We start from the raw sequence: 144,179 nt of genomic DNA on the forward strand, positions 1-144,179 counted from the left end.
GTTAATGTATGTTTTTTGATCTGTGCGGTTTTTTCATTTGTAGCATTCAAATTAAACCTGAGTAAACAAATCTGATAATCAATCTCATCATCAATATCAGATTTGGGAGATTCGCCCATTATGTAGGCTCGTGACAACGTATCAGCAAAAAAAAGGTTTCTATCTGGTTTATAAATAAGTTTAATATCATATCTCTGCAGTCTCATGAACATTCGTTGAAGACGGGGTGGGCAATTATATAGCGGTTTTTTGAAAATTTGTACCAAGGCCTTATGATCAGTTTCCATTGTTATGGTTTTTCCAAAAATGAACTGATGAAACCGTTCACAAGCGAATAGCAGTGCATATAATTCTTTTTCAATCTGTGCATAATTTTTTTGGGTATCGGTTACTGATTTGGATGCATACATGCACGGCAAATTATTTTGAAGTAAAACCGCGCCAACTCCATCTTTGGAAGAATCTGCTGAGATTGTAATAGGCTTTTCCGAATCATAAAATTGTAAGACAGGATGACTTATCAATTTTTCTTTAAATAGCCTGAAGGCTTTATCATGTACTGATTCCCAACACCAGGCAGTGTCTTTTTTCAGCAACTGTCTCAACGGAGCAGTAATGTTTGATAAATGGTCGATGAATTTGCTCACATAGGCTATCATACCCAGAAACCGCTGTAAATCGCCTTTATTCTTAGGAAGAGGCATTTCCGTGATTGCCTTCACTTTGGAATCATCAGGCTTATAGCCAGATTGTGAAATTTTATGACCCATATAAACGATTTCAGTTAAACAGAATTTACATTTATTTTTATTGAATCTTACATTATTTTGCTTTGCGATTCGCAATACATTTTCCAAACGTGCATCATGTTCTTCTTTGGTACTACCCCATATCAAAATATCATCAATATATATCTCTACCCCCGGTATGTCAAAAATAGCTTTAAATCTTTTTTGGAAAACCTCTAGAGCACAATTCACACCGAACGGTAATCTTAGAAAGCGGTATCTGCCAAAAGGTGTAGCAAAAGTGCATAGCTTCGAACTCTCATTATCAAGAGCAATTTGCCAAAACCCTGACATGGCATCAAGCGTACTGAAATATTTAGCATTTTTTAATTTAGCACTGATTTCTTCGAAAGTTGGTAATGGATAATGTTCTCTACGAATATTTTTATTGAGTTCAACCGGATCGAGGCAAATTCTCAAAGAGCCATCTTTTTTTGCGACTAGTACTATCGGATTGACCCATTCTGTGGGAAAGTCTACTTTAGAGATGATTCCCTGCGACTCCATCTCCTCCAAACAGCGCTTAAACTTGGGTATTAAAGGAAACGGAATTTTTCGTGCTGGGTAGATTTTTGGTACGGCATCTAATTTTAGTTGAATGTGAAAAGGTTTCTCAAGGCAACCAATTCCTTGAAAAATGTCTTCGTATTTTTTTACGACATCAGCACAATCAACAGAATCAATTTTTTTAATAATGTTCAATTCGATACAACTATCCAAACCTAAAATAGCTGGAGAGTCTATATCTACTATAACAAAATCTAACCAGTAAACATTATTTTTATAATAACAATGTAAGCGACATTCGCCAATCACAGGTATAGTATCATTTGAATAATTTGTTAGCCTAACATTCGATCTCTTCATAGTTTTTTCATCTATATTCAAAGAGACAATTGTTTTTATATTGATGACATTTGTCATTGCTCCAGTATCTAACTTAAAGACAATATTTTTAACTTGATTAATAACCATTTCTATGTGCCATTGTTTCTGTTTATTTTTTTCGGAAAATTTATTCACCATCCCTATAAAGACATAATTCGAATTTAAATCGTCATATTCTTGAACAGTTTCATATTCACCTGGTGTATCATTATCAAACTCAATGGAGTGTACAATTCTTTTTCTACACATTTTCTGAAAATGATTGAAGTTCCCACATATATTACATTGCTTACCGAAAGCTGGACATTTTCTTACAGGATGTGCTATTCCACATTTAAAGCAACTGATTTGCTTTGGCGAAAACCGACCAACTGCTTTACTCACTCTTCTGAAATGTGGTTGTCCTGGAAAACCTGTATTCGTACTGGCTTGATAATCAGAACGTGATGTTGATTGTTGAGTAGAACCACCCGGTATGTTCCGATTAGCTTCCGTACGAGCATCCACAATACATAACTCTTTCACTTCACTTGTCATTTCCTGTTCCTGCTTCCTAGACTCCTGAACTGCCAAGCAAACACTTTCCGCTTTCTTCAAAGTCATATCACTATTTTCCAATAATCTTTCTCCTAGTTGATCACTTAAGAGGCCAATGATAAGCATACTGCAAACCAGTGACTCTTCCAAATCACTGAAAGCACAACTTTTCGCTTTGTTTCTCAAGTCTGTTATGAACTGTTGTAAACTTTCACCTTCCATCTGCCTCCTTGTGAAAAACTTATGTCTTTCATACACTAGATTCGTTTGTGGTTGAAAGAAATTGTCAAATTCGCGTATCAAGGGCTTAATCCTGTAAAAACTGTGCACATTGTACATCTTCTTCTTTCTTGTCGATTTCATTAGCTTTCAAGTAATTGTTGAATTTTTGAATCCAAAATTTCCATTTATCCGCTACATTGCCACATGTTACGTCCAACGGAGCAATTCCTCTCGACTCTGCCATTTTCTATCTTTAAAACTTTACTTTGTCTTCATAAAAGGAATATTCAATAACAATGGTTCGTTCGCAGCGCCATGTAATGTTTATTAAAACGCCATTGATCATAAACTGTCTTTATTTTCGCCTTCAATAGAGGAATGTAAAACATCAAGTACAGAAAAACGCATACCACCGATATCATGAACAGGACCGTACTTACTGTATATATGACAAAGAAAACATTCCTTCGCCCACTCGAGAGTTTGCTGTGGAAGTTCCTTTTTCACAGAGCACATGTGAGGACCAAAACGTTGATGATTCTTTGTAATATGTGATCTTTGATGGATGAATTGAGCAAGAACCGACAGCGCCGAGGTGAGTACGATTCCCACCGCAGAGCCATGACTGCAAAAATTGGAAACATTCAGGCTCAGAAGAGGGAATTAGATAAGCAACTCTCTCGCAAAGAAGCGGATCTTCGCAAGGAAGATGAGCTTGAAAGCGAGCTAGTGGCTTACATTGTAAAGTACGAACCTCGGGTGCGGCGATGGAAGGACATGATTGCCGGCTTAATTTTTTTTCATGATAGAATAAATCAAAAATGAACAAGGAATTGAAAGGAGTGCATATATACTTTGGTTGTTGCACACAGAATACTGCGTGGTTGGGGCAGTATTTATTGCTTTAAACTAGTCATGTTCTAGCCATATTATTTAATATGTAGAAATTATTTACAGAAATAGTACAATCTATTTAAGTATTCATTTGAAATATGAGTTGGTTCAAAATAAGATCAAAATGTCTAAACAGAAAAAAATGGAATCAAGGTGATTTTATGTTGGAGAAGTAAACTTTGCTACGTGAGACTAATGAATTTGATTAATGATGAAGAAATTATTCATTATTATTCAATTCGAATATGCCGTTTCCATAAATGAATAATGAAAGATATGGTACACATTGAACAATGCGATGGTTGGGGCATAAAAAATAGAAAGTTAGTCGTTGAGTAATATGGTCAATGCTAAGAAAACAGAAGAGATATTCTATATTCCTCGGAGCAAATGAGAAAGTTTGTCGTTGCATAATATTGTTAATTGTATGGAAACAGAAGAGACATTCTATGTTCCTTGGAGCAAATGAGAAAGTTAGTAGTTACGTAATATTGTTAATTATATGGAAACAGAAGAATTAAATCGATTCGTGGATGAAACGGCCGCCCGCAGGGCAAGCTCCCGTAGGCCCGTAGGCGAATTTAATCAATCCTTTGCTCATCTTCTTTGCGAAGATCCGCTTCTATGCGAGAGAGTTGCTTATCTAATTTCCGCTTCTGAGCCTGAATGTTCGTAGGAGAATTTAATCAATCCGCGGTTTATTTTGCGATTTAATCCAATTCGCGGGTCGAAAAAAAATTTCAATTTTCGAGATTCTATAATAATGTACCTACTTAATACGTTTACCATCTCCACCATCCCCCTCCACTACCCCCACCACTACCCCCTCTTTCTACAAATCATATATAAGAGGTTGCATTCTCAATAACTCACCACTTATTCACTCTTCATGAATCGAGTAATTCCAGTGGGAGCTAATTCGACAAGAGAGCCTCATTTCGATTCTCCCGAGGGTTCCTATGGAGATATTCAGGTTGAAGATATAACTTCAACGTGTCTGAATGATGACGACTTCGATGGATATTAAGACACCAGCATAGATTCAAATGATGAATGACAACATTTTCAATATGAAGCTGACTAATATGACCACTTTGAAGATCCAATGGACCCAGATGCCGACTTTGGGGTTATGAATGATCGTTCACGACATGGAGGTGGAGCCGTTGGATAAGTAAGCCGGAGAACAAAATCTCAATGACCCCCCCAGAAATCATTGAGATACCTGATTCTCCGGATCGTGACATAGTCATCATAGATGATGAATAAAATGGTTAGGTTAGGTTAGTTTTCTCGGAGTGCACATAATCCAGTTGGTGCACATGGAATACTGCGTGGTTTGGGGCAGTGTTCAACCTAACCCCATATATGTTTTTTGAAAATAAATTCAAGAAGCAATATCCGCGATTTTTTTCGCGGATTTGAAAATTTATACTCATACTTTTTGTCTGCTCATTCTCGTAATGAAATTGTATACCAGAGTATTTTATGTCAAGTACAGGACCCATCCAGGTACATGAAATAGATTCAACGTTCGATCGTTTTAATACAACCTTCGCAAAATTTCTGCAACGCATCTATGATCTTCCTGATGATTTTCCGGAACGCATAGAAGAACGTATGCAAGAGGAAGTAGATGCAGAGTCAGAGATGGCTGTCGATGAGTTAGACGACCTAGAGAATAACGAGATAGATGATTATGCGGACGATATCATTAGTATATCGTCTGATTCAGATGATTATGAGGACAACATCATCAGTATATCATAAAATACAGAAGATTCAGATTACGACACCATCATCATTGTTTCTGATGATGAGAAGCATTAGTCCATAATATTGCATGGATTAATTGAAAAAATTGACCTTTTCAGGGCTACAATTGGAGATTGAAACAAAAACAGCTCTTTTCAGAGAGAGCATTATACTCTCAAACAGAAACAGGTTCATACCATTGTTAACATTAGGTTAACATTATAGTCGCAAACAAAATGAATGTATGTAAAAGTATCCTCATTCCACTCTGTAGTACTCATCATTATATGCATATATATTCAATGACTGACAAATCGCCAACTTCATCTTTCAGTAAAAGTAGTACTCATCATATGCACAGATATTCAATGACAAACAAATTCCCAACTTCGACTTTTCAGTCAAAGTAGTAATTTGTCATATAATGCACAGATATTCAATGACTAACAAATTCCCAACTTCGACTTTTCAGTCAAAGTAGTAATTTGTCATACAATGCACAGATATTTAATGACTAACAAATTCCCAACTTCGACTTTTTTAGTCAAAGTAGTCATTTGTCACATAATCTGTGAATACTACTACTACTGTTTGTATGAATAATGTAGCCCTAAAAAGGGCTGTTGTTATTTTTGACCAATAGGTCCACGGTTATTGTGTCACAGGTTTGACATTATTGCATATTATACATGTCAACACTCGGGTGAAGTTTGTTAGGGGTCTCTCACAAGCATCGCACCAACTCTATCACATTTCCATCATAAAAATAGTGTTGTGGGTGTTAATATGATGATACCACCCTCCATTGTTGTTTCTAGGGGAGTAAAAACGAAAACAACACCAACATAGCTTTTAGATGGTGTCATCGCACGAACGTGTGCATCCATTCCGCAATATAAATCCATGAGATCTTCTAATGTGTCGCTGACGTTGAGCAATCGGAGACCGCAGATATTCTATTTGCTGCAGTAACTATTTTTTTAGAATTCATCTTGATGTTTCCTCACAGTTGCAGAGTGAATGAATGAACTTCAGACTCGCAAGTCGACTTATATGATTGTATAGGTAGTGGTAGTGGTACGACTCCCACTTATCACTTGACTCGTTTTGAGTGGGAGAGAAGGGTATAGCATTTCAAAACATAAGTTGGTATGATGAAGTCATGTTTGTGAGAAGGAGAAGTTCTCCCACTATACTTTCACACGGTGTTAATTTGTATAAATATAGAATGTCGGTATAGGAGAGAGCGGTCAGAGTTTCTATAAGTCATCTCTTGATATTTCTAATCGAATTAGTAAAATGTTGTTTCCAAAAGAGTGGAATGGAAAACCAAAAGTGTGCGTCTACCCAATGATGATTGCGGGGGCTATAGTGTGCTACTTTTGCCAAATAAGTAGACCTAAGGAAACCATTAATCTATGCACTGGTATGTGCAATGATTGATTCAGCTATCGCCTCCATCTCATCCACCGAAGCGAACAAAATCAGAATATCGTCAACAACAGTCACAGTGCCTGAAGTGTTCCGAACCTATAATATTCAATAATATGGGTATTTGTAGAAATATTTGTACTACCTGTGCTGCTGTTCCAGCTCCGCAACGTTGTTTACGTTGCCATACACACTGTTACGATATTTTCTGTTTAATTAATTCCTTGCATCGATTCAACTTCAATTGAATATATTTCCTATATCACGAACACCCTGTAAAAGTAGTCACTTCTTCATAAATCTTTTTTCTATGCGACAAAAACTCTTTGGCTTGGTACTGATTGGAAACGACGTGAAAGAGATAGCGATTTCTGGAGAAAATCATGAAGATATCTGCCTAGTAAATGTGTTTTTAACTATCATTGATTGATTTTCGCAAAAGTGCGGATATACATTTCAAAGGCTTTTAAGGGTTGAATGTTTGGTTCATTTTTGGGATATTTGAAAGTGAATTCAACCCTTGTTTCAAACGAGTTTGGATTAAGATAATACATTGATTTCGAAACGTCTCCTGTTGTGCTAGGGATCTCGACACAAGGAGGTAAGCGTTCGACATTTTTTTAGGAACATAAACTTTGAAAATACCTTGAACTGTTCATAATTTCAGACGTTTCATTCCTCACGGACCACGTTCCATATTTATGAGTTTCCTACACTTGTGTATCCAGAAGGAAGTTTTAGCCTGTTTTACTTCCCGAAGTATTGCGACTACTTAAAGTTTGGTATTGCTACACCTTTTTACCTGGTGATTATATGCAACGGACTTGGATAATAGAATCGACGAGGATAAGTACCTCGTAGAGGATTTTCTTTTTCTTAAAAAAAAAATCGTTACGGAAGCAATAAACATAAGAATTGAAAGATCATATTTTTGTGAAGTGAATTAATTAAGGACAAACCGATGCCTATATTTTATGTTATACTAGGAACCGTATTCATAGTTATGAAGAATTGAATGATTGATGTGTTGCCTGTTCACATTCAATTCTTCCCACCGAAGTTCTTGCAAGAATCGGCCCATTATATCGTTGAGTAGAACTTTAAGACTCAGTGACCTTGAAGTTTTTTTTATCGTGATTTATCATATCCATTTATATATATATATATATATATATATATATATATATATATATATATATATATATATATATATATATATATATATGTATATATATATATATATATATATATATATATATATATAGAGAGAGAGAGAGAGAGATTTTATCGAGTGTGTATGATACAAATCAAAAATGCAACAAATAATGGACATAACACTCTAAAAAGGGGGGCAAACCGGGGACACGTGTTTCTGGCTATTGGCCTCATCAGCGCGGTGCAGCCAAGTGTAAAGATAGGCCTCAAATGGAACCACAAATGTGCGGTTGGCTTCTGTTGTTGACTCCGTGCGAATGTGTTGTTTCCTGCTTTCGGCAAACAAGTGTTACCTATCTTTACACTTGGCTGCACCGCACTGATAAGGCCAATAGCCAGAAACACGTGTCCGCGGTTTGCCCCCCTTTTTAGAGTGTTATGTCCATTATTTGTTGCATTTTTGATTTGTATCATACACACTCGATAAGTTCATAGCCATTTCCGGTTTTCACTTCGAGTCGTGCAATTTCGATGATTTTGACATTAATGGATTCATCTTGATAACAAAAGACATAATTGAGCATTTTCAAAAGTTTTCAAGACATAGTAGACTCTAACCTCTACTCTTACCTCAAAGTTTCTACCGGAAAACATAAAAATAAAAATCATAGGTATGTAGCATGCATTTCCATAATTTTCGTAGTATATTATAAAACCATATATATGAGTATCGTATTTATTGATAGTTTTATCTTTTTTTGAAAACGAGACGTGTCGATGATATATACCGACTCACAAATTTTACTGGAGAACACGAAAATGAAAATCTTAGGACTTCCTTTGGAATGATGCATTCAAAACGGTATGTCTTTCCAAAATTTTGGAACAGTTCACCATGAAACTTCAAAGTCTTTCAAATTCACAACTGTTGTGTATTCATTGATTAGGTGCAGGCTGTCATCCAGAAAGACTTTCTTCTGATGACCACACACATAAATGATGTTGACGTCATATAGATTTATCAGAATGGTGTCTAGTATATGCTATTCCACGAAGCCTGAAAAATATTTTAAGCGATAATTTTTTTCATAGGCCACGCTTTTTCAATCGTATCTGCTTAAGGACGGGAATGGTTTCGGCGGCATAAACAGGAAATCATTGCATAATTTACCAATCTTCATGGCAATCTCTTTGGGGTGGAACTGTTGTTCAACAACGAATTCTTGGCCATCATCGAATGCTAGTTTCATGATGTGCAACTGTCAACTGATAAAAAAAACTTTGTATTAGTTCCACTTTTTAATAAATTCTTGATCTTGAATTGAAGTTCCTAATTGACTAAATCAAGTTAGTTGTGCAAAAGAACACAAATGTTTCGATTCAATCCTCGTTCATATGAGGAGGTGAAAATGGATTGAAGGAAAAAATTACAATCAATTACTTTTTGTTTCAAATTTTCAGATTCTAAATCGTTCTACTTTTCGAAATTCCTCTCATCACCACCATAAATCACTTTCAACATTTACGTTCGAATGTAATGGTCGTTTTCATATTAAAAACTACTGAAATACTTCGATCAGAATCCATAATATAATAAAATTATTCTAAAGAACCTACAATACTTTTGAATATCAAATATACAAAAACAAACATATGAAATACATCGAAATAAAAAAGTCTTCTAATATAAAAATTAGGTCTAGGTACTTCTTCTGAGACATGAATTCCATACATTTGATCTGCTTCAAATGGGATAGTTAATCTTCTATATCTTCTTGTTTTTCCTCATCCGTTTCGCCTTTAAGCTGCAAAGAATGCAAACGTCTCTGGTGAGTCTTCAAGTTTCTCAAGTGAATATATGCCTTATCACACACGGTGCAAGCAAACGGCTTTTCCTTTTCGATAACGTTCTTTCCGTCTTCTATATCTTCTTGTTCTTCCTCATCCGTTTCATCTTTGAGCTGTGAAAAATGCAAACGTCTCTGGTACGCCTTCAAGCTTCTCAAGTGAATATATGCCTTATCACACATGGTGCAAGCAAACGGCTTTTCTTTTTCGATAACGTTCTTTCCGTCTTCATGAGCTCGCTTCATGTGGGCCGTCAAGTTTTCCTTCAGAGAAAATTTCTTGGAGCACAGCTCGCAAGATAATTTGTCCCTGTGGACGCCTTGGTGTCTCGTCAACTGACGTTGGTGAAAAAACTTTTTCGGGCAGTATGGACGAGCGATTTCTTTTTCTTCCGAATGAATTTGTTCATGCTCAACAAGATGGTCATAGCGAAGGAATTTTTTTGAGCATACTTTGCATTCGAACTTAATTTTTTCCGCTGGGGTCTGATGGGTTAATAAGTGCCTCTTCAGATTGAATTTCATAGGGAAAGTTTTTGTGCAAATGTCGCAAGTGAATGTATTGTTGTTACGTTTGTTGGTGCGGGCTTCAGACATTTTGGTAGTAGATACTTGGCAATTCTGAAAAATTAATGGGTTCAATTGATAATACATACTTTACTAACCAAATTTGAAGGTGAAAAATCATGGGAGATCGTTTTAACCAAAATAGTATGTCAGAGTCCTACTATTGTGTTCAAAATGAGGGGGTTTCTTGGACAATTTACGAATAAAAGTCAAAATTAATAAGTTACTTTCTCATTTCTATATCTACAAAATTATCCACAAAATAAATTTCATCTGAACTATTTTTTTAATGTTATTATATTTTCATATTATGAGCATAAAATAATGATATTCATGGAATCCACACAAAACTCATACCAAGAATATCAAAGATGAAGGCGAGTCCCAATGGTATTTTGTTGCGAACTAACGTAAGTAGAAGCCAGCGCCGGTGTCAGGGAAACCAGAACAAACACCTGGGCGCATCGATCTAGAGGCACCAAAACTACTGACTTAGTTTGAAATATATTTTAATGTTTCAATTTATTTTTTAATTGTTGAATTTTTAACTTTTCGATCATTTTTATTTTATTTTAATTTCATTTTACGTTATTTTTAGCTATTCATTTTAATTTTATTTGTTCTTTCAGATTTCGAATCATGTTAGAATCATTAGACAATGGAAGTCCAAACTAGTAAAATTCATTAACTGGAATTTGGCATTCAACTCATTTCAAAAATGTATCGATCAAACTAACCAGGACAACTAACATGGATGCAATGATCGAGAGGCACAAAAACTACTGAAAACAACCCTATTAAAAGTGTCAAAATTGAAAGGCACCCAAAATATTATGTATGTATCAGGCTTTTTCAACCCAATATAAAAGGGAGATTTTTTTGGTGATTGACAGACAGTGCAAAATGCTTAAGTGTTTGTGCCAAGTATTTTTGGGAAGGAAATATACAGTATAAAATAGTCATCTGCGATGTAGTTTTGTCTCAATTTATTGTCAAAAAGACAATGTAGCTTCTACTTCTTTCAATTTTTCATTTCTCATTTCAATAAATTTTTAACGACCGCTATTTTTTCGTACTTTTTACTCTCTTCTCTTGATTTTTGTTTCAAAAAAATTGGACAACTCCATTTGGACAACTATAAGCACTATATTTTGGTCCCAATACAAACTTGGTTTTCTGAATGCGGGATAAAGTTATTCAATGGAAAAAATACAAGTGTTTACTGAAACGTATTTCATGACGTGTTTGTATTTTTTCATGGATTTTTGTTTTGGGAACATGGTGCTTTCATAAAAAAGCTCCAGGTATAAGTATAAGTAAGTATAAGTACCATTCTTTAGTACTTTTTGATCATTCCCATATTGATTTCAATTTAAGAGTCACCGGTAAACAACTGTTTTGGCCTATTGGGCATCGTCAGTACCGGGCAGGCGGTCCTCGATTGAAGACAAAATGACGACGTTAACCATCTTGATTTTATTCAGGTTGAAGCCTGGCCTCCTTCCCCTTTTAACTGAAGTTTGTCAGAGAGACAAATGGGTCACAACTGATGTTTGATGGTGGCATGAAAGTCCTTAGACATCCATACCGCCCTTCGCGTTTTACCCCTACCTGGCTGGGGTGAGATAGATGAAGATATTATTCATCTGTTAACGGAGGACATAGGGGCCTCATACGACAGAGTGTCGGGGCCTTCTATATCGGGAGGGGTCGTCTACAGCGTAATCTATAGCTTCCCTGACTAAAGGATTTTCGTGAGTTTCAGCATAATCTAAAACTCGCCGATTCCTCGACTGAATGGATTGCTAAATGGAAGGCAGCTTCAAATCTCTGCGGATGGCTTCATTCCGCACGAACCACGGAGCATTCACAATCATCCGTAAAATTTTATTTTGTAAAGTCTCCAAGATGGAGATGTTAGTCGGAGCCGCTTGTCCCCAAACGCCTGAAGCATACATGATGACAGACTTGAACATCATGTTATAGATCGTGATTTTGTTCTTTAGGCTCAGCTTAGATCTTCTATTGATCAAAGGGTACAGGCTTGCCACCCGACCCTGGATCTTTGCCTTCACGCTTAACAGGTGCGGGTTCCAGGTGAGCCTACGGTCTATAATAAGACCTAGGTACTTGACCCGCGTTTGCCAATCAATCTCCCTTCCAGAGATTCTCACTTTCATGGCCGGAGAAGCTATCGTTCTTCCCATGGTTATTGCCTGAGTTTTGTCCGGATTCACTCGGATCTTCCACTCGAGGTACCAGCGCTCGAGGTCGCCCAATGCACGTTGCATATAGACGATCCCGAGCTCCCGACCCATGGAAGATGAGAGGAGAGCCGTGTCATCGGCGTAGAGGGATACCTTCACATGCTCGGACCTCGGAAGGTCGCTGGTGTAAAGAGAATATAGCGTGGGAGAGAGCACGGCCCCCTGTGGCACTCCAGCGAGGATCTCTCTGTTGTCAGACAGAGAGCCCTCTACTCTAACCTGAAATGTTCTGCCTCTCAGGAAAGACCCAATCCACCGGATCAGGCCCCGAGGCAGGTCGAATGCGATTAGTTTGTGAAGAAGGCCTTCATGCCAGACGCGGTCGAAGGCCTTCGAAATATCTAATAGAACTAAATGGACTTTTTTGTTCCTGTTCAACTCCGCGATGGTGTTTTCGACCAGTCTCAGAGCCTGCAACTCAGTGGAATGTTCTCTCCTGAAGCCGAATTGCTCATCAGGCAGAACATTTCGGTCCTCAACTTCTTCGTTGAGCCTTTGGAGTACAACTCTTTCAGCCAGCTTAGCCGCCGACGAGAGTAGACTAATCGGGCGATAATTCTGCGGGAAAAGCCGGTTCTGCCCCTGTTTTGGGAGCATGACGACGACCGCATGTTTCCACCTTCTGGGGAAGTATCTTAGGGCCAAGGAGCTGTTGATGATGCTCAAAAGGCTCTCAACGCAGTTTTCCGGGAGCTTCTTCAACAACTTGTTGGTTATTGAGTCAGCCCCCGGGGCCTTCTTGGCTTTTGCAGCCTTGATGTAGCCCTTTAATTCTTCCACAGAAGCCAGACGAATGACATCATCGTCATCCTCCCTGAGGATACGGTTAACCCGATCTTCGAGCAGAATATCGCGGTCGATGTCGTCATTGTCGTCAACGTTAAGTTGAAACTGACGTTCCATCGAGTCAGCAAAAGCCAACGCTTTGTCGGCGGGGGAGTAGCATACTCCGCGCTCTCCGTGAATGGGTGAGGGAGCTGTCTTCTTTCCCTTGAGTCTTTTAGTGATTCGCCAAAGCTCGTCACCTCCAGGCTCAATGGATTCCAACAGCTCCTCCCACCTGTCATTTCGGTAGTCAATGATGGCCTGTTTTACTTGATTGGCCATCCTGTTTGCCGCTGTTTTGTCTCCTGGGAAGAGTGTTCGCTGATAGAGCCTTCTCAGGCGGTTTCTCTCTCGTATCATGGCTTTGATACGAGGGGGAAACTCATTATAACTCTTCTGCGGACACTCCTCGCTGGAGGTGGCCGTCCGAAAAGCATCATTCACGGAGATCTCGAAGCGGTGAACTGCCGCGTCGAGTTCGTTGGGAGAGCGGAGACCCTCAGGAGGGGCGCGCATCTCTCCGAGCTGAGCTGTGAAGACATCCCAATCCGTCTTATATCTCATGCAATAATCAGGGGAAGGAAGTTCATCACCCAATACCAGGATTACTGGATTATGATCGGAGTCCAGTTCCGACTGAACGTAAATTTCGCTGGTCAGAGAGACATTTCTGAGAAGCGCGATGTCAAGCACGTCAGGCCTATACTGCCCGCGATAGAACGTAGGTTCATCCGGTCCCAGCACAAGATATTCATGTCTGTCAGCATGCGCATGGAGCGCTCGGCCGTTTCGATTGGTGGCTCTGCTCCATAGTCCGTGCTTGGCATTGAAGTCGCCAGCAGCAATTGTCGGAATATCACTACCCATCAGCAATTCATCCAGTGATTCTGGAAGTAAAAGATTAGTCGGAGGGTTATAGACAGTGAGGGTCGGAGTGTTATAGACTGTGACAACCCCGTCTCAGTCGAATTTCGACCCCTACGGCCTCAGTTCCGTGTAACCGAGCACTGTCAATGCCGTATTGGACACACTGGAGGGATCGTTTGACAAGAATGGCAACTCCCCCACCAGCACGTCCAATACGTTCTCTATGGAAGAACTTGTAATTTGGAATGACAACGGATTCATTCCTCAGATGCGTCTCTTGGATTAGAGCCGCATCGATGTTATGTTCAATGAGAAAATTCTCAAAGTCGAGTTTCTTAGGTAGAAGGCCATTGGCATTCCAAAAGACTATCTTCAAAGATCTAGGCAATGTCGGTTGTCTAGACATTGGCAGTTCCAGTCAGCACGTTATTATTCACCGTGAACATTTTTTCGAGCACGGGGAATTTGCAGAATAATTGCTTCATCTGCTCCAAAGCGGCGCAGATGTCTGAAGCCCCCTGAGTCTGAGGTGAGGGCATAGATTGAGAAGGAGCAGTCTTTGCCGAGCCGTTTGCACCCTTGGATGCTGCTCTGGCAAAACTAACTCCTTCCTTAACACGACCAGACCCCGCAGGTCTGCCTGGGGGAGATGGTTTTTTAACTGGCTTGCCTCTAGACTTCTGAGCCTTAGGGAACTCAGGGCAGCCTCTATAGTTGGCAGTGTGTACCCCTTTGCAATTATTGCACTTCGGGGGGTCAGTCCTTGCTTTCTTGCAGGCGTTGGTAAGATGCCTGCCGGCGCACTTGACGCATATTGGGACGGCCATGCAATTCCTTTGGCAGTGGCCAAAGCGTTGGCAGCGATGGCACTGACCCACCGAAGTTTTGGGGTGCTGGGGTTCAACCTGCACCTTCACGCTCAAGAGGTCTTTGATCTCGAATATGTCCTTTTGGTCTTTGGAGACCAGTACCAGGACCATGGGTAAGGGCTTGTTTGCTCTCTTCATCCTAGTTACTGAGGAGGGATCAAAGCCTCTGGCTTCTAACTCCTCACGGATGTCGTCGACTGAGAAGTGCTCCGGTAGTCCTCTGAATACGGCACGGATTTGCCGGTCTTCAGGGAGGGAGTAGGTGTGATGGGGGATGTTCTCCGTCACAAGGAGTCTCGACAATCGACGATAATCGTCAGGAGTCGAGGGCTGAACTTTGATGCCGTCATGAAGATTGACGGCTTTGGAGAAATTTATTTTCTCCTCGGCTGCTGTTTTGATCAGCTTAACCCATTTGTCCTTCTGACGAACGACAATTGGTGGAATTTTGACTTTTTTAGTGGGAGGCTGGTTTTCTTGCTTGCGTGGGGCAGAGGGGCCAGGCTCCTGGTCCTGAATAGTTCTGACAGTTCGTTCAGAATGGTCGGAAGCACTGTCAGCTTGGATAGCTGGACTTATATCCATATTTTCATTGGAAAGCGAAGTGGCCACCTCGCGGGCCAGACTTCGTGTCACCGGACGCGACGAAACCTCGGACTCGGAGTAATATTGTTTCGCTTCGTCCCTGATGTCGTCTAAAACAACCTTCTTCTGCAATCTCCTTACTTTTTTCGGTTGTTTGCCTTTCTTAATCCACTCGTCTACCTTGTTTGTGGACACATCTGGTAGAGGTGGAAAATCTTCGCTGATTCTTCTCTTCTTCAAAGCGGAGGAAGAGGAGGAGTGTACGCTTTCGTGATCGCTGTCACGGAGAGAATTGTCACTTGCAGGCGGAGCATTAGCCACTCCCTGATTCCCGTCTGTCAGATTTTGACAGCCGGGCCCAGAGACTGGCAATGTATTGCCCTGCAAATCTGCCTGGTTTAGGCCGAAGCACGAGATCAATTGGCAAATGATGCTAATGATCTCGGTCTTGTCCCTCCCAGCCAGATTGCGAAGCAGTTCCTCCATACTGCTTGACATTTTACTCGCTTAAAACTGACAGTAAAGCTCTGAGCAGTTGAACGCAACGAAAAATGATATATCTAGTCGTACTCACCGGAAACGTTTCTTCGTTTGCACACAAGAACCAACGAACCACTATCACAAGCCAGAAACACCACAATACGGCTGATCATCAACCAGAAATCTTGGCGAAAACACAACCGAACGCTATGACACTTCCGCACTGTTCCGCTGTCAAAACGGAACTCATGTAAGACAAAATGAGAAAAACCAAGAAAGTACTTGATAAAAATAGCTGCGTAAACGCAAGCGAAATATAACTGGAACCACCTATTGGTGTGACACCAATAGGTGTCAAGTCAACTTGGCAAGTTGACTTGGGAAAGTACTTGATAAAAATAGCTGCGTAAACGCAAGCGAAACATAAGTGGAACCCACCCATTGGTGTGACACCAATAGGTGTCAAGTCAACTTGGCAAGTTGACTTGGGTGTCATTTTTATCAAGTACTTTCTTGGTTTTTCTCATTTTGTCTTCAATCGAGGACCGCCTGCCTGGTACTGACGATGCCCAATAGGCTGAAACAGCTGTATACCGGTGGCTCTTAAATTGAAATCAATATGGGAATGATCAAAAAGTACTTATCTATTTATTTTTTGATTTTCATGTATATTCTGGAGTTGCAGAATCTATTGAGTTTATGAGTTGATTTATAAATTTTAGAGGTGATTCCTAAGTATCACGGCTACCATAAATATCGTGCACATGGGATAATAACTTCCTTTAAATATTTTTAGCTTCAGAAAAACTAAAATTTGCATCCTCATCTAACTGTAGCAGTGTTCTGATGGCTAGGTAAGAAGCCAGAGCAGTTCTATATGTAACCGTTAATAAAACAAACTCTTATACCTGTCCTACAAAATTAGGTTTAAGTTAGGAGATGGAGAACTTCTTCATCAATAAGCATTTGTGGGACATTTTGACGATGTTATAGATGAAGCCGAATATTCTATTCCTTGTCCGATGACAGATTACTGCAAACAAGTCTTGATATAATTTTAAACCCGAAAATGAGATATCATTAGGAGATAAACCCGTCCCAGTCTTTTGAGAGGCATATGAGACTATCAATTTTATATTTTGGCCAACAACAGAATGATGCAGAAGATGAATTTGATATGGTCGGGTTTCAACTTCAGCCACTGGTATTATGAGTCCCAAGTTTTTATATATTCGGAGTATTTGAATGTAAACTTTGATTGAGTAGCCCTCAGTGAACACGAGTGGTAATATTTCTCGAATACCTCGCAACACGTAGACTTACAGAATTGTAAAAAGTCATTTTATGAAACAGATCTTCACAAAATTCACCTTTCCCAAAAGTATAGATCCATTTGGTATTTGTTTAATTACCAAAAATTATTTCAAAAGTTTTCATCAATAGTTTCAGCTTCCAACTATTTTCAGACTCAAAATTGTCTAGATGGTGTCGTTCATCACAAAAAATAACCAGATATATAGTAGCTCTATGATCTCTATCTGAACAGAGGTGATCCTTATTTATTTTTTCCAGATTTTGCATGTCTCTTCTATTTCTCTCTTCTCAGCTACAAATTAACAAAGTCCTAGTTCTACTTTATTGAAATTCCATGACGTTCGCAACTCTCAACTGGTATTAGATGTTTTTGTATTATTCTTTATAATATAAAGAAATATAGTGGAAAATAGACAAAAGTGTGTGTTTGGAGTGTATCCTCAGTGAACATGAATTTCCACAAAATAAACAAATCGTCAATCGAAGAAGTGAGATGTTTTTGTGCCTTAATTGGTACTGACCGCATACATGTCACATTTACCTTCAATTTGATAATACTGTCTCCAAGACCTTTTCAATCAATCAACTTGACTTGTTCTTTGTTTTATTTTATAAAATGACAGATGTGCGTCTCTTACGTTTAGTGGCACCATGAGGTATATTCCTATGGGGAAGTTTTTTGTCCAACACTACCTGTTGTAATAATTGCCTGAATCGAGAATGGTTACAGACAAAATAAAATTTGTGTACTACGAACGTTGCAAATATTCTGGAATGGCAAGTGTACTACAACATAAATGTATGCCGTATTTATGTGACTTTCGTGGAATATATTGATTTATTAGCTATCTCTGAAAGGGACTGGAGACGAATCAATATAAACTATTTTCCCATGTTTATATACATCTTGATATAAAACCAGTAGTCGATCTAAAGAAGCTTGTGATTATTGCACTTCATCAGAAAAAATCACATTCCCAAAAGCACTTGAAATCTCTTTCTACTTGCTAAATCAAACAAACTTACCTAAAATGTTCTTTTGTCATTATAGGAAGAGAATGAATTTGGGAAGCTGAATACACTTATTATAACAGGAAATAGGAAGTGCTCGTGAAGTGAATTAGAACAAGCGTAGTCCCCCTATCTCACACCACATACCACGAATTTGAAAGTAAACAACCCACTCCCCCCTCTCTTACAGGTTCTAACGGTTCTCCAGCTGGAATCTTTTTTTTCTGTTTAAAAAAAATCTGTCTTTCTGTTAACCATCTGTCGCACTCCTACGAACGACAACCCTCAAAAGTCGAAACTTGTGCGAGCTAAGGATTAACGAGGTCTTACATTTTAACGTGTGATTCCTAACACGGATTGGAGGATAACAAGTGAAAATTGACTGGGGCTTGAACCACCGACCAACACAGCAGTCAATTCGAGTGAGTGAACAAAGCACCCACGTCGAACCGCCTCGCTAATGACAGAAAATCTTGCATAAGTCTTCATGTCGGATTCTTACAGACTAAAACCTTTTCCCCTATAACACATATCTCTCACCCGGACCGCTTTCGCATTACTTCAGTGAATTTTATACATGCAATTTCTCAGTGAACGATTGGTTGTCTTCCATATCTCTCTTCTACTTTCTTTGTTTCTATAACTTTTCTCACAGATGAATATACCGCCTTCCATCCTATTTCTCCTATGGTCAGGAATGTCAGTGAATGGTCTTCCAAGTAGTTATGCGGGCTCTATCTCATCTGGAGCATACGAAAAGACTGTGCTCGACATCATCATATACTCCATATTAGGGATATTCGTCTGTTTCTGATCTTGATCGATCGTATAAATACTTTCGAAAGTACCCATGTCCAGAAATTGACTGTGTCAAATAGTAATTGACATCAACGTACGGCCTTTCAATTCATTCTTGGATATCTGTTATGATATTCTATAACTATCTTACATGTCTTCCTTCAGCCCACTTATTTTGCCATCTGCTCATCAAATTTCTTCTTGCTCTTTTTTCGTCAATCCCTGTGTATTTCTCCCGCCGTTCTAGGATTTGGAATTCTACAGGTGTTACTCTAGCAATAACCGCGGCTCCTTCCGCAGAAATTGTTCGATATGTGCTACATACCCTTATCAACAGTTTCCGTTGTTGGCTTTCCAGCGTGGGTATCAGTTTTCTGTTCAGCTGCGCGTTGAATTTAGGACTGAGAAACACTCAATAGTACCGTGTATGCCCTTGGTCCTCTGATATTTGGCATTATTCTAGACTAGACAAAGCTGTTGCTGTTCTTTTCACTTTGATTATGACTCTTTTAATATGTTCGGTGAAGGTCAGTTTCACATCCAGCAATACTCCCAAATACTTCAACCAATTTGAACCTCGTTGCAGCGCGATTTTAGCCGTATTCACTAGTAAAGACTCATCTTTTGCAGTTACCACTATGTTTATGTCATCGGCAAAAACCTATCAACATGATTCCCAAAGGGAGTTGAATGTGAAATATTTCATCGTAGAATATATTCCACAAGGTCGGACTCAGAATAGACCGTTGTGGTACTCCACTGTTCACCTTTTAAATTCTCCTTTCTGTTCCAGCCTGCAGTATGATTTCTCTGTCTGACAGGAATGACGATTGCACCTTCATGAGACTCTTATATATTTTTCTCTGCCTTGATTCATTTAGTATGTTGCCAGCTTGCACTATTGAAAGCATTTCTGCTATCTAGAGTTATTACTGCACATAACATTCGATGCGCACTGGTGAATTGTGTCTCTTAGTCTCTCTTGCAATCCTCAAAACCTTATTTATAACATCCACTATCTGACATCCTTCGGTGAAACAAAATTGTCTGTTGGATAACCTTCCCGTTCGCTTGATTTCGCAAAAGCAAAAGTTTGTCGCTCACTTGTCTGGCACAGCACAGCACGGCGCTGTCCGTCCCTGATGGCGACGGGTAGTATCATCACCCACTTGTCCAGCGACAACCAGCATACTGAAGGTGCTCTTTTTTTATTTCAAGGGAAATAGTCACAAAAAAGAATGTTGCCGGTCCATCCCATTTATTGAAAAAGGGCAAATCTGGGAGAGTTTCGTCATCTTTTCAACGATCTGAAACAAGACGAGGAGAAAGTTTTTCAGTATTTCCGATCGGAAAGCTGAAATCCTTTCCGACGGCGGACGGCCTTGGCTGTGCCGTGCCGGGCTAGTGGGCGCTGGTCCATTTATTTTCATTGTTCCAATCTTATCTGTATTTTGACGGGACGTGCCGTGCTGTGCTGTGCGGGACAAGTGGTCGATAAGCTTTATAAGGATGAGCTGTTCGTAAAGCTTTCCTACTACGTCTAACAGACACAATGCCCTATGTGATGCAGAATTTTCCAGACTCATCTCCTTTCCTCAGTAGAAGTAGCTCAGCACGTTTCCAATCAGCAGGAAACTTTCCTCTTCTCGCCAGGTTATTATAAACTGCTAACATACTCAGGTTGATTTATTGCAATGGCTTTGATTATTTCTGGTGGAATATGTTTAGAGCCAGGCACCTTGTTACTCATCAGCATTTCTCGCCACATTCATTTCATCTACACTAAAATTTGAGAATGCAGATTCAACACAGTTGACTGTCACTTATGAGTGCGTCGGAAATAAGTGGTCCACTACTCGTTCCATGATTTGCATGGCCGTGGCTTGACTAGGTTGATAGCCAATGAGACTCTTCATGGCTATCTTATAGCCATCTCCCAAGATATCGGAATCAACCCTGTTACACACCGTTTGCCAACATTCTCGCTTCGATTTCTTTATGCTACTTTGTAGTATTTTTTATACTCATCCCAGAGATGTTGATTTTTTTCCACATATTCTTTGTGTACAAACGCCTCTTATGCAAACAATATTTGCAGCTCTGGGGAATTTCCTCATTCCACCAGTAGATGTGTTCCGCTTTCTTGCATTTTTTTTCTTTGGCATTGTTTGGTCAAAAATTTGTTCTGGTTTCCAACTGAAGGCTTTTACCGGCAGGGTATCTAATTTTCTCTATCTAGCTTTTTTTTCTAGCAATTTGTATATAATTAAAAACCGGTCGCATTCATTCTCAGCTCTCGGCTAGATCCCTTCGTCTTGAGCATCGAAATTGTAAGTGTGCCATTGTTGTGCGTGTGTTTTTTGAAAATGGGTATAAGAATTTTAAAGATAAATAATCATTATTTATTAACAAAATTGTATTTAATAACAGCTAGCTAAGAAATAATTTGCAAGTGTAGAGGGCTAGCCAAAGTGCGCGCCAGGCAACCCAATAAATGTGCTATTGTTTTTCACGTGTCCGCATGTAGGTATTGTTCCTGTCCGTGTAGTGAGAGATAGTTGGCGCAACGAAGGAAATCCCACAAACCTGGCGCTAGTTTCTACGTATTTACTCCTTCCTCAATATCGTTTACTATTGTAATGAATTAAAGAATTGAATGTCTTAAACAAATTTATTTTCAATAATATTTCACTATCACAACTAATTTATATTCATATATATTCTCTCAATCATAGTTGGTTTCAAACTCATTCGCCCTGGCTGGTTTATTCTAAACGTCTGTAAGGTGCACTGTATTTATATTGTGTACTATTTCCATCAACATTACTAGCTGGAAGTTTGGGTTCAAAAGAGCAGCTTTCCATTGAAATCCATTTTATGGCAAAAGTAAAAATACAACACGTAAAGAATTTCTAGGATTTGTAGAATTGATGGCAGTTGATGCCAATACTACAGCGTCAGAAAATGATAAGTTTTTAGAAAACGTATATCTACAAAACGAAGTGATGCTGCAGAAAAAAATGCTTTTCAGTTACATTATGCTGCTACTAAATCGGTATTCATTACATGCGTTGCATTGATAGCCAGGTATATTGGAATTTGTAGCCAATGCATTACAATCGAAGACTATCGAATATTATACATGTACGAATTATATTAAGAGAATTATTTCTGTTATTAAAGGTCATCGCGGTAAGTCAGAATATTTCAGACATGTCACATAGAACAACAGCTGCCATTGGAAATTATTTGCAGATCCCGCGCACTGCAGGTCGCCAACAACACAGATCCAATCACCTAGCTGAGAGTGTTAATCGATTCTTGGAAGCGATCAGTTATCATTCCTTATCTAGATTCAATGATATCATCACTCAAACAGCGTTTTTCTAACGAGAATTTACATTCCAGTTCAATATTGCATATGACACCGGTTGATTTTAGAGAAAACAAGATATTTGCCAGTTACATGATCTTTCTCTTTTTGGAACATGAAGCGGAATTATGGAATAAATTGTGGAAAGATAAAGAAAGAAAGAAAAGATCTAGAAAAATTTGACTTGAGAGATGTGTTTAAGAAGGCGGACACCTTCTTCCCGGCTACAATGGAAGCTATCATTATTTCGTTGGCACAGCCGTGTACAACGAGCAATATAGAGGGGTAGGGAAGGGATTGTTTACTTTAAAATTCGTGGTATCCGGTGTGAGATATGGAAAAACTACGCTTGTTCTTATTTACGGAACGAGATCAAAATATAATCATTATATTTAGCGTTACATGTTTGTCCAATCCAATTGTTGATCAATAATTGGAAATATGTGGCATAAAAACAAAGTTATGTATCCAATATATGTTCAATCTTTCCCTTTTTTTAGAATTTGATGTCGTTCATAAATTTTGCTCTAATTGTTTTTCATTATATAATCTCCGTGGCTACGAATTATACGCAAGCCGCGATGCAAGTCTCGGATCGAAAAAAACTGCATCAGTAATATTTATATACTTCTGCTTTCCTAACATTACGGTACCCCATTATAATTCATTGCGATTATAGACAAGAATTCGATAATGCTATATTGAGATACTTTCGTACATTATTCAACATATTCCAGTGTCGACCACCCTCAATCGAAAAGATCAGTGGAATGATTTCACGCCACCCTATAAGAGATGATATGAGACCATCTGAAAGAACTCCCTGACGACCACCCTCTTAACTGTTATACCATACACAGTTATATGCTACAATAATTTTGTAAACGAATCTCACGATTTTAGACCATATGAATTAGTTTTGGGACATACAGCGAGTAGACCTCCAGAGAAATTATATAATCAACAACAACTAATTAGAACATATGTTAGAGATCTTAATAAAATCTCTCATTATTATAAAGTCGAACGCGAAAAGATAGAACAAAACAAAGGGAAAGCAAAAATTCGCTTTAACGAGAACATTTCCAGCAAACTGAATAAATTCAACGGTACCTTCACAATCGAGCAGATGTTTCAAAACTCAGTACACTTTTGTATTTACAAGCTAATCAAAGAACAAAAGTGAAGTGGAAAATGAGAAATAAAATGAATCTACCAAGTAGTAACGGCTACATCCATCAATTTAACAGAAGAGAACGTACATTGAAAATTAATTAATTTTCAGGTTACTCCTGCTGTTCGGAATAATAGTCTATTACAAAACTGAAACGATACTGTAGGCGTGCGTATATTATTATGAGAAAGGTAATATTCAGAGGCGTAGCAAAGAGGAGCGGCGGGGGCGGGCCGCAGCGGGTGTCACCATTTTCGGGGTGACATCCACCCGGTCTCTCAACTTTAACAACAATTTACAAACAAAAGAAATCCCTAGCACAAAAATTTCTTTTTCGGGGATTCCTCCCCTAGCACTAGCTTAGCTCTATGTATAATTCGGGGATTTCCGCAAAAGAGCCTGTCGCTGTCGTGAGGGATTCCCCTTTCCATAATCGCGATCTTTGACGTCTCAGTTGCAACATTTCTTATTTGTTTTGTGAAGTGTGTTGTGTTTGGTTGACGTGATTCATATCGAATATTTTTCAGGTAAGATAATTTTATAATTAAGTTAATTTCCTAGTACTTCTATGGACGAAACCTATAGGGTTATGTAAAAATGACTAATGTCATTATCTGTCATTTTTGCGTGAGTACGTATGGATTGGAACCACAAAGGAATTTACTAATCTTGTTATTCGAATAATTTTACTAATTAGTCTATTTAATTAATTTCTAATTTTTTTAATAAAGTTTTTAGTAAACTCGTTTCATATTGCTTAACTAGTTTATGAGAAAATACTCTCACATTATAGACCCTAACAACTGGCTCTTTGTTTTAGTGTAAGAAACAAACATCAAGTGAAAAATATCCCGGGGAGTGCATACATCCAAAAGAAAAAGTGGATTTCAGCAAAGGAAAGCCAAACAGGCTATATTGGATGTAGCTTAGAGTATGTCTGGATCGATTTTTAAGTATGTTACAAAAACTGATGACAGCCCAAGCTCATCAAAAGCATCTTCATGAAGCAACATTGACAGTACAGAATTATTCAACAGAAACGAAGTTGATGCTGAAAATAATAGTAGCAGTACTATTATTGCTACCAGTGAACCATTTCCTCAATTAAATGATGTGTCAGAATGAAGTATTCCTGTTGAAGTGAATACTTCCAAAACAAAGAAGGACCATTTGCCACTGTTTCTAGGCACGGAACCAAAATAAAAGGTGACGCTCGTCATCTCTCAAAATATTGGTTTTATAAAATTATGCCTAATGGTGAAAAAATCCTACGGTCATGGATGGTTTATTCCCTCATCTCTAATAAGCTGTACTGTTTCTGCTGTCGATGTCGTTTATTTGCTATGGCCAATAATACAAATGCGGGAACATTTACGACTGGATATCAAAAGTAGTGGAAATTAAATCCGAAAGTAGCTGACCACGAATGTTCAAATGAACATCTAAAAAATCTTGAGAAATGGAAAACCTTAGAAATGAGACCTAAATTGAATAAAACAATAGATGATGCAACTTTGCTATTGATGGATACAGAAAAACAGAAGTGGAAGCATCTTTTAACTAGATCACTGGATATAACTTTATTTCTGGCTAAACAAAACTTGGCGTTTCGTGGACATGATGAAGAACAAGACTCTAAAAATAAAGGCAATTTTTTGGAATTAGTAAAACTATTGTCAAAGTATGATGTAGTGTTGAAAGAACACATGATGAAATTGGAGGAAGATAAAACTTCAAAGTATCATATTTGTCGCCAGATATACAGAATGAATTCATTAATGTTCTGTCAAACCATGTGAAAACTAAGCTTGTCAACGAAATTAAATCAGCGAAATATTTTGGTATTATGTTTGGTAGCACACCTGATATTTCACATATTGACCAAATGTCTGAAGTGATACGTTATCTGAAAATAGTAAATAGGAAAGTGAAAGTCAAAGAAGCATTCCTTGGATTTTTTCCTTTGCAAGGAAAAAAAGCTGCTGATCTAAGCGATGAAATTCTTGACAAACTTCAGACAGACGAGTTAGATATTATGATGTGTCGTTCCCAAGGCTATGACAATGCTGCTGTTATGAGCGGTGTGCACGGAGGAGTGCAGTCCATTATTAAAACAAAAAACAAGAAAGCAATTTTTATTGGTTGTATTGATCACTCGATTAATTTGTGTGGTCAACATTCATTTGCCCAAAATGTATCATGCGTTACATTTTTGGAACGATAGAGACGATTTTTTCTTTTTTTTCCGCCTCCATTAGCCATTGGGAAGTGCTTATGAAACACTGCAAATTATCTGTTAAAAGACTCTCAACAACGCGTTGGGGTGCTCATTACCGTGCAGTAAAAGCACTAGCAGAGAATTTTAAAGGACTTGTAGACGCAATTGAGAAATTGTGTGATGAACAAGAAAATGTAGACACCAGAGGTGCTGCACAAAACCTCATGTCTGCTGAGTGCAGCAGGCATGATGGTATGATGTTCTTCGGGAAATAAATGCTGCACAGATTGCATTGCAAAGTAAAGGCTTGACTGTTGACGAAACTGAAACAAAAATAGAGGCACTTCGTTTTTATATCGAAGAAAAACGGGATCACATTGTGGAAGAGGCAATAGACATTGCAACAAAAAAATCAGAAGACTACGATATTCCAACAGAAAAACGACTTTGCCGTAAAAAACGGATGGTTGATGAGATGGTCAGCGATGCAGGACTCACACTGAAAGAGGAACTTCAAAAAGATATGTTGGAATGTCTTGACCGACTCAGAGTTGAACTCCAAACAAGATCGAAGTCTCTTCAAGATGTAGCTTCATTGTTCGAGATCGTACAAACTAATGCTTTGCTTTTGGCGACTACTGAAGAACTGAAATTAGATACATCTAAATTTACTGATTTTCATGATGAGGTCTCAGAAACCGAATTACTTTTGAAGATACCAAGACTGCGAAGACACTTAAAAGCCGCTAATGTTACGGTTACTGATTGGGTGTCTCTAGATTTTTTAAAGTTTATTGTAGAATGGAATTTTACAGAATCTCTTTCAAATCTTATGATTGCACTGAAATTGTTCATGACGGTTTGCGTGTCCGTAACTTCATGTGAGAGGAGTTTCAGTAAATTAAAATTAATAAACTATTTGCGGGCAACAATGACCCAATCGCGGCTTAGCAATCTTGGTATATTAGCCATCGAACACGAAGCAATACAAAATATCAATTTTGATGAAGTTATTGCTGAGTTTGCAACTGTCAAAGCTAGATAGTGGAAATTTCAATTGTATAACAATTCCTTTTCTGTCTTAGTTATTATTGTGTTTTGTTATTTCTCCAATATTATAATATTGAATAATATGATAATAATAAATGATCCATGACCTTTATCATATAAAATTTATTGCTTTTTACTTTCGACGGGGTGACACCACCAACTTCCGCACCGGGTGCCACTCAAGGTAGCTACGCCACTGGTAATATTGTTCTCTCGGACGATAAATGGACTCTGCTAGTCAACAAAAATACATCGCAATATAGAGAAGCAAGCATATCAGCTTGCTCACACAAATCTCGAAATCTAAACATATGCAATTTCCAGAAATTGTCCTTAATGCCAAAAGGTACCGCCATTGGCTCATTGGCATAACTGGATCGATTTTCAAATCTGACGGGAAATTTAGACTGTTTAGGCAGGGTAAATAACGACGAACATCAATTAGAGAATTCATTAGAAAACCAAAAATCCCTTACTACATCGGTTATTCAAAATTTTAATGCAACTTAGAGATGAAACGGATATTCGATAACTATCCGGTATCAAACTTATCCAGCCGAATACCGAATTTGAAAAAATATATTTTTGTGTAATTAATTGAGAAATAGGTACAATCAGTAATCACACAATACTTCTACAACTTGGAAAATGAATTAGTACTCATACTGCACTGAGAGGAAATTATGGTGAATGAATACTAATTTATCTGCATTATGAGGTACCAAGCGGTTTCGCTTGTATTCGTAAATGAGGCCAGCTTTTTCTATATACACTACTGCAAGGAGCTGAAAGATATATGCACTCTAACCAATACAATGAAACAATTGTTAACTTCGCATATCAATGAAAATATCCGAATTGGACCACCCAATCGTTCGTGAGCGTCTAGGCAATCGTTCTCTTTGCGCTGCATCAAACGGCAACACTTCACCGGATATATATATCAGAAGCGATCTCTCCTTTCAACGAGAGGAAATGCTGAAACCCCGAAACTTTGATGTTATGTGGTTCAAAATAATATCACAGAAGATCACCAAATTCATAAGCTGCGGTAATCGACCACCTAGCGATACACAATATAGGGCACTATTCTTTTTACTTCCAAACACCATTGACTTTCTGCAAATCAATCATCCCAGTGCCGAAATTTCCATATTCGATGACTTCAATGTCCACAATATTGAATGGCTCAAATTTTTAAATATCAACGACGAACAAGGTCGCGAAGTTGAGGCTTTTGCAATAAGCAGCGGACTTACTCAGATTATAAATACGCCAACCAGGAGTCCTGACCGTGATGGTCAGGATCTATACCTAACAAGCAATCCAGAAATTTACAGTCACCGTAAGGTCTCCATTGGGATCTTCTCACTACAAACTCATTTCAGTGAATTACCGATAAATGTGAATTACCGATAAATGTTAGGAAACAATCTAAGCCGCGAAAAGTTTGGCATTACAGATCAGCTGAATGGGAGGATCTACAAGACCATTCCAAAATTTCCCCTGGCTAGGTGTTTATTTCAGATCTAAAGATTTATCAACTTGTGCTTCTGAAGTCACGGAAGTTATTCTATCATCCAAGGATGCATATATTGCTCTTTCAATGTAACGACCTTCTAACAGCAAACCTTGGTTCAACAAAAATTGCGAGCAAGCTGAGGCCTCCAAAAATCTCACCTACCGGCAGTGGCGCAAAAATCCCAGTGCCGAAAACCGAACTAGGTTTGCTAATGCTCGCAACAGCTGCAAACTTAGGATAAATGAAAGTAAATAACTTCACAATCAGATATTTAGGGATACATTGCTTGCTATATCAGAAATACGCAACGGACTGTGGCTGCTCATCGTGTTAAGGTTCAACCCAGTACAACTCGAACTTCACTGTTTAAAAACTCTTTCATCCGGAGAACTGCGTTTATGTCGAAAAAATTTCCTGAGAACGTTTTTCCAAACGGATTTAAATCTCCAGAGATTCAACTCCAACGTGAAACGATACTTTCGCACAGGTACCGTTCTGAGAGCGCTTTAAGGATTTTCCTGTAGTGTTTGTGTTTTATCCTTAAAAAAATATACGGCGGCCAAATATCCGGCTGCAAGATTGGTCGAACATCCAGTTTCCGTCTTAACTGCTATCCATTTCATTTCTAATGAGGACATTAATGTTATAGAACAGTCAATAATGGACATAAATGATTAGGATAGATCAAGTAAAAAGAAAACTCATGGGAAGCTTTCTTTCTATACAAGAAAGTATCGATGGCGTTTCAGATTCAATCACATTGAACATTATTCATTTATCAATCATATGATCGTTTAGTAGTATTTTACTGTGAATTTCTCATAATCTAAGAAAGAACAACCTTTCACTCAAACTGAACAAAGTAGCCTAATATCTTGGAATAACTCAACTAGAAGCATTTCAAACCAAATCCAACTTGGTATTCGTACTCAAACTCCCTTTGACTGAACCTCCAGTTTACTCCCTAGACTAATTAAACCCCATTTTCAATATTTGAGAATAGAACAGAAATGAATCATGTTTTATCAATTTCACAACAATATGTCACGAAAGACTACGATTCTTTATGTTCATACTAATCACGATTGTGGGTAAAACTTTAATGCATAGAACTCAATTGTGTTACTAAATATTCGCTTGCCCGATTAACCGAAATTCAATCTGTGAAGCCCAAATTTTTTGAAGCCCCAAACGCATTCCAAAGAACTGTCAGAAATGTCTAATTTTCAATCAAAATCAAAAATGCATTATATAGAAACGAACTTATGACTTGTAATACTTTCTGAACTTTCATAAGTGACAATTAACAGTCCTGGAAAAATGTTAAAACTGAGTTAATAAAATAAAACTCTAATAACTCTTGAAATTGAGTGTAACACCTTTATTGGAATAACGAAGATTCAAGCACATTCCAGATTCTCAAAATTATCAAATACATCATATGGATCTTACCCAGTTTTGATACTGTACGAGTATTAAAACAACGTCCTTGATAAATCGAGCCTTCCAAAGCTGAATACAAACTTGACAGTTATTCCAAAACGGTACTTGATTTAATCAACGAGCCATATACAACCAAACACATTTCTTATTTCCACAAGGGGGAGTTGTTATATGTACATTAATGACCTCTGCCATTCATTCCTAAGTTGACTTACTCAAGATCAAGCTGAGTCGATATCTGGTATCTATTGAGCAGTTGTAGGAGGATCCCAGGTGTCCATTGTACACCTAGATGCACTATTTTTCTTATAAGTACGTTCTGCATGACAAATTACATTCAATCTGACAACTTTGACATCATATTTCATTATCTTCTGTAACTTCTGTAAGTTTATGTAAATTTTTCTTATAATTCTGTTGCTTTACATTCTTTAAAGTAGTATATTGAAATTTATGACACTAACAATATCTTTGAGATATCTTGTACTGGATATCTTGAAGATATGTGAAACAAGATGTGTATAAGATGTGAAAAGAAAAATCTATTACCATATGGAAAAATGTTTACATGAGTCTCCTGCACCAGAGATAATTCTTACTGCCCTTTTCTGCATCAGAAATACTTCATTAGAATGAGCACTGTTACCCCAGAAGATTGTGAGATATGATGACTGAGAAAAAAACAAAATACATAATGTGATATTGAAGCATATAAACTGAGAATGTTTCAGTTTTCTAAGCATGAATAGGTATTTGGAAATTTTTAGTCAAAATTGGTCTATATACTTTTTTTCCGCACGAATACCCAACAACTTCTCTATCTCACGGTGATACATTGGTTCCTTCGGAAAAAACAATTATTATTTACTGAAGTCTATCCAAACCCAAGATAGAGTAAAACAAAACAAAACCGAAGCGTGATGTTCACGTGATCGCCCAGTGTCAGATGGAAAGGGCAGCGTTCATTGGTGAATTCGCCTTCTTGGTGCGAGTTCGGTACCAGCACAGGGTTGTAATCAGTCGTTTGCGTGTTTGTGTGGCGTGCGTTATAGTATATTGTTTAAAATTGTTTTCCAAGATGTCCAGTACAGACACTGCTGATGACACTGTGAGCTATCCTCTGAGTCCAGCCAGGAAACGATCCAAAAAAAAACATTTGAGTGTTGAGATGAAAGAAGTGATTTTGAATGTGTTCAAGAAAGAGACGGAAGAAATTGAGACATCGACTGTCGACGAAGTCGTATCGAAAGTTTCCGATAAAATTAGAGTGTGTTGCGCTTCGATTTACAATGTTTTACGGGAATATAAACAAAATCATACATTTTCCAAACCGAATACAAATCAGAATCGTCAAACCATTATAAAATCAATAGATGATGCTGATAAACATGCAATCAGGAGGAAAGTGCATGAGTACTTTTTCAGAAATGAAATACCTACGATAGACAAAGTACTCGCAGAAATAAATGAAGATGGTTAATAGCCTAGTTTTAAGCGGTCAGCATTCCATAAAGTATTGAAACATTTGAATTTTGTATGGAAAAAACGAGGGCGCAATAGTTTATTATTGGATAGAGAGGAAATTGTGTTATGGAGGAGAGTATTTGACCAAAATTGAATATTATAGGGAACAACAGAGAACAATTTATTATATGGATGAAACATAGGTTAATGCTGGTCATACTACGACTAAAGTATGGGTCAATGAAACTGTGACCTCATCTAGGAGGGCCTTTCTAGATGGACTATCCACCGGACTAAGAAATCCATTAGGTAAACTTATATTTATATTAAGACCTGCCTCAATCTCAATATATAAAAAATAACCCTCGTATTTGTTTTATTTACTTACATACCTCTTCATAATTTCAGGTAAAGGAAAACGCCTTATTATTTGTCACATCGGCAATGAGAATGGGTTTGTTGCTGAAGGGCTGTGGTGTTTCGAGTCGAGGAAAACTGGAGATTATCACGAAGAAATGAACGGTGAATCTTTCGAACAGTGGTTTTCCAAAGTTCTACCCCATCTGGAGGATAATGCTGCGATTGTAATGGACAATGCACCTTATCATTCGCAACGGTTAGAGAAGATTCCGACAACGTCTTCAAAGAAGTTTGAAATCCAAAATTTGCTGCGATCAAGGAATATTAGCTTTGAAGCTTAAATAACAAAAATATATAGTCGATGAGATGGCAGCAGGTCAAAACAAAATTGTCCTTCGCCTGCCTCCATACCACTGCAAGCTCAATCCCATCGAGTTAATATGGGCAGATGTGAAGAATTTTGTAGCTCAGCATAACACCACGTTCAAATTTGCAGATCTCAAAGTACTTTTTGATGAGGCTTTGAAAAGAGTCACAGCGGAGAAATGGGAGAAGTGTGTTCGGCATCTGATATCGGAAGTCGAGACAAAGATGTGGAAGCTTGATAACATAATAGAGGCACAAATCGAGCCACTGATAATTCAGATTGGTGAGGATGACACTACTGATGAAGATACAAATTCATACAGTTGAATAATTTTGATTAATATTCCTTTTGATTGTACATAAAATAAAAATTATCAATAAAGAAATAATTACGTCTCTTTTCATATAATGCTTGAGTGCGCTGTGAAAAATCCAATGAAAATATTTTTATATTACACATATTATCTGCATTTTTTCCGTTGAACTGCAAAACTTCTGCATTTGACTCGTTATTATAAAAAAGTTTTCCTAAGTATGATATAGCATTTGCGATCAACAAGATGTTGGTTCTGAATACGACCCTTGCCAATTCTTGGGATTTTCAATATCACGTGCGTAGGGCATGTCAATGTTTACATCCACTCTATCTTGGATTTGAATTTTCTTTAGTTGTTGCCCGCGGCTTCATCCGCATAGAATTTGGTTTGTCACATTAAATTTCGTGACACCATTTTAAACAAATAGTTACAATATTTTTTTATTATCCCAAAACATCAGGTTTCCAACTTCAAAACTGACGAAATTCAATGCAATCTTTGAACCCCTATTTTTCCCCTTGGGGGTGGAAATTCCTGATTCCCTTTCTCGATGCTTATCTACACTATACAAAAAACCTACCTATATATTTGAAGATTCTTGGTTCATGAGTTTTAGCTATAAGTTAATATAAGGGTGGGCGACAGCCCACTTTAAAAATTCGCAAAACTAACACAACCGTCAACGACGTCTGCCGTCACGCGTTCGGGTCGCGTTCGTGGCGATGGGCTTCATTGCTTAGACCGCCCCTCTACCCCCGCGCATCGTCCTCCGTCGTCTTACAGTAGACGCGACGCGTTATGGTTCACTGCGTTACGTCAAGTTAATCTTATTGTGATAACTTTTGAATGATTCGTCAAAACTACGTGTAATGTAAATGACCAAGTATCTATATTAAATACTTAAAACAACATATTGGTAAATTTGGGGAATTCCAAAAAATTGTTGAACAATACTAAGGAGTTACTTATGATACATTGTTTGGAACCTTTGGTGAAGTAATGAATATTACTGGAGTTTTTTCCCAACACCAAATTGTTATTTTAACACATCGACACGTGTTTCGATGACCAAGTGATCATCTTCAAGAGAAAGATTAAATTGGAAATTTCCCCAAGCTAACGATATTTATACTATACAGGTATACCATGCAGGTAAACTATACAGGTATACCACACCTAAATTAATTTTACAATTTGCCTTATCTATTATTTTACAATATGTCCTTATGTAATGTTTAAATGTTATAGGTATATATAAAACAATGTTCAGCTATATAAAAAATTAATTTCACAATATTGCACATCTAAATTTATTTTTACTTTATTTTTACAATGTAGTAATCAGTAAATCCAATAATATTATTTTAACAAGCTATATAGTATGCTATTTGGTATTGGTCCGTCATCGTTATTCATAATATTATTATGTTTACTTATTTCTACACTCTCATAAGCATATAGTTGTCTGTTGTTGTTAACTTGTCTAACTAATCTTAATGAACTGAAGTCTATGGAATGGTTTTTTTGCAAAATATAATGGGCAACTGCTGATTTTTCAGGTCTTCCATATTTTAAGTGTGATATGTATCTTACTTTAATAGATCTTTTTGTCTGTCCATAATATTTGCATCGCAGTCCTAACATTCAATTTCGTAAATTCCAGACTTTTCCGAATTCTCGACTTTGTCCTTTGGACTTCCCAAAGGGCTCTGTAGTGTATGGCTTGTTTTAAAAACCACCTTCATACCTAGTCCCTTGAAAATATTTCCAAAGTTCTTCGTATATTGGTGATATGGAACTGATATGTATTTATCTTGGTTTTTGTCCTTTCTGAAAGTCGAGCTTTCGTTCATTCTTCTTCTTTTTCTTCTATTTAATTTTGGTCCCAGCTTCCAGATGGCGCTATTATGACCAGAACTCCTCCTATCAGAATTGATAGGAGCTTTGTCGGGGGGGCGCAGCTGTCTTGCTCGCAGCAATGCTGCCACCCCTTTTTTGTCCAATTTTTTTATATATTAAAAACACTTATAATTTTTTGGATACTTCCAAACTTTTTCCACATAACTACACATTTATTCGTTAAAATCCTGTCTCCACGTGGACATCCGGTCCACCCCAGCCTCCAACCGGCGTGAATGGGGACAAGAGTTATATCATCCACTATAAAACTCCCACTTTTGAACTTACACAAACTACTTTTATTTATTGATGGCACGTTCTATGACGGCAGACATTCACAACACTAACTGAATTTCGTTCCCAACAATGGCGTCCGCGTGCCTTCTTTGTGGACGGTCGCTGTCATCACGTTCGTCCACCACCACGTCAGAAACGAAACTCTTCGTTCATTCTTAATCTAAACTTCTTCTTCCTTATTATGTCATCTTCAATACCCCTCGAGAAACCGTTAGTGGCTGCTATTTCCTATATTGTACGTTTTTCTTTTGTGAACCTATCATGTGTTAGAGGAAAAGTCAAAAGACGATGCACTAAAAAATTCAACCCAGCACGTTTGTGCTGTCCACGGTGATGTGAACTGTCAGGAATATACCTGTACGTGCTTGTTTCTTTTCTAAATATATCGTATTATAGCCCTCCATATTGGCTCCTCATTACCAAAACGTCAAGAAATTATAGGTGTCCCTTATTTTCCAACTCATACGTGAATTTTATTAATGGACATCTGTTATTCAAAAAGGAAACAAAGTCCTCAATATTCGATTTTTTGGTATCGAATGTCGCGAAAATATTATCCACATACATTAGCCAAATCCTAGGAAAATACTTTGACTTTTCTTTGGTTTCCATTTCGAATCTGCTTATGAACAGGTCTGCCAGGTAGGGCGACAAGGGGTTTCCTATGGCCGTTCCTTGCTGTTGTTCATAAAAGCAACCTTCTACCTGGAACCGATTTTGTTTCATACACGAATGCAAAATATTATGGACAGACAAAAAGATGTATTAAAGTAAGATACAAGGAACACATAGCACACTTAAAACATGGAAGACCTGAAAAATCAGCAGTCGCCCATTATATTTTGCAACAAAACCATTCCATCGACTTCAGTTCATTAAGATTAGTTAGACAAGTTAACAACAACAGGCAACTAGATGCCTATGAGAGTGTAGAAATAAGTAAACATAATAATATTATGAATGACAATGACGGACCAATATTAAATAGCATACTATATAGCTTGTTAAAATAATATTATTGGATTTACTGATTACTACATAAAGACACCTTGTAAAAAATAAATTTAGATAGGCAATATTGTGAAATTAATTTTTACATAGCTGAAAATTGTTTTATATATAGCTATAACATTTAAACATTACATAAGGACATATTGTAGAATAATAGATAAGGCAAATTGTAAAATTAATTCAGGTGTGGTATACATGTATGGTATACCTGTATGGTATACCTGTATAGCATATATAGCGTTAGCTTAGGGAAGTTTCCAGTTTAATCTTCCTCTTGAAGATGATCACTTGGTGATCAAAACACGTGTCGAGGTGTTAAAATAACGATTTGGTGTTGGGAAAAAACTCCAGTAATATTCAATACTAAGGTGGAAAACGCTTCAGTTTCATTGTCTCATGTAGATGTGGCAAATATTATTTTATCAAAGGAGGTCGATGTGATGAGTTTATTTCATGAATATACAATGCCTATCGAATAAAATCGAAGAAATTGATCTTTTTCTGAACAAATTCAATTTTGATATAATACGTCTATCAGAACATTGACAAGAAAAAACAAATCGTGAAAGTATCAACATCTCAGAATTCTCTTTGGCAGCAGAATTATGTAGGATACACAATAAACTATATTTCCAAACCATTACAACTGAAGGAATTGAATGATGAAATAAACTCTGAATGTTGTGGTTTAGAATTATCAAACCAAGTTTTAATAATAACACTATAGATCTTGCTTGGGAAATGCTTACTGAAATATATTTGTTTGGTCTTAAAATGAAACACATACTTCTATGAATCCGTTATATTACTGCGAAAAATGTGTATCGTAAAATACATGCAAGAAGTCTGCTTTTTTCACTATTCGGGTCGTGATGGGGAGACATGCGCACACTGCTGATATCATGGCAGCGCCGGGGGCAACTGCCGCACATTAGAATTCATATACATTACACCACCACGCTTCGAAATTGGGATTAATACATAAATATGTACAATATAAAAAGTCAATATCTTAATCGGTCAGGTTCTCTCCTGTTACGAACAGGACGACTATATGAAGTGCTTGGTGATGGCGGTGATGCCATGTTTGTTCTGATTATACTGTTATCAATATTCTCAGCATTTATCTTATCACCATTACCAACCACTTCATTTTCATATGTATTATCAACATCGTCTATCCATTTGATTTTATCCTCAAAATCCGTATTGCAATCTGTTTTAGAAATCACTGTCTCAATCTGATTGCTGTGTCTTTTCCAAATAGTATTTGAATCTAACGGTTTGACAAGATATACATTCTTACCTATAATTCACGTTATTTTTGCTTTACACCAAGAGCTTTTCACATTACGATAGTCTTTAGTTAGAACAATGTTTCCAACAAAAAACATAACTTTTCTTCCCGCCTTATAATATTTTTTATTCATCTCCTGAGCTTTGCTTGAGTTAGTTACATTTGATCTGGTCAAAATCAATTGATTCTTGTTGAGAATTTTGTAATCTTTCAGGTTTAAATAAGTCGAATCTTGTTCTTAGAGATCTGCTCATATTCAAAAGGTGTTTATAATACAGAAAAGAATTTTAAGATGTATGGTGGGAGCCAACCCTCGAGAGAGCTGTAGAGAAATCTTTGTTCGTTTGAGAATTCTAACTCTTTCATGCTTATGGAGGATTCCATACCCACTTTGAAACGATTTTACTTATAATTTCACGAAAAGTTGTTTGATTTTCATGCAGCTTACACCGATCGCTTCGAAAAAATATTCTTGAGATGGGTAACTATTGTTTCTCGATTTTTCTTCAATAAAAAAAAATCTATACTTGATTGTTTATAAATAATGGAAAATGGGAGTTTCCCTCCAGTGAATATATGTTTTAAAAATTCGGTACATTTCCAAATCATTACATTTTCAAATTAAACCATTGAGAAGTAGAATAGAAAATGCATTTTCGGCATCCAGTTCATGGCGCCCTCTAATCATCCGAGAATTCGTTTTCCGATATTGCAATTGCAAACCACCCCGAACCCACAGGCGTACGGAATCTTGCGCAGACATATTACGTTCACTGTATCAGTGTGAGTTTGTATTTATACGAATTATGTTATTACGTTTCAGTAAATATATACTTTTTGGTTCTTTTGTGATCATGGGAAAGACAAAAGGCAGGATAGGCGTTGCGGAGGGAAAACGATTGTTCGCAAGTGAGAAAAGACGTAGTCGTAGAAATGTCGGAAAGAAATCATTGATGACAAGGTAAGTGTTTCTGACTATTCAAATAATTAGTTTCATCACACCATTTTGGAAATTTGAACGATTTCATTATAACTGAGCAACGATGATTAAGGCAAATTTATTGAAATTCAACTTTGCATGCAATTTTTTTTATATGACAAAACGAGCAATCGGTTATCTCTCAAAAACAGTTTTTATTATAAAGAATCATACATATTGTATGAATGTGCACTATTCATTTATCCTACGACCAAGCACATATAATTGAAGTATTAATATGAAATTGTAGGAAAGTAAACGTTTTGATAATGCTATTATTTTCATTTTGGTATATATTTCCTTTAAATTTATAATTTCCTTTCGTTCATAGGATTTCCGGGAAACAATTTATAACTTAACGTTTTTCAGGTATTCCCAGAGAAATTTTTTGAAAACCTTTTGAATGGAATTGTAATACCTTTTTAGTTTCTGTATAAAATTTCTGAAAAAATATGTACTTAAATAATTGGTTATTAAGAGGTATGACTGAACGGACGTATCCCATACGATACTTTCCAATGAATAGCCCTTGTGTTACGCCATTTTTTTTGCTCACTTAACCAAAACTCTGTCTTATACTGTTTTGACCCACGATTGTTTTATCGTGAGTATGAACGCTCAATGCACACAAGAATTACAATAACTCTTGTGAAAAGATAGGATAATAAAACTAACTAGCTAGATATACTGTAGACAAGACAAGATTTAATTCTAACTGTACTGTTAAAAGGTTTGAAACGTAATAAATGAATTTTACAAAATGGCCATGTTCCACATCGGCAGTTAGAGAAGGGATTTCAGATTGTAGGTATAAACAAACGTTTATATTAACATAGGTAGGAGAGATCATAATAGCGGGTAATTTCCAAGATAAGGGATACAAGGAACAATTAAAAAATTTAAAATGTACGGGTTGCTTGAGAAAATATATTTGGGAATATTGAATTTTATTAGCATAAGTGGATTAGAAACACCCGGGGGAAAACCCCGATTATGAATAATGAAAAATTGAATGACTTAAACAAGATTAGTTAGCAATACATAAAATTAAAATAATGCCATAAAACAATCTGTTTTGTTGTACAAATTTTAGAGCTGGCAACTCTAGGCTAAATACTAAAAAATTAAGATTCACTTCTAAAAACATAATAATTTCGATAGCAAGCTTTTGAGATCGAACATATACCATTTCAGATATCCCCATGTTGGTCTTGGCCTCATCGAGTATGTGGTATTCGAAACCTGTCAATTCGTAGATTATCATTATTATATTAGTTACTTTTCGTCGTAGGTTGTAGAAAGATCATTATTTCGTTTTTTGTACGACAAAGTCAACTACTGACAATTCTAAAAAGAGTGAAGAGTTCATTCCACTTTTCCAACATCTGTTCAAGTTTCGGAAGGGTAATCCATTATTCCCATGAAACATACATAGTACTTCCTTGTGGATACATCAGCAGATTAATCAAACATTTATTTTTCAGTGATAATATCAGTGATGATGTTCAGTCAATTTGTAGCAAATATCTCTCTGCCGTAGCCTCACCCGTTCAAAATGTGGAAACGACTGATAAGATTACCCAAAGGTAGAAATATATTCGTTCTGATCTATCTGGTATGAACTGCAGGGGCGACGTTTGACAGATATCGGATATTCATTTATTTCTGCAATTAGCAGAAATATCTAAGCACCCACCATTCGATTGTACATTGAGTGATATGTATCCAATTCATGAATATAAAATGGGTTTGAAAACCCATTATAGAAGAAACCGACGGAGGAATGGACATAAATAGCGTTTTAACGTTGGCCACAGTTTCAACCGGAAATGGCTACTCTACAGTAAATGAGATGCTCTCTATTTTAAATGTACCGTTCATGAGTAACTCTACTTTTCAGCATCACCACGAAAATGTAGCTGATATCATTGAAGAGACTGCTTGGAAGGTCATGGAGGAAGCAGGTCAAGAAGAGGTTCGAATAGCTCAGGATTTAGGAGAGGTGGGTGATTTTCTCCTAGAAAGTACAGATTATATTTTGACCTATTACAGTGCTTTTCTTTAATCTGTCTTCTTCCCTCTTATTTTTGAACGAATTCGATTAGGAAATTGAAATGTGGAATGAAGTGTTAGTTTTCTGATTTTAGTGTCAGGTAAATAAAAAATCTGCAATTATATGTTGGGTAAATAATCTGAAAATATACCTTCAAAATTAGTTAAAGTAAGCCCGCCCATCTCAGATGGAGAAGTGTTTTTTCCAGGCAACTTCATTTTTATTTGTGCAATGAAATGAAGATAATAATCAAAATTCAATTAACAGATAGAAAGCAAAGTATTTAAAAAAATTTGCCAGTACCTCCAGGCCTAAGGAAACTAGTCGTAGGCACTAGTCGAAGAAGACTACGAACCTCAATAAAATCTGCTACGATGTCCAGGATTAGAGAAAAAACTTCTTTGGTCCAAAAAGTTGCAAACTTATGCAGAGGCCTTGAGAATATTCCATCACATGTATTCGGACAGCATGAAAAATGTCAAGAGATAGCATATTTCAAGTGTTCTGTAAGGTTAAATGAAGTTGATCATATCCTCAGCATGAGAGCGTGTGGTCTATTGGACGATATTGAAGTTTGTATCAACCGCTTAGTTTTAAATGCAACCATTGATAGCGGATCTGGATACCAATATCGCTGAACAATACAATGGCATCATCTGCAAATTTGTTGGAGGAAAAGGAATTAACTATTCCCGTAGAAGATCCTATGCGATACGTTGTAAAGCTGCTGCTATATCATTCAATTCTACCGGGAACTATTATAATGTTCTTGGAAAACGCAAAGATCTGTTTTATACTGAAAGATATGTAGAAAAGATCAAAAGGAGACGTGAACTTCAGAAAATCAGGAGACGCAAGAATAAAAACTTTCCAGAACTAAAAACTAAGGAGCATGCTCTACCAGATGAGGATTATGGCCCGGATGCTAATCCTGATCCAGATTTACCTACTGGTCTCAACAATCTCACAATATGTGATATCGAAACGAAAAAATTGGTTTTTATTCATATTTTATCTGCCTTCAACAATTTAACCTTATTTTTCAAAAAACTTTGTGATCATAAATATTGAAGTTTTAGGTTAAGCAAATTGTGAATAATTTTTATTTCATGCTGCATAAAAAATAACAAAATTATTAGGCATTTTTTTTAGATTGTTAAGGACGATTTATTTTGGACGAATGATATGAAACCAAAATTAGAGATTTTTTACATGGCTTGCCTCTTGCCCGAACTGATAGATCCTAAATACCTGAGGAAATTGTCACTGGGACAGAATTCATATATGTATCAGGGAAGTATTGGCTATAATCACACAGTCACACTAATGGGTGAAATCGAGAGCTTTGAATTATTTAAATCAAAATTGTTTGATCTTTTATGTTCAATGGACGAGTTCTTAGCATTCTGTTCATAGTATATATAAATTGGTATAGGGTAGCTTATGCTTTTATTTTTATACTAATTGTATTTGTTGTATGTCTGACTAGTCCGATAAGTTTTAGGGAGACAAGTTTATATGCTGTATCTTGTAAAACTTCAGTGATGAATAAACATATCTATCTATCTACTAAAAAATAACTTTGCAGGAGTTTCTCCTGTTGACAAATGCACAGTATTTGTATGTAAGCAAAAAGATTGAAAGTGATAGGTTAATATTTTTACAATCAATTTCTTTCATAAGAAAAGATTTTACAGTATTCACGCTATTTTCAGCAGCGCCATTGCAATATGCCGAAAAGGGCGGACTAATATGTTGAATACCATTGACTTGAGTAAAATGCTTAAATTCCGCTGAAGTCAGTTGCGGACGTTGTCACTAACAAGTGTCTTAGGTGAACCATATCGTGAAAAAATTCTCTCAATTTATTAATTGTAGAAGAAGTTGTTATTGAAGTCATGGGTATAACTTCGATCCACTTCGAGAATGCATCTAAGACTATCAAAAAGAAATCATTTTTTGTTTTACAAAAATGTATATGAATACGTGACCACACCCCATCAGGCACACTCCAACCTTGTAAGAGCACTTTTGGAGGGTTCGACTGAATTTTCTGACATTTATCACAATTACGACTGATATTTTCAATTTCACAATTTAACGATGGCCACCAAACATGTGATCGAGCTAGAAGTTTCGTTTTAACTATTCCCAAATGTGCATTGTGTAATTCTCTTATAATGAATGCCTGTAGTGAAGACGGAATAACAACCCTGTGACCCCATTATAACGTCCTCTTCAATGCTCAGATCCAAGCGCTTATTAAAATAAGGTTTCAACTCACAATCAATTTCATTTCGCCAATCTGTTTTCAAATATTTCAAAACTTTTGACAAAACTGGATCAAGTAGTGTCTCATCTCGTACATTATTCACGTTTACTGGAATTTCGGAATTTGAAGAAATGAAATCAATATCAACGACTTCACCGATCATATCATCAGACTCCCGTTCTGAATATATTTCGTTCATTGGCAATCTACTCAAAAAATCAGCTATATTTTCACTGGTATTTACATATTTTATGTCGAAATCAAAACCGCTTAAAAAAACTGCGTAACGTTGTAGTCTATTTGCTGCTAACAAAGGTATTCCATTTTTTGGCCCAAATATGGATACCAGTGCTTTATTGTCACTTATTAGTTTTAATTTTTTGCCGTACAGGTATTGATAAATTTTTTTTTACTCCTCATACAATTGCTGTCGCTTCCTTATCTAGAGCAGAATAACCCTTTTCTGATTTGGTTAATGTTCTACTAGCAAAACAAATCGGTCTTTCGATACCGTTTTCGAACGTATGAGAAATAACAGCCCCTATGCCATAGTCTGAACTGTCAACTGTTAAACTGATATCTACATCTGGGTCGTAATAAACTGAATTTGAAGCTAATAATGACTTCATTTTAGAAAATTATCTACTACAATCACTACTCCAATTCCATACTGAATTTTCCGTCAATAATGCATATAGAGGATTCAAGACATCAGGTAATTTAGGTATAAATCTATTATAACAATTAATTGTTCCCAGAAATAACTTCAGTTGTGTCACATTCTGAGGTTCTGGAATTTTTTCTATTGCCTTCACTTTATCAGGACTTTTATGAAGTCCATCTCTATCAATAATGAATCCCAAGTAAGATACAGAATCAGAAAAAAAATCACATTTTTCCCGTTTAACTGTAAGGCCAACATCTTTCAAGATTTTTAAAACTTTACACAGATTTTCGATGTATTCACATTGTGTCTTTCCGGTAATGAGAATATCATCTAAAAAAATTGCTATGCCAGGCATATCAATGAAAATCTGCTCCATCATGCGTTGGAATTGCGAGGGTCCCGACGGAATGCCATACGGTAACCTGTGGTACATAAAAAGTCCTTTATGTGTACTAATTACAGTATATTTTTTCGAAGATGGTTCAAGTAAAATTTGTTGATATGCTTGGCTGAGATCAATTTTTGAATACTGCTGCCCCCCTCGTGGCTTGGAAAATAAGTCATCAATCCTTGGTGAAGGATATTTATCTGTTAGTATATAAGGATTGATGGTTATTTTGTAATCACAACAAATAGCACTCCTCCATTCTTTTTTAGAACTGGAACTATAGGAGTGCCCCACTCAGAAAACTCTACCGGTGATATAATACCCTCTCTCATTAATCTATTCAACTCGATTTCCACTTTATTCTTCAACAAAAATGGCAACGGCCTAGGTTTGTGAATTTTCGGAATAGCTGCAGCAGTTACTTTTAATTTCAGTTTGAATTTGTTGAATGTTCCTAACTTGCCAGAAAAAACAGTTGAAAAATCTTTCATTATCTTATCCAATAAATCATTATTCACAAAATGAATGGTTCTGAATCCTATGTTTTAATGCCTGATGAAATTTCGCCCTAACAAGGCTGGACGATCACCTTTCACAATATAAAAATCCAAATCATTAATTTTCTTATCAAATTCAACAGATAGAGTGGTTTTACCCAAAGGATAAATTTTGTCCCCAGCAAAATTTACTAACGAAATATCACTTGGATATAATGGAAACTTTTGAAATATTTATTATATTCATCAACTGGCATAACGGAAACTGCTGCACCTGAATCTAATTCGAATTTGAGCATTTTACCCTCAACCCAAATATCTATATAAATAGGTACATCATGTTCAGTGCCCAGACTCAAAACAGGTGTCACATTTTCCGTTTCCAAGAAGTTCAAATGTTTGTTTACATTCCTACATACCGCTCGTAGATGATCTCTAACATTACAGCTGTTACAAATGTATCCCCTATATCCTATATGGACAGATATTTGGAGAAAGACCTTTACCACAACGAAAACATGGCACACGCGCACTGCCACTACTACTCAATGTCGCTTCATTTCGCCTTCTATATCCGGTTTGATGCAGACTCATGTTGGACTGACCTTGGCTTAGCTGGCTTCCATGTTGCTGGTTTTTCTGTCCTTGTTGATGCCGGGGAAGTTTTTGAATTCGATTTACTTCAAAATCGTCCTCCACGCCTGATTCTTCCTTCACCTGGATACATATTTTCGTTTCCTGAATGCCTACTACAGTTGCTTCTTCCGTAAGAGCCGTCTCCAAGGCTTTACTGAACTTATCATCAGCTTTCAAGCCTAGTAACGCATTTTTTACTCGCCCTTCATTATACCTTGTGATAAAAATATGTCTTAGCTTGTTGTCCAGTTCCGCGCCAAATTTACAGTTACTAGCTAATTTTTTAAACGCACTGCCCAGTCTTGAACCGATTCACTATTCAATTTTAGGGCGGCATAGTACCACATACCAAGTGTTTTGTCGTGATATCCGTCCAGATGTTTAACTAAGTCTTCATATTAACTTTGTTGTGGTTTGTTTGGCACTGACAAATCAACCAGTGATTGGTATGCCTCCTCCGCGAGGCTATATAGCAAAACTGCTCGTTTTATTGTATTTTCAGTAATATTTCTTGCGATGAAATATTGTTCAAGTCGTTTGACAAACACACTCCACTCGGATATTTTTGGATCGAACACCAAGTTGAGTCCAATATCAACTCTTGTGGCCATTTTTATTTATTTGACTTATTATTCACACCCGCGATTCGAAAGTACTTTTTGAAAAAGCAAAGAAAACTTGTCCCCAGATGAAATATATTTGTTTGGACTTAAAATGAAACACATACTTCTATGTATCCGTTATATTACTGCGAAAAATGTGTATCGTAAAATATATGCAAGAAGTCTGCTTTTTTTCACTATTCGGGTCGTGATGGGGAGACATGCGCACACTGCTGATATCATGGCAGCGCCGGGGGCAACTGCCGCACATTCATATACATTACACCACCACGCTCCGAAATTGGGATTAAAACATAAATATGTACAATATAAAAAGTCAATATCTTAATCGATCAGGTTCTCTCCTGTTACGAACAGGACGACCATATTCGACAATATATAATTATAAACAAAATCACTGAATGTAAACCCGACATAATTATGAAAAGGTCTTTATCATACTCCTCAATAAAGAAATTTAGAGAATTCCTCATGAGTATTGATTGGGGTATTTTTGAAAATACAAATTAATGTACCAACTTTGTAGTAAATTTCTTTGTTGTTATTGATGCTGATTATGTGGGAGTACACTTTCTATATAAAAAGTGTAAAATTGGAGATATACCGCCAATTATATAGTACAATGATTCTCTGAAGAAGAAGAGGAACACACTTTCAATAGTAAAATGTATTTATGATACAAAGAAAAATCCTGCTGATAAGATGACATACAATTCACTTAAGAAAAGCTACAGAAAGAAATTGAAAGAAGCAAAAAGAAATTCATATGGACTTTATATCAGTACATCAGAAAACAAATCAAAGGCTAGTTCGCAAATTATAAACTATGAGTTGAATAGAAAAACTAAAAGTAACCCTGAAACTTCCAAAATATATGAATATAATAAAGCAGTTAGCCAATATATCAGACAAATACTTGATCCAATACAAGCATCTTCCTGTGCCATGCAACTTTTTTTCCTGACAGGAGTCACAAGCTATGAGGTTGCATGCATTAAAAATTTCATGTCGGTAGATACACATGATATGAATTGCCATATCATAAGACAAACATCAGATCTAATTCTCGTACCATTAACATGATCAATTAGATCTTCAGTGAAGGCATTTTTCCAGATAGTTTCAAATTTACCAGAGTTATTCCTATTCATAAAAAGTGAGATATTACAGAAATTGACAAGTATAGGCCAATATCCATCATTTCCATATTTGCTACAATCATCGAAATAATTCTGAAAAATAGATAAGTGGAATATTTTGAAAAAAAACATTTTTTGAATAATGCAGAGTATCTAGGGGCTATCTATGTGTATTTCTAATTCCTCATTAGAAATACACAGAAATGTTAACCAGTTACAAACCCAGCCAAATATACATGAGAATAATACTAGTTATTGAAAACTCGAAATCTCAAATAAATTCTGCATTTTTATTCATTTATACTTACTTATATATTTATTCATGGTATTAATGGTAATAATATTTTGAAAATGTCAATTGAAAAACTGCAAAAGTATGAAGCAGATCTGGCTTGAAACTACTAGCGAGATTGAAGCATCATTGCATTCTGCCAGGAACTCTACATTTTCAAAGAGCAAGTTCAACTTTTATTTGGTGATTTTGAAAAGGCTAACGATTTCTATCTTTTGCAACAGATCTATGCGCATCATTTGCAGGATGCTAAAATAGTATTATTATTAACACGAAAAGAGTACTTTTCGAGCTCTGAAGAAGAATTCAATTAAATTCGAAACGTCGACAAGAAAACAATTGTTTTTTAAAGAAAAAGGGCCAAATGAACCTGAAAAACTGATTTTGATAATGAGACTTGTGAGATATATCCTCGGTAAAATGGGCAAACCTGACAATGAATTTCTGCTACTGCTATTGGCAGGTCCTAGTCTGCTTAAAAGCTCAAGTTCTTCAAAGGTGTGAAATGGTAACATTATCACTATTTTCAAAGTTCCTTTGTCACTTTTGCTTTACAATACTTTCCAGTATAGTATATTGAAATAGCCCACAAAGTTTCGTTGTTGTATGAGCAATTAGCTCTACCTAGTGTTTCTATAAAAATGAATCTGTCCCAAAAAAAATGTATATACTTATATTTTTTCCAGTGATATTTGGAAGTACTTTCAACGCTGTTAATAAATAAGGATAAGCTTTGGTTTTTACTAACCTCCTTTGTAACTCTTCAAAATTTGATTTTCAGGGCCTCATACGATGTTAAATATTTTTCTATATAATTATTTATATTCTTGAATTCTGAATTTGAACCTTGAAATCGTTGAAAAATAACCGTTGTTTCTTTATGGTCAGGGTTGCCGATTACCGCTCGACAAACTCGAGGTTTTAGGAGAGTTCGTAAATTCGAAACAGCGTCTTTAAGCAATCCATCGAAATTTTTTTCGAATTGAAGTACTTGCTTGTTTATTCTCTCACTTTCAGCTTTTCTATAAATTTAATGCACATTCTTCCATCCTTTATCAGCGTTACTTTTGTATCAGTTGTCGGTTGTGTTACCAAAGTAAATAACGAAATTATGTTGAAGCCTTCCAAATATTTGAGGATATGGTGGTTTACGACTATCTCCATGATTTTTGATATTTTATAGCAAAGCGACTGGTCTATAGTTATTTAGAAGATCAATCTTCCAACAAGAAGGAAGTTTTTCTTTCTCTTGAAGATGATCACTTGGTAACGAAACGTGTCGAGGTGTAAAAAATTACGATTTGGTGTTGGAATAAAACTCCAGCAATATTCATGGTAAATTTTCGTTTTGTGGACACCCGGCGATTTTGAAAAAATTTTTGCGTGTACTTACGTATTTTGATGCGTAGATTACGAATCAATGTTCATTATTGAAGTGAAAAGTGTCAAAGAAGGAGGAATAATTTGTAAAGGTGACCTAGTGAATGAATACTTGTGTTTTTAAATAGTTTATTTTGTGAAAAAGAAGGCTGAAAAGTTGCCCTTTTCAGAACTTTGAAGGGCCGTAACTTTGTAAATAAGGGAGAGCTCTGCTTTTTTCTTTCGGATTCGTAATCTACGCATCAAAATACGTAAGTACACGCAAACATTTTTTCAAAATCGCCGGGTGTCCACAAAACAAAAATTTACCAAAAAATGCAGGGTTTCTGGTTCCTTCGATCAAATGATGTAAATAATGGCAACATTTATTTTGGTGTCAGTTGAAATGAAGCAGCCGTCAACTAGTCAGGAATGGCCGAGTTTGAACTGGCAGTATTGTCGACGGCACACACGATAGCATCTTAATCAGGTTGGAAACTTATCCCTTACCCTTTCAACTGTCTTTCTTCAGGAGGACGAGTGGTTCATGACGAAGGGTGTTTTGGTGGCGACATAAAGGTCAATGACATCTATGCCGCTCTGGCCTTGTGTACCCCTTCCTGACCGGGGTATTTGATGAACAAACTGTTCATTTTAACAGACGTCGCGGGGCCTTTACTCAACCGAGCGACGGGGCCATCTGAATCGAGTGGGGTCGTCTATAGTGTAATCTACAGCTTCCCTGACTAATGGGTTATCATGAGTTTCCGCTGACTCGAAAACTCTGATTCCTCGACTGAATGGACTGCCGTATAGTTAACAGCTTCAAATCTCTGCGGATGGCTTCATTCCGCACGAACCATGGAGCATTCACCAGCATCCTGATTAGTTTATTTTGCAACCTTTCCAAAATGGAGAGGTTTGACGAAGCGGTTTGTCCCCAAGCGCCTGAAGCATACATAATGACAGGCTTGAACATCGTATTGTATAATAAAATCTTTTTTTTAAGATTGAGCTTAGAGTTTCGATTGATCAGTGGATAGAGTTCGGCTATCCTCATTTGTACTTTGCTCTTGATATGTTCAATGTGATGTACCCAGGTGAGTCGGCGGTCTACCCAAAGACCTAGATATCTGACTCGCGTTTGCTATTCGATCTCCCTGCCTGAAATCGTGACTCTTGTATCTGGAAAAACGTTACGTCTCCCCAAATCTATCGCCTGAGTTTTTCCTGGATTCACCCGAATCTTCCACTCCAGGTACCAGCGTTCGAGGTCGTCCAATGCGCGTTGCATGTAGACGACCGCCAACCCTCGACCCATGGAAGAAGCGAGGAGAGCCGTATCATCGGCGTATAGGGAAACCTTCAGTAGTGAAGACAGCACAGCTCCTCGAGGCACTCCAGCTTGTATTTCCCTTTGTTTTGCCTTTAAGAAAGGACCTAATCCACCAGATCAGGCCCAAGGCAGGTCGAAATCGAGCATTTTGTGTAGTAAGCCAGTAGGAGATTTGAGCCGGTTCTAAGCCTCCCCCCATCACTATGACGTAATAATTGCTTTTTTATTGGTTGTTGTTTGGTGAAGTCAAGGTGACGTGACCTTGAAGGGTGTGGTGTATGGATCGTTCAGAAATTTTTTCCCGGTTCTAATCCTTCCCCCACCAATATGACGTGTTATTTGCTTTTTTTTGTTGTGCAGTGAAGTCAAGGCGTTGTGACCTTGAAGTGTCTGGTGCATGGATCGTTCAGATTTTTTTTTCATATGAGATTTTGTGTGTGTATGTGTGTGTGTGTAAGAGAATGCACGGTACAGGGTTTCATCATGTGCTTGTTTGTCTATGTACAAACATACGTCTGCATACTTCGAAAATCCTCCAAGTAATGAATGCTCCATCGGTGTGAGGGCACCAAGTTAGTAGTGGAGTGACGTCACAGCAATAACCGTTCAACGGCTAGAGAGCGACATGTTCACTCCACGACGTGTGGCAGAGTAATGCGTATTCATCGGTCTGCTCTCACCTTCCTCGATGTAGTGAAGGATGTGACGTAACGCATCGCCCCAGACTCGCCATCAATGGTAACACGCAGGCGGGCGAGGACTGTGCTAACGTCTGTCCTCTCCGAGAGCGCAACGACAATTGCTTGTTCGTATCGCTCTCGAAGCAGTGAATGATGTGACGTAACGCATCACCCTACCCTCGCTATTGATGGTGACACGCAGGCGGGCGAGGACTATGCAAACGTCTGCCCTCTCCGAGAGCGCAACGAGCACTGCTTGCTCGTGCCGGCAACTGTTATCGCATCAAATTGGGAGATGGGCTTGGCTGTGACGTCAGGCATCTCTAGTGGATGCATCGATGTGTCCTTACCTACCCTCACTCTCGACGGTGATGCGCAGGCGACGTGGATTATGGTATTTAAGAAGTGGGCGAGTGTTGGTTATGTCAGTTTCCATCGAGTGAGTTAGTAAGAACATATCATAGAAAATGTATTCTTGTGAATGTGGTAAATCTTTCACCCGTAGTGACAACCTTCGTCGTCATCAGCTCCAGAGTTGCCAAGGAGGTCCATCAGTGAAACGATTGAGATTAGATGACGCTGCAGCACCTATGTACACATGTAATTGTTGTAATGTGATGATTCCATTGACTCAAGTGAATTCTCACAATAGAACTCTACAACATAAGAAAAATACATGTGTTCAAATCAGTGATGGTGTACAAATTATAAAGAGCGCCTTCAAACGTCGGATTGCGACATACAGGGTGCAGAGTTCCATTGTTTCCACCGATTACATGTTATACTTTAATGAAATCAGGCAGAAAGTTATAGAATTATTAGAATGGGCCATCAGGGTTCACAAAATCATCAAAGTGAATATGGAAGTATTTGGGAGTTATATTCTACAAACACAAGACCTGAAGGAAACCAAATCATTTGATTCACAGAATAGAACAGTTGATCAATCTACTGATTTGAATTCCTTATTTGATGGATTTCGAAATGGGATTATCGCTCAAACTACAGAATTCCAGGAACGTGATTCAGGTAAGCATTTCTACCAAGTTTTAATTGGATGGATTAGTAATTTTTTTTGTATTTAAGGTTGGACTTGTGAAAAAATCATGTTTCTGGAGTTGAACATTAATAAATACAGCCCGCTCAGTGGATGTTCATAAATATGTGAAGCTGCCTGAATGTATCGAGCGTAGGAAGGCCGTGGTTAATGTCTGTAATGAAGATCAGCATTGTTTTGCATGGGCTATCACTTCAGCACTACATCCTGCAATCGATAGAACGTCAGAAGTTTCATCGTATCCACATTTCAGTACAGTCATAGATGTAACAGGTATGAATTTTCCGGTAAAGTTGAAGGATATTGTGAAATTTGAAGACAAGAATGATATTTCAGTCAATGTGTACGGTTCAGGAAGTAAATTCGAGAAGGGTAAAATAATGTATGAAATAATTGGACCATTACGTTACTCTCAGAGAAGACTTAGAAGACATGTCAATTTGTTACTTATCACAGATGATTTCGGTAATAATCATTATTGTTGGATCGAAGATCTTTCAAGATTAGTTTCAAGCCAATTATCGGCTCATGAACATAAGAAATATTTTTGTGATGGCTGTTTATTATATTTTTCTAATGAACAATTACTATTACGTCATAAGATAAATGATTGTAATCACTTGAGTACTACAACACCATCAACCAATTTCAAAGTCAATAAATATGGGAAAACGGTACCTGAAAATATACTAACTTTTGAAAACTTTGAGAAACAAATGAAGGTACCATTTGTAGTGTATGTCGATTTTGAATCAGTACTGAAGCCGATTCAAACCACTAAACCAAATCCTGAATACTCGTATTCGATCAAGACATTCAAACATGAGCCTTATTCATTTGCTTATTTGATTAAATGTTCATACAATGATGATTTATCAAAATTTGTTTCGTATAGGAGTGTGGATGCAGCCCAGAAATTCGTTAGCAAAATCGAAGATGATTTGAAAAATATTTATGAAAATCATCTCAGGTTTCCTATTCCTATGGATGTACAAACTCCTGAGGAAGAGGAACAGTTTGCTTCTGCCACAAAATGTGGCATTTGTTCCAAACAATTCAATGATGGCGAAGTCAAAGTGAGGGATCATTGTCACCTCACAGGAAAAAAAAGGTCCCCTGCTGCTCATTCATCTTGTAATTTGAATTTTAAATTGCCAAATTTCATTCCTATAATTTTTCACAATCTCAGTGGATATGATTGTCATTTATTCATAAAGGAATTGTATAAAAACAAAGATAAAGTGGATGTCATCCCACAAACTAATGAGAAATATATATCTTTCACAAAACATCTCTTTACACACTCCTATACGGATAAAGATGGTAGGGTGAAGAAGAATTATTTGAAAATGAGATTCATTGATAGTTTCAGATTCATGCCTAGTTCTTTGGAGAATTTAGGTGCAAATTTAACATCTGATCAGTGTATCGAGATGCGCAAACATTTCCCACAAATTGAAAATTTCAATTTGATGAGAAAGAAAGGTGTATTTCCCTATAGTTTTGTTGATGACATCGAAAAATTGAATCATCCAAGACTTCCAACCAAAAATCAATTTCATGATAAACTCAATTGTGAACATATATCAGATAATGATTATGGGAGAGCTCAACTTGTTTGGAATTAATTCGAATGTCAGGATTTGGGTGAATACTCTGATTTATATTTAAAGTCAGATGTGTTACTATTATGTGACATTTTTGAAAACTTTAGAAATATATCTGTTGATAAATATAAATTGGATCCGGCACAATACTTCACTGCACTCGGATTATCGTGGGATGCCATGTTGAAATATACTAATATTGAATTGGAATTACTAACTGATATTGATATGGTTCACTTCTTTCAAAAAGGTATTCGTGGTGGAATAAGTCAATGTAGTGAAAGGAAACATAAAGCAAACAATAAATTTTTACCGGATTATAATCCAAATGAACCATCTTCATCCATTTCATATTTGGATGCAACAAATCTATATGGTCATAGCATGTCACAACCATTACCAACAGGTGAATTTTCATGGTTAGCACCTCATGAAATTATCAATCTTGATATAATGAATGTGGATATTGATAGTCCTTATGGATATGTATTGGAAGTGGATATACATTATCCCCAAGAACTTCATGATAAACATTCCGATTTACCATTCTTAGTTGAACGTTTGATACCTCCATATGCAAAATCGAAAGTTCCCAAATTAATTCCAAATTTAAACGACAAAAGAAAATATATTGTTCACTATAGAAACTTACAGCAAGCTGTCAATCATGGTTTGATAGTGATGAACACACATAGAGTATTGAGGTTTAAGCAATCATGTTGGATGAAGCCTTATATAGATTTGAATACTGAAATGCGTAATAGGTCTAATAACAAATCTGAAAAAGATTTCTACAAACTAATGAATAATGCAGTCTATGGAAAAACAATGGAAAACGTAGACAATAGAATTGATGTTAGACTCATTACACATTGGGAAAATATAAAAAGAACTATAGGTGCTAGTTGTCTCATATCGCGACCAAATTTAAAAAAAATGCTCTATTTTTACAGAAAATTTTGTTGCCATTCAATTGGCTAGAGTAAAAGTTCATTATGATAAACCACTATATTTAGGATTTTCCATTCTAGAATTATCTAAAACAGTTATGTATGATTTTTTCTATGGATGTATCAAACAACAGTTTGGAGAAGATGCGTCCTTACTCTACACTGATACCGACTACCTTATTCTCAAAGTAAATACAGACAATTTCTATGAATTTATCAAAAATAATATAAATAAGTTCGATACATCTAATTATAAAATAGGAAACCAATTCAATATTCCAGTGACAAAGTCAGTTCTGGGTAATTTCAAAGATGAATTCCCAAATGATCCAATAATCAGCTTTTACGGTACAGGTGCTAAAGCGTATTACGTGAAATCTGCTGATGGTGAACTGAAGAAGGCCAAAGGTGTGAAAGGATCTGTTATGAAGAATGAATTGACATGTGAAGACTATGAAAAAATCATTGAAGAGGGAGGTATGATATTCAGGAAGATGAACTCGTTCAGAAGCGTATTGCATAATATTTACACTGAATTGAAAAATAAAGTCGCTTTATCGTATCATGACGACAAGAGATTCATCATTCCGAATACCACTCGAACTCTTCCATGGGATCATAGCGATATAGAGTTTTATCGAAATGATCCTAATGATAACATTCGTTGGGTGTCTGAAATCGTTCATTCTTTTTCTCAAGAAAGCGCCTTAGACCAACTAATCAATTTGTTGACTGTAGAGATGAATAATTGAATTATAATTCGAAGTATTATTGCTTATTCCTTCAAACCGGAACATTCTAATTTGTGATTATTTGTGATTATTGTATATGTATCACTTTTACCAAGTTACTTAGATGAATAAAAAATGATAAAAATATTATTTGTTTCATTTCTATTTTCCTAACCAATTACTGTAAAGTATATAGCATAATGTAAATGAAAGAAATATCAGTTTGAAAAGAATCATCGTAGAGTGCACAATGTCTAAAACAATCGATAAGTTTGGTAGAAAAAGAAAATTGGGTGGTAATGTCATTCGAGGTCCTCCCGGGATTGGTTTTAAATTAACAAAAGATGGTCATTATGACATGCAAAGAAAAATATTGAAAAATACAAGCGAACCAATTGACAAGAGTGATTGTGTAACTGTATCATATCTTGAGGGGGAAATTAACGGAACAAAGGAGGTTATACTTTTAGCCCTACAAGCTGCAATACAATCCACAATAGGCAATATTGCTTGCGATGCCCGTCAAGCATTTGACGATAAAATTGCAGAGGCTCGGATAACTTTCACTCGTAAATTTGACAAACTTACAAATGATGTAGACATAAAAATAACTGACATAACAGCATCTAAAAATAAAGAATTTGATGCTATGTCAAGCATAACAGGGACTACAATGAAAAAGTATGATGTACTGGAACAGAGAGTTGAAGTATTGGAGAAAAACCATAAAGAAGTTTTGGAGAGAAACTATAAAGTCAGGCCATCATCATCAGGTGGACTGGGATATCCAGGACTGAACATTAATCCAAATGTTAGAATAAAACAGCCAAAACCAAAACCAACTGATGATGTATTAATGGAACCAACATGTTGAATGTATTCCCCCGTTTAAAAAAAAAAATCTGTTTAAAATCTGTTTTTTCCGTTAACCAGCTGTCGCACCCCTACGAACGACAACCCTCAGAAGTCGAAACTTGTGCGAGCTAGGGATTAACGAGGTCTTACCTTTTAACGTGTGATTCCTAACACGGTTAGGTTAGGTTAATATTTACGTTAGGTTAGCTGCATACTTACGTTAGGTTAGGTGTTAGGTTAGGTTAATACTTACTGTAGGTTAGGTTAGGATCATACATATATTAGGTTAGGTTAAGTGTTAGGTTAGATTATTACTTACGGTAGGTTAGCTTACTAGATTAGGTTAGGCTAGGTTAGGTTCATACATACGTTAGGTTAGGTGTTCGGTTAGATATTATGTTAGGAACGAATGCTGGAAGCATTCCGCGCGCGCGAAGCGGGCGTTTACTAGGAGGCAGAGGTCCCGCCTACCATAGGCCGGAGGCCCCACCCACCTGGGCGGAGCCCAGGCGGTGGGCGTGGCCCGTAAGGCCCCCCGTCGCCACCCACTTTTCAGAGACCCCGCCCCCTTACCGAAGCCCCGCCCCCCTTTCCGAAACCCCGCCCCTCCCATCCCCGAGGATTCCTTCTCCGGAGTTAGTGATATTGTCTCCGTTGGTAACGCGACTACCACCGCTGCCAGCGACACCGGCGGATCCTGAGGTGTTGGTGCCACAAGTAGTGCGACAGCCTATCGGAGAGGTTGTTGAAAAGTTGAGTGGTTTTCTGCAGAGATGTAAGGAAGCAGAACACGCTGCCCGATTAAGTGAGGTCGCGTTGGCTAACATGAACCACATAAAGGGTGACAAGGTTAAGCGACGTAGAGAATTGGAAAAGGAAATGGCTGAACTTGATCGTGATATTACATCTCTGGAGGAAAGGTGTGAAGCGGAGACCTTTTCGATAGAGACTTATAAAAGATTAGTGACTTTTATGGACACTTATACATAGATTAAGTGTAAATATAAGATTAGTTTTAGGTTAGTTAGGAAAATTTAATTATGGTAGTTTCAAGTTTATATTTGTTAAGTTTATATTAAATAAAGGAAAAGGAAGTGAAATAAAGGGTGTACATTGTTTTTTTTTGTTTGGTACACATTGAACAATGCGATGGTTGGAGCATTTTTCTTCACTTCCTCTTATTATTATTAATTTCTTTTTTTATTTCAATTCACAGTTCTTCTAGGCAAATACCTCACATCAATTTTTGTGTTCTCTAATCACTTGTAAATAATTTCATGTGAAGAAAATTTAAAAAATAAAAAATAGACATGTTTCATAATGAAATCGACAAGTATATTTCATTTTTATTTTATCCATTCAAGTATCTCTTTCATTGAATATGTCTTATGTCACTTTGCAATTTACCCCTACTCATTGAATATGTCTTATGTCACTTTGCAATTTACCCCTACTCAATGTCCCACTCCTCTATCACTCCCTCTCAAAAGTATAAAAGTAGGAATCATCTGATGAAACATTCAGTTGATCAGCTAGCATCGAGATGGAACCCGATTCAACCTCCGAACCCTATAGCTGCCTAGACCAGGGGTACAACTTCAATTACTGGGATAACAGCCAGGTACCGCTAGTCTCTTCCACCACGGAACCACACAGTCCGCCATATGAATACCTGGATCACGACATCAGGATGCAAGTTCAACATCTCACTGGCAGTGACGAAGGACACTTGGACGATTCGGAATATCCGGATCATGACGGATGGTGGGATTATGATGACATTGTCCCAATGAGCAGCGTCGACGATGATGACGACGACGACTCTGGCGACGATGCTGATGACGAGCTTGACGTTAGACGTCCTCCACCATCCCCTATCCTCATCGAGGATAGTCCTCCGCCATCCCCAATCCTGATCGATGATGATGTCCTCAATTCCGATGATGACATATAATCATCTACTCGTTTCGTCCATCATTTCCTTTCCTTTCCTTCCACGGAGTACACACTTTTTGGTTGGTATACACGAGGCACTGCGAGGCTGGGGCAGTGTCTTCCTCCCTTCCTCTCCCTCTTATTAGTTTTTTTTTTCATAATAATCACTAAGAATTTCTCCTAATAATCGCTCAGAGTTTCATTCTTGATGTTTTCGAATCTCAAACACTGTTCTACATTTACACTTCACCCCCTCCGTTTCATTTCTCCCAATATAAATATAGCAACAATCCCAGTTCTATATCATTCTTCCACAATGTCGAGTACAGGACCCATCCAAGTACATGAAATAGATTCAACGTCTGATCATTTGAGTACAACCTTCGCTCAATTTCTGCAGCGAATCTATGATCTTCCTGATGATTTCGCAGAACGAGTGGAACAAGGTATTCAGGACGACATAGATGCTGTTGACGATAACAATGCGGATGATGTGATTAGTATATCATCTGATTGAGATGATTATGACGACGACATCATGAGTATATCATCTGATTCAGATGACTATGAGGATGATATCATTAGTATATCATCTGATTCAGATGACGATACCATAATTATTGTTTCTGATGATGAGGAGCGTTAGTCCATATCATTGCATGGATTAATAAAAAAATAACAGCCCTTTTCAGGGCTACAATTAAAGACTGAAACAATAAAAAAAATAGCTCTTTTCAGAGCTATCATTATACTTTCAACATTATGTTAACATTATAATCTCAAACGAAATATATGTATGTGGAAGTATTCATCATTATATGCATACAATGATTGACAAAATGCCAACTTCAACTTTCATTTAAAGTAGTACTCATCATATGCATAGATATTCAATGACTATCAAATTCCAAATTTCGACTTTTCAGTCAAAGTAGTAATTTATTTGTCATATAATGTATAGATATTCAAAGACTAACAAATTTCCAACTCAGACTTTTTATTAGTCAAAGTATTCATTTGTCATATAATCTATGAATACTAATACAACTAACTGCTGTTTGTGTGAATAATGTAGCCCTGAAAAGGGCTGTTGTTTTTTTTTTGACCAATAGGTCCAGGGTTATTCTGCCACAGGATTCACATTATTGCATATTACGCAAGCTGATACTCTCGTGAAATTCGTAAGCGGTCTTTCACATGCCTCACACCAATATTGACCCATCTCCATCATAGAGACCGTATCGTGGATATTAACGTGTTGATACCAGCCACCGTTATTGTTCCTTATTGAATAAAATCGGAAACAACACCAACATAACTTTTTTATGCTGCCATCAATCGTTTCGATTTGCACATGCGCATTCATCACGCAATATAAATCGGCAGGATCTTCTAAGGTATCGGTGATGTTGACCATTCGGTGACCGATTCTCAAAGCGCTATCACCTTCAGATGAGTTTGCTACAACCCCTTCATCTTCAACTTCACCATCCACGACTAGCTCAACGACCATGTCTTCATCTTCATCGCTCTCAGCCTCAATTTCAACTTCGTTGACTTCAAGGTCAATCTCCACTTCATCGACTCCAACACCTTCTTCAAGTATCACTTCCTCTAGCGGAATGTTGACATCCTCATCATCTGTCTCTTCTATCCAATTATTTGTATCAATAGCAGATATTCTGTTTAATGCAGCAACTATTTTTTGAGTATTCATCTTAACGTTTTCTCACAGTTGCAGAGTGAATGAATGAACACTAGGTTTGCAAGTCGACTTATATAGGTAGTGATGCGACTCCCACTTGACTCGTTTAGAGTGGAAGAGTAGGAGAAGTTATCCCACTATACTTTCACATGATGTTGATTTGTATAAATAGAGATCGTAGGTATAGGAGAGAGCATTCAGAGTTTCTGTAAGTCATCTCTTAATATTTCTAATCGAATTAGTAAAATGCCGTTTCCAAAAGAGTGGAATGAAAAACCAAAAGTGTATGTCTACCCAATGATGATTGCAGGGGCTATTGTGTGCTACTTTTGTCAAATAAGTACACCTAAGGATTCAATCAATCCATGTACTGGTATGTGTAGTGATTGCGTGTTGCGGATTCAACTATCGCCTCCTTCTCATCCACCGAAGCGAACAAAATCGGATTATCGTCAACAACAGTTACAGTGTCTGAAGTGTTCCGAACCTATAATATTTAACAATATAGGTATCTGTAGAAATATTTGTGGTACCTGTGCTGCCGTTCCAGCTCCACTGCAACGTTGTTTGCGTTGTGATACATATTCCATGAATTGTTGGAATCATGTATGCAATGCATGTAGAAGTACTTGGGATCTGTGTGAGAAGGTTGGTCAACTCTACCCCAATAGGAGAAACCATTTTTTCCAATGTTGGTGTTTGACGCATGAGCAACAACTATTGAGGAATAGAGTCAAAGAACGTTCCATATCCACAGAGACATATTAACATTTTTCATTTTATATTTTTTATTATCGTTATTGTCCTCTATTATTAATAAATAAATATATATATATATATATATTTTGAATTTATTTGTATTATTTTCTAACATTTAAAAATACATGCATGCAACACAAAGTTTTCCTCTTAAATGACAAAAATTGTTACATGCGTGAATAGTTTGGTGAGAGAGCGCATGTGCCAGTTGATGAAAAAGCGCATGCGCTAGTTTATTTTCTTCTATAAATGGTGAGGTCTCAGTAACATCATCACCTTTCCTATCCACATTCTATTGCTATCACATATCATTCCTCAGACCTCAATAATCATGAGCTCTATGCCGCTATTGATTGCTGAAGATGGTTCACCACTTGTTGATATCGATCAGACTGATTTTGAAAATATTCCAGTATTACATTTATTGAGTCAAGATTCGATAAATGATTTTGATATTAACGACTTCGTTAACTTTGCAGATGTTTAAGAACCAAATGAGCAAATTATTATTGAAAATCCGATCGTTTCGCAATTATCATCACTCAAACACTCTTCATCTACCCTTCCTCTTGGTGTTGATAAGAAATCTAGAACAATCAAGAGGAAGGTTACTAAGGTATCTTCATCGATTGTCATTGACTTCAAAGAAAAGAAAGAATACAAAAGTGTTGTGCGACAGAAAAAACCCGCAACGGAAAGTGACAGATCGAAGAGGAAGCCAAAAGGTACTCCTAAAGAAATGAAGAGTGATTTGAAAGCTGAACCGCTATCTTCTTTCAGTCCCCTCCATCGGTTTGGGGAAATGAAAAGGAAAGCAAAATGCCGTCTTGTAAAGGCACAGATGACTATTGCTGAACTTGAAAAGAGTGAGCGAGCTATTATTGCTAATAATGAAACTCTAGAAGCATTAGATGCCAAGATTGCATTAGCGAAAGTTGAATTGGCTAGAATGTCTAAAGATGCTGATGAACTCCGTTCAAAAATTGGTAAAGATAAGCAATTCCATCAACGTTCGAGAATGCAAGCTCAGGCTGAGCTTGAGGAGTCGACTAAGCTTTATGAGACGGCATTATCAGTGAGAAATAATTGGCAAAAAGAGTTGAATACTGCATTTCAAAGTGACGGCGATTAGTTTTGGGAATGATAATGTGTTTTCAATATCGTGAGTTGAAAAATATAAGCGGGAATGGAGTATACAATTAATTTGGTTTGGTATACACAGAACATTGCGAATGGCTGGGGCAATGTTTACCGCTGCAATATTTTTCAATTCACATACTTATAATTGAAATGAAAACAATAATGAACTTTAATATTACTTTATTCATAAAAGTCACTATTAGATACATTTAAACCATATTTGATTCATCAATCCAAGAATTTTGTTCGCTAGGAAGGCCTAACCACTTTACATTTACTTTATTTTTTCTTCTCGTCAACACCTTCTCAATCAGATATACGTCAGGATTCTCGGTTCGTAATAACTCTTCTTCGTAAAAACATCCTTTAATCGGCTGTTCATTCATATCTTCAAGATTATAAGTCGTTGGGATGGTTTTATTAATTTTAACAATCTTGAATAGCTCCGTGGTAAAATTCGCAGTGTAAGACATTTCAAAAATATTTTTGTATTTACTTATACGTACAATATCATTCAATTGGAATTTGGGTTTACTTTGTCTTCCTCCAATTCCATTGATACCCTTGAATTTCAATTTTGTTGTTGAATCAACATTGATGGGTGCCATACCTATTGTACGATGAACTTTATTAATATATCTACTAGTTATAATTGGAAGAATATCAAGCCATTTGTGGTGACCTCTCATCGAAAATTCCTTGTAGAGCCATGCCTTTATTGTACGAATCACTCTTTCTGCTATAGCTGCCTTTTTTGTGCTGAATGTTGAATAATGATTGATATTATATTCTCGCATGAGAGATGAGAAGCTTCTATTGAAAAATTCTTTCCCTTGATCGCTTTGTATATGTTTAGGGGAAAATTTGGCTTCAGTACATATTTCATTGCATTAGTTATTGTACTACCTGTTTTATCTTTAACTGGCACAGTCCATAGATATTTTGAGTAACAATCAATTACTACAAGTATATATCGGTATCCTTCATTACTTTTTGCTTAAGGTTGTAGGTCAGCTAGATCTATTTGCCATATATCTGCAAAACCTTTGATGGTAGTTATTCTTCTACGAAAATTACGTCTTGCAGGTCTATGTAATTCATTAACAACTTGTCGTTTGATATCACTTACTTCATTAGTCATTCTATTTCAATATGATTAAAGAGAAAAAAAGTGATAATGTTACTGCATTGAATGATGATGTGACACTGATCATTACTTGTGGATATATATTAATATATTATACCTTCTTCACGTAATTCTTCAATTATTGAAATTATTTCATTATCATGTTCGGTATGTCCAGCTGACTTTGAAGCTACCAATAGTCGTAGGCGAGCAACTAACTCTTTCGGTGAATTCCAGTACACATAATTCGCAGGTTTAGAATTATATGTTTTCTCCATTTTCACTCGTTTGAGTGCTCCACCAATTTTACTTCTACTCCTTATTGGATATTGTCGTGAGTCTAATAGTGGTTTGATAACTTCACGAAATTTTTTAAAATTTGTATTTTCAAAACCATTCTTCAGATGATATTGTTTATATGGAGCATTCGTTATTTTCAATATTTTGGAATATACTTGACGAGTTTCTTCATTATCAACGTCTTGTAGATTCTTCAAAAAGATCATATCATACAATTCTGGACTACCTGCGCATTCATATTTTTTCACTTTATTAGCATCCCAAAATGAAATGTTTCCATCTTTGAAATGTACCACTAGACTTCCCATTTTCAGCTTTTGTGTAATTGGATCCATACGTACGCCAAATGTTCCATCATATGCTGGATTTCTAGATTTTACATTATTCAAATGTTTCATCAAAACATCTTCACCACTTTCATTCATAAAAGGTGAGATGTCAGGATCCGAGGAATCGATATGGGACGATGATGGTGTTTCGAATAGAGTTGTTCTCACATCGTCTTGAAGTGTGCTCGTGTCATTATTCACAGATGATACACCATCAAAAGATTGTTTTCTTCCTATTGGAGTACTCATGGGATAATTTGAAGTAGATTGAACAGATCCACGATTTGGTGACAACACTGCTGATTTAGAAGTAGCGTTTGATGATAAAACATTCAATGGTTTCATTATGGGCTCATACAATCTTTCAAGTGTTGTACGATTTTCAATATTATCATTCTTGATAGAGTTGAATTTCTGTCTGACAGCTTCTGTTGTCTCTACTAGTTGAAGTTTCAAATTCATTTCATTGTTTTTATGTTCAGAATCGTTTTCTGTATTCATAATGCCCTTTTTAAATTACAGCTCAATTCGTTGATGAAGTGACCTCTACAATATTCAGTGATCGAATAAGTTTCAAAAACAAGATCATGGGTATATAAAACTATCGAATCCTTTGCGATATCTACCTTCATCTATTTTTCTATCCTTATCAATTACTAGAAATCCATATTGATCCTCCCAGCATTTAACACACATCAATTGGAATTGTTTGAATGTTACATCGGGTGAAACATGATCTGAATGAATGTGATGTGAATTCGTCTCATCTTGTTTGAACATTATAATGAAATTGGTATTGTCACGCACTAACTGTTTGGGTACCCGTGAATATGTCTGTGCTAGATAAAAACAATCAACATCCTTATGACGTCCCATACAGAAATATGATCTAATAATATCTTGCTTTTCACATATCACATCATCGAAAATGAAAACAGAATTAGGCTTAGCGTCGGAGGGTTCCACTATTTCTGCATTATTGCTGAATGTATAAAAACCTAATCCTTTTATAGGTTCCAAAACACTTCGCAAGTACTGATATTTAGGTTGATTGAGTGATTTCGAATAGAGATACACATTTCTAAATCTCAATCCTTGTGGATGTGTTAATAGTGATATCATTGCATTCGTCTTTCCACAATTTGAAGGTCCTATAATGAGTCCTCGAACTGATGATGGAAGTAGTGGACCATGTCTGAATATTCTTTGTCCATTCAATCCACACCCAAATTTCTCATCTAGATTATCTACAGCAAACTTTTCTTTCTGTTTTACAATGCGCATCGTGCCGTGGTTGGAGACTATATAAATGTTATTAGCTTATTCATTTCAATGTGTACCATCAAACGATACGGACATATTGAAAGTGATCGTAAAATCAAAAGAGGTTGTGGTTTTGTTAATGATTTAATAAACAAACTTCCTATCGAATTACATCTACCCGGAGGATATCAATACTGTGGACCGGATACAAAATTGAAACAACGTTTAGCTCGTAACGATCCTGGAATCAATAAATTAGATATTGAATGCAAAAAACACGATATTCAATATTCTAAGCATCCATCCGATCTCGCAGCAAGACATTTAGCCGACAAAGAACTTGAATACAGCGCTTGGGATAGGGTTAAATCGAAGGACGCGAGTATTGGGGAAAGAGCAGCTGCATTACTTGTCACCAACATTATGAAAGCGAAAAGACATATGGGCATGGGTTGTAGTACCAATAAGAAAAAATGTAAGAGGAAACAAACGGAGAAAAATAAAATTAAAAAAGTTGCATTTGGTGCTGGGATAGTCCACAAAGTGCGAAATGTATTGAAGAAAGCTGGTGGGAATCAATTTGTGACGAATAATAGCAGAAAAGCTATCACTGTGGCATTGCAGGCGGCACGTAAATACCTTGAAGCTGCCGGTGGAAAGAAGAAAATCCGCACACCACGCATAATTCCTGTTCCCAAGATCGGTGGACTTTTACCATTGATACCAATTTTTGCTGGACTATCCGCACTAGGAAGTTTGGCGGGAGCCGCTGCTGGTATTACCAAGGCCGTGAATTCGGCAAAAGCCAGCAGAGCGGCTTTAATGGAAGCCAATCGTCACAATGAAACCATGGAGGCTGTAGCATTAGGCAAACGCGGAAGTGGAATATATCTCAAACCATACCGTAAAGGTTTAGGACTATATTTAAAACCATACAAAGCCACAAACAAAACAAAAAACTAATTGAACCCCTACCTCAGAGGCCTCTTACTGATCTCGATCTCAGTTATTATGCACAAAAAATGAAAATTCCACATTTTCGTGGTGTTTTTATGCGTGATAGATTACCATCTTCAGGTCCAAAACAAAACGAGACAGCTATTGTTAATTTAGATGGAATAAGTGGACCAGGAACACATTGGGTGGCATATAAAAAATGTGGGAAAGAAGTCACACATTTCTATAGTTTTGGAGATCTACCCCCACCATTGGAATTGACTCGATTCTTTCGAAAATGTTCGAATGTAAAAATCAAATATAACTATGATCGACAACAGAAATTCAATACAGTTCTCTGTGGTCACTTGTGCTTGTAGTTTCTCTCTAAATAATTTTCCAAATAAAAATGGATTCAACACCAAAACTGGATCGGGAGGCTATCAAGGGAATGGGGTTTTCACTTAGAATGTTTTCAAAATATGGTACCTTGAAAAAAATGGATAAAGTGATGCTTGGAAATATGCCTAAGGAAGTGATACTTGCATGTGTTGCACATGAGATTGCATATGTTTGGGAAAAGTTGCCTAAGCATCTGCAAGATGACATCGATATAATGAAACATAGATATTGTTATGAGCACCACCACGATCAAAATTCAGATTCGGATGTTAATGATGGTCCTGTACCTCGAAAATCTATGTGTTGTATTTGTAATATAAAGGATGAGAATATTGGTATCAATAAAAATGATACTTATTACAATACAACACCTTCCAAAAAGTGTTAATTGTCTCAAATGTGCTGTTGCTGTGTACAATAATAAATTGAAATGTGTTTCAAAATATTCATCAGTCATGTCACGAGAGTTCGAGCTACAAGCTGTCGGGACAAGTGTCTTGAGTGCGGATTTTTTTCCACCAATTGAATTGGATTGGAACAGTCGTTATGGATTTGTAATAAGTTGGATTTATTATATTTTTAGTTGAATTTTAAATACCAAAACACATGTGTTTTCGTATGAAAAGGGAACCTTATCATCTTTCAGAAATAACCTTAAGGCCAACAGAACCAAGCCATTTAAAGAAAAAAAGTCGTTAAAATTAACTGCTTGATACTAAGAAATTCGATATTTTGTAACATTCAACCCCATAATTCATTTCATTATCTTTCGTTAAGGGTCGAAAATATGTCATCCAGTCTGTATACCCCATTTAGAATAAAAGTCAGAAAACACTCAAACGTATAATAAATATCGTAATTTATCTTATGAGCTCTAAATTTAACGACAAGATAAAATGAAGCCACCCAAGTGGCTAATCTACATATGTTTTATTCGAGACAGCAAAGAAAATATCCAAAAATGACCCTTGCAGTGACATCTATATATCAGTAGTAGACTCACGACATTAGAAATGTCGGGAACTAGACGTGAATTCTTGAGGACTTATTCGCCGGACCATGAGGTGGCGAAAAGAGTACCAGTCTTAGAAACAATTTCAAACTTTCTGATTGGTTAGAATTTTCTGGGATAACATTACTTACATCCCCTAACATAGTAAAGGTGGTGAGGTTTTTTTGGAAAGATTTAAGTCAGTGGTGCGCGGAGATTTGGTGAATCCAGTTGAATTTCCTACGGTAGCTGGAAATTTTGAGTGAATTGAAATATTGAGATATTTCAAGTCACTGTTTAGAGAAGTGACACTAATTGGGTTTTGGTAGTATTCGCGGGTTTATTCAATTTAGTGATTTAGAGATTTTTCCGAGTTTCTGTTAAGAGTTTTTGGGGAAATAGTGGCTTTCGTTGGAGTTTTCAGGGGAGTCCGTCTACGATAATTTTGGTGAGCGTATTTTAAACAATTCTGATATATAGTGTAGATGTTATTGCATGCTTATGTGGACTATATTTTCGACTTGGCACCTAGAGTATTACTGAACATTTACCATAATAATATAGCTACGAATCGGGTTCCCTTTTCATTTTATTAGATTATTATAGGTCATAGTAATTTCCTACGTTATACAGAGAGGAGCGATTAAGTGGGTCTCTTGATAACTTCTCAGAGTTGTATTTTAATTGGTATAAGTGAAGTTACCTCAATTTTCAAAGGAATACTCCTGTCAGTTTGTTCATGGTTATAATTATTTATTTCTTTCTCTTTTATATAGTGTAAATAACGTTCAGTATTAATTTTTGTTCATTTAATTTTATTCTATTGTTAATCCGATTATTCTGCCAACTTTACTCATCAATAAAGTTGGTTTGTGAAAACTTTGCTAATATTATTTCATTTCCTCAAACCCCTAATAGACCACGCATTTAAGCCGTGGCCGAATCCAGCCTCTGAGGATATAATTGGTGGCATAACCAAGCCATTTCTCCACGAAGATTAGAAGGTATGAAAAAGTCAACTGTTGACCAAGTTGCCTACTAATTCTCAATCCGTGTGATCAGGACGGATTTCAAACTTTTTCTGATCTGGTGGCAGCAACTTTCACGCTACCAAACTAAATTAAGAAAATAAATACCTTTGGCTGAACGATCCCATATACAGGGGGGTGAATTTTTCTGGTGCGAGTAAACTGAGATGATTATTATATATTCATTAGTAGTACTTATATAGGGATCGCCAATTTAGACCCGACGGTCATTTATTACAGTGGTGGCAGCGGTGGGATATTATTTTATTTGAAGGGGATTATTTTATTTGAGGGAGTGAAAGAAAAAGATCGGTAGGATTAACTTTATCAGAAAGATATATTATTTTATTTGAATGGTAGATTTTATTTGAGAGGGTGAAAGAAGGAGGTCCAGAAAGAAAAAATAATAATATTTTGCGTTAATTTTTTTTGGTTGATAAGATACAGTAGAAGTCAGTTAGGTTTATCAACATAGAAAAGGGAACCCTACAAATAACCCGACTTGTGCCTATACATATATATTTTACTCGAAGTTTGGCAAGGAGTCCAAAAAATATATAGTTTCTAGTTCGATACTCATTCCGATTATCGAAATGAATAATAAAGAAGGTGTATCAGGGGTTACACCCACGCCAACACCTGTTAGAGTGGCAACCCACTATTCGCTAGGTATGATCGCGGCAACTTTAGATGATTTTTCAGGAAAAGAGGTTGTAAGGTATTTTGAGAAATTACAGTTGCGTGCAAGACTGGATAATTGGTCGGAGGACGAAACCCTTCAGTTATTTAAATTCAAGCTTGTTGGTGACGCCTATAATTATTTTAAATCGGATGCGCAGTTGGACACGTTAAATTTTACTGATCTTAAGAATAAATTCATAAAAAAATTTACCCCATTCCAATTACCAGGCGAAAATCAGTGGAATTTAAGTAAATGTTTTCAACGACATGACGAAGATGTGTCGTCATTTTGTACTAGGTTAAGAATTTTAGGGTCTGCCTTACTAAAGGAAGATTTAGCAGGAGCTGACGCTGGCGAGGAAGCTGGGATAAAAAGGAAGAATCGAGAACTTATCCTGAATCAATTCAAGGTGGGGCTGCGAAAGGACCTTATGAAAGAAACTGGCGTTTTATTGTTGAGTGAGAAAAATTTGGATTTGGAGAAGGCTGAGGAGTTAGTTAAGTTACAGGAAACAACCCTTATGATGGTCCAAGGAAGATGTGCGAACTTGAAAATTTCGGCAGTAGATAAGCAGGGCGAGTGCCAGGCTTGTGGTGGAAAGTCTGAACATTGGTCTAGGGAATTGAGGGTCGATACCACGGATAACAATAGAGATGAATATAGAGGCTCCAGAGATTATAGGAACAAAAATAATCCACTTCTAGGAAAGAATTGTTATTCATGCGGAAAACCAGGTCATTTCTCCAGAGACTGTCGCAGAGTTCAACCCGAATACAGTAATGGATGTTATGTGTGCCAACAAGCAGATCATTGGGCAAGGGATTGTCCAAGAAACAATCAGAGTAGGGGTCGATCAGATTTTCGTAGGTCTCATAGGGGAGCTAGGGTTGCAGAATTTCAACCACGTACATGGAAGCCGGTCAGAAACGTAGTTGGATACAATAGAGATGGAAAACCAAATGCGGAAGCTGAGAACAGCAGAGAGGCAAAGCAGAATACGGGAGCCATACCTAGACAAGCATCACAGTCGACTTCTTTTTCAGGGCCACGACAGGAAGATGGGGACAATGTCAATTTAAACTTCTGAGGCTGAATTCCCCCTGCCAGGATGGAGGCCATCGACAAACAAGAAGGCAGAATCAAATATATAATACAGGGAAATTGGGAAATTCGGGTGTACAAAATCATAATAAAAGGGAAAGTAAACGGGTTATGGTAATACCGGAGGTAAATTCAGGAGATATACCGGATATACCCCATATTATAAGAGTGAGTGTGAATGGAGTATTGAGTTATTGTTTAGTAGATACAGGAGCAGCGGTAACGCTTATTCAAAAAAAGCGAGTGCTGGAGAATGAAGTAGATGTGAGAGGAGCGGATAAATATCAGTTGACCAGTGTCACAGGACATCCTTTGCGGACGTGGGGTACTACGAGTATGACAATAGGACCTGAGGATGGAGATGTTAACACAAGATGTACCGCAATCGTTTGTGAGGATGAAACGTTGGGAACGGTTCAAGCCTTATTGGGAAGGGATTTCCTATATGCCAATCGAGCACGTATCTCCTACGAGCAAGTACCATCAGTCGCCATGTGGGGAAAGGTCATCCCATTTCTGCACAAAAAGGACATGGACGGAAATATTGGATGTCCATTACCATCAAGGATAGGACAAATCACCAGGAGAAGAAACGACAAAAATCTAATAGGCAGTGCACAAAACAAAAGTAATGGAAGAAGCATAGACGCAACGCACAGGGAAACCGCATCTTTTCAGCACCGGGGATCAGAGAATAACTGGGCTGGTTGGCTTCAAAAAGTGAAAATCTTCTTCGATAGTTACAGAAGACAAGTCCAGCGGACAGATCGATGGGAGACAAATAGACATCAACAAATATCAGAAAATTTTGAAAGAAGAGGAAACAACAAGCAAGGCGATGCAGAGGAGACTGAAGCGATAACCGAGGTACCTTTGGCGGTACAAGTTATCACAACAGAAGAGGCAGCAGCCGAGACAAGGAAGAATACGACGGACACAGAAGATGACGAAAATAAAACTGAAGGCATCATCAGAATCAACGATGCTGGCAGAATTTTTCCTCAGGAATTAGAAAATGAAATCGTCAGAGTACCAGAGTTATCCAAACTTAGAGAAAGTGTCGGTACTTCCAAGACAGATTCAGGAGCGCGTCCATCGCACGCGAAACAGAGTAAGTCTGATATCAGTCCAGACGAAAATCAGACATCAGATGAGCCAGTATCAGAATCGGACCTGGTAGCAATGGAGGATCTGGTAATTTCCCCAAGGACAGAGGCGTATATACGAGGAAGCCTGAAAGTACCTGTAGAAGGTGATATCCTAGTTTGTGAGCCCTTCGAAATAGGAAATCCTCAAGCACACGTAGCCCGTACTGTTGTAAGGAATGAAAAAGAAATCCCAGTGAAAATCATAAACTTATCGTGGAAAGAGGTTATTCTGAAGAGAGGACAGAAACTTAGTAGAGCTATTGTGGGTGAGGAATCACCTCAAATTAACACCTCTAATAGCAATGTTTGTAAATTGGATTTTTCAAACGATGATTGGATGAGAAATGGATTTGACCTACATCATTTGGATGAAATGAACAAAGAAGAGCTATTTAAGTTAATTCGAAAATACAAGCATCTGTTTCGTGATGAAGATGAAGAGTTGACTAGTACGACAAAGGTAAAGCATAGCTTGACTTTGGTACCAGGCGCACAGCCCATTTGTAAAGCTCCATACCGCATACCTTATCGTCAACGAGAAGTACTCGAAGGGGAAATAAAAAGATTATTGGACTTGAAAGTTATAAGACCATCATGTAGTCCGTGGTCTGCACCCGTAGTACTGGTAACAAAACGCCTGCCTAATGGAGAAGAGAAAGTGAGAATGTGCATCGACTACCGAGGACTCAATAACGTAACCAAGAAGGAATACTATCCCCTTCCTAACATATCGGATTTGATTCAAGGACACAAAGCAGGTACAAACATGCTCTTCTCGGTTATTGATGTAGCCGAAGCCTATCATCAGATAGATATGGACGAGCAGGCGATACCGTTGACAGGATTCAGTACGTTTCAAGGTCACTACGAGTATATGAAAATGCCATTCGGTCTTGTGAATGCGCCTTCGACCTTCCAGAGGTTTATGAACATGACACTCACAGGGTTGACTCCAGAGACATGTATGGTCTATTTGGATGATATCATCATTTTCAATACTGAGGGTGGAAAAGACCACATTGAAAAAATTGAAAGGGTTTTCGAAAGATTGAGCGAGGCTAATGTGAAGCTGAAACCAAAGAAATGTAATTTCATGTCAGAGAAAGTGAAATATTTGGGCCATGTCCTTTCCCAGGAGGGTATATTACCCGACCCGGAGACCATAGAGACAATTGCCAACTTTCCACTACCAAAGAATATCAGGGGAGTGAGGTCCTTTTTGGGAATAGTAAATTGGTATCGCCGATTCATACCCAATATTACGGAGATATCTGCACCATTGGTCAATTTGACGAAAAAGAACGTCAAATTTGAAATTACAGAAGAAGTGCTAGAAGCCATAAGGAAACTGAAGAATGTGTTGAAGTCAGATTCGATTTTGATTTTTCCTGACTTCGAGCAACCGTTTATTTTGGCGACCGATGCGTCAGGACTAGGTGTGGGAGCAGTGTTGAGCCAACTACGAGATGGGTATGAAAGACCCATTGCCTATGCGAGCCGTAAGTTGAAGAAGGCAGAATTGAACTACACTACGACAGAAAAGGAGTTACTTGGAGTTATGTATGGAATACAAACTTTCCGTTGTTATGTATACGGGAAGAAATTCTCGGTAATCACCGACCACCGACCGTTGAAATGGTTGCTGACTCTGAAAGACCCGAGTTCGAGGTTGACTAGATGGGCACTTACCTTGGCGGAGTACGATTTTGAAATTATCCATCGACCCGGAAAACTTCACGGAAATGCCGATGCTCTTAGTCGAATGTATAATGAAGAGGAAAACTTCATAGACGTGAAGTACGTGGAATTCGAAGAGTATAGGAAGAAACACAAGATACCACGGTTCCAGAACCTGACGTATCGGAAAGAAGATTTGTTCACTTCACCAGAAAATTGGGCGTTAGCTCACTGCGTGTCGAAGGATCTAGCTATGGGAGCGGGGCTCGCCAAGATTTTCAAGGAGAGATATGGAGGCGTGGAGTCCTTGAAAGGACAAGGAAAAGGTGTAGGGGAAGTAGCGACGTTAGCGCTTCCGGAAAGGAACATTTATTACCTGGTCACGGAGAGTGCCTACTATGAGAAACCCACCTACCACACATTATGGGAGTGTCTTAAAGAACTCCGAGAATGTTGCGAAAGAAACCAGGATAAATTTCTGGCCATACCTAAGCTGGGATGTGGTTTGGACGGACTGGAATGGGAAAAAGTCGTGGAAATGATTGAATTCATTTGGTACGGATCTGACATGGAAATCAGAGTGTACGACGACAGGGGCACTATAGACAAACCTATCTGGATTGTAGAAGAAAATATAGTTATAGAACCAGTTTGGGATCGAGAAACTGTGGAGAGGGCACAAAGTCGTGATAAATTTTGCCAATCCGTGATAGCCCAACTGAAAGATGCAGAGGAAGGAAAACAAGAATTCTATACAGATAAAGACGGAATACTGTATAGAATTGAAGAAGATGGAGAAGAAAAGCTAGTAGTCCCCAAGGAAATGATGAAGAAGGTACTTGAAGATTTTCATAATATGCCTATGGCCGGACATCAGGGGCAACAAAAAACGTTGTGGAGTATCAAGAAGAGATTTTATTGGCCTAATATGAGGGCGGTAATATCAAATTACGTGGCAGCTTGCGAATCTTGTAATAAGCGAAAAACTTCACCACATCATAGAAAGGCACCTCTTCAAAAGTTCACGACGGCTTATGAACCCTGGGAACTGACGTCTATGGACATAGTGGGACCCTTAGTGACATCTTGGGATGGAAATCGCTACCTATTAACGTTCCAAGATTATTTTACGAAGTACGTGGAAGCTATTCCCCTTCCAGACCAAAAGGCGGACACAATCGCACGAGCCTTCGTGGAACACATCGTGTACCGACATGGAGCGCCTAGGATGCTCTTAACTGACAAAGGAGCAAACTTTACGTCTGGCCTATTTAAGGCTGTATGTCAAATGTTGGATATCAAGAAGATCCAAACTTCGAGCTATGCACCGACATCGAATGGTCAAATTGAACGGATGCACCGAGTGTTGAAAGATATGCTATCACATTATATAGCAGATAATCAACGCGACTGGGACACATGGATTCCGGTGGTACTGATGGCTTACCGCGGGAACGTTCATATTTCCACCGGATACACCCCGTTCTTCCTTCTGCATGGACGTGAGCAAGTGTTGCCTGTGGAAGACTTCATTCGACCGCAGCGAATCAGATACGACTGTGCAGAAAACTACGCTTCGGAGCTAGCTGCCAGACTGAAAGAAGTGTACTCGCGAGTATTGAAAACATCGGAAAAGGCCAAAGAAGAAAGAGCAAAGCATTACAACAAAAAAACGAGGGAGAGGATGTATGAGCTCGGAGATCAAGTGTATCTCTTGCGAATGCACGTTAAGCCCGGTATATCAAAGAAACTTGTGAAGCCCTGGATAGGGCCATACAAGGTTGTAGAGATAATAGGTCCAGTGACCTATCGAGTGAAGAAGGTTGGTGGAACAGACGAACAGGTAGTACACGTGAATCGGCTGAAGTCATACTCAACCTATACTGTCGAAGGGGATGATTCCGAGGAAAGTAATAATAGCGACTATGAAGAGGAGAGGATGAATAGCTCTGGGAGGACGTCTAAGAATGGACGTAAAGAAGAGGAAAACGAGAAAAAAATCACAATTCTCCCCCAGTGGATAGAATTCGAAGGTCACTCGGAAGAAGCAGCGACTGAGGAGGAAGATGTTGATGTAGAGGAAGGTATAGAGGAACCCCAACCCTTAAGGAGATCCGCTCGGATTCGGAGAGAACCAGATCGACTGAACCTGTAAGAGAATGTAACTGAGTGAATGAGAACTGGATGATGGAGAGTGAAATTAATGAGTGAGATGAATGTATGATACGAGTAGATGAACGATTAGGGGTGGGCAGGAAAGAAACTATAATGATGAGAATGCATTTGAGCAAATCAGAGGAGTGCCGTTACTTGAAGAGCCCGGGGTAAACTCTCTTCAAGCTAAGTTATTGATGTGTTCGTCGAACTAGTGTCTATCTTTGACCCGGATTGACATTAGATGACGTATCAAGTGAATTTTGTTTTCACTTCCTTTTAGTTTATTGTATAGTTTATTGTAGTCTCAACTTTTCTTAATGAATGTAATGATTTTTATTTTACCATATTATAAACGATCGATGGTTTAATCTAAATTGGAGCGTCTATACACCCTTCGTCAATCCCTGGCAATGAGATGGAAAAAGGCAGCACGATCTCGATTTTCCTAATGATTGCTATCTTGCTGGTCAGGCATTATTTTGTATCGGTAATCAGGATGATCGCGTACGGTTGCAGGGATGAGAGAGTGAACATTTCGACTGTATCTCTCAGAGACGTTAGTGTCCAGAACGAGAATCCGCGTACTTGAGCGACTTCAGATTGATGCATCACCGTGAGATGCATAGTCAGACTTATTTGGTGGAAAAAGGACTGTCGAGTTATGTAGACAGTTACGGAACGTTGAAACTATACCTGTTGGGATCCTGTTAGTTATTGAACAAATAACCTTGAATTGTTCAATCAGCGCCACATTAATAATATTGGGATCAGTGGATAGTACCTGCACCTGCGAAGGAACAACCTACCATGAAAATGGACGAACCTGGAAGAATATGGCTTTCTTAGTCGACGTGAGGATCCGAGCGAGAGACTAATTGGCGGTTATTATACATTTCGAGTTGCGAAGTACCTACTCTATAGGCGATACCCTGACCTGGTGTGTAATTCAACTGGAGCGTTCCAGAGAAGCCCAACCAGATGAACCGACGACGTCATTGCCAATCATCGCAGAACCCCAGCAGACTGCCCATCATACCACTGGCGGTTACCCTGTTTTGCCCCAGACACACTGGACTGTGAACAAAGACATTAACGAAGCAGCTTGAGTGACTGAACCAAAAGACTTTTCAATCAGTGCGGTACAAAGTTGTAGGACGAACTTAGGATCTGTGTAGATTGAATTCAATCTGCGTTCAATCTATTCGAATCGTATCTAGAATAATGTGCCGTTGACCAATAAAGAGTAGCATATCATATGGAAGTTATTGAGATGGAAATTCACCAAGGCGTAAAAGACTACAGTGAATCGTGAGTGAATATGGCCTCTGTTGTGATGTGATAACGCGAACTGTAGTATACAAGGAGATACGTTCACTCCTATTTCAATGACTTTTTTTTGTAAAATTTGGAATATTTCGTTAGGGAACCCCTAATCATAGCATGCGAGACAACCCCACTGAAAGTCGCGTAACTTGAGGTGATACCTATTCTGTTTTCATATTTGAATTCGACATGAGGTGGCGTTGTTGCATTTGTCAGTAAGCATGAAGCGAGAAAAGTTATGGCAATTAAGCCAAAACTTTTTCAAAAGGGGGAGTATTGTAATAAGTTGGATTTATTATATTTTTAGTTGAATTTTAAATACCAAAACACATGTGTTTTCGTATGAAAAGGGAACCTTATCATCTTTCAGAAATAACCTTAAGGCCAACAGAACCAAGCCATTTAAAGAAAAAAAGTCGTTAAAATTAACTGCTTGATACTAAGAAATTCGATATTTTGTAACATTCAACCCCATAATTCATTTCATTATCTTTCGTTAAGGGTCGAAAATATGTCATCCAGTCTGTATACCCCATTTAGAATAAAAGTCAGAAAACACTCAAACGTATAATAAATATCGTAATTTATCTTATGAGCTCTAAATTTAACGACAAGATAAAATGAAGCCACCCAAGTGGCTAATCTACATATGTTTTATTCGAGACAGCAAAGAAAATATCCAAAAATGACCCTTGCAGTGACATCTATATATCAGTAGTAGACTCACGACATTAGAAATGTCGGGAACTAGACGTGAATTCTTGAGGACTTATTCGCCGGACCATGAGGTGGCGAAAAGAGTACCAGTCTTAGAAACAATTTCAAACTTTCTGATTGGTTAGAATTTTCTGGGATAACATTACTTACATCCCCTAACATAGTAAAGGTGGTGAGGTTTTTTTGGAAAGATTTAAGTCAGTGGTGCGCGGAGATTTGGTGAATCCAGTTGAATTTCCTACGGTAGCTGGAAATTTTGAGTGAATTGAAATATTGAGATATTTCAAGTCACTGTTTAGAGAAGTGACACTAATTGGGTTTTGGTAGTATTCGCGGGTTTATTCAATTTAGTGATTTAGAGATTTTTCCGAGTTTCTGTTAAGAGTTTTTGGGGAAATAGTGGCTTTCGTTGGAGTTTTCAGGGGAGTCCGTCTACGATAATTTTGGTGAGCGTATTTTAAACAATTCTGATATATAGTGTAGATGTTATTGCATGCTTATGTGGACTATATTTTCGACTTGGCACCTAGAGTATTACTGAACATTTACCATAATAATATAGCTACGAATCGGGTTCCCTTTTCATTTTATTAGATTATTATAGGTCATAGTAATTTCCTACGTTATACAGAGAGGAGCGATTAAGTGGGTCTCTTGATAACTTCTCAGAGTTGTATTTTAATTGGTATAAGTGAAGTTACCTCAATTTTCAAAGGAATACTCCTGTCAGTTTGTTCATGGTTATAATTATTTATTTCTTTCTCTTTTATATAGTGTAAATAACGTTCAGTATTAATTTTTGTTCATTTAATTTTATTCTATTGTTAATCCGATTATTCTGCCAACTTTACTCATCAATAAAGTTGGTTTGTGAAAACTTTGCTAATATTATTTCATTTCCTCAAACCCCTAATAGACCACGCATTTAAGCCGTGGCCGAATCCAGCCTCTGAGGATATAATTGGTGGCATAACCAAGCCATTTCTCCACGAAGATTAGAAGGTATGAAAAAGTCAACTGTTGACCAAGTTGCCTACTAATTCTCAATCCGTGTGATCAGGACGGATTTCAAACTTTTTCTGATCTGGTGGCAACAACTTTCACGCTACCAAACTAAATTAAGAAAATAAATACCTTTGGCTGAACGATCCCATATACAGGGGGGTGAATTTTTCTGGTGCGAGTAAACTGAGATGATTATTATATATTCATTAGTAGTACTTATATAGGGATCGCCAATTTAGACCCGACGGTCATTTATTACAGATTAGGACTTTTGGGATTCTATGGATGCAATACAATCAATGATATAACTGAAGCTAATAACTTAGTCAGTTTTAGAATCAGTAATGACAACTCATCGATACCCCAAAAGTTGACTATTGAAATTCCATGTGGTGCTTACGAAATAGAAGAGATCAATGCCGTCATACAGAAACATAACATGTTCAGATTGTTTCATGATAAAAAACCAAATGATGTCATTGCAGATGATATTTTCTATCTACACGCCAATAATAATACATTCAAATGTGAAATGCGATCCAAATATGAAATTGATCTGATACATCCAAATTCTATAGCAGAAATGATGGGGTTCGCTCATGGAATATTTCCACCAAATCAGATACATGAATCATCATTACCAATAAACATTACAACTGTGAGACTTATCCGCTTAGATTGCAATATAATATCTGGTTCATATATAAATGGTGAAGAATCTCACATTCTTTTCTCATTCGATATTGATGTTGAACCTGGCTACAATCTTACTGAAGAACCACACAGTATTATATATATGCCTGTCAGTCCAGAAGGTCGTCAATTGATTCACAACATTACAGTGCATATTTTGGATGAAAAAAATAACCTTATTGATTTTGGAAGTGAAGAAGAGATTTTCATTATTTTGGAGTTGAAGAAAATCGAATACCTGTTGTTATGGGTTTCATTTACAATAGACAAAATCGCATTGAACAATCCCAAACGAGTTGCACTATCAAAAAGAAAGGTGTGCATAAAAAGAAAAGTGTGCATAAAAAGAAGCTCATTCCACAAGTGTATGCTAAACAGTTAGCACATAACGCTCTGTCTGTGAGTGATCTTAAATTTTTGAAATCGATTGGATTGAAAGTGAGAAAATAACAATTGTGCTCGAAACAAACAGAGAAAAGTTGAATATATTCAATGAACCAGTGCTCGATCATTCTCTCATAAGTTTACATGAGCACACATATAAGCCCTATGGATCACCGCTATTCAGGAATTCGGATGAAATCAGAATTACAATCGATAATCAATATGTTATACTAGATTTTGCCGACAGCTTCATTTACATAGAAGGTAAATTCACCCCCAAAGATGTAGCGAAAACATGCTATCTCTCGAATAATGCAATTGCATTTCTCTTTGACGAAATTCGTTATGAAATGGGTGGTGAACAAGTGGCTGTTGTTAGAAAACCTGGGATAACATCGACAATGAAAACCGTGATATCATCTGGACAATCTCATGCTAACACATTATTGACATCTGGTTGGGGACTTTCACAATTGAAGCAAGATATCTTGGATACAAACAGTCATGTTTTTAGTGGAAAACTACCACTGAAATATTTGATGGGTTTTGCTGAAGATTACAACAAAAGTATCTTGAATGCCAAACAGGAATTGATTTTGATTATCGCTCGATCATTCAAAAACTCGTATATAGGTGAGATTGATGCTGATTTGGAAATAAATGAAATCGAATGGAAAATTAAACATATTGTACTAGATGATAAACACAAGCTCAAACTTTTGAGTAGAATAAACAAAAGCGGTCTGAATGCCAAAATCAAGTTGGCGTATCGTATGTGGGACCTCTATGAACTACCATCATTACGTGGGACTTCTTCAGACATATGGGCCATCAAAAGAACTAATCCATTGGAAACTCCTCGTTTTGTCATCATCGCATTCCAAAGTACTACCACATCTGAAGATAGAACACAGGATATTACAAAATTCACAACTGCTGATATCAATAGTATTCGAGTATACTTGAATTCTGAAGTTTATCCATATGAGCGTTGGAATTTGAATTTCGATAAAAAACTTGATGCTCCTGCTTATTATGCTTTTGAGAGTTTCCAGCGGAGTTATTATGATAAAGATATGAGTGAACCTCTGATGGACATTGGACAATTTAGAGAGAATCCACTATTCGTCATCGATTGTTCCCATCAACCGAATGCAACAAAATCATCAACTATTGATATAAAGATTAAGTTTGAGACGAGGAAGGCCAAGTTTCCAGACAACACTAAAGTATATGCAATAATTTTGCATGATACAGTTTCAACATACAATGCATTGGATGGTTCAGTTCATAGCAGATATTGACACTTTTTTTTCACTCTATCATATACTGTTTTATGATCTTTTTTTTTATTTGTAACTGACTTATATCATGTATTGTATTTTATATCATATTCATTGTTTTGTAATCATTTTCTATTGTATTTCATGAGATTTAAATAAATAAAACATGAAAATAATACAAAGTTTTTTATTTGACATTATTTATGATTTACAGGAACATATAGACTATCTAAAATAACTTCTTCCTCATAATCATCATTTTCGCGACCATCTTCAATTTCCTCTCGATTTTCATCATTCAATTCAAAGTGATGAATAAACCATTCTGGCAAGTATGGTTGGAGGCTATACAGGAATCTTCTTAGGTTCAGTTCAATCATAACCTCACAAAGTTGCCACAATTCCAATTCATTATCCAAAATTTGTTACAAACTTCTGCACCACTCCAATAGTTCTCAGCACCACGAAGGCATAATTCGATTTGTTTTTCATCATAGCATACACTCATATCATAATTGCTTGCATGTTCGGCTCCATCACCCAACACCTTCAATTTAGACGACAAATGTTGAACCGATGATTTGAGATCTACAACATCGACCCAATCTTGACTTGCGTACTGCATCCACATCTTTAAATGGTGGAACTGAAATCGAATAAAAAAAAACAATAAGGAACCTCCAATTTTTCAGTGATATAATACTCACATTCCCATTTTACTTGTAGTTACGAAGTGAGTGTATTCAACTAAGTTAGTAATGTTTATATTTCCATATAATTATCATCTAATATATGAATATCAATAAAACAATAAGAAATTCATTATAATTACTATTATTATTCAATCATATTGAATTTGACTAGAGTTAGCGTTTTCACACCAAAAAACTTTGTAAGCTATGACCTAAAGAAATTCACTATAAATTATCACTATTATTATTCAATCATATTGAATTTAACTAGAGATCGCGTTTTCATGCCAGCAAAACTTTGTTGGCTCTGTCCTAAATACACCATCGTATATTTACCACCTGATGAGTTGATACAAGATATATCGTCATCAGTGAATTGCAACGAAATACGTTTTGGTAGCTATGTTTTAAATAATTTATCATTGCTCACATCTTGCAAAGTTAATAAAATTGATTTACCAAATCGTGTAGAATAAGTTGACATATTTTTAATTATGTACACTTCATCAATTGGCAATGATGATAAGGCCTTTTGCTCTAGTATTTCAACCTCCTGTACAATCAAATTATTAATTTCATTCAAGTCTACTTTTGAAACGGACATGATGATAACAATTTCCAACAGATAAATACACTCACCGTCTTCCTTCTATTACGAACTGAATAACACTCTACCAATTGCTAACTGCTGCAGATATATTCGTCTACTGATTTCATAGTGTGCCAGGCATTTCTTTTATATCAAACAATGCGAGTCACCCCCACCATGAAACCGTGAAAGGTTCACATTGCTAGTTGCTATCCACTAGAGATGCCTGACGTCACAGCCAAGCCCATCTCCCTATTTGATGCGATAACAGTTGCCGGCACGAGCAAGCAGTGCTCGTTGCGCTCTCGGAGAGGGCAGACGTTTGCACAGTCCTCGCCCGCCTGCGTGTCACCATCAATAGCGAGGGTAGGGCGATGCGTTACGTCACATCATTCACTGCTTCGAAAGCGATACGAACAAGCAATTGTAGTTGCGCTCTCGGAGAGGACAGACGTTAGCACAGTCCTCGCCCGCCTGCGTGTCACCATTGATGGCGAGTCTGGGGCGATGCGTTACGTCACATCCTTCACTACATCGAGGGAGGTGAGAGCAGACCGATGAATACGCATTACTCTGCCACACGTCGTGGAGTGAACATGTCGCTCTCTAGCCGTTGAACGGTTATTGCTGTGACGTCACTCCACTACTAACTTGGTGCCCTCACACCGATGGAGCATTCATTACTTGGAGGATCTTCGAAGTATGCAGACGTATGTTTGTAAATAGACATCAACTGATACACAAATTTTAATATACTCATTCGACTCCGTAGAGAAATCCATACCTATTATGGTGCAACCAACATGTGTCTAGAATGAAGCATAGTGAAAAGTTTCATGCAAAGATTTCCTTGGGATTAATTTTTTCACATAGCTTTTGGAATTTACCTCCGAAAAAGAAATGAAATTCGACATTCAATTCAAACCACGTTTTTTTTTTCATTATTTTTCATTTTGATGAAAGCAGGAAGTGATGGTAACTCTGTATTATGTATCGAATAGTTCAGAATTCTCACCTTGCTTCTCGGATGTTTCAGCTGAATTCTGTTCATTGCACTTCTTGACAGGGATGAACGCAGCCATAGCAGGAAAATTAAGAACAGAGATTCCGGCGAGCAACCATAATACGTTTCTGAATCCCATATGCTCCATGGCATTAGATAATATCAATGGACATACTATTGCTGACATTGTTATGAAAGTCTGAGATATTCCCATTATGAAGCTGTGCTTCTTGTCGAAATAATCGTTCAGAATCGTTAAAGATGATGCAAACATCAGTCCAGAGCCAATTCCTGAAAATTCAGTGATCATAATAAAGGAATTGAATATGGAGTGGTAATTTATGAGTAATACTTCCGAAACAAAACAAACTCTGCTCCCAAACCCTAGGAAAACATTGGTAAAAAACAGTCTTACGCAAACATCCGAATAAACGAGTCCACATTGTGTTGGTATGTTGTTTCATTATTCATTAAATTGTTATCATTTTCAAAAATTTGGGTAATAGTATTATTACCCATTTTATTTTCGAGTTTGCAGCCAGCTTCAATTATTTTCTCTGCGCTGATTGAGCAAAAAATTATTAAGATGGGACAGTTTCAAGATCAAATATCAGGTTGTTTCGAAAGTTTTGGCCATTTAAATATCATGTGTTTTGTAGTTTCGTATCTCAATAACTATTCATTCCACTGTGTCGTGGTGTATACCGATTGATAGATAATTTTATACTCTATATGATGCTGTTTTCTCCAAATTTACATTCTATGCCTATCTTGAACTTAGTACTTATACAATGCATTTTTTCAATGTCCCCCCTTGTATACATTTTATTGACATTTAACTACATAATATGAGGTAATAAGCTTGAGGTCAGTTCAGAATATGCTCGAAATGGTTGCCTTGAACTTTCCGACATATGAACAGCCTATCCGATATTTCACGCCGAACATTTTCGAACACGTTAACGTCAATATCTCTACAAATATCTATTATTTTCTGTCGTATAATCAGTTTCGTACACCTTCTGCTTCGAAAAGCACCATGAAAAAAGTCTAAAGTTGTCAAATCTCGCGAACGAGCTGGCCATTCTGTAGGATCTCGACGGCCAATCCAACGACTGGGAAAAGTAGTATCCAAATAGTTTCTTACTTGTCTGGAGTAATGTGGTGGTGCTCCATTTTGTTGGAATACAATATCCATATCGAATTCATTAGGATTCGCTTCGACGATTTCAGTGATGAGAGGGTCAACAGTAGTTTCCAGCATATTTAAATACAGTTCTCCTGTTGAATTTTGGTCAATGAATAGAGGTCCTACAATATGGTTCCCCAATATTCCTGCCCAAACGATAATTTTTTCTGGATATTGGGTATGTGTTTTCTGGAAAACTTAAGGGTTGGTGTTATTCCAATAAGGACAATTTTGTCTGTTAACATTGCCTTTTGAAAAAAATGTACGTTCGTCACTGAAACAAATATTGTGGAATTGGAAGGATGGCTTGCAATGGTTTCCGTCATGATTTCTCAGATTTCTATTCTTCGATCAGGGTCATCTTCAGTTAATTGGTGTACCATTTTAATTTTGTACGGATGATACCTATTTCTCTCCAAAAGTCTCCACACAGTAGAAGGAGACACCTCACAAGAATTCGCGACGGAATAAGTAGACTGTTCAGGATTTACTACCAACCCACCAATTATTTGCACTTGTTGTTCTTCCGGAATAAACGGATGGCCTGAGGGCTTTTTGTTATATACACTACCGGTAGTTGTGAATTTGGATACAAGTTTCCTTGAATATTTTGTACAGATAGGACGATTCGGAAAATTTTTACAATGGACGAGAATTGACCATTTCAGAGATTGTTGACGTGGTACCTTCCTACTAATAAAACCGAAAACTGAATGAGAATAATCCAACTGAACAATGATGTTCATTGTCGTACTGATATTTTTTGTCGTTTTCATAAACAAAAAATAACTTAACAAACCTCATCGGGTTGTTGGAATTGCCATATGCCAGATAAAAAGGATTATTTCTAGAAATTATCAAATGTTCCGCCATTTTGTATTAGGTGAAGATATTGACGTCATATTCTAGGGTTCTGAAGTATTCATCGGGAGCTTCAAAATGATGTGTCACAAGACCCCCCTTTCCATTTAATTTTTTTCTCAGATGGCGGCCAGTCGCTATTTCGAAAGAGATTCATCTGTCAATTTCACTTCAAAATAAAGTATTCATGCATTGATTTTATTATCCCAAATTTAAATATTTTGAGTTGACCCATTTAAAAAATAAAAGGGGAGACATTAAAGAAATGCACTGTATGATGTCTACGAAGTCGAATTGAACCAAAAGCTCGAAAAATCAACTAGGCATTTGGCAGAAATGATGTTAATGGACCACTTTCCGACGTTGGTTCACGAAATTCCTAACTGGAGATTTCAACCTCAAAAATGAGCCCCGAAGTAGCCGACCTACAGTAATCCAGGACAAAGATATGAGGACCGTGGTGGAGACTCACCCATCACAAACGGTGCGTGGAATGGCGGAAAAACTGGTCGTCAGGTCACATGCGGTTTTTGATGGTTTAAAACGTATTGCAAAGGTCAAAAAGCTAGAAAATTAGGTGCTTCACGATTTGAACGATCGACAGAAATTGTCATGATTCATTTTTTGGAAAAACATGAAAAACATTGTATAAAACAAATTGTTGTTCATGTAGACAAAATTCGTCAACTGCACATTTGGAGTTATTTTTCATAGGTGAATTAAAAGGATATTTTAATCATCTTTGCAATGTTCAAAAAATCTAGAGTTGATTTTTGTTGGTATTCTGGCATTTTATATTCTGATGTAGTACAGTGAGAATTTTCGGAGCTAAATTGGGTATTGTTTCTCCCTGAATATTCATTTGGAATCATCTGGAATACTTGTTTTTGAGATAATTGTAAATTCGATGATGTCGTATTCTGTAGTGGAGAAGTTCCGTGCAAGCATTGTTTACTTATTTTCAAGAAAGCTTTTATCATGAATACTCAAAAACAAACAATGATTTCAGTTCTCAATATACGTTTTCCCTATAATGTTCAAATATCTCTTCACATTCCTGACAACAAGAATCGATCAACCTTTATTGATATATTCACCTTTCAAAACTGAGAAACCCATGATCATTTGGATGAGGGTCTCACTGAAAACTTCGGAGAAACCTCCAACAGAATAGAAAACTGCCCCTACAAGTCCAACCAATCTGTAACTATACTTCTTCAAAAGGAAGCTCGAGAAAAAACCTGAAAAATATTCATCAGGGCAATTTACTATTAATTTTTCTGAACCTACCTATGAAACTCACAGTTGCGATAAGAATTGAGGTCGACAAAGCTGTACCACTTGCCTTATCACCAATAGATGCTAAAAACTCACCATAATAGAGCCCAAATGAAGAAACAGGGACCTGTGACACAAGCTAAAAACGATAAAATAATGGCTGATAAGATGTTATCCAAACCAAAAAATATATACAAATCATCAAAAAGTTCAAGTAAGTCAAATCAATGATATATAACATGATACTTTTTTTAAAGTGGTTGACAATTTCTCTTGGTTTAGACTCCCATCGAAGAGAAAATGAAATAAAGATTGATGAGATGTTGAAATTACGAAAAATACTGAATTATACAGTGCCATCCCCAAAGTATGCACCATATGGGAAACTTATTTATTAAGGGTTTCTCCACAAAAATTATTCTCGATAAAAGTTTGTGCATCCCCTGAAACTGAACATGCACCAACGATTACTGTATTTCGTAACATGTAATATACAAAGAGACTTCAAATATTTGATTTTTTGACACGAGTAAAGTACTCTTATTTTGAAAAATTTTCGAAAATATTATATAAAAAAGTTGTTTAGCATTGAAAAATACATCTAGATTTCAACTCACGGCTATCTAAATGAGGAATACGAAAAAAAAAATTGCTAGAACGATAAATAAACAGTATCCTGTATACGACGGTTTATTTTAAGAGCCTGCAACATTACGAATTACACAACTATGGTGTAAACCACGCTCAATTTTTTTGAAGAGTAAAACAATTTTCCATGTTTTTGGTTATTTTTATTTTTTTTTAACACCGAAAATCACTCAAAACTATACTGTATTGTAACAAGAATTTAATATTCAATAATATCAAATCACAAAACATCAAATTGAAATAGGTATTTCGGAACAAACTCATTGATTTTCCAAAATAATCCAAAATAATCTCCAGAAAATCAATTAGTTTGTTCCAAAATACCTATTTAATTTTGATGTTTTGTGATTTAATATTATTGAATATTGAATTCTTCTCACAATACTGTATAATTTTGGGTAATTTTTGATGTTAACACAAAATAAAAATGAGTTTGCACTTAAAACTTTAAAAATTATTTCACTCTTCAAAAAAATTGACCGTGGTTAACAGCATAGTTGTGTAATTCGTAATATTACAGGCTCTGAAAATAAACTGTCGTATACAGGATGCCGCCTATTTATCGTTTCAGCATTTTTTTTTTCGTAGTCCTCATTTAGATGACTTCTAATCTAGATGTATTTTTTGATGTTGAACGATTTTTTCAAATAACATTTCCCGTAATTTTACTGTATTTTGTTGGTGCATGTTTAGTTTTAAGGGATGCATAAACTTTTATCAGGAATAACATTTTGTCTAAAAACCAATAATAAATAAGTTTCCCATATAATGCATAATTTGGGGATGACACTGTATACAACCAATGGAAAGTTGAACAAAAATGAAATTTTATCAAAATTAAACAATAATTTGAATCAAGTAACACGATGTTTCAATTGTAAGTTTCCACAGTTGTTGTAATTTTCTTAGAAACTTTATTTTTCAAGAAAATACCAAATTATACTTTTTGACGTCTATTGACCTTTTTTGACAATCCACAACTACAACTTTTTTATAAACATATCTCATTCATAGCTAACTCAATGGAACAAAAAGTATATACTGAATGATAAACAAATAAACAAAATATATAATCTGTAACATTCTCCCCACCGTGAAAGTTCTTAAGAATTTTCACCAAATTCAACATCCACCCTACAGATTTTGGTTACAGGACGTTTGAAGACCCCTGTAGATGTTTTCACCTCGACTACTCTCGTAATATTGTCCTTTCCTGGAAATACTGCCGTGGTTCTACCCAGTGGCCAAGTATTTCTCGGAAGGTAGCCATCTGCAACAACGACTACTTCGCTAACCGTAACAGGTTCATCAACTTTTATCCATTTTGCACACTTCGATAAAGTCGGTAAATATTCCTTAACCCATCTTGATCAAAATATCTCTGCCAGCCTTTGAGACTTCTTCCACTGCTTTCTTAGGTTTTGTTCTTCGAATTTTGTTGGGAATGGATTTTCTGAGGGCGAACTAATCAGTAGATGATTTGGCGTTAAACACTGAGGATTGGAAGGATCGGCTGAAACATGAGTTATTGGTCTACTATTGCATTTTATGCATTTTATCCTCAGGAGATTCTTCCTTTAAAGTAACCCCCAAAATTTTCTTGACCATGGCTGTTAACCTTTCCCAGCATCCACCCATATGTGGACTACCAGGTGGAATGAAGTGCCATTCTATCTTCATCTCTGTCATTCTTCGAGTTAGCTCCTGGTGATTCAGTTCACGGTACAATTTCGAAAGTTCCTCATTCGCTCCCTTGAAATTTGTGCCATTCTCTGAATAAAGGCGTCTGATTGGACCCTGGCGTGATATCATCCTCCTTATAGCCATTATTGTACCATCAGCAGTGAGGGAGTGTGCGATTTCCAAGTGAATTGCACGAATTGTCATAGAAGTAAAAAGAACTCCCCACCAATTCAACCATTCTAACCATCTATTGCTTTTGGAATGTTATCGTCCCATCCGATGTTACTTCGCCAGATTGCCTGTAGAATGATTTTTCCCTTAATAGACAAGAATGTGAGAAAGCCTGAGGGATCAAAAATCGATACAACTGACTGCAAAATTTGGCGTTTTGTAGGAATCACCGTACCGTCAGTTATTTCTTTGGGAACCATATCATAAACGACTTTAAATGTAAACGAATCAGATTTCACATCCCACCATACTCCTAAAATGCGGTCCAACGATGACTTATTGAAATATTTTTCGACATGTTTGTTTCCGTATTTTTAGATAACCAAAGGTGAATTTGAAGACCAATTTACAATATCGAAACAACCATTTTTATGGAGTTCATTTATTCTTTCGATTTTTGAGAGTGCTTCTTGCTCTGTATCACAACAATCCAGATAGTCATCAACATAGAAATTTCTCTCGACATCTTTAATCAATTCAGGATATTTCGATTGCTTACCATTTAAATTTTCAACATATTGTGCGGAACATGGAGAACAAGAAGCACCGAATATCATCACCTGTAACTCGTATACATCTATTTGCCTATGATGCTCGCCATTCCGCCAAAGAAACCGCTGTGCACATCTATCCTCCTTGCGAATTTTTACCCTATGGAACATCTCTGTTATATCCCCACAGAAACCCCATTTCGATCGACGAAAGCGCATCAGAACACCTGGTAATAAAGTCAGATAATCCGGACCTTGCAGAAGGCTTTCATTTAAGCTGATACCATTACTCTTAGCGGCAGCGTCAAAAACAAGTCTCAACTTATTGGGCTCATTAGGATTTGCGACACCAAAATGTGGAAAATACCATGTGCGAGAATTCTGTTCAATCGCCTTGGAAGTTTCTAATTTTCGAATAAACCCTTTTTTTAAGTAGTCACTGATTTTGTTGCAGTACTGATCAATATATGATTTATCCCTCAACAGTTTTTTCTCAATGCAAATCAACCTTCCATAGCATTTGATTCACTTTCTGGTAAAGTTACATTGTCATTTTTCCAAATCAACCCTGTCTCATATCGTTTTTCATTTTCTAAATAAACTGTGATTTTTTCTAAAATATCAAGGGCTCTTCTATGAGCAATGTCAATAATTTTATTATTAACGGAAATGCCAAATGTTTCGGTACTAAAAGATTCCCTGACTAGACGATTCAGTTCATCATTGTTATCGCAGGAACAAATGTGGAAGCTATACACATTTTGATCAGATTCTGAAGTGTTACCATAGATAACCCATCCTAAATTAGTTTTAGTAGCAATTGGATTATGTTCAGAACCCTGATAAACTTTTCTTGCTACTGTTAAATGGATATTGTCCTGACCTATGAGTAGGATTTGCATCTACCATATCTTGAATAGGTAGTCCCTGAATATGTACATAATCTTTGAAATTATCTATCACGATGGTTTGAGAAGGTAAAGACAAATTTGTTACTGTTCTCAAACCACTCATTTGGATGATTCTTGCCCCTTCATGAACTTCAGAAATTTTCATATTGATACATTTTGAACCTTCATCATATGAAACAATATTCTCAGCCCATTGCATGCACAAAGGTTTGGTTTCCCCTGATAATCCTAGTTGTTCTGCGATCTGAATTTCTATCAAAGATACGGTTGACCCCTCATCGAACAGAGCATAAGTATTTATATACCCTTTTGGGCCATAAATTTTGTTAGGAGCTATCCTGAGAAGAACTTTAGAATTATTGTTGGTGAGACAAACTGTTTGAACACTTTCATCAATTTTTTCAGTATGAGAAAGTTCATTAGAAACTTTACTTTTATGCAGAAGGGTATGGTGGCGTAATTTGCATCCTTCAAAGCCGCAGCGTTGGTTTGATCTACAAAACCTCTTTGAATGACCAGTTTTCAAACAACATAAGCATATTTTGGTTTTGTATAATTTTGACCATTTCTCAATATGGAACAATTGTAAATTTCATGACCAGTTTTATTACAGCAAAGGCATTTAGGGTCATCGTTTGCTTGATTTGTAGCAACCAAGATATTTTCCGATCTTGAATTATTACATTTTTTCTGATGGTGATTGTTAGTAGGGAGAAAGTTTTTTGACTTACGTAACATGCAGCTGAAGATAATTCATTTGCCCAGATTCCAAAATCTTTCAAATTCAAATAGTGCTCATAGAAACTCCTTATGAAGAAAAAAAAAACAGTCTACGACGCCCTAGATCAAAAACCAAGAAAAAATAAGGGAGAGTGGGGGGAAATGAAAGTGCACATGTGACTCATGAATAATACCAACTATCAGGAATAATTATCACACCCAGACGATTGTGAACACTGACAATCGAAGCTTTGTGAAGTAAAATATTTACACTATTTCATCAGCTTTTTCTTTTTACTTTCCTTCGGTTGAATAGTATTGAAAATACGCGAATTTTTCAACCCCTTAATCAATTACAAATTGGCGTTCTTACATTTTTTTGATATTGGTTTTGTCTTATATTTCTACATTACATGGTACTACTGATTCAATTACCCTAATCAGGTATAGCGGTTGCGATAATCTTCAGAATAGTGTGGAAACTATTTTCTGTTTTTTTTCTTCGTGGTCTGCGAGTTTGTATATTGAATAGACTTCAACATAGCCTGACTTGCTCATAATTGTTTATTTTCAAGACAGAGATTTCAAAAAGCAATAACCATCAATAATGAAGGCTTTGAACAAAGACTCAATGACTGCGCTCCTTAAGCTACAAGCCTCAAGTTTGATCCACCTGGCTATGATGCGCAAAGTCAGGTATAAAAACCTGTAGACCACAGCTAATAAACCCTGAAAAATCCGACAAATTTCATATGACGCACATGAAATGTTCATCTTATAGTGGCATTCTCCTCTTCCCCCGCACCCATGATCTTTGCTGGAATCACAAATCTCGTTAGGTTAGTGATCACAATGATTTAATTTCGAAATCAAGAATGATAAATAAATTTCTGTTGTAATATTTTCTACATCGCTATTTGATGGAAATTCGAAATAGTGGATAAGATAATAGAAAGCTTTTAAAATGTATCGTGGAAATGAAACAGATAATAAAAACTCGATAGATGGTTGAATACAGGATAGGAATGGTTATATATTTCTATAGAAAAATACAAGTCCGCATAAAGGAAACAGAAGTTGGCTGTGGCCAATATTGAACGAAACGCTCTCTCAAAAAGTTTCCGAAACTGAATGGATTTGTACATTGCTATTCCAAAGTTTCCGAAACTGAATGGATTTGAACATTTCCAAATATTTCAAAATGCTTCATGCTGTTTTTTCCTACACCATTTCATTAACATTTGAATTATACACTTCTTTGTAATCCAACGAACTTTCTCGAGATCCTGAAAGTGGCTCTATATTCGTTATTGAATAAAAAATTACTTACCATGAATACAACGAATGATGTAGCGATAATGTATCCCCATCCTCCATCGAGGTGCACATATTTACTCTCACACTCATGATTTCTTTGTTTTTCAGCAGTTTCCATAATTCGTACTGCCTTCCTATTCGTGTTCTCAAGTGATAGTTTCGAAAAGTAGAAGTCAACTCTTTTGAGTTATTCATATCAAAATTATACACTTCTTTATTATTCATTCACAACTATATTAAATCGGTTTTGTGTCCATAATGATTATGTAGATATATAAAAGAATTAGGTGCGATTGTTTATGGCTTTATGTAAATCACCGTTCATTAGTCTATCAGTTGTGGGACATAAAAAACGAATTTGTAATCATTGAAGGAAAATAATACACGGTTACTGTACTGTCTGGAACAGAGCAACGATATACTGGATGTCCCGAATCTAGCACCAACCTTTAACAAGTTAGATATGTTTAAAAAAAATCTTTTTGAAATCTGTTTTTCCGTTAACCAGGTGTCGCACCCCTATGAACGACAACCCTCAGAAGTCGAAACTTGTGCGAGCTAAGGATTAACAAGGTCTCACCTCATAACGTGTGATTCCTAACACGTACAAAGTTATATTATAATTTATATGAATAATTGAAATATATTTTAGCTTCATTGATTTTGTACGTGAGTACATGAAATTTATTTCTGGATTAACTCTTACTGGAAAAAAAGTACCTATATGAATAGGGACTGTCAATGTACAGAATTTTCAGTTGACACATCTGGAAATAACCTGGAGACGACAATAATATCTGTGAAAACATGAAATGAAGTGAAAGGGGATATTCATTCTGTAAGTATGAATTTTCATTATGTATGCAGGAAGATGGACTCTGTTCAGTAGTTGTTGAAATACGCCGACGCAGACGAAAAAATGCGAGTGTAAGTGACGCTCATGTGACGTGTATGTGACATGAGTCAACTAGATCATGTCCATCCACAGTGCCTCCTGAAGCTGAATCAGGCGATCTTAGAAGTCATTCAGGGATCATGTCTTGTAATTGAGTAGTTGACAATCACCGGAGGATGATGTGATGGAACAATATTGAGTTGATAGTAGCGAATCTTCTTGTACACATTTATGATAGTTCTTGTGGTAGCAACATTTCTTATGCAACCTTATGATAGTTCTTGTACACTCTTAATTGAACAATGACCAGAGGGTTCAAGTTGATGTGTTCTATTATTCGTTAGGTGAAGATGTCGCTGATGTTTTCAATTTGGATTTTCCATGTTGCTATCATTCGTTAATCAAAAAATGTAGATATGGGTGAGAAGCTACGCCTCTTATCAATCTCAACCAATCTCTATTGAAATTAAAAGTACCACCATAAAAGGCCGATAAAATTCGAAAGTGATATTATTGAAAGTGAAAAAAATCAGTATTGATATGAAAAGCACCACCACCATAACAAGTTCACTTCTTGGAAGGATATTATTGGAAGAGTATAAATATTTTCAGTTGTTTCCGGTGATAGAAAAAAGTTCTTTTATATCACGGGTATGATATGTGACGTGTATGTGATTTATTATATATATTTTACTATTAATGTAAGCTACAAAAAGGAGTTGAAGCTCTTTGACTTCTATTTGATTATCTGCGAGTGCTTTCGACAGCTAGTCGTGCTGTCATCTTCTAGGAACTTTTCTATCTGAACGTGTTATCCTGTTGTGTGTCTTTTTATACGGTCCGAACGCCTCAATATAGGTACTTCTGCTGCTTTAGGTAAATTTGCCTGTATTTGGATTACATCAGGTACTATTCTTTGTGTTAAATCTTCTCCAGGTTCATTGCTTCTAGGAGTGTATATTGATTTGTTCAATATACTGAATGTTGAGTCCTGTTATGTTGTGATTTGTACTTGTTCCTCGATAAGTGGTTTTTGACTGTTAAATTTATGGATGTTTAAGTTTTCCCAAATGTCCATGTGGTTTCCCTTATTGACTTGTTTTATGAGTTTTATATTCTCTGGTGTGGGAAAGTTATGTTTGTTTTGTATGGCGTGTGTTGCGAGGTTTGATTTATATACTATTGGGTTTATGTATGCCTTTTTGTGTTCATCATGTGACGTGTAAATGTCATGCATGTGACACGTATGTGACCTGCAACGACATGTGTGATATTCGCCTGTATTGACCCATATTGTATTGTATTACATAAGAGACAATGTATTTCAACAACGTTCGTACAATATCGATCTTAACGCATAATTTGCGGCGCGTTATTTTGCACCAGATTGGATAAGAAGCTTTCGAAAAATATGTTGTTCTCAGAACGAAGGTTTATGAAATTTTCATGGGCCTCATTAACAAAACTGATATATTCTATTCCTCTAATAATTTTTTAAACTTATCAACTGTCATTTCTATTCAACAAGCTTGTAAAGAACTGACTACTTGTACTCATTCAAGAATATGATGAAAAATGTAGATAAAAAACGAAGACAAGCAAAAATATTGTGAGGGCAACTGATACAAAATAATCATTTTTTTCAAAGACGAAACACAGGCACCACATGACAATCCTTAAGGCTCTCTAAGGGCGGTACCTGTGCAAATTTAATGATTCACATTGGATTTGAATCGCTGGAGAATAAATCCATTTGGAAAAATGTTCTCAGGAAGTTTATTCCACATGAATACCATTCTCAAAATGAAAGAGTTCTTAAACAGGGAAGTTCGAGGTGTACTGAGTTGAACCTCAAAACGATGAGTATCCACAATCCGTCGCGTATTTCTGATATGTACTGCTCTTGGTGGAATCAAATGTGCCAAGTCACTTGAACAAGTGATGTTCGCGTCTCCAATCAGGCGGATGGCTCTTTTCTGGATGGAATCCAGCAACTTCAGGGTATGTTTGGGATCAGAGCTCCATACATAAAAAATTGCTGAGGTGTGTATGGTTTTCTGACACGGAACAGTGTTCCAAGCTTTTGAGAAACAGTCTTTGCAATTCTAGCGATATGATTGTGCCAAGACATATTGGTGTCCATTTTAACCCCCAACAAACTCATCGAAGCAGACAGCGGAATTGTATGACCTGACATTATTATATCTGGTTCGGAGACATGTGTCTTTTTAGAGAAAACCAATTGCTAGATTTTTGTGGCATGATGAAATATATAGAATCACAACCTCGATCACAATGTTTCCGTTTTAATGCAATAATATTTCTGAGAATTCAGTACTTATCATGGAATTGTACTATAGAATTTTTTCAAATAAATGCCAAAAATGCCACTTCATTTTCGATTCTCGATGAAAATGGTTCTTTTGACGTCCAACACTATTTTCCAACTTTTCAATAACTTTCAACTCTTTTTTCAGTACTTTTTGTACAGTATGACTTTCCTATGAATGAGATCTGATTCAGTCCCATGAAGAATGTTTGGAAGAACTAGCTGAATAGAAAAAATTTATTTTTGTATAACTCAGAGTTCTTAAATAAATAATTGTTTCAAAAGTATTTTTTATTTTGTGTCATTCGAAGTAAATAAGAAAATAGTTGTTTCGAAAGGGATTTTTCTTTCAGAGATTACCTGAAAGTAATCTCCTTGCATGATCTACACATCTTTGTTGATATTTTGTTTTGAACTCATTTGCTTTCTTTTTTCCTTCGAAGGTTTTCCAAATTTTTTATATGAGGATGGACAGATAGGGTCTTCCAACAGGGACTTCACAACTTTGACAATTGATAATGGCCATCTTGTCGAAAGTACATCTTTCAAATTAGTTGTAATTTATTCGGTCTGTTTTGCCAAATCACCATGGACCCACTTTACGATCGCCATATTCATCCTACCGAGAGTACTATTCGTAATGTGATGGATGAATTTGATTCAAGTGGTTCAGTAAACGATCGACTAAAGCCCGTACGTCGACGAAACTCAAGATCTGCCGAAAATATTACTGCTGTCTGTGAGAGTGTGCAGGATAATCCAAGGTAGTAGATTTCGCGTCGATCGTAAGAACTTGGCCTTTCGCAGACCACAACTTGGCGAATATGGCGTCGTGACTTGGGCCAGCACCCGTTCATAATTCAACTAACCCAGGGACTGGATGTAAACGACCATAGACGACGATGAATGAGTACATTAACAAACAAAATTGTCGAATTTGGGACGATACCAATCCACATAATATCCAAGAGCGTCCAATACATGCTGAAAAAGTCACCATTTGGTGTGAATTTCGGGCTAGCGGCGTCATCGATCCATATTCCTTTGAGAACGACGTTGGTCAGACCATCACTGTCAACGGCAAACACTATAGGTCAACGATTACCAACTTCTTCTGGTCTGAATTGGATGATCTGAACACCAATGACATGTGGTTTCAACAGGACGCCGCTACGTGCCACACAGCTCATGTCATATTGACGATTCTGCACGAGCTATTTGAGGGAATGGTTATCTCACGTGCAGGTGATGTGAACTGGTCACCGAATTCGTGCGCTTTGATCCCGTTAAACTTTTTCTTGTGGGGTTTTCTCAAGTCACAGGTGTATGCGAATAAGCCACAAACTACAGCGGTCCTCAAAGCCTAACATAATCTATGCCGTTGGTCCAATTCAGCCTGATTCATGCGATAATCATGGAGAATTGGACGTTTCGGATGCGCCTCACCCAGAGAAGCCGTGGTAGACGTTTGAACAGTATTATATTCCACATATAATGGCAGCAATAGGTCTTCCAAACGAATTTAAAATTTTGATGATATCTCACACAGTTTGTTTTATTCAAATTTGAAGATAGGAAGCCCTCAATAGAAGATCCTATAGAAAGCCAATACCTTTCTTCCTCAATTTCACACTAATCAGCAGTATATCAATGTCATTTGAAAAAAGCGTATGATGAAAAAATACGAGGTTTTAAACGTCCAGTACTGACAAAACTAACTTTATATGGAATTAGTACGAAAGTCAAAAACAGCATTCTTTCACTTACTGTAAAACGAATGATAATAAAGCCTTTGTATTCAGATAACTGTAAGAGACGTCACTCACTAATTTTGCATTTATTTTACTGTTTTGAAATAGGCCAATTTGCAGTTGATGCGTGAAGTCCTGAGAGAATGAGTAGATATTTTGATTTTTGAATATCGATGGGTCTACTTACCCTTTACTTTTGTGTATAATACCAGGGAAATAAAATTTGTTTCATTACTTTTCATTTACAATCCACTGGAGATTTTCTGGTGGAGAGTCTTTCAAAAATTCTTTCTACAATCCACGTGAAGCATGTCACGAAATTGATGATTGTAAAAGCGTATATAATAGTGGAATCGGCTTAGGTCTGATTGCTCAAGTAACTTGAAAAAAAAATGTTTCTAATGAATGTATTTATCTACTCAACTCACTACTCAACTACGATAGATTGAACCTATCCATTTCTGATTTGGAAAGAATGAGATTTTTTTTTTTCATTCTTCTCATCAGTATAACTGGAAGTCGATGTGAAAAACTCCCATTTCAATATCAATATCCATGATGTCACTTCAGTTTTCAGCTAAGGTTGAAACATTTTTATATATTTGATATGATTTCTTTGTATAATTTGTGAGATCCTTCAATCGGAATTTTCTGATAATAAATGAATTAGTAAATGAAGCTAATTCCAATTTTCGATTTTATTATTTCTTTCAATGTAACTTTTGAATATTCTTCTCATTCTCAACTTCCCATTGATTTCTTTTTTTTGGCGAAATGTGTTTTTGATAGATTCATTTTACGCCAGAGGGTCCAGTTCTATACCAATCCGAATAGTTTCTTTGTCGTCTATTACTATTTAACATTTTCTGAAAACTTTTGTCTGTTTTTCAGATAAATAATACGGTTTTTATCGATACACCACCCCATTTCTGAAAAATATACGTAATATTTATGGTTTATATATTTCAATTTGAAATTTCTGAGAATTACCTACTACGTTTTTTAAAAATTACCATACAAAAAAAATTCAATAATCTCATACAGAATGTATTTATTTTCAACAGTTTTGTAAACAATAGGAATGGAAAATTTCAAGAAATTGTAATCATGTAATCGTTATCAACAAGAGAAGAAAATTATCAGCATCATTCCATGTTAATTTTTTTCTCTTTATGTCAAACTTCCTTTTGCAGGTGCAGGCCTGTTGAATCATGTACAAAATTATTTAAATTTTGTAAATAGTATTTTCAAGTCTTTATTGGTTAAAAATTTGTGTTTTATAAATTTTAATAATAATATTCAGTGCACATTCATTTCGAAATGTAACAAAAAATAATCATTTTGGTATTGAGTGCGTAAATGAGTGTTTTTCAATGGCACATGAGAGTGTTAATTTTCGGCCGAGATAGCAGATCAAGGCCAAAAAGTCACGAATTTATTGCACGAAATACAAAGAACATTTTTTGAACAACTGTGAATGTGAATTTACATAGTCTGAAATGTTTGAAAATGAATACTTCCAGACTATGACGTGGTTTTTTGTCCCGATAAGTTATCGCTTTTGAACGACTGTTGTTTTGAAAATATTACTCAATGTTTTCAGTAAAATCGTATTCAGAAATATTTTCTGTCTGGAAAAAATAAGTCCAAAATAACTAAATAATACTTCCCTTCCCCATACATTTTATCCTCAATGTTCCAATACAATTTCACAGCATCCAGTGGTCTTTCTGCGCCGTTGCTATAGAAACGATTTGTTAGCACCTCGCGTGTTTGACTGGTTTGACTATGTTTGTTTGTAGTTGCTTCAATTTCAAGTTATTTCCTTGAAGATGGATGTTGATTATAATAGTGTTAGTGATACCCCATTAGATATATTTGAGAAAGCAAATGCAATAGTATCTAATATGTTTCCAGCCAAATCCAAGTTAGTAGGTATATGATAAAACATATGACTAATTTTGTGAATGGGGCGACAAGAAAATGAAAAAAAGGTTCCTTAGATTTGAGTTAATATCAAAAATTATGAAACCTTCGTTATGGAGTGTGCCTCTAATGTTGAAAAGTACATTGAATGTTGAGAAAAAAGAAGAGAAAAAGAGGAGTTGCAGTTGGATATACATCCAAAAGACTTGTTGATATCTTCAACGTTCAATAAGTGGTCTGGAATGGATTTGAGATTTCTTTTATGGTGAATATTCGAATCGGATAATTCTTTCCATATCTGCTTACTTCTTGTAATTCTATGATTGAGATAAGCTCTTTTCTCCAGGTCCACAGTACGATTGGTTGAATTCCTCAACAGTTTGTGATAATGGTTTCAATGTGGTGAAGAGAACTAAAATCCGCTGCCTGTAGATCTGATGAAAAACGATCTATATTGAATTTTCTTAAGTCTCTATAGATGTACATGAAACTCTTATCTGCTATTTTGATTGAGCTCACCTTGCAACACACTAAAAAATTATCAAAAACTGAACTACAGTCGATCGTAGTACAGTCGGATATAGTTAATAATTCTGAACAGATCAAAAGTCTAATATTTTACAACTTGCCGAAGAGTACTGTGTGGGTTGGTCTACTACTTGTTTTAAACAATACGAATCAAGAATGTGATCCAGTTGAACATACTGACTATTAGTAGGATCTGAATAATCCACATTTAGATCCCTTAATAAAGTAATATTATAAAATTTGAGACAGATTGAAGATAAACTGTCCTCTAAGGCAGGCAAGAATATTGGAAGAGGAAGATTCGGAAGTCTGTACATAGAAGGAACAGCGTAACTTTTTTCTCAATAGTGAATGTTACCCAGACTTGTTCAATTGTCTGATTGAGGATGTTCTGTATTGAAGTAGCTCTAAAAATGTTCCTGATGAAAATTGCAACAACCCCTCCCCTTCCTTCACCTTTATCTTTACGAAAAATTTGGAAACCATCAAAATAGATATCCTTATTTGTTGTATATCGAGTAAGCCATGTTTCAGAGACGGTAATGATATAAAACTTTGAAAGTACCGCCTGCTGAAATTCTACGAAACCATTCAAAATTGATCTAGTGTTTATGTGACAAATCATTCCGCATATTTCATCAAGCCCAGACAATATCAAAAATATTTAATGAAAATTAACAATTCGAATCAATGACAATTTTAAGGCATGACTAACTATTATTGAAATATTGTAAAGAAATAGAAAAACAGATGATAATATATACATAAAATCAATTGGTTTTCACTCCTTTTGCAGCTCGACACGGATTTCCCCTTAGTGTTTTCTTGAAAGCTGTTTTTTCCAAAGGAGAAGTGAGTTAATATGAGATTGAAGAATCTTGCTGTAGCAAGATATTCGTAATAACTTCAACATGCATCGATTATCAAATAATCGACTTGAAGTTTTCAAGTCCAAATATTTAGAAAACGGTTGCTTACAGCGACTAGTGACAAGGGTAGCTTATTTACGTAGATATGATAGAGGAATCGATTTTTTTACTAAAAAATGTGCTAGAAGTACGCCCAAAAAAGTTATGAATCTTTAAAGAAGAAAAAGACGTGTAGGTGGCGCCCCCTACAAGTAAGAGCAATGAGAACATCAGGTTCGAATTCGACACCTCAAAAACCTCCTATTACCAAGTTTCGTTTGATTAAGTTCAGTATTTCAAAATGTATTTGTAAAAAACGAAAATAATAATAAAACTTCAACATCCTGTATCTTGGAAAAGAAGCGTTTCCGGACATTTACATTGCTAGAGATTTGGTAGCATTCCTCAAACATCTGGAATATACAAAAAGCATATCCACTTTTACGTCATTGGAAAAATTCATGAATTATATCGCCCGTTCCCATGTGAACCGCTGACCATGTTGAAGCAGAATCTCGTGATTATGGGAAACTGATGTGCAAGCAATCTTATTTATCTTCATGGGAACAATACTTTTATAATTCAGTTATAATTTTGCTCTCACACTGTTAACAGATATTCTTGTTGATAAAATTTAACTTTTAAAAAAGGACTTTGACATCCGAAAGTTATATTTCATGTTTCTCCCTTAAAACCGCTCAACGATATCATGTTTCTCGTGAAATACATCTATGACTTCTTTAATACAGTACTTTTATTAGTTAATTCTCGTTGATATCCTCATTTGCTGAACAGAAACTCTTGGGTAGCCACAAATTTTCAAAAGACATTTGGAAATTATGAATGGCTTGGTATTGATATAAAGATTATTGGTCTTTTTTTTACAAGACGACCCTGACGGAAATTCAGTTGGATTTCAATGAATACAAATATTTATAATCTCAGCGAACGACATTATCGACAGGAGAACTCTGGATTTCAGTAACATTCGGAAATTCGACCTTCTAATAAAAAATGATAGTGATGATGTGGATTCGAGAAGAAACGTCGGGAAATACATATGTTGTGATATAATATTAACGATTTTGTAATTATAATGACTACGAAAATGTATAAAAAAATATACAGGTCCGTATTTAAAAAACATATATTGATGATGGATTTCAATGAACGTAACGTTGCAATGAAAAATTAGTCCTTCCAAATTATAAAGCACATGAAATGAAGCCAAAATTTTTTTTGTCATTTTTTGATATTATTGAAAATGGAGGCGTAGAGCAAAAAAATAAAATCTGTCATTTTCAGTTTTTTGCAAATATCTCACAAATCGTTGATGATTTTATGGATCTGAAAATACCATTGTGTTGAATCCCTTAATAGGTAACTTTTGTTCCATTGAACCGTCCTTGTACGACCTACTATTTCTGAGATAGCAATAGTGGTATCAGCTAAAAAAAAAAGGCCTGTATATCTGCCCAAGTGAATGGGCTTTCTTTACCAGTCGATGATAATCATATTAGTCGAAGTGCGGATGAATTTATTGTCAAGGGCACACTGTGTTCGTTGTTTTCACACTCAATAGTGAACTGTATATATATGGATTGTAGCTGTTGAGAATTTCTACATTCTCATCAGTGTATTCACCTAGCAGGGCCAAGTTAATGTCATCAACATATTTCCTAATGAAAATTAAATTGGAAGGTAGGACTTTGATTACAATATCAAAAATGTAATCCATTACATATGCCACTAAACTTGGGCTTATCTTTGCACCCATAGATGATCCAAAAGTTTGTTTGTGATATTTATTATTGAAAGAAAATACTGTATTATTGAACTGAGCTATCTATGAGACCAATTGTAGCCTAGATAGGCTCACCCACTGAACCCTCATCTGCTTTCTTAACTGATACTCCTACAAAAGCTAATGAACATCATAATGAATATTACATAAAAGATTCGTTGGAAATTTCTAAGATTTTTGATAATTTGCAACTTCCGAATGGTTACTTTCTGGCAAGTCTTGAGGTATCACTTTTGAGTAATGTATATCTGGATATTTTCCTTAGAGCAATTGATAACAATTGGAATCGTGTCTCCTTGTTCTGCAATATTCGAAAACAACATTTGTTTGAATTAATACCTCTTCTCCTCAATAATACAATTATTTCTTTTGATGATAAAATTTACAAACAAACTTTTGGATCATCTATGGGTGCAAAGATAAGCCCAGTTTTTGCAGCATATGAAATGGATTACATTTTAGACATTGTAATCAAAGTCCTACCTTTCAATTCAATTTTCATTAAGAAATATGTTGATGACATTATCTTGGCTCTGCCAGGTGAATACACTGATGAGATCGTAGAAATTTTCAAAAGCTACGATCCCTATATCTGTTTAAAAATCTGTTTGAAATCTGTTTTTCCGTTAACCAGCTGTCGCACCCCTACGAACGACAACCCTCAGAAGTCGAAACTTGTGGGAGCTGAGGATTAACGAGGTCTTACCTTTTAACGTGTGATTCCTAATACGGATTGGACGATAGCAAGTGAAGATCGATCGCTCAGACTAGGGCTTGAACTACCAACCAACATGGCAGTCAATTCGAGTGAGTAAACAAAGCACCCACGCCTAACCGCTTGGCTACCGACCGACCGATATATACAGTTCACTGTTGAGTATGAAAATAACGAACACAGTATGCCCTTCTTAGATACTGAATTCATCCGCACTTCGACGAATATGATTATCATCGTCTGGTACAGAGAGCCCATTCACTCGTGCAGATATATGAACCACCTGTCGTACCACAGGCAGTCAATTAAAGTGAACGTAGTTGAACAAATGAAACAACGTACACTGAAGATTTTTCACAGTGATTTTCGTGACAGAAACTTGAGAGTTATATAAGACATTTCTACAAAATTCTTATCCTCCATATCCAAAATATTAATCACTTATCACAATTGAATACTAATAAACAAGTGGATTTTAACAAAAATAATAATAATAATATTTTCTACACCTTTCTTCCTTACATTACAGAAACCACACCAATACTTCAACGTTCAGACCTTATTTATTGTATATCATGCTCCAATTACAATGGAGAATATATTGGACAAACAACAAGATTATTAAAATACAGAATAACATCTCATGGAAGTGATTCTGGATTGAGACTAGAAAGTAATCACGTAAATAATGAGTGTCATTGTATGGACTTCAGTTCTACAAAGATACTAGCAATTGAACATAACTATTACGAAATACTTTTTTGAGAGATGGCCTCCATCTCACAATCACCTTCATGCTTTAATGAAAAAACTGATATCAACAATTGGATCAAGGAAATGTCCATAACCTTTCCAATAATTTGTAAGATTTCTAACATATATTTGAATATTAGCTTTAATTTTATTCAATTTCAAGTATTTCATATTGTGAAATTCATACATTCATTTTCTAATATATCTTCAATTTTATTCAAATAAAAGTTAGAACATCTGTCAATTTCTTTTTCATTGGGTGTTTTATGATACATCTCAACTTAGTGTTCTATGAAACTGGTTTTTGAGTTGTCTCAACTGATTAGATTGGCTCCACTATTCAAATTTGACCTTGATGTAAAAAACAAGCGTACATCAATATTCGAATATTCTCGTTATTGTGTTACTACGTCCTATTAAATTTCAACATTAATAATTCATTTTGAGAATTGACTCAAAGTTTCGAAAGTAATAAATAGTAATATCATTCTGATCCGTTACAAAGATTGTATTGTAAACTTCACCATAATGTTTTATTGTACATACAGGCTGATTCACGGTGGATGATACATTAGACGTTTCTGGTGAACCAGACAACGGATCACTTTGAAAATTCAATGGAGGGCATATTCGGACATTCTCTAGTCAACTAAAATATTTTCGACACGGCGGTGTTGCCGCTTCTATTAGAAAGCAGTAGCAACTTTGATTTTTCAAATGGAACACTCTGTATATAATATTATTTTTGGAATCTCCAACAATTGCCCGACAACTTTTCTTGATATTTCCCTATACCTATCTATTACCGTTTTCGAAATAAAAATTAATTTAAATTTTTTTCTTCGAAAATCATGACTTCTAAAAATGCCGATATCTTTTAGTTAAGAAGTACTATGATATCGAAATTTGGTTTGGAGTTAGGTGATACTTGGACACTTCCCACACGTCAGCCTAATCTCCGTTACTTCAATACAGGGTGGTAAAAAAATACAGTTTTTTCGTTTGCTTGAAAAAGTTGCTGAAATTTGATTATTTTAAATGGAACACCCTGTATATTATTGAAAATTCGGAAAGCTGCTGAAATTTGATTTCTTTCTATGTATATCATAACTATACCTAACTAGTCAAGTTTCGGACTTATGAACATTTATTTGTGAAAATGTCCCTTCAGAATGGTATTTCCATGCGGTATTTGGTAAGCAGGCCATGATTACTATTTGACAGTAGCGTTGTGACAATCTCCTAATAATATCGACATTTTCGTCACTTCAGAAGTTGCAAATACCTTCTAAACGATGGAACAAAACTATTCAAACGAAGTTCTTATGAATTTGTTTATTAATTTTGGACAGTGTGACAAAATTATCAGCTATAATATCCCAAGGACATTGATAACTACCGAAATAATTTTATCACAGTTTTCGAAAGCACGTTATTTGGTAACATCCCGACGCCGAAGGCGTAGGGATGTTACCTAAAATAACGTGCTTGAGGAAGTTGTGATAAAATTATGAGTTATTTATCAATGTTCGAGGGATATTCGGTGAGAAAATTTTTTGCAATTCGAACAAAATTATTTATTGAACACACAGTTATTAAAAGAACAATTCGTATAATGATATTCCGTTGATCTTGCTGTATTTGCCTCGGTTACTGCATAGGTGTTTCCACGCATACTATTGATTATTTGGTTATGATGTTCCTGATCAATATGCAAATAAGGTGAACACCAAGGCGAGGAAGTGACATTTTCGAAATAAATTGAATTACTGAAATGTCAAACAACTTTATTGTGTTGGTTGCTTAGCAATGTCATGACATAAGTGATAACTACCCGTGAAAACTATCCATGGGTAGTTATCAGTGTAATGATGGTTTCATTGGTTATTTCGACACACATGACTAGAAATAGACAAATTTGATAGGATAATTTTTTTGGCAAAAAATTTTCAGCAGAACATGTAGAAAGTTCAATGAAACGTATCCGAATCTACCGCCAATGAACCTCAAGAAATTTATACGAATTCAGAACAATTTCAATGCATTTGGATCAACTTTAAAAGCACCAAGAAACTTGCCTCGACCCGTAACTTTCGAAGACAACCAGATTAATGTCTTAGCATATTTTCACACATTTCCCGAGTCATCGATAAGAAGTGCTGAAGAAGATTTGAGTATAAAATGTTCATCGGTTCAAAGAATCTTGCGAAGACATAAAATGCATGATTATAAATTCACCAAAATTCAAGCAATGAAGCCTCAAGATCCTCAACAGAGAGTAGAATTTTGTGAAATGTTGTTGACACGCATTCAAGAAGATCCACTTTTTTTAAATAAAATTATTTGGACTGATGAATCGAAATTTTCGAGAGAAGGGATTTTCAATAGAAAAAATCGTCATTATTGGTCCAGTGAAAATCCTCACGTCACAAAAGAAGCCGGATTTCAAAAAAAATTTAGTTTTGATGTCTTCTGCATGTTGATGGACAACAAATTAAGGTACGTGATATACGAGGAGTCATTAACATCCAGAAGCTACCTGAATATTTTGGAGAATACTGTAGACAGTTTCGTGGATAATCTGCCAGTCGAAGATTATCGAAACTGTTGGTGCCAACTAGACGGAGCTCCTGCACATTGCACAAGAGAAGTGAGCGCAGAACTGGATAGACTATTTGACGATCGGTGAATGAGGCGCTTGGGACCATCGAATTGGCCAGCGAGATCACCCGATCTCAATCCATTAGATTTTTATTTGTGGGGAATGTTTAAAGAAGAAGTTTACAAAATACCCGTGCGTTCGAGAGATGAATTGTTAGAAAGGATTGCCCAAACATTTGAAGATTTGGATCCCAATGAAATCAGATCTGCCACCACGAAAGCAGTCAACACCCGCATTTTAAAGTGCTTGGAAGTGAACGGCCAGCGATTCGAACATATTTTGAAATATTCCACATGATTGTTTAACTTTTTTATAATTATTCATATCAATATTTCCAATTTCAAGTTTCTTGGTGCTTTTTTAAAGTTTATCCAAACATATTGAAATTGTTCTGAATTCGTATAAATTTCTTGAGGTTCATTGGCGGTAGATTCGGATACATTTCATTGAACTTTCTACATGTTCTGCTGATAATTTTGTCACACTGTCCAAAAATAATAAACAAATTCATAAGAACTTCGTTTGAATAGTTTTGTTCCATCGTTTTGAAGGTATTTGCAACTTCTGAAGTGACGAAAATGTCGATATTATTAGGAGAATGTCACAACGCTACTGTCAAATAGTAATCATGGCCTGCTTACCAAATACCGAATGGAAATACCATTCTGAAGGGACATTTTCACAAATAAATGTTCATAAGTCCGAAACTTGACTAGTTAGGTATAGGTATGATATACATAGAAAGAAAGCAAATTTCAGCAGCTTTCCGAATTTTCAATAATATACAGGGTATTCTATTTAAAATAATCAAATTTCAGCAACTTTTTCAAGCAAACGAAAAAACTGTATTTTTTTACCACCCTGTATTGAAGTAACGGAGATTAGGCTGACGTGTGGGAAGTGTCCAAGTATCACCTAACTCCAAACCAAATTTCGATATCATAGTACTTCTTAACTAAAAGATATCGGCATTTTTAGAAGTCATGATTTTCGAAGAAAAAAATTGAAATCAATTTTTATTTCGAAAACGGTAACAGATTGGTATAGAGAAATATCAAGAAAAGTTGTCGGGCAATTGTTGGAGATTCCAAAAATAATATTATATACAGAGTGTTCCATTTGAAAAATCAAAGTTGCTACTGCTTTCTAATAGAAGCGGCAACACCGCATTGTCGAAAATATTTTAGTTGGCTAGAGAATGTCCGAATATGCCCTTCATTGAATTTTCAAAGTGATCCGTTGTCTGGTTCACCAGAAACGTCTAATGTGCCATCCACCGTGAATCAGCCTGTATATTCGATGATTTTTCCACCATTTGCATACAACCTCGTGGACAGTGTGAGTTGTTTTATCAAAACTTAAGCAATATGTAAATACACATATTCTTACTCTTGTAGTTTTCCTGATGATGCCAATAAGAAGTGTCGAAATATTGGAATTGATTCCTAAGAGTATTCTTCTACATGTTGCGTACCCCAATAGTTCAGTTATTGTGTTTCTAACTAGTCAGCAAAGACTACCCATCTACTCTATTTTCCAGCAGTCAAGCTGCTGGAAAATAATTCCATGAAAATAAAAAGATGAATAGATAAGTACTATTCTGATAATTCCCATAATGATTTCAATTTAAGAGCCGCTGGTAGACAGCTGTTTCAGCCTATTGGACATCGTCAGTACCGGGCAGGTGGTCCTCGATTGATGACAAAATGTGAATAATTGCGCAAACGCCAGCGATACATGTGTGAAACCACCTATTGGTGTCATATCCAAGTCAAGTTGATAAGTTTTTATGTCAGTGTTCGTTGTTGGACCAATCAACCGACAACTGCGGCAGCAGTATCGCTTGCGTTTACGCAGTTATTCTTATTGAGTACTTTTCTTGGTTATTCACGTTTTCAATCGAGAACTGCCTCCCGGTACTGATGATGCCCAATAGGCTGAGACAGCTGTCTACTGGTGGCTCTCAAATTGAAATCAATATGGGTGATTGATCCAAGGGTTTCAACCTTTAAAACCAACTTCTATTTGACCGATTAATATTAGAAAAGGAAAACTGGTTTCAGAATTGTTCACCTTACCTTTCTTCTGGGCGGATCCCTGGGCGACGACGAATTTCTAATCCAGGCCTTTTCTACGGTCGGGTAGGTAATGCACAACACAATTTTAATAATATTTTATTGGTTTTTCGATCGACTGAGGGTTTTGAGGAATTTTGAATATCGAAGATATGTTGACCCGTCGTTCACCGTTTTGTCTCTGCCGAGTCAACGAGATAAGGACTTTGTTTTCCTGCACCAGTTTTTATCGTTTTTTTTTTGTTTAAAAGGTATCGCAGCAGATTAGACCAGTAAAATTAGAAATGAAATTATTTATAAAGAAAATGATTCTTGAAAAATAGTAATATATATTTTTCCCCAGATATTGACTTTATATACATATGAGCGAAATATTAACATTCCGCCCACCTAAAATACGAGAAGTATTTTACATCTCGTCCGATGTAGAAACCACAGGCAAAGGGCATAGCTTCACCAGTGGCCTTTTCAATAAACCCGTGTTAGTCTTTATCATAGCTACACGCGCAACGCCATCGTGTCCTGGATAAAGTTCTACAATTCTATCAATTTTCCACTCAAGGGGTGGAACTAATTCATTTTTTATTAAAACTAAGGTATCCCGACTGACATTGTGACAACTATTAAACCACTTATTTCGTTGTTGCAACGTATTCAAATAAGAGTCATGCCAGCGCTTCCAAATATCACGTGTGAGGCGCTGCACTAACTGCCATCTACTAAGATGATTAAGAGACACAGCCGATAAGTCTGGGTCGGGAATAGTATTAAGCGGTTCCTGAGTCAGAAAATGACCCGGGGTCAAAACGGATAAATCGTTTGGGTCATTACTGAGAGGACAAAGAGGACGTGAATTTAGAATAGCCTCAACTTGACACAGAACGGTGTAAAACTCTTCATAACTCAATATTTGGGAACCAATAGTTCGAACAAGGTACTTTTTCACTGATTTGATGCCAGCCTCAAAAAGCCCGCCAAAATGAGGTGCTGACGGGGGGTTAAATGACCATTCAATGCGCTTTGCCACTTTGGATTTTGCACACTCGAGAGTTACCTTAATGCTGTTTTTACTTAGATATCGACAATAAATAACGGCAGCGTATCCCTTTTCACTGCTATCAGCAGAACCATGAAGCTCACATTTCAAGAATGTTTCCTCACATAAAGGTCGAGTTATTGAAAGATTTGAAATAAGTGGAAGTTCAGCTCTGTATTGCTCCCATTTTTCCAGGACGTCAATAGGAGGAACTTGATCCCAATCCAGTCCACAGACTGGATTAGGATCAAGACCACAAATGCTGAATAAGATGTTTGGTAAAAAATGTTAAAGGTGCCGAAAAACCGAGTGAATCAAATACTCGCGCCACAGATGACAAAACTGTCCGTTTTGCACAGGGACGGTCTAAAGATTCAACTGTGTACGAAAACGAATCACAACCTGGGTTCCATTTTAGACCTAGAATTTTTATAAAATACTGAAAATAAGAGACTGCTGCTGTCTATGTTCAGAAGGAATATTTTCAAGAAGTGAAGGATGATTGGCAGACCATTTGCGAAGTTCAAAACCTCCACTTTGCATGAGTGCAATTAATTCCGACTGAAGCTGCTTAGCTTCATGCAAGTTTGGAATACTAGATACGATATCATCTATATAAAGATCAGAAAGTAAGGCTTTAGAAGCCAGAGGAAATTTATCTTTTCCTTCTTCGGCTAATTGCATGACTGTTCTGAGAGCTAAATATGGCGAAGAAGAAACTCCAAAAGTGACAACTTTAAGAGCATAGGATTTTATTGGGTCGTTTGGGGTAAAACGCCAAAGAATACGTTGGTATTCTCGATGATCAGATGCCACCATAATTTGACAGTACATTTTCTTGACATCTGCTGTGAACGTGTAAGGATGCAAACGAAAATTCAAAAGAATCGTAGAAATATCGTTTTGTAATTTTGGGCCTGTTGAAAGAGTGTCATTAAGGCTTAGCCCAGCCGCGTCCTTGCAAGATGCATCGAACACCACTCGCACTTTGGTCGTAGTACTTTCTGGCTTGACTACACAATGATGTGGTAAGTAATAGGTAGAAGGACGGCCGGCAAACGGTACTTCTTCCATGTAGCCCGAATCAACAAATTCTTTAATGCTCTCTGAATATGAAAGAGAAGTTTATCTTTTAGAAGTCGACGTTTCAGTGAATAGAATCGTCTTATGTAATAAGTTGGATTTATTATATTTTTAGTTGAATTTTAGATACCAAAACACATGTGTTTTCGTATGAAAAGGGAACCTTATCATCTTTCAGAAATAACCTTAAGGCCAACAGAACCAAGCCATTTAAAGAAAAAAAGTCGTTAAAATTAACTGCTTGATACTAAGAAATTCGATATTTTGTAACATTCAACCCCATAATTCATTTCATTATCTTTCGCTAAGGGTCGAAAATATGTCATCCAGTCTGTATACCCCATTTAGAATAAAAGTCAGAAAACACTCAAACGTATAATAAATATTGCAATTTATCTTATGAGCTCTAAATTTAACGACAAGATAAAATGAAGCCACCCAAGTGGCTAATCTACATATGTTTTATTCGAGACAGCAAAGAAAATATCCAAAAATGACCCTTGCAGTGACATCTATATATCAGTAGTAGACTCACGACATTAGAAATGTCGGGAACTAGACGTGAATTCTTGAGGACTTATTCGCCGGACCATGAGGTGGCGAAAAGAGTACCAGTCTTAGAAACAATTTCAAACTTTCTGATTGGTTAGAATTTTCTGAGATAACATTACTTACATCCCCTAACATAGTAAAGGTGGTGAGGTTTTTTTGAAAAGATTTAAGTCAGTGGTGCGCGGAGATTTGGTGAATCCAGTTGAATTTCCTACGGTAGCTGGAAATTCTAGAGGAAATTTTGAGTGAATTGAAATATTGAGATATTTCAAGTCACTGTTTAGAGAAGTGACACTAATTGGGTTTTGGTAGTATTCGCGGGTTTATTCAATTTAGTGATTTAGAGATTTTTCCGAGTTTCTGTTAAGAGTTTTTGGGGAAATAGTGGCTTTCGTTGGAGTTTTCAGGGGAGTCCGTCTACGATAATTTTGGTGAGCGTATTTTAAACAATTCTGATATATAGTGTAGATGTTATTGCATGCTTATGTGGACTATATTTTCGACTTGGCACCTAGAGTATTAATGAACATTTACCATAATAATATAGCTACGAATCGGGTTCCCTTTTCATTTTATTAGATTATTATAGGTCATAGTAATTTCCTACGTTATACAGAGAGGAGCGATTAAGTGGGTCTCTTGATAACTTCTCAGAGTTGTATTTTAGTTGATTTTATAGCATAGCAAGTAGAATTCAGGCAAGGCATATCTATGCCCTGAGTGAACTTACCTCAATTTTCAAAGGAATACTCCTGTCAGTTTGTTTTAGTAGTTTACCCATAGTTTGTTCATGGTTATAATTATTTATTTCTTTTTCTTTTATATAGTGTAAATAACGTTCAGTATTAGTTTTGTTCATTTAATTTTTTTCTATTGCTAATCCGATTATTCTGCCAACTTTACTCATTAATAAGGTTGGTTTGTGAAAACTTTGCTAATATTATTTCATTTCCTCAAACCCCTAAAAGACCACGCATTTAAGCCGTGGCCGAATCCAGTCTCTGAGGATATAATTGGTGGCATAACCAAGCCATTTCTCCACGAAGATTAGAAGGTAGGAAAAAGTCAACTGTTGACCAAGTTGCCACTAATTCTCAATCCGTGTGATCAGGACGGATTTCAAACTTTTTCTGATCTGGTGGCAGCAACTCTCACGCTACCAAACTAAATTAAGAAAATAAATACCTTTGGCTGAACGATCCCATATACAGGGAGGTGAATTTTTCTGGTGCGAGTAAATACTGAGATGATTATTATATATTCATAGTAGTACTTATATAGGGATCGCCAATTCAGACCAGACGGTCATTTATTACAGTGGTGGCCTAGCGGTGGGATATTATTTTATTTGAAGGGGATTATTTTATTTGAGGGAGTGAAAGAAAAAGATCGGTAGGATTAACTTTATCAGAAAGATATATTATTTTATTTGAATGGTAGATTTTATTTGAGAGGGTGAAAGAAGGAGGTCCAGAAAGAAAAAATAATAATATTTTGCGTTAATTTTTTTTTGGTTGATAAGATACAGTAGAAGTCAGTTAGGTTTATCAACATAGAAAAGGGAACCCTACAAATAACCCGACTTGTGCCTATACATATATATTTTACTCGAAGTTTGGCAAGGAGTCCAAAAAATATATAGTTTCTAGTTCGATACTCATTCCGATTATCGAAATGAATAATAAAGAAGGTGTATCAGGGGTTACACCCACGCCAACACCTGTTAGAGTGGCAACCCACTATTCGCTAGGTATGATCGCGGCAACTTTAGATGATTTTTCAGGAAAAGAGGTTGTAAGGTATTTTGAGAAATTACAGTTGCGTGCAAGACTGGATAATTGGTCGGAGGACGAAACCCTTCAGTTATTTAAATTCAAGCTTGTTGGTGACGCCTATAATTATTTTGAATCGGATGCGCAGTTGGACACGTTAAATTTTACTGATCTTAAGAATAAATTCATAAAAAAATTTACCCCATTCCAATTACCAGGCGAAAATCAGTAGAATTTAAGTAAATGTTTTCAACGACATGACGAAGATGTGTCGTCATTTTGTACTAGGTTAAGAATTTTAGGGTCTGCCTTACTAAAGAAAGATTTAGCAGGAGCTGACGCTGGCGAGGAAGCTGGGATAAAAAGGAAGAATCGAGAACTTATCCTGAATCAATTCAAGGTGGGGCTGCGAAAGGACCTTATGAAAGAAACTGGCGTTTTATTGTTGAGTGAGAAAAATTTGGATTTGGAGAAGGCTGAGGAGTTAGTTAAGTTACAGGAAACAACCCTTATGATGGTCCAAGGAAGATGTGCGAACTTGAAAATTTCGGCAGTAGATAAGCAGGGCGAGTGCCAGGCTTGTGGTGGAAATTCTGAACATTGGTCTAGGGAATTGAGGGTCGATACCACGGATAACAATAGAGATGAATATAGAGGCTCCAGAGATTATAGGAACAAAAATAATCCACTTCTAGGAAAGAATTGTTATTCATGCGGAAAACCAGGTCATTTCTCCAGAGACTGTCGCAGAGTTCAACCCGAAAACAGTAATGGATGTTATGTGTGCCAACAAGCAGATCATTGGGCAAGGGATTGTCCAAGAAACAATCAGAATAGGGGTCGATCAGATTTTCGTAGGTCTTATAGGGGAGCTAGGGTTGCAGAATTTCAACCACGTACATGGAAGCCGGTCAGAAACGTAGTTGGATACAATAGAGATGGAAAACCAAATGCGGAAGCTGAGAACAGCAGAGAGTCGACTTCTTTTTCAGGGCCACGACAGGAAGATGGGGACAATGTCAATTTAAACTTCTGAGGTTGAATTCCCCCTGCCAGGATGGAGGCCATCGACAAACAAGAAGGCAGAATCAAATATATAATACAGGGAAATTGGGAAATTCGGGTGTACAAAATCATAATAAAAGGGAAAGTAAACGGGTTATGGTAATACCGGAGGTAAATTCAGGAGATATACCGGATATACCCCATATTATAAGAGTGAGTGTGAATGGAGTATTGAGTTATTGTTTAGTAGATACAGGAGCAGCGGTAACGCTTATTCAAAAAAAGCGAGTGCTGGAGAATGAAGTAGATGTGAGAGGAGCGGATAAATATCAGTTGACCAGTGTCACAGGACATCCTTTGCGGACGTGGGGTACTACGAGTATGACAATAGGACCTGAGGATGGAGATGTTAACACAAGATGTACCGCAATCGTTTGTGAGGATGAAACATTGGGAACGGTTCAGGCCTTATTGGGAAGGGATTTCCTATATGCCAATCGAGCACGTATCTCCTACGAGCAAGTACCATCAGTCGCCATGTGGGGAAAGGTCATCCCATTTCTGCACAAAAAGGACATGGACGGAAATATTGGATGTCAATTACCATCAAGGATAGGACAAATCACCAGGAGAAGAAACGACAAAAATCTAATAGGCAGTGCACAAAACAAAAGTAATGGAAGAAGCATAGACGCAACGCACAGGGAAACCGCATCTTTTCAGCACCGGGGATCAGAGAATAACTGGGCTGGTTGGCTTCAAAAAGTGAAAATCTTCTTCGATAGTTACAGAAGAAAAGTCCAGCGGACAGATCGATGGGAGACAAATAGACATCAACAAATATCAGAAAATTTTGAAAGAAGAGGAAACAACAAGCAAGGCGATGCAGAGGAGACTGAAGCGATAACCGAGGTACCTTTAGCGGTACAAGTTATCACAACAGAAGAGGCAGCAGCCGAGACAAGGAAGAATACGACGGACACAGAAGATGACGAAAATAAAACTGAAGGCATCATCAGAATCAACGATGCTGGCAGAATTTTTCCTCAGGAATTAGAAAATGAAATCGTCAGAGTACCAGAGTTATCCAAACTTAGAGAAAGTGTCGGTACTTCCAAGACAGATTCAGGAGTGCGTCCATCGCACGCGAAACAGAGTAAGTCTGATATCAGTCCAGACGAAAATCAGACATCAGATGAGCCAGTATCAGAATCGGACCTGGTAGCAATGGAGGATCTGGTAATTTCCCCAAGGACAGAGGCGTATATACGAGGAAGCCTGAAAGTACCTGTAGAAGGTGATATCCTAGTTTGTGAGCCCTTCGAAATAGGAAATCCTCAAGCACACGTAGCCCGTACTGTTGTAAGGAATGAAAAAGAAATCCCAGTGAAAATCATAAACTTATCGTGGAAAGAGGTTATTCTGAAGAGAGGACAGAAACTTAGTAGAGCTATTGTGGGAGAGGAATCACCTCAAATTAACACCTCTAATAGCAATGTTTGTAAATTGGATTTTTCAAACGATGATTGGATGAGAAATGGATTTGACCTACATCATTTGGATGAAATGAACAAAGAAGAGCTATTTAAGTTAATTCGAAAATACAAGCATCTGTTTCGGGATGAAGATGAAGAGTTGACTAGTACGACAAAGGTAAAGCATAGCTTGACTTTGGTACCAGGCGCACAGCCCATTTGTAAAGCTCCATACCGCATACCTTATCGTCAACGAGAAGTACTCGAAGGGGAAATAAAAAGATTATTGGACTTGAAAGTTATAAGACCATCATGTAGTCCGTGGTCTGCACCCGTAGTACTGGTAACAAAACGCCTGCCTAATGGAGAAGAGGAAGTGAGAATGTGCATCGACTACCGAGGACTCAATAACGTAACCAAGAAGGAATATTATCCCCTTCCTAACATATCGGATTTGATTCAAGGACACAAAGCAGGTACAAACATGCTCTTCTCGGTTATTGATGTAGCCGAAGCCTATCATCAGATAGACATGGACGAGCAGGCGATACCATTGACAGGATTCAGTACGTTTCAAGGTCACTACGAGTATATGAAAATGCCATTCGGTCTTGTGAATGCGCCTTCGACCTTCCAGAGGTTTATGAACATGACACTCACAGGATTGACTCCAGAGACATGTATGGTCTATTTGGATGATATCATCATTTTCAATACTGAGGGTGGAAAAGACCACATTGAAAAAATTGAAAGGGTTTTCGAAAGATTGAGCGAGGCTAATGTGAAGCTGAAACCAAAGAAATGTAATTTCATGTCAGAGAAAGTGAAATATTTGGGCCATGTCCTTTCCCAGGAGGGTATATTACCCGACCCGGAGACCATAGAGACAATTGCCAACTTTCCACTACCAAAGAATATCAGGGGAGTGAGGTCCTTTTTGGGAATAGTAAATTGGTACCGCCGATTCATACCCAATATTACGGAGATATCTGCACCATTGGTCAATTTGACGAAAAAGAACGTCAAATTTGAAATTACAGAAGAAGTGCTAGAAGCCATAAGGAAACTGAAGAATGTGTTGAAGTCAGATTCGATTTTGATTTTTCCTGACTTCGAGCAACCGTTTATTTTGGCGACCGATGCGTCAGGACTAGGTGTGGGAGCAGTGTTGAGCCAACTACGAGATGGGTATGAAAGACCCATTGCCTATGCGAGCCGTAAGTTGAAGAAGGCAGAATTGAACTACACTACGACAGAAAAGGAGTTACTTGGAGTTATGTATGGAATACAAACTTTCCGTTGTTATGTATACGGGAAGAAATTCTCGGTAATCACCGACCACCGACCGTTGAAATGGTTGCTGACTCTGAAAGACCCGAGTTCGAGGTTGACTAGATGGGCACTAACCTTGGCGGAGTACGATTTTGAAATTATCCATCGACCCAGAAAACTTCACGGAAATGCCGATGCTCTTAGTCGAATGTATAATGAAGAGGAAAACTTCATAGACGTGAAGTACGTGGAATTCGAAGAGTTTAGGAAGAAACATAAGATACCACGGTTCCAGAACCTGACGTATCGGAAAGAAGATTTGTTCACTTCACCAGAAAATTGGGCGTTAGCTCACTGCGTGTCGAAGGATCTAGCTATGGGAGCGGGGCTCGCCAAGATTTTCAAGGAGAGATATGGAGGCGTGGAGTCCCTGAAAGGACAAGGAAAAGGTGTAGGGGAAGTAGCGACGTTAGCGCTTCCGGAAAGGAACATTTATTACCTGGTCACGGAGAGTGCCTACTATGAGAAACCCACCTACCACACATTATGGGAGTGTCTTAAAGAACTCCGAGAATGTTGCGAAAGAAACCAGGATAAATTTCTGGCCATACCTAAGCTGAGATGTGGTTTGGACGGACTGGAATGGGAAAAAGTGGTGGAAATGATTGAATTCATTTGGTACGGATCTGACATGGAAATCAGAGTGTACGACGACAGGGGCACTATAGACAAACCTATCTGGATTGTAGAAGAAAATATAGTTATAGAACCAGTTTGGGATCGAGAAACTGTGGAGAGGGCACAAAGTCGTGATAAATTTTGCCAATCCGTGATAGCCCAACTGAAAGATGCAGAGGAAGGAAAACAAGAATTCTATACAGATAAAGACGGAATACTGTATAGAATTGAAGAAGATGGAGAAGAAAAGCTAGTAGTCCCCAAGGAAATGATGAAGAAGGTACTTGAAGATTTTCATAATATGCCTATGGCCGGACATCAGGGGCAACAAAAAACGTTGTGGAGTATCAAGAAGAGATTTTATTGGCCTAATATGCGGGCGGTAATATCAAATTACGTGGCAGCTTGCGAATCTTGTAATAAGCGAAAAACTTCACCACATCATAGAAAGGCACCTCTTCAAAAGTTCACGACGGCTTATGAACCCTGGGAACTGACGTCTATGGACATAGTGGGACCCTTAGTGACATCTTGGGATGGAAATCGCTACCTATTAACGTTCCAAGATTATTTTACGAAGTACGTGGAAGCTAGTCCCCTTCCAGACCAAAAGGCGGACACAATCGCACGAGCCTTCGTGGAACACATCGTGTACCGACATGGAGCGCCTAGGATGCTCTTAACTGACAAAGGAGCAAACTTTACGTCTAGCCTATTTAAGGCTGTATGTCAAATGTTGGATATCAAGAAGATCCAAACTTCGAGCTACGCACCGACATCGAATGGTCAAATTGAACGGATGCACCGAGTGTTGAAAGATATGCTATCACATTATATAGCAGATAATCAACGCGACTGGGACACATGGATTCCGGTGGTACTGATGGCTTACCGCGGGAACGTTCATATTTCCACCGGATACACCCCGTTCTTCCTTCTGCATGGACGTGAGCAAGTGTTGCCTGTGGAAGACTTCATTCGACCGCAGCGAATCAGATACGACTGTGCAGGAAACTACGCTTCGGAAGTAGCTGCCAGACTGAAAGAAGTGTACTCGCGAGTATTGAAAACATCGGAAAAGGCCAAAGAAGAAAGAGCAAAGCATTACAACAAAAAAACGAGAGAGAGGACGTATGAGCTCGGAGATCAAGTGTATCTCTTGCGAATGCACGTTAAGCCCGGTATATCAAAGAAACTTGTGAAGCCCTGGATAGGGCCATACAAGGTTGTAGAGATAATAGGTCCAGTGACCTATCGAGTGAAGAAGGTTGGTGGAACAGACGAACAGGTAGTACACGTGAATAGGCTGAAGTCATACTCAACCTATACTGTCGAAGGGGATGATTCCGAGGAAAGTAATAATAGCGACTATGAAGAGGAGAGGATGAATAGCTCTGGGAGGACGTCTAAGAATGGACGTAAAGAAGAGGAAAACGAGAAAAAAATCACAATTCTCCCCCAGTGGATAGAATTCGAAGGTCACTCGGAAGAAGCAGCGACTGAGGAGGAAGATGTTGATGTAGAGGAAGGTATAGAGGAACCCCAACCCTCAAGGAGATCAGCTCGGATTCGGAGAGAACCAGATCGACTGAACCTGTAAGAGAATGTAACTGAGTGAATGAGAACTGAATGATGGAGAGTGAAATTAATGAGTGAGATGAATGTATGATACGAGTAGATGAACGATTAGGGGTGGGCAGGAAAGAAACTATAATGATGAGAATGCATTTGAGCAAATCAGAGGAGTGCCGTTACTTGAAGAGCCCGGGGTAAACTCTCTTCAAGCTAAGTTATTGATGTGTTCGTCGAACTAGTGTCTATCTTTGACCCGGATTGACATTAGATGACGTATCAAGTGAATTTTGTTTCCACTACCTTTTGGTTTATTGTATAGTTTATTGTAGTCTCAACTTTTCTTAATGAATGTAATGATTTTTATTTTACCATATTATAAACGATCGATGGTTAATCTAAATTGGAGCATCTATACACCCTTCGTCAATCCCTGGCAATAAGATGGAAAAAGGCAGCACGATCTCGATTTTCCTAGTGATTGCTATCTTGCTGGTCAGGCATTATTTTGTATCGGTAATCAGGATGATCGCGTACGGTTGCAGGGATGAGAGGGTGAACATTTCGACTGTATCTCTCAGAGACGTTAGTGTCCAGAACGAGAATCCGCGTACTTGAGCGACTTCAGATTGATGCATCACCGTGGGATGCATAGTCAGACTTATTTGGTGGAAAAAGGACTGTCGAGTTATATAGACAGTTACAGAACGTTGAAACTATACCTGTTGGAATCCTGTTAGTTATTGGACAAATAACCTTGAATTGTTCAATCAGCGCCACATTAATAATATTGGGATCAGTGGATAGTACCTGCACCAGAGAAGGAACAACCTACCATGAAAATGGACGAACCTGGAACGATGTGGCTTTCTTAGTCGACGTGAGGATCCGAGCGAGAGACTAATTGGCCGTTATTATACATTTCGAGTTGCGAAGTACCTACTCTATAGGCGATACCCTGACCTGGTGGATAATTCAACGGGAGCGTCCCAGAGAAGCCCAACCAGATGAACCCACAACGCCATAACCAATCATCGCAGAACCCCAGCAGACTGCCCATCATACCGCTGGCGGTTACCCTGTTTTGCCCCAGACACACTGGACTGTGAACAAAGACATTAACGAAGCAGCTTGAGTGACTGAACCAAAAGACTTTTCAATCAGTGCGGTACAAAGTTGTAGGACGAACTTAGGATCTGTGTAGATTGAATTCAATCTGAGTTCAATCTATTCGAATCGTATCTAGAATAATGTGCCGTTGACCAATAAAGAGTAGCATATCATATGGAAGTTATTGAGATGGAAATTCACCAAGGCGTAAAAGACTACAGTGAATCGTGAGTGAATATGGCCTCTGTTGTGATGTGATAACGCGAACTGTAGTATACAAGGAGATACGTTCACTCCTATTTCAATGACTTTTTTTGTAAAATTTGGAATATTTCGTTAGGAAACCCCTAATCATAGCATGCGAGACAACCCCACTGAAAGTCGCGTAACTTGAGGTGATACCTATTCTGTTTTCATATTTGAATTCGACATGAGGTGGCGTTGTTGCATTTGTCAGTAAGCATGAAGCGAGAAAAGTTATGGCAATTAAGCCAAAACTTTTTCAAAAGGGGGAGTATTGTAATAAGTTGGATTTATTATATTTTTAGTTGAATTTTAGATACCAAAACACATGTGTTTTCGTATGAAAAGGGAACCTTATCATCATTCAGAAATAACCTTAAGGCCAACAGAACCAAGCCATTTAAAGAAAAAAAGTCGTTAAAATTAACTGCTTGATACTAAGAAATTCGATATTTTGTAACATTCAACCCCATAATTCATTTCATTATCTTTCGTTAAGGGTCGAAAATATGTCATCCAGTCTGTATACCCCATTTAGAATAAAAGTCAGAAAACACTCAAACGTATAATAAATATCGCAATTTATCTTATGAGCTCTAAATTTAACGACAAGATAAAATGAAGCCACCCAAGTGGCTAATCTACTATGTTTTATTCGAGACAGCAAAGAAAATATCCAAAAATGACCCTTGCAGTGACATCTATATATCAGTAGTAGACTCACGACATTAGAAATGTCGGGAACTAGACGTGAATTCTTGAGGACTTATTCGCCGGACCATGAGGTGGCGAAAAGAGTACCAGTCTTAGAAACAATTTCAAACTTTCTGATTGGTTAGAATTTTCTGAGATAACATTACTTACATCCCCTAACATAGTAAAGGTGGTGAGGTTTTTTGAAAAGATTTAAGTCAGTGGTGCGCGGAGATTTGGTGAATCCAGTTGAATTTCCTACGGTAGCTGGAAATTCTAGAGGAAATTTTGAGTGAATTGAAATATTGAGATATTTCAAGTCACTGTTTAGAGAAGTGACACTAATTGGGTTTTGGTAGTATTCGCGGGTTTATTCAATTTAGTGATTTAGAGATTTTTCCGAGTTTCTGTTAAGAGTTTTTGGGGAAATAGTGGCTTTCGTTGGAGTTTTCAGGGGAGTCCGTCTACGATAATTTTGGTGAGCGTATTTTAAACAATTCTGATATATAGTGTAGATGTTATTGCATTAAACATATCTGATATATAGTGTAGATGCTATTGTATATTTTCGACTTGGCACCTAGAGTATTAATGAACATTTACCATAATAATATAGCTACGAATCGGGTTCCCTTTTCATTTTATTAGATTATTATAGGTCATAGTAATTTCCTACGTTATACAGAGAGGAGCGATTAAGTGGGTCTCTTGATAACTTCTCAGAGTTGTATTTTAGTTGATTTTATAGCATAGCTAGTAGAATTCAGGCAAGGCATATCTATGCCCTGAGTGAACTTACCTCAATTTTCAAAGGAATACTCCTGTCAGTTTGTTTTAGTAGTTTACCCATAGTTTGTTCATGGTTATAATTATTTATTTCTTTTTCTTTTATATAGTGTAAATAACGTTCAGTATTAGTTTTGTTCATTTAATTTTTTTTTATTGCTAATCCGATTATTCTGCCAACTTTACTCATTAATAAAGTTGGTTTGTGAAAACTTTGCTAATATTATTTCATTTCCTCAAACCCCTAAAAGACCACGCATTTAAGCCGTGGCCGAATCCAGTCTCTGAGGATATAATTGGTGGCATAACCAAGCCATTTCTCCACGAAGATTAGAAGGTAGGAAAAAGTCAACTGTTGACCAAGTTGCCACTAATTCTCAATCCGTGTGATCAGGACGGATTTCAAACTTTTTCTGATCTGGTGGCAGCAACTCTCACGCTACCAAACTAAATTAAGAAAATAAATACCTTTGGCTGAACGATCCCATATACAGGGGGGTGAATTTTTCTGGTGCGAGTAAATACTGAGATGATTATTATATATTCATAGTAGTACTTATATAGGGATCGCCAATTCAGACCAGACGGTCATTTATTACACTTAATGCAATCGAATATACATTTGAAAAGGAAGGTTTGCTATTTTTGAAAGGTAAAAAAACTTGAAATCTACCTGAAGTATCTCTAGAATGAGTATTTTGGAAGATCGATTCACATAAAGTGTCTTCGGGTGAGTTGACCTCGATAGAAGGTATGTTTTCAATCTCCCAAAATCCTTTTAATGTTGAATTAATTTCAGATTCTGAAATAATAAAAGAAGAACTGACCGAACTAGGGTTGGTAGGAGGTTGTGGATCTCCTGAGAAAATCCAACCGAAGCAAGTGTTCAGAGATGAAGGCGATACACCATCACCTACGATACGTCCATCTCGCAAAATCAAGGGATAAATCCCCCCACCAAGTAGTAAATCTATTGGTGCAGGAATGTTGAAATCAGGATCTGCTAAGTTCAAATTTGCAATAGTTTGAAAAGTGTTTTTGGGAATAAAACTAGTGGGCATCTTAGAACATACTTTTGTCATAACAAGAGCCTCAAAATCGAAAATAGGATAGTTTTGATTTTGTGGTCGAATTTTACATGAAACTATTCCTGAACTTGGGGTTTCGATTTGTCCTACCCCAAAAACGGACCTAGAACTTGGCATTTTCGAAAGGCCTAAGCGGGTAACACATTTTTGTCTAATAATATTTAACTGAGAACCATTATCGATAAAAACCCTGATTGGTTTATAAGAACCCCAGGCATCAAGAATATCCACTATTGCAGTGGAGAGAAGAGTTGTCGAAATTTTATTGGAGGTCAGAAGTGCCACCATATTACATGGAGGAAATATGAAGATATGTGTGATGATTACCTTGACCACACACCCTGCATGAATCTTGTGACTTACAATCGTGAACTTTGTGTCCGTTATGGAGGCAGTTCGTGCACCAATTGTTTCGAACTATCATTTGAAGTCGCTCATTAGGCGTTTTAGACAAAATTGACGGACACTTGTAAATCGAATGAGGTTCCTTGCAAATTGGGCATATATAGGATTTAGATAAGGACTTCGAATTTTTAGATGTCTTTACAAGAAAAGTATGTTGATTGGAATTATTTTGTTTGGGTTTATAATTGAAATTTTTCGAGAAGTTTAAGTTTCTTGAAAAATTTGAATTTTTTGAAAGGTTTGAATTTTTTGAAAAGTTACTGTCAGTAGTTGTTTACAGCTGATTCTCGGCCTCCCCCCACCACTATGACGTATTAATTGCTTTTTTTATTGGTTGTTGTTTGGTGAAGTCAAGGTGATGTGACCTTGAAGGGTGTGGTGTATGGATCGTTCAGAATTTTTTTCCCGGTTCTAATCCTCCCCCCACCAATATGACGTGTTATTTGCTTTTTTTGTTGTGCAGTGAAGTCAAGGCATTGTGACCTTGAAGTGTCTGGTGCATGGATCGTTCAGATTTTTTTTCATATGAGATTTTGTGTGTTTATGTGTGTGTGTGTGTGTGTGTAGGAGAATGCACGGTACAGGGTTTCATCATGTGCTTGTTTGTCTATGTACAAACATACGTCTGCATACTTCGAAGATCCTCCAAGTAATAAATGCTCCATCGGTGTGAGGGCACCAAGTTAGTAGTGGAGTGACGTCACAGCAATAACCGTTCAACGGCTAGAGAGCGACATGTTCACTCCACGACGTGTGGCAGAGTAATGCGTATTCATCGGTCTGCCCTCACCTCTCCCGAAGCGATGAAGGTTGTGACGTAACGCATTGCTCTAGCCCCGCTATCGATGGTGACACCACGGCAGCCGAGGACCGTCTGCCTAACGTCTACCCTCTCCGAGACCGCAACGACCACTGCTTGCTCGTATATCGACATCTGTTATCGCATTCAGTTGGGAGGTAATCTTGGCGCATGTAGTTGAGAAGTGGGGTTGGCTATGACGTCTTGACGGGTCCTATCAGAGTGTATTTAAGAAGCGTACGAGTGTTGGCTATGTCAGTTTACATCAAGTGAGTTAGTGAGAACTATTATATAAAATGTATTCCTGTGACTGTGGTAAATCTTTCACTCGTAGTGATAATCTTCGTCGGCATCAGCTCCAGATTTGCCAAGGAGGGCCTGCAGTGAAACGGGTTAGAGTGGATAATGCAACACCTATGTATACGTGCAATTGTTGTAATGTGACAATTCCTATGACCCAAGTGAATTCTCACCGAAGAACCATGAGTCATAAAAATAATGCATGTGTTCAATTGTCTGACGGTGTTCAAATTATAACGAATGCATTCAATTGCCGCATTGCTACATACAGGGTGGAGAGTTCGATTGTAACCAGTGACTACATGTCATTTTTCAATGAGATTAGGCAGAAGGTCATTGAATTACTGAAATCAGCCATCAGGATCCATAAAAGCATCAAGGTGAATATGGAAGTTTTTGGGAATTATATTCTTCAGACTGATGATTCGAGGGACACGAAGTCATTTAATTCCCAAAATAAAATAGTGGACCAATCTTCAGATTTGAATGCTGTTTTTGATGGATTCCGTGATGTAATTATGGCTCAAACGACCGAGTTCCAGGATCGTGACTCAGGTATTTATTTTTTAAAAATTTCAATAAGATTGAATAGTAATATTTTTTTTTATAATTCAGGTTGGACTTGTGAAAAAATATTGTTTCTCGAGGTCAACATTAATAAATACAGTCCACTGGAAGGAAGTTCATATGTGATACTGCCTCAATGTATTCAATGGAAGAAAGATGTTGTGAATGTTCGTAATGAAGATCAATATTGTTTTGCTTGGGCTATAACATCAGCATTATATCCTGCAGATAGTCGAGTGTCCGAAATTACGTCATATCCACATTTTTCCACTGTTTTAGATGTCACAGGTATGGATTTTCCGGTTAAAGTTAATAATAAGAGTATTGAAAGATTCGAAGATAGGAATGATATTTCAATTAATGTTTACGGTTTAGAGAGTACATTTGAGAAGGGTAAAATGAAGTATGAAGTGATTGGTCCATTGCGATACTCACAGAGAAGACTCCGGAGACATGTCAATTTGTTGTTTATAACTGATGACTCCGGTAATGGTCACTATTGTTGGATCAAAGATCTTTCAAGATTAGTTTCTAATCAACTATCAGCTCATAGACAGAAAAATATTTTTGTGACGGATGTTCGATATATTTTTCTGATGAGAGATTGCTTTTACGTCATAATATGTATGATTGTAATCACATTAGTACCACAACACCAACTACTAATTTAAAGATCAATAAATATGGTAGAATGGTTGCGGAAAATAAACTAATGTTTGAAAACTTTGAGAGACAAATGAGGGTGCCATTTGTAGTGTATGCTGATTTTGAATCAGTGCTTAAACCGATTCATGTGAATGAGCCAAATCCTGAAAGTTCATACACGATTAAAACATTCAAACATGCCCCATATTCATTTGCGTATTTGATAAAGTGTTCATATAATGATGATTTGTCAAAATTTGTTACATATAGGGGTGTAGATGCAGCTCAGAAATTTGTGAGTAGCATTGAAGATGATTTGAAAGAGATACATGAAAATCATCTCAGAAACCCTAAACCAATGGATACACAAACTGTCGAAGAAGAAGAACAGTTTGCTGCAGCCAGAACTTGTGGTATATGTAATAAAGCATTTACTGATGGTGAAGTCAAAGTAAGAGATCATTGTCATGTCACAGGAAAGAAAAGATCACATGCCGCTCACTCGAAATGTAATTTAAATTTCAAAATACCAAACTTCATACCTATCATTTTTCATAATTTGAGTGGTTATGATTGTCACTTATTCATAAAAGAATTGTATAGGAATAAAGAGAAAGTTGATGTTATCCCGCAAACTGAAGAGAAATATATATCTTTCACGAAGCATCTCTTTACACACAGCTATACCGATAAAGATGGTGTGGTTAGGAAGAATTATCTCAAAATGAGATTTATCGATAGTTATAAATTTATGACTAATTCGTTGGAGAAGTTGGGTGCAAACTTGACCTCCGATCAATGTTTGGAGATGCACAAACATTTCCCACAAATTTAGAAATTCAATTTGATGAGACAGAAAGGTGTATTTCCATATAGTTTTGTTGATGACATCGACAAATTGAATTATTCATTACTTCCGACAAAAAATCAGTTTTATGACACACTCAATTGTGAACATATATCGGAAACTGATTATGATAGGGCTAGAAATGTTTGGAATTTATTCGAGTGTCAGAATTTGGGGGAATACTCTGATTTGTATTTGAAGTCGGATGTATTGCTACTATGTGATATTTTTGAAAACTTCCGCACCACAAGTTTAGAGATATATAACTTAGATCCGGCACAATATTACACTGCACCTGGATTATCATGGGATGCCATGTTGAAGTTCACTAATGTTGAATTGGAATTACTAACTGACATTGATATGATTCAATTTTTTCAAAAAGGTATACGAAGTGGAATTAGTCAATGTAGCGAGAGGAAACATATAGCAAATAATAGATGTTTACCGAATTATAATCCCAATGAACCTTCCACATTCATTACATATTTAGATGCAACAAATCTATACGGTCACAGTATGTCACAACCTCTACCAACAAGTGAATTTACATGGTTGACACCAAATGAAATTCTTAATCTTGATGTGATGGATGTGAGTACTGATAGTCCGTATGGGTATGTATTTGAAGTGGACATTCATTATCCACAAGAGTTGCATGATAAACATTCTGACCTTCCATTTTTAGTCGAAAAAATAATACCACCTCGTACACAATCGAAAATTCACAAATTGATTCCAAATTTGAATGATAAAAGAAAATATATTGTTCATTATAGGAATCTACAGCAAGCTGTCAAAAATGGATTGATTGTAATGAATACACATAGAGTATTGAAATTCAAACAATCATGCTGGATGAAACCCTATATAGATCTTAATACTGAAATGCGTAATAGGTCTAACAACAAATCTGTTAAAGATTTCTATAAACTAATGAATAATGCGGTATATGGAAAGACAATGGAGAATGTAGATAATCGAATTGATGTTAGACTCGTTACACATTGGGAAAATATAAAGAAAAATATAGGTGCCAGCACTCTCATAGCCAAACCAAATTTCAAAAATTGTTCAATTTTCACTGATAATTTCGTTGCCATTCAATTGGGTAGAGTGAAGGTTCATTACGATAAACCATTATATTTGGGATTTTCCATATTAGAATTATCTAAAACAGTCATGTATGACTTTTTCTATGGATGCATCAAACAACACTTTGATGAAAATGTCTCTTTACTTCACACAGATACCGACTCGCTCATTCTCAAAGTAAACACAGAAAATTTTTATGAATTCATAAAAACTAACATAAGTAGATTTGATACATCCAATCACAGTATAGTTAACCAATTCAATATTCCAGTAACAAGTTCAGTCTTGGGTAACTTCAAAGATGAATTTCCAAATGATCCAATCATGAGTTTTTATGGTACAGGTGCTAAAGCATATTATGTGAAATCTGTTGATGGTGAATTTAAGAAAGCCAAAGGGGTTAAACGATCGGTAATAAAGAATGAATTGACATGCGAAGGTTATCAAAAAATCGTCGAACAAGGTGGTATGATATTCAGAAAGATGAATTCATTTAGAAGCCTGTTGCATGATATGTATACTGAATTGAAAAATAAAGTTGCATTATCATACCACGACGATAAACGATTTATCATTCCGAATACTACCCACACTCTTCCTTGGGGTCATAATGATATTGAATTTTATGAAAACGATCCAAATGAGAACATTCGTTGGATAAGTAATATTATTCAACAATCACAATCTCAGGAGACTCCATTGGATCAATTGATTAATTTATTATCTGCCGAGATCAATGATTGAAGTATCATTCAATATCTTCAAAACCGGAAAATTCAATATGACAGAAGTAATGTGATATTAATGTATTATGTATGTATGTATATGTATTACTGTAATGAATATAAAATGATTAAAATTTTATTTGTATTATTTCTATTTCCCTAATCGATTACTGCAATATATAGTATAATGTAAATGAAAGGAACCTCAGTTTGAAAAGAATCATCGTGGGTGCACAATGTCTAAAACAATCGATAAATTTGGCAGAAAAAAAAATGGGGTGGTAATGTCATCCGAGGTCCACCCGGCAATGGATTTAAATTAACAAAAGATGGTCATTATGACATGCAAAGAAAAATATTGAAAAATACAAGCGAACCAATTGACAAGAGTGATTGTGTAACTGTATCATACCTTGAGGGGGAAATTAACGGAACAAAGGAGGTTATACTTCTAGCCCTACAAGCTGCAATACAATCCACAATAGGCAATATTGCTCGCGATGCCCGTCAAGCATTTGACGATAAAATTGCAGAGGCTCAGATAACTTTCACTCGTAAATTTGACAAACTTACAAATGATGTAGACATAAAAATGTCTGACATAACAGCGTCTACAAATAAAAAATTTGATGCTATGTCAAACATAACAGCGACTACAATGAAAAAGTATGATGTACTGGAAGAGAGAGTTGAAGTTTTGGAGAAAAGCCATAAAGTCAGGCCATCAGGTGGACTGGGATATCCAGGACTGAACATTGATCCAGATATTAGAATAATAGAACCAAAACCAAAAGCAACAGATGACGTATTAATTGAACCAACATGGTGAATAGTGAAGTGGAATAGCCTGCTTGGGCAGGGCCTGATTAAGTTAGGTTAGGAAAAAAAAAATGTGTATTTGAAAAATTAATAATGAAAGTTATCAACAAGTATTATTATATATATTTCAATGTCCCTGAAGTGGCATTAGTGATGTACTCGAATTCTGACTTGAAATGTTCCCAACTGTTAAAATTTGAAAAAAAAAAATTAATTCGAAAAAAAAAGCAAATTTGAAAAAAAAATTTTGAAATTTGAAAATAAATTTTAAAATTAAAAAAAAATTATTTTCAAAAACCTATACCCTCTTGCCCCCCCCCGCCTCCTTCTTATTATTTTTTCTAGTTTTCTTCTAGTTTTGCCATTGCCAAGTTTCGAACTTGGATAGTCTGTGCGGTAGGATGATACCTTAACATCTACGCTGCCACAGGCCCACTTATACTAACAGTTTGAATTCTATTTAAATCACAAGGAATAATGGTGAGAAATAAAGAAAAAAATTTTTGGTCACACGGGGATTTGAACTCATGTCATACGTCTGCATAGGCTAGGGTCTTAACCATTACGCCACAGGCTTACATATTGGTGTTAATAACATTTATTATTCTATATAAGATATGAAAGCTTCATTTATATAAAAATTATTCATTTTTTTTATGGGTAATCCGGGATTTGAACCACTAATATCAATATTTTACTTTTTTATGAATTAATAAAGGTTTAAAAAAAAAAAAAATTGATCGTCGAGATTCGGAATCTTTCTCAAGATTACAACCCGTTCTTTTCTCGAAAAATATCGATCCTGCGAAAAAACCGGGATTTGAATCACTAATATCAATATTTTACTTTTTTTATGAATTATTAAAGGTTTATAATTAAAAAAAAAGTTTTGATCGTCAAGATTCAGAATCTTTCTCAAGATTACAACCCGTTCTTTTCTCGAAAAATATCGATCCTGCGAAAAAACCGGGGTTTGAACCACTAATATCAATATTTTACTTTTTTTTATGAATTATTAAAGGTTTATAATTAAAAAAAAAATTGATCGTCAAGATTCGGAATCTTTCTCAAGATAACAACCCGTTCTTTTCTCGAAAAATATCGATCCTGCGAAAAAATTAATGGAGACCAAATTTGTTGGAAATTGAATTCTCTACAACTTTTGTCATCACGATTTTTCGTGTAAAATTGAAAATAAGTGTAATAAATTCAATATTACATAATGAGATTACAACCCGTTCTTTTCTCGAAAAATATCAATCCTGCGAAAAAATTATTAGAGACCAAATTTGTTGGAAATTAAATTCTCTACAACTTTTGTCATCACTATTTTCCATGTAAAATTGAAAATAAGTGTAATAAATTCAATATTACATAATGAGATTACAACCCGTTCTTTTCTCGAAAAATATCAATCCTGCGAAAAAATTAATGAAGACCAAATTTGTTGGAAATTGAATTCTCTACAACTTTTGTCATCACTATTTTCCGTGTAAAATTGAAAATAAGTGTAATAAATTCAATATTACATAATGAGATTACAACCCGTTCTTTTCTCGAAAAATATCAATCCTGCGAAAAAATTAATAGAAACCAAATTTGTTGGCAATTGCGCATGCGCGCCCCCACCTCACTCCCACCACTCCCACTTCTGCCTACACCCTGAGGAGCACACTTCTCGGCATTCAGTACGACAAGTCTTCTCATCGAGTGCAGTCCAGCTACAGCAGTCTACTACAACACCAGTCTAATACAGCAGTCTTCTACAGTCTACAACAAGCGAATTTTGAGTAAGTTATCAATGTTACTTTTTCATAACAACTAACTTTGTATTATTTTACATTTTCAGAATGGAAAACTACACGCAGGAAATCGACAACGCTGTGGCATCGATCATACCTGTGGATGTTGACGTGGAGCGACCAGGCAGCCCTGACATGTTCGAGGGAGACGAGGTGGCGATGGTCCAAGAGGTGAAGGCTTCAACTTCGGGTGGTGTGCAGCGGCCACGCAGCCCTGTCTCATTCCAGGAAGACAGGGTTGTTAACAAAGCCAAGCGGCAATCTGCAGCTAAGGTTGGTCCTATTCAAAGGTATAGGAGTAAATGCAATAGGACTAACCCTTATGCAGGTGGTTGGTCGACCGCCAAAAGGAATCCTCCGAGACGTCCCACACCGCTCACATTGACAGTAGAAAGACGGAGGGCATAAAAGCCGGTGCCGAGGGTGCCATCTCCAGGTAAAATCCTCACCCAATTTGCACTATTAGCGATGTTGACACCCATGGAACTCACACCGGTGCCTGATCCTGCCATGGAGGTCGTGCCACCAGTGTCGAAGCCTGCCGGGGAGATCGCGCCACAAGTGCCACCAGTGCCGGAGCCTATCGGAGAGGTTAACCCCCAGGAGATGGAAACTTTCCTACAGAGGTGTAGGGATGTTGCACTCGCTTCACGAAATAGTGAGGCCGCGTTGGCTAGCATTTCCCGGGAGGAGAATGAAATTGCTAGCCAACGGCGCGAGTTGTTAATGAGGATGGCCGAGCTAGATCGAAGGACTGCAGCTCTGAAGGAAAGGCGGAAGGCAGAGACCTCTTCGATAGAGCTCAATAATGAACTAAAAATATTTATAAAGAAATTTTTGAATAAAGGGAAATAGTTTTTAGGTCAACTAGGATAGTTTTAGGATAATTAGGTAGCATGGTAGTTTTAGGTTTGTAATTATAATTTTAGGAATAAAAAACAAAAAAAAACAAATGAAAAAAGAAGTGAAATAAAGGGTGTACATTGTTTTGGTCTGGTACACATTGAACAATGCGATGGTTGGAGCATTTTTTTTCACTTCGTCTTTTCATTATTTTTCTTTTTTTCCATTTTCAATTCCAAGTTCTTTCATCCCCACTCCTCCCCACTCCCTTTCAAAAGTATAAAAGTAGGAATTATCTGTTGGAATATTCAGTTGATCAGCCACCTCCAACATGGAACCTGATTCAACTACTGAGCCCTATAGTGTTCCGGAGCCTCAGATGCCTTACTATGCATATATACAGGAAGGATTCGTGGACTCCACAACGGCACCTCATGACATTCCATACGAATTCAGGAATCATGACTACAGGGTGCAGGTTCAGCATGTCACTGGGAGTGATGAAGCTGACCTATCGGACGGGGATTATCCGGATCCCTACCAATGGGATGACGAATGGGGTGACCCACCGCCTGGAGACATCACAGATGAGGATGACGACGACGACGACGACGATGACGCTGGCGACATCAGACTTCCACCATCCCCAATCCTTATCGAGGACAGTCCTCCGCCATCTCCCATCCTAATTGATGACGATGATGTCCTAAATTTCGACGACGATATGTAATCGTTTCCCTGTTTCTCCCACCCTTTCCTTTCCTTTCCTTTCCTTCCACGGAGTACACACTTTTTTGGTTGGTGTACACGAGGCACTGCGAGGCTGGGGCAGTGTCTTCCTCCCTCTCTCTTATTAGTTTTTCATAATAATCACTTAGAATTTCTCATAATAATTGCTCAGAGTTTCATGAAGATCGTCATTTTTAATGTTTTCGAATCTCAAACACTGTTCTACATTTACACTTCACCCCCTCCGTTTTATTTCTTCCAATATAAATATAGTATCAATCCCAGTTCTACATCATTCTTCCACAATGTCGATTGCTGATTCCACCACCGAACCGATGAGTGTACCAGAGTCTTCTATGATGAGTACAGGACCCATCCAGGTACATGAAATAGATTCTACGTTTGATCATTTCAGTACAACCTTCGCAGAAATGCTGCAACGCATCTACGATCTTCCTGATGATTTCCCGGAACGTATGCAAGAGGAAGTAGATGAGTTAGACGATCTATAGGATAACGAGCTAGATGATCATGCGGACGACATAATTAGTATATCATCTGATTCAGATGAATCTGATGAATATGAGGACGACATCATCAGTATATCATCAGATACAGATGATTCAGATGATGACACCATCATGATTGTTTCTGATGATGAAGAGCGTTAGTCCATACCATTGTATGGATTAATAGGAAAAACAGCCCTTTTAAGGGCTACAATTAAAGACAATAAACAACTATTTTCAGAGCTATCATTATACTTTCAATCAGAAATAGGTTAACACTATAGTCAAAACTTATGTGAAAGTATCATCATCCAACTCTGTAGTACTCATCATTATATTCAATGATTGAGAAATTATCAACTTCGACTTTTCAGTCAGAGTAGTACTCATCATATACACAGATATTCGATGATAAACCAAATCCTTACTTCGACTTTTTAGTCAGTCATTTATCACATAATCTGTGAATTCTACTACTACCGTTTGTGTGAATAATGTAGCCCTGAAAAAGGCTGTTGTTTTTTTTTTGACCAGTAGGTCCACGGTTATTGTGCCACAGGTTGGACATTATTACATATAATACATGTAGATACTCGGGTGAAGTTTGTTAGTGGCCTCTCGCAAGCTTCACACCAATTTTGTCCCATTTCCATAATTGAGACAGTGTTGTGGGTGTTGACATGGGCATACCACCCTCCATTATTGTTTCTATGCGAATAAAACCGAAAGCAGCACCAGCATAGTTTTTTGTTCTCTCCATCTGTTGTGCTGATCAATACGTATGCATCCATTGCACAATACAAATCCAAGGGATCTTCCAATGTCTCACTGACATTGAGCGTTCGCATACAGATCCTCAAAGCACCATCGCCTTCAGTTGTGTCAGCTTCTATCCCTTCATCATCTCCTTCTTCATCCATGACCCTCTCAAACTCCATCACGTCATCATCTTCGTCGCTTTGGTTGGCCTCGTTTTCAACTTCGTCTATCTCATCTTCATCGACTCCAACATCTTCTGCTTCAACTATCACTTCCTCTAGCGGAACATTGACATCATCATCATCTGATTCGTCTATCCAATTGTTTTCATCAACAGCAGATATTCTATTTAATGCAGCATTTATTTTTGCAGAATTCATCTTGTTGTTGTTTGCTCACAGTTGTAGAGAGTGAATGAATGAACTTCAGGATCGCAAGTCGACTTATACGATTGAATAGGAAACGGAAGTGGTACGACTCCCACCTATCACTTGACTCGTTTTAAGTGGGAGAGAAGGATATGGCATCTCTAGTCGATGAAAGAGTGGGCTAGTTGACGGAAGAACGCATGCGCTAGTTTATTTTCTTCTATAAAAGGTGAAGTATCAGTAACATCATCACCTTTCCTATCCACATTCTATTGCTATCACATATCATTCCTCCAAACCTAAATAATCATTATCATGAGCTCCATGCCACTATTGATTGCTGAAGATGGTTCACCACTTGTTGATATCGATCACACTAATTTTGAAAATATTCCAGTATTACATTTACAGTCTCAAGACTCGATAAGTGATTTTGATATTAGCGACTTCGTTAACTTCGCAGATGTGCCGGAACCAATTCAACAAATTATCGTTGAAACTCCAATCATTTCACAATCATCATCATCCAAACACCCTTCATCTACCCCCCCTCTTGGTGTTGATAAAAAATCCAGAACTATCAAAAGGAAGGTTAATAATGCATCTTCATCGATTGTCACTGAGTTGAAAGAAAAAAAACAATCGAAAAGTGGTTTGCGGGAGAAAAAGCCCACAACGAAAAGTGACAGATCGAAGAGGAAGACAAAATGTGAACCCAAAGAAATGAAGGGTGATTTGATGACTGAATCGCTATCTTCTTTCACTCCATTACTTCGGTTTGGAGATATGAAAAAGAAAGCGAAATGCCGTCTTGTAAAGGCGCAAAAGGCTATTGCTGAACATGAAAAGAGTGAGCAAGCTATTAGTGTCAATAAGGACACTCTTCAAGCATTAGATGCTAAGATTGCATTAGCGAAAATTGAATTGGCTAACATGAGCAAAGAAGCAGATGAACTACGTTCAAAAATCATGAAAGATGACAAATTCAATCAACGTTCGAGAATGCAAGCACAGGCAGAGCTTGAGGAGTCGACTCGACTTTATGAGACGGCATTATCAGTGAGAGATAATTGGCGAAAAGAGTTGGAGAAAGCATTTCAAAGTGACAGCGATTAGTTTTGGGAATGGTATTGTGTTCTCAATATTGTGAGTTGAAAAAAATTTTAAGCGGGAATGGAGTATACAATTAATTTGGTTTGGTATACACAGAACATTGCGAATGGTTGGGGCAATGTTTACCGCTGCAATATTTTTTCAATTCACTTACATATAATTGAAATGAAAACAATAATGAACTTTAACATTACTTTATTCATAAATACATTATTAGATACATTTAAAGCATATTTGATTCATCAATCCAAGAATTCTGTTCATTAGGAAGTCCTAACCACTTTACATATACTTTATTTTTCCTTTTCTTCAGCACTTTCTCGATCAGATATACGTCAGGATTTTCGGTTCGCAATAACTCTTCTTCGTAAAAACATCCTCTAATAGGTTGTTCATTCATATCTTCAAGATTATAGGTTGTGGGAAAGGTTTTATTGATTTTAACAATCTTGAAGAGTTCCGTGGTAAAGTTCGCAGTGTAAGACTTTTCAAAAATATTTTTGTATTTGCTTATTCGTACAATATCATTCAATCGGAATTTGGGTTTACTTTGTTTTTCTCCAACTACATTGATACCTTTGAATATCAATCTTGTTGATGGATCAACATTAATGGGTGCCATACCTATTGTACGATGAACTTTATTGTTATATCTACTAGTTATAGTTGGAAGAATATCAAGCCATTTGTGGTGACCTCTCATCGAAAATTCCTTGTAGAGCCACCCCTTTATTGTACGAATCACTCTTTCTGCTATAGCTGCCTTCTTTGTGCTAAATGTTGAATAATGATTGATATTATATTCTCGCATGAGAGATGAGAAGCTTTTATTGGAAAATTCTTTCCCTTGATCGCTTTGTATGTGTTTGGGGGAGTATTTGGCTTCTTTCAGTACATGTTTCATTGCATTAGTTACTGTACTACCTGTTTTATCTTTAACTGCTACAGTCCACAAATATTTGGAGTAACAATCTATCACTACAAGTATATATCGGTATCCTTCATTACTTTTTGCATAAGGTTGCAGTTCAGCTAAATCTATTTGCCATATATCTGCAAAACCTTTGATGGTGGTTATTCTTCTACGAAAATTACGTCTTGCAGGTTTATGTAATTCATTAACAACTTGTCGTTTGACATCACTTATTTCATTAGTCATTCTATTTCAATATGATTAAAGAGAAAATGTGATAATGATACTGCATTGAATGATGATGTGACAGTAATCATTACATGTGAATATGTTAATATATTATACCTTCTTCACGTAATTCTTCAATTATTGAAATTATTTCATTGTCATGTCCTGTATGACCAGCTGACTTTGAAGCTACCAATAGTCGTAGGCGAGCAACTAACTCTTTCGGTGAATTCCAGTACACATAATTCACAGGTTTAGAATTATATATTTTCTCCATTTTCACTCGTTTGAGTGCTCCACCAATTTCACTTCTACTTCTTATTGGATATTGTCGTGAGTCTAATAGAGGTTTGATAACTTCACGAAATTTTTTAGAATTTGTATTTTTAAAACCATTCTTCTGATGATATTGTTTATATGGAGCATTCGTTGTTTTCAATATTTTGGAATATACTTGACGAGTTTCTTTATTATCAACATCTCGTGGATTCTTCAAAAAGATCATATCATACAATTCTGGACTACCTGCGCATTCATATTTTTTCACTTTATTAGCATCCCAAAATGAAATGTTTCCATCTTTGAAATGCACCACTAGACTTCCCATTTTCAGCTTTTGTGTAATAGGATCCATACGTACGCCAAATGTTCCATCATATGCTGGATTTCTAGATTTTACATTATTCAAATGTTTCATCAAAACATCTTCACCACTTTCATTCATATCAGGTGAGGTGTCAGGATCCGAGGAATCTTTGTGGGACGATGATGGTGTTTCGAATAGAGTTGTTCTCATATCGTCTTGAAGTGTGCTCGTGTCACTATTCACAGATGATACACTAGCAAAAGAGTGTTTTCTTCCTATTGGAGTACTCATGGGATAATTTGAAGTAGATTGAACAGTTCCATGATTTGGTGATAACACTGGTGATTTAGAAGTAGCGTTTGATGATAAAACATTCAATGGTTTCATTATGGGCTCATACAATCTTTCAAGTGTCATACGATTTTCAATATTATCATTCTTGATAGAGTTGAATTTCTGCCTGACAGCTTCTGTTGTCTCTACTAGTTGACGTTTCGAATTCATTTCATTGTTTTTATTTTCAGAATCTTTTTTTGTATTCATAATGCCCTTTTTTAAATTATAGCCTAATTCGCTGATGAAGTGACCTCTACAATATTAAGTGTAAAAAACAAGATCATGGGTATATAAAACTATCGAATCCTTTGCGATATCTACCTTCATCTATTTTTCTATCCTTATCAATGACTAGAAATCCATATTGGTCCTCCCAGCATTTAACACACATCAATTGGAATTGTTTGAATGTTACATCGGGTGAAACATGATCTGAATAAATGTGATGTAAATTCGTCTCATCTTGTTTGAACATTAAAATGAAATTGGTATTGTCACGCACTAACTGTTTGGGTACCCGTGAATATGTCTGTGCTAGATAAAAACAATCAACATCCTTATGACGTCCCATACAGAAATATGATCTAATAATATCTTGCTTTTCACATATCACATCATCGAAAATGAAAACAGAATTAGGCTTAGCGTCGGAGGGTTCCACTATTTCTGCATTATTGCTGAATGTATAGAAACCTAATCCTTTTATAGGTTCCAAAACACTTCGCAAGTACTGATATTTAGGTTGATTGAGTGATTTCGAATAGAGATACACATTTCTAAATCTCAGTCCTTGTGGATGTGTTAATAGTGATATCATTGCATTCGTCTTTTCACAATTTGAAGGTCCTATAATGAGTCCTCGAACTGATGATGGAAGTAGTGGACCATGTCTGAATACCCTTTGTCCATTCAATCCACACCCAAATTTCTCATCTAGATTATCTACAGCAAACTTTTCTTTCTGTTTTACAATGCGCATCGTGCCGTGGTTGGAGACTATATAAATGTTATTAGCTTATTCATTTCAATGTGTACCATCAAACGATACGGACGTATTGAAAGTGATCGTAAAATTAAAAGAGGTTGTGGTTTTGTTAATGATTTAATAAACAAACTTCCTTTCGAATTACATCTACCCGGAGGTTATCAATACTGTGAACCAGGTACAAAATTGAAACAACGTTTAGCTCGTAACGATCCTGGTATCAATAAATTAGATATTGAATGCAAAAAACACGATATTCAATATTCTAAGCATCCATCCGATCTTGCAGCAAGACATTTAGCCAACAAAGAACTTGAATACAGCGCTTGGGATAGGGTTAAATCGAAGGACGAGAGTATTGGGGAAAGAGCAGCTGCATTACTTGTCACCAACATTATGAAAGCGAAAAGACATATGGGCATGGGTTGTAGTACCAATAAAAAAAAATGTAAGAGGAAACAAACGAAGAAAAATAAAATTAGAAAAGTTGCATTTGGTGCTGGGATAGTCCATAAAGTGCGAAATGTATTGAAGGAAGCTGGTGGGAATCAATTTGTGACGAATAATAGCAAAAAAGCTATCACTGTGGCATTGCAGGCGGCACGTAAATACCTTAAAGCTGCCGGTGGAAAGAAGAAAATCCGCACACCACGCATAATTCCTGTTCCCAAGATCGGTGGACTTTTACCATTGATACCAATTTTTGCTGGACTATCCGCACTAGGAAGTTTGGCGGGAGCCGCTGCTGGTATTACCAAGGCCGTGAATTCGGCAAAAGCCAGCAGAGCGGCTTTAATGGAAGCCAATCGTCACAATAAAACCATGGAGGCTGTAGCATTAGGCAAACGCGGAAGTGGAATATATCTCAAACCATACCGTAAAGGTTTAGGACTATATTTAAAACCATACAAAGCCACAAACAAAACAAAAAACTAATTGAACCCCTACCTCAGAGGCCTCTTACTGATCTCGATCTCAGTTATTATGCACAAAAAATGAAAATTCCACATTTTCGTGGTGTTTTTATGCGTGATAGATTACCATCTTCAGGTCCAAAACAAAACGAGACAGCTATTGTTAATTTAGATGGAATAAGTGGACCAGGAACACATTGGGTGGCATATAAAAAATGTGGGAAAGAAGTCACATATTTCGATAGTTTTGGAGATCTACCCCCACCATTGGAATTGACTCGATTCTTTCGAAAATGTTCGAATGTAAAAATCAAATATAACTATGATCGACAACAGAAATTTAATACAGTTCTCTATGGTCACTTGTGCTTGCAGTTTCTCTCTAAATAATTTTCCAAATAAAAATGGATTCAACACCAAAACTGGATCGGGAGGCTATCAAGGGAATGGGGTTTTCACTTAGAATGTTTTCAAAATATGGTACCTTGAAAAAAATGGATAAAGTGATGCTTGCAAATATGCCTAAGGAAGTGATACTTGCATGTGTTGCACATGAGATTGCATATGTTTGGGAAAAGTTGCCTAAGCATCTGCAAGATGACATCGATATAATGAAACATAGATATTGTTATGAGCACCACCACCACGATCAAAATTCAGAATCGGATGTTAATGACGGTCCTATACCTCGGAAATCTATGTGTTGTATTTGTAATATAGAGGATGTGAATATTGGTATCAATAAAAATGATACTTATTACAATACAACACCTTCCAAAAAGTGTAAATTGTCTCAAATGTGCTGTTGCTGTGTACAATAATAAATTGAAATGTGTTTCAAAATATTCATCAGTCATGTCACGAAAGTTCGAGCTACAAGCTGTCGGGACAAGTGTCTTGAGTGCGGATTTTTTTCCACCAATTGAATTGGATAGGAACAGTCGTTATGGATTAGGACTTTTGGGATTCTATGGATGCAATACAATCAATAATATAACTGAAGCTAATAACTTAGTTAGTTTTAGAATCAGTAATGACAACTCATCGATACCCCAAAAGTTGACAATTTAAATTCCATGTGGTGCTTATGAAATAGAAGAGATCAATGCCGTCATACAGAAACATATCATGTTCAGATTGTTTCATGATAAAAAACCAAATGATGTCGTTGCAGATGATATTTTCTATCTACACGCCAATAATAATACATTCAAATGTGAAATGCGATCCAAATATGAAATTGATCTGACACATCCAAATTCAATAGCAGAAATGATGGGGTTCGCTCATGAAATATTTCCACCAAATCAGATACATGAATCATCATTACCAATAAACATTACAACTGTGAGACTTATCCGCTTAGATTGCAATATAATATCTGGTTCATATATAAATGGTGAAGAATCTCACATTCTTTTCTCATTCGATATTGATGTTGAACCTGGCTACAATCTTACTAAAGAACCACACAGTATTATATATATGCCTGTCAGTCCAGAAGGTCGTCAATTGATTCACAATATTACAGTGCGTATTTTGGATGAAAAAAATAACCTTATCGATTTTGGAAGTGAAGAAGAGATTTTCATTATTTTGGAATTGAAGAAAATCGAATAACTGTTGTTATGGGTTTCATTTATAATAGACAAAATCGCATTGAACAATCCCAAACGAGTTGCACTATCAAAAAGAAAGGTGTGCATAAAAAGAAGCTCATTCCACAAGTGTATGCTAAACAGTTAGCACATAACGCTCTGTCTGTGAGTGATCTTAAATTTTTGAAATCGATTGGATTGAAAGTGAGAAAATAACAATGGTGCTCGAAACAAACAATGAAAAGTTGAATATATTCAATGAACCAGTGCTCGATCATTCTCTCATAAGTTTACATGAGCACACATATAAGCCCTATGGATCACCGCTATTCAGGAATTCGGATGAAATCAGAATTGCAATCAATAATCAAGATGTTATACTAGATATTGCCGAGAGCTTCATTTACATAGAAGGTAAATTCACCCCCAAAGATGTAGCGAAAACATGCTATCTCTCGAATAATGCAATTGCATTTCTCTTTGACGAAATTCGTTATGAAATGGGTGGTGAACAAGTGGCTGTTGTTAGAAAACCTGGGATAACATCTACAATGAAAACCATGATATCATTTGGACAATCTCATGCTAACACATTATTGACATCTGGTTGGGGACTTTCACAATTGAAGCAAGATATCTTGGATACAAACAGTCATGTTTTTAGTGGAAAACTACCACTGAAATATTTGATGGGTTTTGCTGAAGATTACAACAAAAGTATCTTGAATGCCAAACAGGAATTGATTTTGATTATCGCTCGATCATTCAAAAACTCATATGTAGGTGAGGTTGATGCCGATTTGGAAATAAATAAAATCGAATGGAAAATAAGACATATTGTACCAGATGATAAACACAAGCTCAAACTTTTGAGTAGAATAAACAAAAGCGGTCTGAATGCCAAAATCAAGTTGGCGTATCGTATGTGGGACCTCTATGAACTACCATCATTACGTGGGACTTCTTCAGACATATGGGCCATCAAAACAACTAACGCATTGGAAACTCCTCGTTTTGTCATCATCGCATTTCAAAGTACTACCACATCTGAAGATAGAACACAGGATATTACAAAATTCACAACTGCTGATATCAATAGTATTCGAGTATACTTGAATTCTGAAGTTTATCCATATGAGCGTTGGAATTTGAATTTCGATAAAAAACTTGATGCTCCTGCTTATTATGCTTTTGAGAGTTTCCAGCGAAGTTATTATGATAAAGATATGAGTGAACCTCTGATGGACATTGGACAATTTAGAGAGAATCCACTATTCGTCATCGATTGTTCTCATCAACCGAATGCAACAAAATCATCAACTATTGATATAAAGATTGAGTTTGAGACGAGGAAGACCAAGTTTCCAGACAACACTAAAGTATATGCATTAATTTTGCATGATACAGTTTTAACATACAATGCATTGGATGATTCCGTTCATAGCAGATATTGACACTTTTTTTTTCACTCTATCATGTACTGTTTTATGATCTTTTTTTTTATTTGTAACTGACTTATATTATGTATTGTATTTTATATCATATTTATTGTTTTGTAATCATTTTCTATTGTATTTCATGAGATTTAAATAAATAAAACATGAAAATAATACAAAGTTTTTTATTTGACATTATTTATGATTTACAGGAACATACAGACTATCTAAAATAACTTCTTCCTCATAATCATCATTTTCGCGACCATCTTCAATTTCCTCTCGATTTTCATCATTCAATTCAAAGTGATGAATAATCCATTCTGGCAAGTATGGTTGGAGGCTATACAGGAATCTTCTTAGGTTCAGTTCAATCATAACCTCACAAAGTTGCCACTATTCCAATTCATTATCCAAAAATTTGTTACAAACTTCTGCACCACTCCAATAGTTCTCAGCATCACGAAGGCATAATTCGATTTGTTTTTCATCATAGCATACACTCATATCATAATTGCTTGCATGTTCGGCTCCATCACCCAACACCTTCAATTTAGACGACAAATGTTGAACCGATGATTTGAGATCTACAATATCGACCCAATCTTGACTTGCGTACTGCATCCACATCTTTAAATGGTGAAACTGAAATCGAATAAAAAAAAAACAATAAGCAACCTCCAATTTTTCAGTGATATAATACTCACATTCCCATTTTACTTGTAGTTACAAAGTGAGTGTATTCAACTAAGTTAGTAATGTTTATATTTCCATATAATTATCATCTAATATATGAATATTATAAAACAATAAGAAATTCATTATAATTACTATTACCATTCAATCATATTGAATTTGACTAGAGTTAGCGTTTTCACACTAAAAAACTTTGTAAGCTATGACCTAAAGAAATTCACTATAAATTATTACTATTATTCAATCATATTGAATTTGACTAGAGATCGCGTTTTCATGCCAGCAAAACTTTGTTGGCTCTGTCCTAAATACATCATCGTATATTTACCACCTGATGAGTTGATACAAGATATATCGTCATCACTGAATTGCAACGAAATACGTTTTGGTAGCCATGTTTTAAATAATTTATCATTGCTCACATCTTGCAAAGTTAATAAAATTGATTTACCAAATCGTGTAGAATAAGTTGACATATTTTTAATTATGTACACTTCATCAATTGGCAATGATGATAAGGCCTTTTGCTCTAGTATTTCATCCTCCTGTACAATCAAATTATTAATTTTATTCAAGTCTACTTTTGAAACGGACATGATGAAAATATATATGAAAATATAAACAATTTCCAACAGACAAATACACTCACCGTCTTCCTTCTATTACGAACTGAATAACACTCTACCAATTGCTAATTGCTGAAGATATATTCGTCTACTGATTTCATAGTGTGCCAGGCATTTCTTTCATATTAAACAGTGCGAGTCACCCCCACCATGAAACCGTGAAAGGTTCACATTGCTAGTTGCTATCCACTAGAGATGCCTGACGTCACAGCCAAGCCCATCTCCCAAGTTGATGCGATAACAGTTGCCGGTACGAGCAAGCAGTGGTCGTTGCAGTCTCGGAGAGGGTAGACGTTAGGCAGACGGTCCTCGGCTGCCGTGGTGTCACCATCGATAGCGTGGCTAGAGCAATGCGTTACGTCACAACCTTCATCGCTTCGGGAGAGGTGAGGGCAGACCGATGAATACGCATTACTCTGCCACACGTTGTGGAGTGAACATGTCGCTCTCTAGCCGTTGAACGGTTATTGTTGTGACGTCACTCCACTACTAACTTGGTGCCCTCACACCGATGGAGCATTTATTACTTGGAGGATCTTCGAAGTATGCAGACGTATGTTTGTACATAGACAAACAAGCACATGATGAAACCCTGTACCGTGCATTCTCCTACACACACACACACACACACACACACACACACACACACACATAAACACACAAAATCTCATATGAAAAAAAATCTGAACGATCCATGCACCAGACACTTCAAGGTCACAACGCCTTGACTTCACTGCACAACAAAAAAAGCGAATAACACGTCATATTGGTGGGGGGAGGATTAGAACCGGGAAAAAAATTCTGAACGATCCATACACCACACCCTTCAAGGTCACATCACCTTGACTTCACCAAACAACAACCAATAAAAAAAGCAATTAATACGTCATAGTGGTGGGGGGAGGCCGAGAATCAGCTGTAAACAACTACTACTGTCTTTCGGCAACATTAACGAAACTGATTCAAGAGCTACACATTGTTTCTGCAAAAAAACTTTTGAAGATTGATAGGAGGGAATTTGATTTGTAGCTTCTTGCATTTCGAATCCCTTGACAGTTTCCATGCTTAGTTTTCGAATTAAAATTTTGAAAATAACGAAGTTCCAACTATCCACCGGTAATTTAAACACTTTTAAAGCCGCTAAATTTTCCTCGAAAGTATCAATTAAATTTCTAACACCTTCTGCAGATTTTTGGGTAAGTTTAGGGGCATTAATAATTTGAGACCAATAGGCATCACTCAGCAATCTGGGATTTTGAAATCTGTCATTTAAGGTTTTGTAGGCAATTGCGTAATCATCGCTAGATAGAGGAACAGCTCTAACGATTCCTAGAGGTGCCTTTTCTAGAGAAGAAATTAAGTGTTTATATTTTTCAACATCTGAAATTTCAGTATTATTGTGAACAAGTGAGTTGAATAAGTCAATAAAACCAGGCCAGTTTTGCAAGGTTCCGTCAAATTTAGGCAATTTAATTTCGGGAAGCTTGGTACTTTTAGTTTGAACAGAATTAATAACAGTTTTTGTGTCCAATTGTTGCTCGAACAATTCGTAATAATTTGTTTTTATATCATAATATTTTTCAAGAAAATCAGCTCTGACTTCTTTTTCCACCAGTAGTTGGTCAGGGTCCTCAGACAAAGCATTTATAACACCTAAGTGTTGTCTTTCGAACTCTGCATACGATAACAAGCTACGATAACACATTTCAAATCGAGAATGGACATCATCACTATTTTTTGCTTACTGGGACACCGTATATATTGAAAACAGCTGATCGATAGCAAGCTCCCTAGCAGCACGCAACTGCTTTAATGCTCTCGTACTAGACATTACTTCGTACTAAATCAAATTATAAATCTGAATGTAGGTTTAGAATGAAAGAATTCGTAAAAACAAAAGATCCAGTGCCTGAACAAAGGTAAAAAATCAAGGCCTCTGTTTTCCAATAAAAAAGCTGATACCGATATTGAACTATTGAAAACAAAACAGATCTATTTATTTGAATATTGAATTAAACAAAATGCAACGACATAAGATGGCCCCAATAAACAATATCAGTCGAAATAACCTAGGCTGGATTCGGTAACAAGGTTGTTTAAACAAGTTTAATTTTCG

General features: G+C 36.8%; 3 protein-coding genes across 3 annotated transcripts; 1 reads left to right on the forward strand and 2 right to left on the reverse strand.

Annotated features, from left to right (window-relative positions):
• Positions 1–9,238: 9,238 nt before the first annotated feature.
• On the reverse strand, positions 9,239–47,276 carry LOC111514266 (zinc finger Y-chromosomal protein-like). The gene is made up of 2 exons (XM_074186289.1): positions 47,186–47,276; positions 9,239–10,138 (listed from the first exon to the last, which is right to left on the reverse strand). Exon 2 carries the CDS (start codon positions 10,112–10,114, stop codon positions 9,428–9,430), a length of 687 nt encoding a protein of 228 aa, XP_074042390.1. The 5' UTR covers positions 10,115–10,138; positions 47,186–47,276; the 3' UTR covers positions 9,239–9,427.
• Positions 47,277–79,298: 32,022 nt separating this feature from the next.
• Positions 79,299–91,249, reverse strand: LOC141487410 (monocarboxylate transporter 7-like). Its single transcript, XM_074186460.1, has 5 exons — positions 90,723–91,249; positions 84,721–84,847; positions 84,528–84,671; positions 81,393–81,671; positions 79,299–79,742 (listed from the first exon to the last, which is right to left on the reverse strand). Exons 1-5 carry the CDS (start codon positions 90,825–90,827, stop codon positions 79,651–79,653), a joined length of 747 nt encoding a protein of 248 aa, XP_074042561.1. The 5' UTR covers positions 90,828–91,249; the 3' UTR covers positions 79,299–79,650.
• A 37,985-nt stretch (positions 91,250–129,234) lies between these two features.
• On the forward strand, positions 129,235–129,865 carry LOC141487350 (uncharacterized). The gene is made up of 2 exons (XM_074186295.1): positions 129,235–129,412; positions 129,472–129,865. Exon 2 carries the CDS (start codon positions 129,473–129,475, stop codon positions 129,830–129,832), a length of 360 nt encoding a protein of 119 aa, XP_074042396.1. The 5' UTR covers positions 129,235–129,412; position 129,472; the 3' UTR covers positions 129,833–129,865.
• The last annotated feature ends 14,314 nt before the right edge of the window (positions 129,866–144,179 follow it).

Source organism: Leptinotarsa decemlineata, unplaced genomic scaffold, assembly GCF_025532065.1.
Source record: "Leptinotarsa decemlineata unplaced genomic scaffold, Ldec_3_MD MMD2_tig00078422_RagTag_RagTag, whole genome shotgun sequence".
NCBI lineage: Eukaryota > Metazoa > Arthropoda > Insecta > Coleoptera > Chrysomelidae > Leptinotarsa > Leptinotarsa decemlineata.

Bases quoted from the DNA above. Each gene is read 5' to 3' on its own strand.
- LOC141487410 (XM_074186460.1), bottom strand. From the start codon at position 90,827: ATGGAAACTGCTGAAAAACAAAGAAATCATGAGTGTGAGAGTAAATAT. The intron at 84,672-84,720 runs GTAGGTTCAGAA...AATATTTTTCAG, and splicing joins CGCAACTGTGAGTTTCATAG to GTTTTTTCTCGAGCTTCCTT. The intron at 81,672-84,527 runs GTGAATATATCA...CTGAATTTTCAG, and splicing joins GGGTTTCTCAGTTTTGAAAG to GAATTGGCTCTGGACTGATG.
- LOC111514266 (XM_074186289.1), bottom strand. From the start codon at position 10,114: ATGTCTGAAGCCCGCACCAACAAACGTAACAACAATACATTCACTTGC.
- LOC141487350 (XM_074186295.1), top strand. From the start codon at position 129,473: ATGGAAAACTACACGCAGGAAATCGACAACGCTGTGGCATCGATCATA.